We start from the raw sequence: 142594 nt of genomic DNA on the forward strand, positions 1-142594 counted from the left end.
TCAACTTCATCTCCAGCTCAGGCACAGTAGAAGACACCAGAGTACCACAGCTGGAGGAATCGCAGTAAACCTGAGGTCATTAAATCAGCTGTGGAGAGATTATTAAATAGAAACTGATGGTTTGCTGCTCGGTATCACTTACAGCCTCATGTGTTGGCTGTTATTTTTTAATAGTAAAAACATCTGGATTTTTTACTTAATGTGCACAATAACAGCAGATGCCACCAGTTTATATCAGACTTTAGGATTAAACACAAAAAAAGGAGCAGTGAAGTTTCCTTCAAAAGAAAATGTGAATTAAAACAAAACTGTACATTAAAGGAGAGAAAAGTGAAGGAAAAGACAAAGAAGAGGACAGTGGATGATAACATTTATTTGCAAACAGGAAATAGTGACATCTGATTAACTATACACAAGAACTGAGCTGCGCACAGCTGTGTGTTCCCTCATGGTGACTGATCAGCTTTGCCCGTGTGGCAGGAAGGTGGCGTGTAGGTTCCCTCCTTCACCATCTTCTCACGCTGCTGACGGATCATGTGCAGCCGCGCGCGCTGTGGGGAAGAAGAGGAGAGGTCAGGCCTGAGACACAGACTTTAAACAAACATTTCAACATTAATATCTCCTAAATGAATTTAATGTCAGATGCTCATGTTGTAACTGACGTTCATCTCAAATCAGCACTTCATGGTTCAACTCCATCATGTCTGGAATAATGAGATGTGGCTAACGAGAAACTCATGTCGCCTGGATCCAGATTCCTGCTGCTGCAGCACATTCACCGTCAGCATCTGTCAGTTTATTCTCCGCTGACACCCACTCTGGTATCGAGGCTGGAGGCTGACCTCAGTTCACCTCTGACGTTAGTGAAAGAATTTATTTATCTGATTTCATTTGAAGCTGCCTCACAGATGTTCCTTTTTTTTCTTTTGATCCATCCCAAAAGAGCTCCAAGCAACAGATATGTGTTATTAATCCAGAGTATATGAGAGATTCTCTTTCTGAATTAAATTATAAAAGGAAATTGATATTATAATTTTTCTGAGCTGCAGAAGTAAATTAGTCCAAGCCAGAAACTGCAACCTATACAGAAACAGGTTTGAAGTGCTCACAGAACAAAAGCAACTCATATTAGCTCTTGGATCTATAGATAAAACAGTGTGGAGCACCCGTTGGCCGAATGGTTACAGCACAAACCACCAAACCGTAGCTGGGCACCTTTGCTGCACGTCTTACCCCCTCTTTTATCCCATGTTTCCTTCCTTTCTAGCAGTGCAGTAATTTTATCAGCTACTGTGAGCTATTTGCAGATAAATTGTCATATTAATTAAAAGTCACAGCTTGGTGCTTTGGTGTTACTTTGTCACTACTGCAAACCTTTTCTACCAGATAGCACTACCACTCAACTACAGGCATCAGCCCATATCAGAACAGAGTCTGGAGCCATGTAGTTGATTAGTGCCAAACTATAGTCTGTAAATAAACTATGGTCCTGTCATTGCCACAAAGTCAGACAAGGCTCACTTTGTCAGTGGGAGACATAAATGTACAATGTTGTTCTCATTCTGCCTAAATGAAGTAGCAGGTAATGGTAAACACAGTAAATCCAGACATTATACATGTCGTTTGTAAGTTAAAGATGAGTAACAAATAAGCAAAAGAATGACATGGAGATCAGATTCAAACACACCACGTACCCCCATCAATAACTAAATGTCCTTTATCAAATGACATGAAACATCATTATCATACTTTTAAACCATTTTATATCAAAATCAGCATTGGTGTTAGGAATCGTGTATCTTCACAACACTCACCGTCTTCTGCCGGTGCATGCACTCGTAGAAGTCCTCAAACTCCAACTTGCACTCCTTTCTGGCACGAGTCTGCCCGATGCCGTGGGCACATTCTATATACTCCTTCTCAAAGGCGTGGCAGCGTGAGGCATGTTTGTTGGGCTGATCTCCGCTCTGCAGCAGGATCCAGCGATCTAGGTTGATACCAAAGCGAGACTGCAAATCCACAAGCGGCATGATGCTGCTGAAAGGAAAGAGGAGAGGGACGAAACAAGAGAGAGATGAACAAAATAAATGTATAAATACATAATATTATATATTTTTATTTATGTTTTATAATAAATACATTTATTATAAAACAGGTCGTACAGGAGCAATGTGAAAGGAAGTGATGGAAAGAAAGTCAGGTTAGGTCAGGTTACTCTCAGGTTTGTTCCAGAAACATTTTAATGCCTTTTTTTGGTATTACATCAGCACACATTTCAGACACGGAGGTCCCACCATTATAATTACAGCCATTGTTTTATTTTTATGCCTTATTGAATCTGTAGTGCTCCTTTATTTATTTTAAAAATTGTTATAATGTTTGTAGTTCGTTTGTAGTAATTGTTGTAGTTCAGAATTTGTTATTTGCTGTTGTTTCATAGCGCAGCTTCTCTGGATACTCGTTCTTTGATTGACTTCAAGTTGACACAGTCCGCCATGTTATTCTCAGTAACATGGGTCTTCTGTGTCTCTGATGTTGCTGGTGTGTGCTGGCTGATGTACAGCGCATCTATTCCCCCTATTCAATGATAAAATACACCGGAGACCAAACTACTGTGCACCAACTCCTCCTCCTTTGTCTTCCCAAATCTCAAGGGGTTTGACTCCAGTTTCCAAATGAGAGACTGTAACAGCGAACACCAAGATAATCCACAGAAACACAACAGGCAAGGTGTGTGACAGGGAGCAAGATGGCAACCTTTAATATACATTCCTCTGCCTTCTATCATCTTAATGTGTCCATTTTATCTGTGTTGGGAATTTATGTCCAACCTAAGGCAAATGTGAACCCTGCCTCCCAGCTAATCATACAAATGGTTGAGAAGCTCAGGTCACTGTGTCCCCGAGGCCCCGTATTTTATCATATTTTTGTTAAAGTTTTTCAGCCACTGCTTTTTAGACAATATCCTCACAAACTATCTGTGTGTCCTGCACCACTAGAAAGACAAAGATGGTTGGCTGCTGCTATGGCTCAATAAATGATACACACTCACTGGTAACTCCATTAGTTACACTAGTACAATCTAATGCAAGCCAATACAGTGAAGTTCTAATTTCTTTATGTTGACTAAAATTTCAGTAATTCTGCTGAATGGTTATTATTGAGGTAGTACTGTGTGGTGGACTGGTGCATTAAGTTAAGAGGGGCCAAACCATTAGAAACACAGCCTAATACCTCTTAACTTAATGCACTCGGTACCAGTCCATTACACACTACTACCTCAATAATAAGGATTTCATAGAATTAATAAGTAATATATAAATAGTGCGCATACTTACAAATACACAATTATACAGAATACAAACTAAACAGATCACTTACATTGTTACAAGCTGTGAAAAATCTTGGCCACACACACTACAATATATTAGAGATTAAAAATAGATTTATACAAAATATTTCAAAGTAACCACAATAAATTAATTCCTATTAATCCTTTTTATTATTCTATTAGTTTACTAGCTTGTCGCAGACAGCTAGCTACACATCACCATTAGCCAGCTACGAGAGCTACCGTTAGCTAGCCAACTAGCGTTTACTGCACAGATGCTCATAAAATAAGTTTCTATCTCTCAGCTGGACATGTACATTTGCTCACATGGTCCATTAAATGTCTCTGTTTCATATCCGTATGATATTTTGTGAGTTAGCTTCAGTTCTGTTTCCGATCGTGTGATTCTCCTTCATGCTAACGACGGGCCGATCGCATTCTACACTATTTAGGCAATGATGCTGTTTCCAAACAACTAATTATTTCTAAGTAATAAAATCCATAACGTGCTGCTGAAATACAAACAATAAGCTATAAATATCCGCATTTACCGTGTTTTGAAGGATTCACTTTAACCTTCCTTCGACTCCAGGCGTCTCACTTTACGGCAGATCAAAACACGGCCGTAAAGCGATGACTTGTGCTGAAAACACAGGAGGCCGTAGATTCCCTTCTTCTTCGTGTTGTTTCTGTTGGTCTAACTGTGCTGTACTGCCGCCTGCTGGTCTGGACTGGGAGGACGTTAGTGCAGGCACAGACCACTATTTAACAGGTTTTTAAGGTTCACAAAAAACGATCTGATCTGATTAGCTCTGAGTATTTGCATAATTTCTTATGTATTTGTATATATGGATTTGCTTTATCATACATTTTATAATCCTCACCAGACATGTGTCAATGGGAAGATGTTGCTGAAAACAACCTTAAACAACTGCATAGGTCGTCTGGAATCTCGACAACACCGGTTCACAAACATTATCTGTCATTTTCACTTCGGCATCTGGACATGGACCCTGTGATTGGTGGACAACCACTCTACCACAGTCGCCACATACATCATTTTTTATTACTTGATTATATTTGTATTGATAATCTGCACCTGGGAAACGTACTAGTTTACCAAAGCTGTCAAATAAAAGTAGTGAACTGTGCAACTGTCGGCAACTACAGGTGTTTTGACAAGTTAAATGTCCATTTATTCTCCAGTGCTCTGGAATATTTTGTATATTTTTATATTGTTTTGACAATGCAATGACTCAGTGACTCGCTGCTTTGGTGCAACATCGGATTGTTTATTTAATTTTCCCCAATAGTCCACACATTGTCGTTCACAGTCCTGCATGTTCAACCCCGCACAGGGCAGAGCTTTAGCAGTGTCAGGAAATACACAAACAGTATAATAACACTTAAATATTGCTATCTATATACTCTAAAACCTTTTCAAATAAAGACAGGAACACCTGTGTTCTCAATAAAACATTTCCCATTAACACTCAGACTCTTTCAGGAAGTTTGTTTTTTTCCACCCGTGGTACATTCGTGTGTTTTCTCACAGGCAGACAGGCAGAAACAAGTGATAAGTGCAGAACAAACAAAGCACTGCCAAGTTATATATGCAGCTAAATCCATAAAGCTACTCTGAGATGAGAAAGGCTCTCGAGTCGAATCCTTAGACCGAGAGAAAACCTGGTAGAAAACCATTTTAAACAGAAGCACAGAGGTGATACAAAGCTAAAAAACACATCAAGCTTGTGAGTATGATTAAAGAAGAGCTTATTGGCATCGACAAACTAAAGTGTTTGGCTCCAAAAAATGAGATGTCCAAAAGTGACACAGTATTGTAAAAAGAAAATATGAATACAGCATAAATTATGAAAAGAAATAAAAAAAATAAGACTTTTACAGTCCCTGCATCACAAAACTGATTAAAAAAAAACTTGAATGCCCTTTCAGTTAAAAATACTGGTTGATAAACTTGACAAAGCATTTATATTTAGAAATGGTTATATAATGTTTTGGAGCCAAACTCCTCTTTTGTTACATCCAACAGAAAAGGCCATCTGGTAGGTGATGTCTTTTGGTTGTACCACAGACGAAAACGTACTTAAAGCAACAGATGAGGGAAAGCAAGAAAAAAAAAAAACAAGACATGAAGATAAATAAGAACACGTTTAGATAAAGTGCACAAGTGCTCATTCAAAAAAACAAAGTGGGACAAACAAATACATTCATCAGGAGTCTATACACACACACACACGCACACACACACACACACACACACACACACACACACACACACACACACACACACACACACACACACACACACACACGCACACACACACAACGTTCAAGTGGGTCAGACAGCCAGTTAACACGTCCTAAAGCAGAACCAGTCAGGTGTGCTGTTGGTCAGTGGGAGTCCAAAAGGCAGACAGGCAGCCGGCTGTCAAACGCCGGTCCAGTTACACGACACACACCTGGACTGACCAGCGAGCGAGGTCTGACAAGGACGGCACGTCAGCAACACGTGTGCAGAGCTTCACGTTTGGTGGATGAAATATTCACCCAGAGCTTCAGAGACCAGCTGATCAGCACCAATCGATTCAACGTTATCTAGTGTGAGGAGTCGCTTTTTTTTTTTTTTTTTAAACTGATGATCTTTGGAATTGAAACTGTTGATAAAGAAATAAAACGATATAAATGAGTTGTGCACACTTCTAGAAAGCTATAGTGAGCATTTCACTAAGTTTCACTATTACTGTTAATCAAATCAGAATACGATTTAGTTGTAGCACTGATCCATACAAGGATTTTTATACTGAACACTGTATAACACTGAATTACAACTAATAAGCTGCAAAACTCGCTACAAAAACAAAGGCAGTGGAAGAAGGGTACCACATGCATTTGAATTTAAAAACAGAAGCAGAGAGAGAAGTTTGTTTTTCTATTTACAGTTAAGACGAGATACTAAAACCAGGAGCCTTTACACAGAATATTTCAGGTTTGTTAGAGTAATGTTGCATTTTATAAAGTGCCACTGTCGTGTGAATACTGTTGTTTTTACTCTGCATGTTCATAAATCTGAACATGAACATGTGACGTTGTGCATTGTTGTATTTTCTGTAGTTTCAAGTAAGTGTTTTACTTCAACATACAGACGATTAGAGAAAGTCCAAACCAAGCAAACACCAGCAGGACTAAATCTTATATAATATATTTACGTATATGTGTTTATACTTAAATAAGCTTCTCAGTGAAATGTTAATTGAGGACAAAGCTGCTCTCAGTCCCAGGCTGTTCTAATCCGTCAGCACTGAATGAAATCTTAGTGCACTTCACTGCAGTGTCGTCTGGCGTCGCCACATCATTGTCAGACCTCAGCCACTTGTTTCTGTATTTCACTAAACCTAAACTGTTTTTGTTTTTGTCCCCGTTTCCGCCCTGCTCCTCGTCTGTGCAGGGAAGGCGAGATCGAAGTGCAGCTTCGTCCTGGACGTGAAGTTTCAGCAGTGTGACAGCAACTCGCTGCCTCTTTTAAACCTTCCACACACAGTATGGCTCATGCAGAACACATGCACGCTGCAAATAATACAGTTTCAAAGTCATCTGAATATAAATAGAGGAAAAGAGAAAAATAAAGCCACAACAGTAGAGTACAAAGTCCACATTCATTCAAACATAGCTATGCACATCCTGTTGCTCTCAGCAAACATCGATCTTTCTCCCTCTGCTGTGCTTGGTGACATTTCACCTTGTTTCATGATTTGGGTTTTGCAATATTTCTTACGGAAATTTTTTTACCTCTTTTTAAAATTTTTTTAACCTTTTCTTTTTTTTTGCTTAAGTAGCCAAGGCATTTTGCACCAAGGAGTAAACATAAATCATCATCTTATAAATCTCAGAGGTAGAACCCTGACAATTTACTCAGTGAGGAGATTGACAGGTAGATAGATAAGACAGAAATAAGTGAACAAACGCTGTCTGTGTTCGAGACGGTGTCTGTAAGTCGCAGAAGCAGCAAATGAGAAATGGCGACAGACGAAAAGCTATGAAATGAGGGAGAGTTTAAATGCAACTGTTGGGGGTTAGGTTCTTTTTTGTGCAATCCTGAGAGCTCTTCTCTCAGACGTAGAGGATGACGTTGGTGTCAGCGGGACAGTGAAGGCCTTCAGTGGAGGGGTTCAGCGCTCGGCAGGAGGGAGGCTGCGGCTGCTGGCCGGCCGCCGCGTGACAGCTTTTCGGGTGAGGCGAGTCACAGTCGTCCGACGTCAGCTCGGCGATGTCGTCCGATTGAGTGTCTGACATCTCCAGGTCACTGCGGATGCTCTCCGGCTGAGCCAGGGTGACGTCTCGGAGGCCCTCCCTGATTGACACGCCCGGGGACAGTCCAAGAGCTGAGCCGGACAGACCCCCGCCACGTCTGGAGCTGCAGTCCTGAGGCTCCTCGCCTCCCGAGGCGGTCGCCATGGCAGCAGAGCCCGGCGGCGGGGTCAGGTCCTCTTCGCTAGTCAGGCAGAGATGGCTGGGTTTGGTCTCGATGTCCACCTGGATCTCCAGGTTGGTGCACTCCCTGCAGAAACAGGTACAAAGCCAATGACGAGGCGTTAGCGTCTGAGTAGACGTGAGAAGAGAGTTTATTCCCAGAGAGGACTCAAGCCTCACCTGTCAGGTAGTGTGTAGGAGGAGATGATGGATCCGGCCATTCCTCGGGTGCTGGCACAGTCACTTCCTGCTCCCAGGCTGCCGGTCTCCCTCTGGGCAGATTCTTTGGCCAACTCCCCAGCTTGAACCTCCAGCCTGGAGCAACACAAACACTCATAATAGTCAACTACACTGTTCGATCAACAAAGACGCTGCACACAGATCACACTATATTCATCATTACCATTTATAACATTAATAAAGATTTTTATTCAGCTACTCTTCAGCCTCGCTAATCCTCACCTGCTGTATTTGCCAGTCCGGGTCCCGAGGGCCCCTCCTGCCAAAGTGTTGAAGTGCGGTGTGTCACCCAGAGCCCCGGGGGCCACAGAGAGCCCCTCACTGGGGGAGGTGGTGCTCAAACCGCTGACTGCCCCGTCCAGGCTGCTCTCACCGAGGCTTGGAGACTTGAGGGCTCTCCACGCATCAGCCACTGCAGCATTAGAGAGGATTTCTTTTTAGTGAACGTGAAAAGCAAATAACATTAAAGACTATAATATAATAATATAATTAATAAAGAATTGAAAGCTGTAATGGAAAATTACTAATGGTGAAAATGATTACGCTTACAGACAGGAAGTACGGTCTTATAACTGTCATCACCTGTGATTGGTCCGTCGTCCTCATCAAAGTCAATTCGTACGCCGCGCCCCTTCCCTCTGCTGACGCCACAGCCTCCTCCTCGACACAGAGATATGGGCACCACCCCGTACACGTAGGCCAACATGATGGGAACACCAATACCTGAAATCAAAATAACTGGTCGTAAATACCTCAGAAATAAAAAAAAGTCTTCAAGAGCATTTAGTTATTTCGTTCTGACTCTAACGAGCTTCCTGATGATTTAAGATCAATTTACACAGACTAGTGGAGTAGATGCTGATTCATTTTGTGGTTTCATAAATTCATGGCATTTGTTCTAATAGCACATGGTCTAAAACTGAGAGTGATACTGTTGACACAGTATGTTTGCAATAATATTAATACATTGAGACTGAAGGGTATAATAAGTTGAGCATGAGACATTTTAAAGCAAGAGATAAATTCTGCTTCACTAATATTTATCATATTTTCATGCTGGATCGAAGCTCTTCCGCTGCTCTAGGTGCCGTACAGCACCTTGTCTAGACACTGACAAACAAACTGTCCCTGGTTTGTTTTGGCCGTCAGCCTCGGGGATGCATGGTGCATAATAGACGGCGGTCTTGTCTGGTTTCTTACCCACGCTGACAGTTGCGATGACAGGAGCGGTGATGACTGACAGGGCCACGCCTCCTGTGATGGCCAGGTTCCTTCTGTGACGAGACGTCTTCTTCAGCTCGTAGTGGGCATGAATCTGCAGCAGAGGAGAGGGAAGGACACGGTTTAACTTGCAGCACAAACACTTCACAAATCGACGAAACTGACAACGTACAGGCAGAGGTGAAGGTCAAAGGTTAGCAATGTTTTGGGGACATCAGAGTTTTGATGAATTTAAAATGACAACGCACATACACAAAAAAATTCTCCATGTGTCACTGACAGAGGATTCAGATACACTACCAGAGAAAGGTTTTCATAATAAATCATCTCTCTATATATATATATTTACACACACACGGATGTATTGTGTGTAGACAGATTTTACTGTTTAAGTGTTTCACAATTCGTCAGAGGAAGAATGCGGCTTCAGTGGGTAATTCTTTGACTGGGACAACCAAAGCTCCTAAACACTTGCAGAGATTTGAACATGCAGAAAACAAACTGTGGGCGACCGAGCTGCTGTATCTAAGGCTCCAGTTAATCTAGATAGTCAACCACTTCCAGCACTTCTTATTGTGCCAGAATCTTCAAATGGCTTAAATCTAAATCTGCAAGTTTATTAGTGTCCACAAGAGAAAAAGTTAAAGTGTGTTAAGGTCCTACTAAACATCTGCCATTTCAAATGACAGTACATTATAGTTATAGTAATTATTCTCTATGAAGACAAATAACATGGAACCCAAAATAATGAACACTTGAACATCTTCATAACATGTAATGATGTTTTAACCCCATTAAGGTCTCACATGTGTTAGGACCCTAACTTTAACAAATGTGCTCTGTGTTGCCTATAGGTTCTACGTCTGCAGTGGTAACGTCTGTAGGTCACTGTGACTGTCAATGTGAATGGAAATGGTTTTGTGGTTTCCAAAGGAACTGAACCAACTTTCAGTCACTTCTAGAAAACTTTTATCATTGTGTTAAGCGTGATGGCAAAACATCAAAATGAAACTTTGACAGAAAAAGTTTTACTTCTGCTTTGGTTTAAATTCCTGATAATCATACGTGGAGGATTGTGAAAGAATTACAGGCAGTGTTGTAAACTTTCTGCAGCCTTTCCACAACTTTGTGGTTTCCACTTCTGGTCTCTCTTGCACACAAAGAACGTCAAGTGAACTGACCGTAAATAATCAAAAAGTCAGTAACACGCAGAGGAAAAGATAAAGGGAAAGGCCGGTATCAGCATGTACTAAATGTTTAGACATACCGGTATATAAAGATAACAATGCCAGATTAAAATTATGAACACGTAAGAAAGTTTTATAATGCACCTAATCTCTTTCTCTCAAAAAGTCCCCTCCACGTGTCTATCTAGATCGCAAATTCAATTTCCTTCTCTCAAGTTTTGTACTTTTTTTCGTTTTTATCCAACAATTTAAAAAAATGTATCTGAATATCACACATTTAAAATGCAAGTCACCAAAATGTGCACCTTATATTGGTGCAGACAGAAATACTACTTATTTTCTTAATCAAAGTTGTGTTTTTACTTCAAGTGACTATGTGCTTTAAAGACCATAAGTTTGCACTTTACAGGAGATCTATTATTGTGTTAATGTGTCTGAAGCTTCTTCCTCTGTTGTTGTATCACCAGCAGATTTCTCACCTTGCGGCCAACGTAAACAGGGATGCCGATGACCATGGCGGGAATTGCTATGCCTGCAATGAGGGTGATGCCAACTGGAGCTCCAATCAATGTGCCCAGCTGCCACAAAATCTTCTTCTTCCTGCTCCAAGGCTTCTTCCCCCAGAACGTACAGCCGGATGGACTACAGAATGGAAACACAGAGGGAGGAAAAAACAAAAAGAAAGATACAAGACAGAGAAAGTGGGAGGAAAGAGTGGGAAAATGTTTAGCTGTAAGACACATTTCATACGAAGGAGTAATCCAAAGTGCTTCACAGAATTCTTGAAAGAAACATAAAATAAAGCATAAAATATGAGACCATTACAGCAATTTTTCTGATAGATAGATTCAGATTAATGCTTTTAAGATGGCAGAGTTTGTAATTAATGTGATGTGGTTGTTTAAATTTTGCTCTGTAATCTCTCTGTAATCTTTGAGTCCAAGGTTACACTGACACGTCACTTGATTTTTGGTTTTCAAGATGAGAGCAAACCCACAACCTTCTCATTTCAGTGAAAGGGTTGCTTTGCAGAGACTGTAGTAACTTAATGACGAAGCAAGGTGAATGTGGGTTTCATCTGCATAATTATGACAGCTGAACTGAATAATGTGGCCAAACAGAAGCCTGAAAATGTTAAACAGAAGAGGTCCCATGATTAAGCCTTGGTGAACCCCACACACTGCGCTGATCTGCTTAGATGCATAATTTCAAATTGACACAAAGCACATTCTCTCTTCTTGGTCAGCTGTTGTTAAAGCCGGCATTTAGATTTACTAGAACTAGAACAGGACACAAACAGTAGACAGAGATGTTTTCCTACCTGAGGTAGTGCAGGTCAGAGATCTCCTTCATGCAGAGCCAGCAGAACTCACAGCCACAGACGGCGCAGGTCATGTGATTGCAGCTTCCATCATTCATCTTAATGATGTAGGCACCGCAGCGAGGGCATGGCTTGATGTCATCAGCTGCAAATTTAAGAAGACAGAATATGTGCTCAATGACACGAGGACATGTTTTAACAGTTTCTTCTTAATGTGTGCATTTGGTCAACAAGTTGATTTGTGAAAAAAATATTATGGCATATAAAAATGGAAATGCACTTATATAAATATATTATAAATATAAAGGTGGAATCAGCAGCCAACTAGCTTAGTATTAAGAAGAATAAGAATACTCCACAAAGTTACTGTGTCCAAATAGAACCACACACAACCCCTGAAAAAAAAAACACAAATGGTCTTTACTCTTGATTAAGAACAGGCCCTTAGCAAACACCCCCCTCCACTCACTGTTTAGTAACTCAATGGTGCACTATTGTACTTTCAAAACGTCAGCACTGACCCCAAAAGAAATGTGGGTTATAGCTCCTAAAACTAAAAAGGATTACACCATTTAAAGTAAACCTGAATGTTTATGCAATCATATCACACCATTGGTTCAAACTAGGACAAATAAAAAAAAAATAAAGTGTATGATTAGTTTAAATGTTAGAAAAACAAAACTCTACAACTGTGCCTGTTGTTTTTTTCCAAACTAAATAAGAGTAATAGATTGAACAATTGCAGCAGTTTGTCCTATTTAAAGGAAGGAAAGGTAACAAGCCAAAACTCAATTCACCGTGTGTTTGAATTGTGGATGCAGAGAATGATCTCTGCTCTTGAAAAAGCATTTTGACATTTTAAGTTGAAGAGAACCTGAAGTGGGAGATGTGTGTGTGTAGGAGGAGTTACTGTTAGGGAACTCTTGTTTCTCTTTCTATGTCTCCTTTTCTTTTTCCATTTCTTCTTTCTTTCTTGTTATTGTCTCTCCCTGTCTTTCCCTCTCTATGTCCATCGACATATTTCTGTCTCTATATGCTCTTTCTGTCTGTATCCAGTTGACTGGGAATCATTTAGACGTGTCCACATCGAGGGAGGGGCTGGAAATTTTTATGAGTCAGTTTTGGCCTTCAAATCGTCTCAATACTTGGCAGAGACAGGAAGTTTGGACTGACCGAGGACAGCTGGACGAATTTACTTATTAGATTTGTAATCAAAATGAGATTAAAACCACACAAGCATATGGGGATGTTTTTATGTAGAAGCCTGGATGTTTGCAGTGTTACGTTTTTATCCATCATCACAAAACTAGAAAGAAATAAACCATTACAGCTGAAAACAATTAAAGCATCATAATGCAGTATTATAAATAGGAAATAATGAAGTAAAGAGCAAATGTACTTATGCACCACTGTGTATCTAATATTTTCCTGCAGTATTGTTTGTAATGAATCATATGTTCCTGTGACTCTTCTGTCTGTTGCATTAATTTCTATATTTTAAATGGATAATGAAGATGTTTTTAACAATCTATTGACAGCCTCTTAATTTCGCTAGGGACACGATATTCTTCTCTTCTTTAATATTATAAATCTATTTCTAAACTAAAAGCACAATCAAGTTCGGAGAAGGAGCTGGGAGAGAAGAAGCAAATCTTAAAGTCATTATTTGCACTCATACAGATGAAAAACCAATTTGTACTGACATTTATGCTGTATCTTTTCGTGTAGTTGAGCTGCTGAAGTAGAAGATTTTTAATGACAAAGACGACTAAAATAACACTGTACAGCATTATACTTAGCAAATGTATTCAATATGTCTTTTTGAAAATCTAAATTAAGTTGAGACTGAGAAAAGTTATGGTGACATTTCGATGTGTGATAAGATGCAGGGTGCTGCAGATATGAAACTATCGAGAGGAGAAACTGTGATATAAATAGTGTCTCATGCTTGACAGAACATTGAATACTTTCCCCAGCGGTGGGAACGCCAAGGAGCCAGCGCAACAGACGTGAGACAAGTTTGAGTCAGCGCCCTGACAGACTGCAGAGACAGAAACATGTGAAAGACTGACAGTCAGAGAGTCAGAGACTTCTCAGAGGTGTGAAAAATATTTTGAGGTCGGAAATGCTGGGGGAGAAGATTATATTTGCCTGTTTATGTCTGCACACACGTCTGCACCATAGTGTGTGCATGAATCTGTGGTGTCTGTGCCTGATGTTTGATTCAATGGCTCTCCAGAGGAGGTGCACGGTGTCCAGGTACTCACCAGGCCCCTGCTCCTGTGTGTAACTGGGTGAGTGGTTGCTGTGGGTGTGCAGGGATTGCGCCCTCTGTTGGCGAGCCGAATCGCAAGTCTGGTTGGGATGCCAGGCCTGTTTGCAGTGGTAGCAGAACTCGGCACCGCAGCCTTCTCTGCGACAAACCAGCCTGGGACAGCTGGCACAGCCCGAGGCGATGACGGCAAAGCTGAGAGAAAGAGACAGACAGGGACAGGAGTGATCAATCAAGTGGCAACTGAAGAAGTCAAATGTTGAAGGGAGAGAAGACAAGATTGGACCGATTCACAATTGTACAGTACGCTGATGACTCAAAGTGGCATTTTATGACATTAACATTGTCGAAATGTAAAAAGGTTCTTACTGCTGATCCCACTGAGTGATGTCACGTTAAGTTACTGAAAGTTATAAAAGCAAGAATTAAAAGAAAATGTGAAAGGTCAAGATCTAATCTGTAATTCTGAACTTCTGCACACACACCTGGTAGATTAAAAAAAAAAAATCTGTAGAACTTCAACACACAGAACTGTGCCCCCAAAACCATGATGACAACGCAGAACATAGAGGGAACGGACAAATGTAACACAAAAGAGCTGCACAATCTAAATTTAAATAGCTCTTCTCTGTTTGAAAGCAAACTTCAGCACAACAGAGGTGTGATATGGTCTGTGGTCAACCCCTGGTAGGCACTTTGCACACAGCTGCACACATACTGTACACTATGTATTCTGTATCTGCTTCTTGCGCCACGTCTTTGCACCCACATGATGCTGACACAAGTGAAGTACTGATACCAGGCCACCGTGTTTGGCAACACATTACATAACAGAGAAGCAACGTTGGAAATGCTACAAACTGTTAACTCAAGCAGAGTTTTCAAAAGAATAAAATCTCCAATATGGTCTCTGATGGGTACATTACACGGCCTGACAGATCTCTGTAGACTGAGGGGAGAGATGAGAATTGATCAGTGGGGTAATCACTTTGTAACAACATAAAGAGAAAAGAGGAAAGGGATGGGATGAGGCCAACCAATATAAACAGAAAGGAAAGTGTTCACTGTGGAAAGGTGTGTGAATCTACAGTAAAGGAGTTAATTTCAAGCTGCAACATTAAGGTTGTGACATTAACACAAGTAAATTAGCAGGTAATTAGCGTTAATTACTCAAATTAGTCTGTTATTGATTAATTTCTGTTCAAGAACTGAAGTTAATTATTAGAAAACAGCAACAATGTATGTGTAAAATATATTACGGTTCCATAGCTCATGACCTAACATGACACCAAAGTCCATTGAAATTTGTTTCGTTTTTCAGACCCTGCTAACACACAAACCCAAACACTCTATGACACACTTCAGTTCAGCCTGCACACCTTTTAACAACTAATGGTAAATACAGCCGAAATGGTGGCTTTTGGTAACAACGAGGACAAAGAAGGGAATTAAAGAGAGGGAGAAACACTAAGATTTAGGCGGTTGTCAATCACTAGGAGGAAATCACAAAGGAGGCCTGTCATGAAATAATGTCACCAAGCTAAGTGGGAGAAAACATGTCGGAGGAGTGATAACAAAAGCAGGGATTTCAAATATTTCTTGCCTTCTTTTCTACCCCGACAGAACAAAGATGCTGCCAGTTGTCAGCATGTTCGGCGTCGTGTTTTTAAGTTATACTATAAAAAGAAAGAAGAGCACGGAAGAAGTGATAACATGACAAATGTAATTGTTTTGGCACGCCTCCAACGTGGCGGCCCCAACATGTCCCTCATTACCGCTTCTTCAAACACGGTGACAGGCCTGTTCTCAGACAAGGAAAAAGAATTAATGGATATGAGAGCAGACAAGTGCTTGCTTTCACCAGGACAAGATGAGACATGAAGTTTAATTCCTGCAGAGACACCACACCCCCGCATTTCTGAGGAATAGGATGACTTTCATAAGACGCATAAGCAAAATGTAAATCAAAGATTCTTCAGTAACGATGACTGTCACTAAACTGACTGAATGCAAAAACATTTTCAGTTCAACTTAGGTTCTCTAGTTTAAGTTCTGCTAAACAGAAACAGAGCAGCAGGAAGACAAATGAGTGACGAACAAGCTCCTCACGAGAAAACTGTTTGTTAACGTTTCCCTGTTTCAAAACTCACTAACATCACATGAAAAACTCCAGTTTCACTCTCTTGTTTTTTTTGTAAGTGAAGTAACTGGACACACAACATATAAGGAAGAGAATCTGTATAGAACGGATAAAAGATGAAGTCTGTGCAATGATAATATGCTGATGTTTAGGTATAAAATTTACCATGTTAGCTAAATGCCAGTAAAATCGAACTATAAGATGAATCTACAGCACATTACTACCAAGTTACCAAACCTTTTAATAGTTTTAAAGACTGTTTTCTTTGCACTTTATCTGTACCAAATGCTGTGGCACAAGCATGGCTAAAAAAGAAAAACTGAGGCATATGTGTGACTGTGCTCTTCTGGCCCGACTCAGTGTCATGATTGGAGGATTGTGATGCGATCTGAACTGACGTTTCCAGAAAAACACACAGCGACAGACAGAGAAGGATAAAACAAAAGAAGAGACAAAGGTGGTCAGAAGGGTGTGAGAGATCATAATCTAACATGTAAATGCAACAAGACAGAGGCAGGCAGGGATTGGGAGGAGACAGATGAGAGGCGGAGGAGTTTTATGAGCGCCGACAAGCTGCGTGTTGAGAGGAAACGTGCACAGAGCGTCCTGTCACTCCTCAGCTCCACAGAGAGCCACCTGGGAATCCTGCTGACAACATTACAACACATGCACACAGATGCACACTAATCACAGGCTGTGTTTAACACCAGCGTGAACTGAACACGCGTCCGTCTGCCTCCGAGAGAAAGATGAAAAACACCAGCGCTGCATGTTGGTCGACCACAAAACACACAATTCAGCTCAGTTACACATACATTCATGCACTCCAGGTCCAGTAAGTACATATTGATATGTTTAATTAAGTCTCAACGCCCGTTACCCCTGACGACGCTTCCTCTATGCAGCACTGATAGTCAGCACTGATAGTCGCCATAGCAACTGACAACCATAGGAGACGGCAGAGGGCCACTCTTTGTTCTCACAGCATCCTCGACATACAGACATAATGGCTGAATAAGGAGAAGTCAGAGAAGTCTAGACTTTTATGAGCCAAAGTTTTTCTTAACGCAGTAAAAAATAAAATGAAACTGTTCTTCTGCCGTGTATCATTGTTTAGGTTGTGACCGTTGGTGATATGAAAAGCTGATGCGACAGCCTGATTGTGATCGGGGTGTGTGTGTTATCATATATTTAAAGGGTAGTGTTGGGGAAGGATTACAACATGTTTGGTGCTATGGTAAAAGTAATTTGCAGTATCACGGCTGAAGTATTTTTCAGTAAAACAGTGGTTTTATTATGAAAACTTAGCTGAAAACAAACTTTAAAGCTGCAGTAACTCAACAACAACTCTGACACATTATGACATTACATGAGTAATTGTGTAAATCTCATTCATTTGCAGCCACGTCTGCGGCCGGTTGATGTATCTAAGTACAGCATTCACTGTCCTTTAGCTCAGTTTTGGTCTCCAACAACTTGTTCCATGCAATTTAGTGGCTAAAGAGCTGTAAGACAGAATAAAATCAATAAAGCTGTGGGCCATAAAACCAAAACAAAGAGCTTGCTACAAGGTTCTGTAGAGCTGGAGGACACGTCAGGGTCGGGTGATAACTCTGTCAAAAGAGTTTAAAGAGGCATGTTTTTCCCTTTAATGGTCTTGAAACCACACCAGGTTGAGGTATTACGTTCACCTGCAGACGAGTTGCACCAAGTGAAACTATTTCTAGTTCACAGTGGGCAATCATCCATCTTAACCTGTCCAGTAAAATATTACTGAGGTGTAAATGGGCAACTATTACAATTTAAAATTGGATTTCTATGTTTGGATATCACACTTATCCTGTTTCTGTGAAAGGATCCTCTCCAGTGACCAGCAGTGTATAAGCTGTCAGCAAATTCCAGGTGTGTGTGTGTGTGTGTGTGTATGTGTGTGTGTTTGTGTGTGTCCTTACAGAGCTGTTATCCTGTCTCCAGCCTCGGCTGTTTCTGATGAATACTAATTTGGACTTAGTCAACTTATCTGATTTAAACAGGGGTGAGTCACTACTGGCGTCAGACAGAGGATCGTCCTGGAAATATGTAGGTCACCACTCGACCTCTCCTCGTATGATACTGCTGATGCAAACACACACACTCCTCTGGGCCATTTATAATCGGGAATATGTACTGAGCTACATTTATCCCTCGTGTGTTTATCTTAGATGACAGATATAGTGTTCGATCAAAACCTCATCCTTACTTTTTCCTATGAGATGTGGCCAGTATGCAGTGAACCGTCTTTACATACTCTGGTCCACCTTTGAATTAAGACCTGTAGTAATCCCTGTGCATCCTGGTGACAGTCATACTTCTGTCTTCTGTGTGTGAATCGTCTTAAAGTTTGCCTTGAGAGGGTGCATGTTCTTGCACGAGTGTAAATCATACCAAAGATAAAACATATGTTCTACCCTATAGTTGTTTTTGGACACAAATACATAAAGACGCAGTGACACACTGTCAAAGAGAAACAGGAACAAACCAAAAAGTACACCCATACAGACACAGAAAGACAGATTCATGCAAAGATAACACACAAACACCTTGGCCTTCCCCTGCGACGATGCCGGTATTACTGTACAAAACCACACCAGAGGTATATTGCTAAATATCTGCATCCCGGCGTCCCACACACGCGCACAATGAAACACAAACAGAATGATTCACTCCTGCTTTCTATGATGAAACAAACGCCTCTCATTTGTTCCAGAAACCGAACGAGAGCTGCTCTACCTCCAAACCCAGGGCGAGCTCACAGCCCTCTAACCCAGTTACAGTTTTTCTCCTCCACTTACAAATTCAACTTCCTCCTCAGCATGTCTTTCTGTAACAGCTCTGTTTTCTTTAATGCAGATGGGGAAATACAGTCATGATTTGTCAGAGACACAGATGGAAAATAAAACGATGGGGAAAAGACACTGTGTTATGGTTAATGGTCTAACAATGACGACAAACATGAGAAACGATAAGTGAGTGCTGAAATAAAAGTCACGGAGGTCAATCTGCGAAATATCCTCGTTTTTTTTGTGTTAACCTTTGTTGTGCAACCAAGCAGACACACGAATGAAAGAGTTCACTGGTGAGTTTGTTGTGTTTTATGAGCTAATAGCCAATGACTCGTTCAGTCGAAACCAGATGTTGAAGCTTTTCAAACAGAGGCGAAATCACTTGTGGCAACATCATCTGCATTTGCTCAAAGATCTGTCATAGATATCCAAATCCCCCTGGGCTTGTTCCAGTTTAGTGTCACTCAAAGACTCTTAGTTTCTTTTTCTCAAAAGAAATTGTGAATTTTTTTTTTTTATTATTATTGCACAAGGTGACTTTACTCAAAAGCACCAGAATCCATTTTAGTTCCTTGACAAACAAGAGAACAAACACCAGATAAGTGCTGTAAATCTATTCTGCATTTGTCAGCTTAATCTCAGATCAGATATCTTAACAACAGCAGGAGGATGGAAACAAACAAAGCTGAGACTGGCACAGATGAGGCCAGACCAGTAATTTAACTGCTTACTATAATGTGTTTGACATTTATATTGTAGATGACACAGGTTATTCTAACCCCAATGTGAATATAAAAGTCTCCTTTTTTCCTATGAAGGCTGGTGTGAATGTCTATAAGTAAAAATCAAATATTCACTGGTTCAAGCTTAAAGATCTGTCACCTTTCTGTATTTTTGTTGAGTACTGGACAATCAGATAAATGTCAAATTCAGAGAAACACATCACAATCTGATGCCACACCTGATCAGATAAATACACCTGATAAATTCAAAAACACACAAACAAAACTTCTTACCCGCAGTCGGGCGCTGGGCACCATCGGCAGTCTGGATCAGAGGCGAGGCACCTTCTCAGCAGGAACTCCTCATACTTTTCCAGCAAGGCTGCGTCATCCAAGATGTCCGCCACCTGCCGTGGGGCCAGTCTCTCGGCACACTCGGGGCAGCTGAGCTGGACTCGGCTCTCTGTGATTTCGATGCGAAGGTACTGGCGCAGGCAGCAGAGGCAGGAGCGGTGGCTGCAGCCCAGCAGCTCAGGAAGCTGGTCGGCAGGCTGGCGCACCAGGCACAGGGGGCACTCCAGGAGGTTGGAGTCTCCGGATGAAGGGGCTCCACCCAGGGACGGCTGGCTGGAGGAGAGTGGCTTTGATGGAGTGGAGGAGGCAGCATCCTGCGGGGTCGTAGCAGCTGTGGTCGTCGTTGTTGTGGGTGTGGCGGAGGCTGCAGCGGGAGCCGAGGTCAAGGCAGACGGGAGAAGCTGCTGTGTGTGGTGATGTTGGTGATGATGAGATAAAGGGGTGGCGGCTCCACCTTTGGGGCCCCTGCTGCCCCGAGAGCCACGTTTGCTGTGGAAAAGGCTGTGGAAGGAGATGCGACCCTGGCGTTTGCCTGCGCGGCACTTAGGGTTGGGGACGCCGCTCACCGAGGAATGAGGCGACTCTGAGTCCTTTTCTGATCCCATCTTCCCAGAAAAGATACACAAGGCCGGTTACTGCCCCCCCGATACACAAAATATCACAGGGGCACAGTGAGCTACACAAACACACAGTCTGTCACACACACAAGGAAGGATTTGTCCCCTTGTGAAAGCCAAACTGGAATGCAAATGCTGTTCAGGCTCCTGGCAAATAAATTTGAGTTAGTCAGTGTTTTTTTTCCATTTAAGAAACAAAACGTTATCAGGAAAAGCCAAAGTGAGATAACGGAGAGAAAACGAAAGAGACGCAAGTGCAAGAGACAAAAAAATTCCCCTTCACCTAGAGTTCCTTTCAAACTTGGCAGTTAAAAGTCTTTCTTCTTCCAGCCAGATATCGAGGTCAAACATCACTTTAAGGTCTGTTTCAGTAAGTGAAGGTAAAAAAAAAAAAGAGCCGAGTTCAGTCTGAATGTTCCTCAATGTGGATTTAATTCTCTTCAGCTGTATTCAGAGCCTCTCCTCTGCTCGGCTTCCTCTCGTTCTTGATGAACGCCGGCCTCTCTGAACGGTCTTTTCTGTCAGGAAGAAGAGAGCAGGAAGTTAGCACAAAGAGCATGCTCAGTATGACACACACCTCTCTTCCTCCCCTCGCCTCTGTCTGCCTCTGCTTCTTGCTCCATAGGTTTCAGTTTGATCATTAACTCTTGTGACCCTGCACTCGTTAATCTGACTGTTAATTACATTTTAATAGATAAATACACGCAACAGTGCAGGACATGTTACACTACACGTGTCTGTGTTAAATAACCTTAATTAAAGGGCGTCAGGAGACACATTAAATGACCAATTAAATACGCGGCATCACGAACCAGTCCGACCAATCACGTATTCATGTGAAACCAGTTTATCTCTCTGCATCACACTGAGCACCGAAAGCTCTTCCTGCACTTCACACTGCGCTGCTAGTGCCGTTGCCATGGTGACGCTCACTATGAGCGAGGCAAACAGCGACCCACTCTGTGACTCTGCCACTTATGTACACACACACACACACACACACAGATGAGCATAAACTGGTAAATGGATTCGCACTAATGTTTAGTATGCATTAACTAAATGCACAAGCACACACGATGAAACGATATTTTTTAAATGTTCTGTTGTGTTCACACACATTCGAACACACACGGTCTGCAAATCATAACACACACACACACACACACACACACACACACACACACTGAATTGTGAATGAACAGACACAATGAAAAGTGATAATTATTAATTATGTTCACACATGCACAAACACACCTTTAAATATGTAAACACACACACACACACACACACATGAATGCACGTAAAAGTGATAATTATGTTCACACAAACACACATGTACGCATGATAATTACATCCAGTGTCGTCGCTACGATTACAAGCTGCAGAAGCAACGTTAAATAATGTGTGTGAGGGATATTTAAAACCTCGTGTTATTAGTGTAAGTTACATATTTCTGTCTCTTTGTCTGTGTCTGTATGAGCTGATACCATCAAAGATGTTTCTAAGTTCCTGAAAAGGCAGCGCTTACTGAGAGGGGAACCTTAACACTGGTGGAAATGTCCTGTGATGCTGCATCCATTATAATCGATACTAATATGAATTAAAAGACTCACAGAAGCACAAACACACCCACAGCACTGCAGATGTTTTCTGGTTTTTCTCATTCTGACCAAGAAGTGACTGACCGGTCTCTCTGACTGACTTAGTGTTTGTAAATCTGATTATAGCGACTAATCTAAAGGCCAGGAACACACACACACACTCACACACACACACTCACACACACAAGTTAATGCTGACTGTTCCTTGTGTCTGTGTGCAAAGAGTGAGGAGGGATTTAAGTGATTGACAGATTCGCTGACCAGTCACTGAGCAGCAGGCAGATGGAGCGTCTTGGTCTGCCAAGAGTTTCCTCTTAGCTCAGCTGAAAAGTGTGAATCAGGTCAAAAACTAACCAGACTTCAGGCACCACAAACCTAAATCCAGCCTTTATTTACTTGCATATTATAAGGACGACTGACCTTTAATCTATTAAGACTAGTTGTCCGACTGGTCTACAGCTAAACCAGCAACGAACATGGTGACAGGCTGATGCTAAGCAGGTGTAATGTTTATCATCTTTGTTTAGTGTTACTGTACTAACATTTGCTAATTAGCAGCGGAGTACATCTGATGCTAACGTATTTCATTGGAAACCATCTGACAGTTGATATATTTTCATTTGCACCGCCGAAGCAAACCAACCAAGCAGCATAACAAACAGCTGATTGTGAGCCAAACCGAAAGCTTCACACCAACTTTAACCTCAGCAGCCAACTTCACCCTGAGAAATATTCAAGACACTCGTGACCTCTTATCAACTTGCTGTCATGTTTGATATCAATATTTGATGTCAAGTGACAGATGTCAAGTATTAATAACCTACAATATTGTGCCAACCACCTGCAGGCTGGACAGGAAGGTAAAAAACACGTCAATCGATACGTGAATGAGTCATGAATCAATAAAAGAGGAGGATTACAGTAAACAGTGGCACCTTTATGTACATTCTTGCACATCCTGTCCTAAAACATCCATTAACAGTTGCCATGGAAGCACATGTTCATTGAATTGTCGGGGTTAAAACAGATGATCACTTAAATGTGAGAGAGTTTAAAAAGCTCACAGTTACTAAATATAACTGTGCCCACCAGTCGAGTTTCTAATAGCCCTCTCCACACACACACCAAGGCTGCCATCTGTGTGTGACAGACACAAATAATGTAAATGCATTCGTTCCTAAATTGGATGAGTATGTATAAGAATGGCTGTAACACACCTTCTATTAAAGCTGACAGTCCACACTTCAAACACATCTTAACAAAATGTCACTCTCCAAACATTTTGAGACGTGACTGCAGCTGCTTTTGCGTGTGCATGTGATAGAGTGCAGAGAGCTTCTAAAGTCACATAATACTTTTAATTATAATAAAAACTTGGAACAGTATCTGTGTGTGTACGAACACTTTCATCCTCCTCCAACACAACTTTCATTTGGCTCAGCGAGCTGCACTCCTGGTGCCGATATCAAACAGCTCTTTCATTGTTTGTCAAGTCTGTAATGCTGTTTCGTGTGAACACGTCACCTCCACACACCGATGGAGAAATACCTCTTTCTCTAAAGCAGATGTTTCCAGTGAAACCACGCGCACACAGGAAGACTCCCTCTGAACTTTCTTTTGTTTGTTTTTAGGAAAAACGGAGACGAGATCATCGAGCGCTGATAAAGATTTCCTTCGTCTCCGAGGAGGCAACATCAAACAACAGAGATGAAAAGAGGACTCTCTTCATCTCGTGTCAGATCTCTTCATCACTTGTTCGCTGCCATCACACGTTTCTAACTGAAGACCCACTTGTGCTCTACTGTTCCTGTTTCATTCATGTTACCCAGCGGTACACAAATATAACACGCTGATGTATGAGCGCTAAATATAGTTTGTACAAGCAACGCTTCTTTGTGTGATGTTTAGTGGCTTTTCTCAGAAAACAGTTTGAGAAGTCATATCATGAACAGCACGGAGAGATGTGTAGCACAACACCTGGTGTTGCGTGTTTTGGCATGAATGGAGTACAAAAAGGGCTTATCAGGGGGAGGCCCGGGGCCAGAGGCGCTGTAAGAAGGTCTTGTTTCAACATTTTCAAGCTCAGTTGCAAAATTGATCATAAAGAGCTGCAAAATAATCCCAAACAGAAGCAAATGGACTAAAGTGAGACAGGATAGGACAGAAAGTCACTCAAAAAGACAGAAATAAGTCACAAGAAGACCAGAAAAAAACAAAAGAGAGACCCAAAAGACAAGTAAAGACATATAAAGAGATATAAATGACAAAAAACTGACACAAAATCACCATAAAGACACACAGTATGACCAAAAATAGACACAAAAAAACCTAAATGAGACTCAGAATGAACAATATGGGACACATAAGGACCATAAATAACAAAAAAGGACACACTAATAAAAAAGAGAAGCAAAATTACCATTAAAAACTTTTAAAGATCTTCAAAATGACCAAAAACAGACATATAAAGTTATAACAGAAACTCAAAATGAACAAAGATAGATAGAAAGACTCCTAACCTTCACCAAGAGACTTACAACTAAGCTTTCCATGCCACGATGAGCCAAAAATAACATAAGGTTTACAGGAAAACCTAATTGACATTACTCGGAAAATGGGAAATTGCAAGTTAATAAGTAACAGGAGTTATCACTGCTGAAATTTAAAAATAGTGTTTTGAGAACTTGTTATTGAGAAAACTTCAAAAGTGTTACTGCAGCTGTACCAAACTTGTCAACGTAAGACGAGTAAAACAGGAAATAAAACAGCAGCCTGCGTGGCAAGCTTCAGAGCATTTAATTTCTAATTTATTACCTATATCCTATTAATAATTAACATATGTCTTTGCAAAAAAGTGTTAAAAATGTTAAATAAATGACCTAAAGTCCAGTTTACGTAATGTGTCGTTAGATTTCTAGGGATAATGAGTCTAGAGGGTTTTTTCCCTGAAGGTTTTGTTTCTCTAAAGACGTTCACACGGTGCAAACATGCACTGATGATTAAATAACAACGCTAATGCTCTGAGTATTAAGACAGACCAATAAATCTTACAAGAGCAGACAAAACCGAGTGTGTGTATGTGTGTGTGTGTGTGCACTGGGGCCGTGTCGTTGTTTGGCAGATGGGACCGAACAGCCTGAGAACTTCACAATCTGGACTTGATTTGTTACCAACACGCTCACACGCACTTTGTTCCACACTTGTCCTCCTACTCCACTGCTGCTCGACTCAGCACACACACACACACACACACACACACACACACACTCTTCTCACACTCAGCACTGTGTGCATTAAAGAGAGCAGAAACAGAAATGCTTTTTCACTCTTTCATGCACACAGACACACAGCAGGCTGCTTTTCTGCACTTCCATGCAGATTCTCAGTGCTACGTTTCTCTTTTAATCTTTTACTTTCACTGTCTTTTTTTACAACATCAGCTTTAAACCTTTACAACTTAACAACTTGATAAAAACAAACCAGCTTTATAGTAATTTTCTATCCACAGGCAAGTTTCACATGTCTAATCTAATCTAAGTAGTTTCTCAATGTAAATAAACCAGTCCGACATGACTCTGTGGTTATTCCTTCAGGACAGATTTCTTACATCTTGTAAGGCATTAGGAAAACCAAAGCATGCTTTTATGTTACTTTAATCCAACATGTTTCTAACGCATGTAGAAGGAGACTGTCAGTCTGTAAAATAGGCCGTGTGCATGCCAGGTGGAAGGCAAAGGTTTTTACTAGCCATGTTTGTTAAGCGCTTATCCCTTACCCAACTAATCCCAATCAAATCGCTTTGTTTGCACAGATGATGTCCAGTGTTTTAAAGGTAAGTTACGCTATTTTGGTGGCACTGTACGACATCTCTGTACCTGGTGCACCCTACAAAACACAGTTACATGGTTTTGTGAACGATTAGGGACAAATGACCTACAGTAGATGGGCTGGTGGGGTTTAAATACAAGTCTATTTTGGTGAGCGAGACCGCTCTGATTGGTTGGACCTCTGTTTATTTTATTTTGGTGCTTTGTGTTCGTTGTGTCTTTCTGTAGTTCTAAGTCTTCTTCTGCTTCTTCTTCTTTTTAAATAACAAATACTGACTACCACCACCTGCTGGTATAGAGAGCTATTTCCTAGTTCCTAGCATGGTGTGTCACAGCTTTTCCAGTCCAATTTCAACCTTACGTAGTTTTCCCTGAATCAGCCATGATGGCAGACAGACACAGAGGGAGGGGTATTCTCCTTGTACTGTGCAGGAATCTATGTGTCAGCACTTCGGGATCCTTGCGTGTCTCCCAGCAGGACACGTCCAACACACATGCTGCAACTGGCCCAGGCCTACATACAGACAGCTAAAATAAGTCAGTGCTGTAATAACTATTAATTAATTTAGTTTTGTTCCAGCTTCTCAGGTGTAAAGACATGCTGTTTCATATCATTATGGTTGAAATTAATTTTTTGGCTGTTAGAGACGACAACCGATCCAAAGACATCAAGTACGGCTCCGGGACAATTTGCACTCATCTTTTAGATGAAACAATCAATTTACCTGGAAAAATAATAATTAGTAACTCTGGTACCGACATGCAGGCGTCAGAAAACAGCAAATAAATGATCAAATGAAACAACTCAGCATGAAAAAAAATACCTTAAGAATCACAGAAGTACGCGGGCGGATTAAAGATAAATAAATATTTCAAAAGAGTTTATAAGACTGAACTGATTCAGCAAGCGTGGGCGCCACTGGCAGGTTATTCCACATTAGAGAGGCCGTAATGAAGAGTGACTGGCAAAACACACACACACACACACACACACACACATACACACACACTTCTTGGTAATCAGCTGCATGCTACAGGTGAACTGCTGAGAGAGCTGATTGTTGTTGTGTAACAAGATGATTCACTGCCAGCTTCAACACGTCTGCACAGAACTCACACTACAACACACACACACACACACACACACACACACACACGTGCACACACACGTGCACACACACACACACACATCCAATAAACTGAGCTAAAACTCATGCAGACCAGAGTTTTATGTGACGACATTACACATAATTTCCACTTGTTTTTTCTCCAGTAATAATTAAACCGCTATTTAAAAGCTTAAAGGGTTAAAAGAAGCACTTTTACATTTACTTAAAAAAACACAATGTAAAATTACTCAGTTACATAAAATCACATAATTATATTACTCCAAAATCTACTGACGTCATGAAATAGGCCTCTAATTGGGCCTTATGGTGAGTTTGTTTACTAATAATTCAATTTGAATGGCTTTGGCTTCTTCTAACTACTCTGTCTGTTGTTGATTTGTTTAATGTATAACTAATATAAAAGTAAATACGTTGCATAAGTGTGTTCGGTGGAGTAATAATAAATAAATATTTTTCTAAGTGAAAAGTTTCCAAAGTTGCAATAACCTCAAAGTGCACTTGAGTAAATAAACTTTATTAGTTTCCACCACATTCTGTGACACACTGCAGCGCTTGTTGACATGTGCTGAATGATGTTTCTCTTCGTTTGGTTTTTCTGCCAAACACATTAGGTCTGAACTCATGTTCCTAAGAACTGTTTATTCTCTTTCTGCAGATTCCCATGAAGTCTGAAGCGTTCTCTTCTTCCTGCTGCACACTTCAGAAACAGCAGTTCAAAAGGTGCATGATGCGAAAACCTAAAATGCAGCGTGTGCACGTTGATGAACAAGCGTGCAGCTTCACCCAAAGACAAACATACATCAGGTCCTAATGTATGGATGTAACGTGCCTCCATTAAAACTACAACAATAGAAAAGAAACAAACCAGTTATCAGCCTGCTGCTTGTTTTATTTTATGTTGCTCAACCTGACAAACTGATAATGATTAGTTTTACCTTTTAAACAAGTCGCTCTCATCAGTTGCTTTTCTCTTTTGGATGTTTCACTGAACAAACCAGGATGAAGTGATTATCCTGTTGTTGCCCTCAGTGATCAAGGGCATCTTACCACTTTGGATAAGAGCATCAGCTAAAAGCCTGCAATCTAAATTGACCGATGACATTGTTTTAACATGAGCAGATCCACAAAGGGCCGAGGTCCAGCAGACGGCTTGCCTCTGACTATTAGCCTGTTTGTTGTGATACTGACTAAAACCCTGCTAATCTGAGAGCCACGGACCGTCCGCACAGCAGCTGATGGTCTCTAGACAGAACAGGTGGTCTCCTGACTCAACCAGGAGCTAACAGTACATTATGTGCATGTGTGTGTGTGTGGTGGGGGGGGGTCTTTGGGGAGGAGAACTAATTAGAGTCAAGCTGCTAATAGACACTGGGGTAATAAAGTAAAACCCTCGCTAGCTGACCCTGCTGTAAAGATGCTTTTCTCCCTTTCTGAATCTTTTACAGAGCAACTGTAAGAAAACAAAGAACATGTGCAGACCGAGATGCAAAATAAATAACTTAACTAGGGCTAAAAAACACATCTGTTACTATGGTTACTGAAGTATCAGTACTATGGTGTGTAGTGTAAGTGTACGAATTAACTAAATTACTTGCTAATGTACAAGCTGGACTGGGTTCAGGTGGAGTTAATCCTGTACAAATAGGTAGAAATACTTATTAAACTACTTGATAACGATTATATCTTTTACAGCATGGCGGTATTTTAGCCACAAAGACGATAAACTTACAATAAAATTGCTTTATACTAACATAAACTATAATAAAGAATTACATCTCATACCAGCATATGGGCATGTTCCTTCACAAAGAACAGCAGCTTTAGCTCACTTCATCTACAAACATAAGATTTCTATCTGGATGAAAGTCTGTAGAAACTTGTAAAATTTCCCCTGCAGCATAATCCAATTCTTCACTGTCAGCTGTATGATTATAGTATGTTGCAAACGCTTTTCCAAAAACTGTGTCTGAACCTGCTCTTAGAGGAAAAACATAATGAGCCTTTATTACCCATTATTATTACTGTAGAGATTTTAAGATGGCACTAAATTAGCTGCTTTATGCTTAATGCACTGTCCAGCCTCGAGTATTTCTTTTAAATAGGACAACAGATCATCAGCACGTCCACATTATTAGCGGCTTAATGCTCCTTTAAAAGATGAGATTGAGTGAAATGTCCTCCCTTTGGAGGATCTTCATAAGAACTTCCAGTAAACAGAAGGAGCGGCTGAATCATGCCCATTATGTTTCATGACTGATTAACTGGGTCTTAATGAGACATTAGAGCAGAAACAACCAAGTGCCAACCTCATGTTTCAGTGTTGATTCACAGTCGCCTCCCACACAACTGCTTCAATCACACCACCACAAAAATGAAGGATCATTTTTCAAATTGATAACTCAGACAGACCTCGTCCTGTTGGAGTGTTGGAGGCCGGGAGATGCAGTTAAAAGCTGCACAAGAAAAACAACAACTTGTAGTTCATCTTCAGCCACAATGGTTCTATTATGTACCTCTCTTACTTGCTTGTTTGTCGAGTATAATCATTAATTTCAACTGCACTTTCAAGACGTCCAAGTCTTTTTTGTTGATTTTAATCACTAATCGTAGTTTTATCTTGCAACAGGCAGAAAAGTCCCATCATCCAAACGTGTTGGAACAGATAAATCTGCCAATAGAAAAGACTGATGATGGTGCTGTGAAGTCTTTAGCACACAGCTGGTTTGCATTGGCTGTTATGAGCACACAGAGTAAAAAATACAGCAAAGCAGATTCACTTTCATTTTGATGTTTGTTCATCAGACAAATCGACATTTCCAGTAAACTGGTTGATCTGTTTCAGCTAATGACAAAGAGAACCTGAAGAGAGAAGACGTCAATGCCATAAAACATAATGTATTAGCTATTGACACATCTACAGTGGAAGAAACACTTCCTGACCAGCAGATAATGCTGTAAATACAATTTTGGCATGTGCCTGTGGGGGAGAGTTGATACTGGAAAGTGATATTACTGATAATGGAAGCATTATTCTGTGGAAAAGCCACCCTGACGACTACACAAGATGGCCAGCTCTTCCCAGGAATCCAGCTCTGCACTCTGTGTGTGTGTTTACATAAGCCTCTACCCCCGAAAAAATATCCTAACATCTGGTCAAATGCAGCTCACTCAGACTTTCTTGAACACACTTTAGATCACTTCTAAAGAATTTGAATATAATATTAAATATATCGAGGTTCATTTGAATGCGTGTGTTTGGGTATGAAAATGTGTTATCCCCTGATGACTACACACCCATGTTCACTGGAACTTGATTACATAGTTGGCCCGTTTCCACATAACCACTTTTATGATGCGGCGTCCATTGTTGCAGAACTTTGAATGACTCTAATCTTCCTTTTCAGACTGATACTGATTTAAAATAATCAGTCAACTTGCTAAAGGCAAAAGCATCTGTGCATATTACTATATATAATAAAACACCTGCAGTATGGCTCGGTATCAACAGAAATAGTTCGATACAACTGTCAACTGTCTTTATTTTAGCAGTTACTATTGAAAAGACAGAAACGGGAACGTAATTTCAACTGAATTAACGCAACGATCAATTTACATAAATGAGAAGTTGCACATTGGTTGATAACAAACGAAATCGTTCCCATCTAAACATCCAATCCTGCATTAAAACGTCCAGTTTGACTCCAGTTTCTCATGGTGGACACAGCACTTGGTTAAGGTTAGGGAAAGATTGTGTTCCAGCTAATAGAGAAGAATGTAACATTAACTTCAATCACAGTGTGTTTACTTATTTGTAGTGTGACAGACGTGCTCTCTAAACACCTGTGTGTCAATCTCTGATGATAAATATCTGTCTTTAAAGATTCTCAGTCGTCCAGGTGACGTTATCTGGAAACTGTAATGAGTCACGGCTGCTGGACTTGTGTTTCACCACTCATCCAAATAGCTTCTTCAGTCTGGGGAAAGACCTCAAATGTATCCTCTGGTGTGGTTTCACTTCTCATTTGACCCGAACTGTCATTAGGAGGAACCACACTGTTGCGATGACTCAACTTCCAGATAATAAATGCAGCCGTACGTTCATTCAAAAAATTTGTTGTACGTAAGCAGTGTAGTTTAGGATGGAGGTGAATGTATCTGCACTGTTGAGGCCGTTTTCAGTTGACACAGACGCTCGGAGCTGTTACTTTCAGCTGATGGCGATGCTTGTCATCACTCATCTTTCAGCTCAACATTACTGTTTTGGCTTTGCTTCACAAGTCTCAACATATTTTTCAACAGCAGGCAACTTTTTCAGTTTCCTGCTGTGGCACCAAATGAAGGTTTGGCAACGATTCAACGAGGAAGATCGAATTCACGAGATCCCTCTCGTGAATTCCAGTTAAATCTACCCCATTATTTCCTCTTTCCCGTGCTATGAAGTCTTCTTTATTTTACTCCTGTCGTCAACGCTTTTGCCAATAACAGTTTTTTTAGCTGAGGCTGTTTAAGTATCATTCTGCTTCTGTTATTCAGCCTTTCAGATCTACTATTGTGCAACACACTTCCTCCCTGTCACCAGCTAATCTTCAATCTCACTCCACCACAATCAGCAGCTAGACTCCGGCAGCTTCCTCCTATCTGTGTGTTCTGAAGAACTTTTCTAAAATAAACGTAATAAGTGCAAAACTGTCAAAATTCAACCAACCAATCCAACTTCCATTAGGACAATATCCAACTGGAGAACATATACACAAGATCAGAACTGGTTTGATTTAGTCTTTCTCCTCAATCAGTTGATGGTTTGTTCTATGTAATGTTAGATAATGACAATTTACCCAAATCTACAGTTGCTTTGTCCCTTTATCACATTCGTAAACTTAAAAAACATCCAATATTTTTATGTGCAGAGTTGGAGGGGAGTGAATTTCATCAGCCACAAGGTGGTTTTAATGTTGTGGCCGATTGGTGAATTCTACAGAGATACAAGCAGTGGGAGGCAGATGGGTACACAAATGGAGAGTGTGAACATTTTCTCTCTCTCCCACTGACGGTTATCAACACCTCTCTCTCTCCCACACACACACACACACACACACACACGAAGTGCATCCAGTGATGCAGAGCGATGCACTGGAAGGTGGAGGTAGAGAGATTCAGGCTGGGAGCTTCTATAATTAGAGGAGCATTCAGGGGGCCGCACTGCTGAGTTGTTGAATGTTTAATGTCAGGCCTGCAGACGCAAAGAGCAAAGAGCAAACCTCGGAGTCTCTTTACACCACCTCTTAACCAAACACACACTTATACACACACAAACTGAGGAATGTACAGAGACAGATGAGGCGAGCAGCAGTGACAGTAGCACGCTGGATGAGTGGATTCAGGTTGCACAGGAGGAAACAGCAGCACAATGCACGGACACAGAAACAGTACATCTGACAGCTGAACTTGTAATTCCCGGCTATTGTCTGTAACCTGAGCCTCGTAATAACACGGGAACCCAAAGCGCCTCGGGATGAGGTCATGGTCAAACACAAGTAATTTAGTGAAACTGCTCCACACATGGAGACTGAGGGAACTAAATCAGACACCTCACATTCTTGGCTAAATTCGCTGTTTTTTAAATGTGATCTGGTTAGAGTCAGTCAGAAAGACTTGGATTTTATTATCTGACAGCGTTTGTAGATTAGTCAACAGATTATAATTGATATTTTGTGTTTTCTAACCTAAAACAAACTTTATTGAAATGCATCCGGTGAGCTCGAGGTGCATTTAACACAAATTTATAAACATAACAAGTCGCAGACCAAGATATAGAGCACAGGTTCAGTGTTGATGTACTGTTCACTGACCAGATAGACCCACTGTAGTGTTTCACAAGCAGCTCTGTACGTTTAGTGCAGCAGCTGGAGGTGATTCTGACCTTGTTCAACACTTTGGTTCCATTTCAAAACATCCACGGCTCAATTTCATAAACGTACAGGAACGTTTTTTAGAGAATATCAGTGATGTGGATGATGCTGCCTTCTTATGTGGAACACGGGTGTATGTCACAGATGAGAAGTTCGAGAACCTGGGTGGAGCTTACTGCATCCATACACTCAGGTACGACGTTCGTCACAGAATTCATGTTCAGACAACTGTGTTAACACACATGTTGATACGAATATTTAGTCATCTGCCTTGGAATTAAAGGGAAAAACCTTCCTGTGTCATTTACTGAACCCACATAGTAATCAAAGAGTTTTCTGTGATACTTTAAACATTATTTAGAAGAACACATGGATGGAAATCATCACACTTGAGCCCTTTAATGACTTTACAGCTCCTTATCAAGTGCTTATCTATACAAACATACTGATTTTCTAGACTAATGCAGGCTGATGCTTATATATTTAGACTGTTTTTATTCATTTGAGAGTTATAATTGTAATAACGATGATAAATATCAAGTGTTTTCACAGCCCCAGTCTGTATAAAAGCTATATTAGGTGAGTTTCCTTTAATCCAAGGCTGCCAACACATTAAGGTGGTGGAAAAGTTCACCACACCTTTTCCATCCTGAGCAATATAATCATAAAATCTGACCTTAAATAGAAACAAACGTCCAAAATATTCATATGATATTCCTCCTATGCTGTTTAGTGACTGGGGCTCATCAACTTTATATCAATCATCTTCTTATGGAACATGTTATAATAATATATCTAGAGCTCGGCTGTCGGCTTCTTTTCTAAATTCACATATCAAATAATGTGAGGTTTTCTTTCTTTACATGGAAACACACGGTGTCCTCCAACCACACAGTGACCGGGGAGTGGCAGAGCACACAGGACTGGGTTTTAAAGGGAATCCAGAGGCAGGATTTGAACTCTCTGGACAATAAAGCTGCTTCATAGTTCCTCATCGCATTCAGACTGACACTGGACCTTTCTCTGGACACCTCCCTGTGCGCAGCAGCCTCCTGCCCTGCATGTTGGACATGTTCCCCACACTCATGATGGTCTGGGGGGTTCTGGTCTGAGCTGACCCAGACTGTTTACCTGTCATGCTTGTGAATGATTATACAAAGGGGGGTCTCTGTCTTTTTTATGGAGGTAACGATAGATGGAGCCTATTCAATCCACGACATCTCTGACAAACACTTCCAGCACCGGGCACTTACCCCGTTGGAGGCTGGAGAGCGATGCGGCGGACGCTGCGGTTTCCTGCCCGCGTCGCGTCTCTCGTGCGGCGGCTGCGGGTCTGACCGGTCCTGTCCTCACCTCGTCCGCGTCTCTTCCCTCGGGCTGCGGAGCTCCTGGCAGCTGACGGCGGCCTCTGGTCCTGAGACTCGGAATAATCTCCGCAGCTCGCTCCGCTTCGCCTCGCTCGCTCCCCGGCTGCCGCCCCCTGACGTCACGCAGGAAAGCCCCGCCGGTGACGTCAAGCCGTCGACCCTCCGGAAACCCCGCCCCCGTGAGGTCACCTCCCCCTGAAGTAGTAAAAAAAACCCCAACAGGTTTACAGTAAACAAGAAGAAACACTCAGTGCATCTGTTCTGTTTCATCCTCACACCTCACCAGTGTACTGTTTATTCTTAGATACTGCTCCACAGCAGTACAAGTACACAAAGTCAAAGTTTATTGCCATTCTTAAGTGTTTAGCATGTAATAATAACACATGAAGTTCAAGTATCACACAGTAGAAATACTCCAGTTAATCAGGTTTCTACCTGTACTCTAATTAAAGCTGACACTAGTTTCTATTCTTTTCTTTATTGTGAATTAAAGGAGTCGAACCACCGAGGATGAAGAAAACCAAAGTGCATCTGTCCAAATATGATCTGGACTAATTCCTTGTGTTGGTGTTTGTGAGTGATTCAATACTTTGACTTTCTCCCTCTCACTGATTTCAGGCCAAAGCAGCAGCAGGACGGTTTTTCCACAGACACCAGCCAAGGCTGCAGACCCGGGTCAGACCACGGAGAGCAGAACAGTCTGATCTGATTTCCATTACTACCGTTTGGAAACATGATCTGTTCGCCTCAAAAAGGCCTGAGCTCATTTAGATCAGAAACATTTCTGACTAACTCTGTTTAAACACCCTGTTCTACAGTGAAGTCACAGTTCAAACTCCCCATTAGCACTAATCAGACTCCCCCCGACCTCCTCCACCACCAACTCCTGTCCACAGCCTCTGTTCAGCTGATGTCACCTCTTCTCTTAGGACAGGACCTGGGCTGACGGGGCTTTTTCCACTGCTGCTCCCAAAATCCCAAATCACATCTGTGACAGTTCAGTGACTGACCTGAAGTTCCCTACGACTATAAACATAAAACATTTTAGTTAACATCACGGCCCCAGCGTTACAGGACTGACTCCACCACTAACTCACCAATTGACAGATGTATACTTAGCTCAGCATTGCGGTGAATGCCGTAATGGCTCAAACAGTAGTAATTGAGGTCGTCTGTCAGTTTATGACGCTGTGTTCCTTTTTAAATCACGTGAAACGGTTTCATTTGGGATTAGGAGAAATAAAACTGTTGCATCCTCAAAAACAGAAATCACCTAAATTCCTGGTGAGGTCTGGGTTTTGAGGTTTAACTCATACATATATATATACACACACATTTAAAGTACACATTTATACAGATCATTGTATTAATTCATTTATTGTGAGGAGAACTATTAAGCAGCACAGATAGTGAATAAAATAAATCAAATGGAGTTCATGTAGTCTGATATTTGTGTTAGAGGGGAAATAAACCAAAACTTTACCCAAATTTTACAACCACAGTTCCTGTAAAGACACAAACATCAGACGAGGATCTCTTCTCTTTTACATTCACAACTCTTTAATCAAAAGGAGGAAGTTCGTCCATCTTCAAGAGAATTTCCCCTTTTCTTCAGGTTTCATTACAAAGTTGGGATTTTATGAAGGGACTTTATGGCTCAGACTGGGGAACTGAAATTCCTATTTAAATTTCACAAAAACTTCAACTTAAACTGTCTTACACATTAAATGACACCATTTTGGTATTTCAGCCAACTTTTTCTCTCGTACTCTTCTTAAATCGAAGGTCTACACGGTTCATATGTGGTCACATTAACATAAATTGCTGTTGTTGTCTCAAAGTTCCCTTTACTACCTACAGAAACACACACACACTTTTAAATTGTAGGTTTATTATATTTGCACACACTCAGAAAGGGAGTAGCAAAGACATGAATCCTGTTCATGTCTTTGCCAGGAATTTAATATTAGATAGTTAAAGGTAATTTGATGAACTATTTAAGGAGACTTCAGCTAGTGACACTGAACCAAGGGGTTTCGACTCATCTTCCATGTTGGTAACGCCGCCTTCCTTACGTACAGTTGTGCTCATGTTTTCAGATTAAATAGGGTTCAAATAAACTATGAGGCATCTTGAAGTAGCACCATCGTTAAACAAAACATAACATTAAAGAAAATACTGAGATTGTCCCCGTTTAAAAGTTTGCACGCCTTTAGGTTTTAATACTGTGTGTTTAGCATCGATGACAGCTCATAGTCTCTTCTGATAGTTGTGGATGAAGCACTTCTTTTTCTCCGATGTATCAACAGGACCTCTCATTTATCACTTTGTTATCAGAGTTTGAATCCTACTGTCGGTCATTCTCAAATCTCTAGATATCATTTTTCATCCTTTTCCTGTTTTCTAAAGCTCAGCCACCGTCTTTCGCACGTCCTTTGACAGTTCTGTTGCTTTTCCCATGGACTGGATGAAACGTTCAGGGGTCTGTCAAGAGCTGAGAGACTCGCTGACCTTTTATACACAGAGCATAATTACTGTACAAGCAAACAGGTCGCAGGTTATTAGCGATTTAAATCTGCATGTGTGTACATGTACTCAGTATTATCACACCCAAACTTCAAGTACGTCTAACTGATCACAACATTTGAACAGTTCCACTTGTCATTATGGCTTAAAAAGAGCAAACACAATTGTGCAATAATAAATAGTGTGACCTGCCCAGCCTAAATTATGTAATGAGGTGACATTTCTAAAAGGTAGAGCTGCTAACATTTGTCTATAACCCAAGTAGAAAGAGAGAAAAAACCCAAAATGCACAAATTGTGATGATTGTAGAAAAGCAAAAGATTTATTAGAAGGGAAACACGAGGCATTAGGATGGCTTTGTTCATTTCCTGTCAGGAGTCCAACAACACTGCAATGTTAACCTTAGCTTATGAAGTTTACACGGTCTCCCTATTGTCTGATTCCCCTCCCTCCACCTGTCCACCCACCCGAGTTCTTTTTCCAGCTCCAATCCTTTGCCTGGGTGGAAGTGGAGCAGCTCAGGATTCAACCAGCTGGAAGACAAAGGGAGAGAGAAAGAGGGAGGAGAAAGGTTTTGAGTGAATTACAGAGAATACACAACAAACATGTTGACTTCTAATATGTTTTGGTTATTTAAGTGCTAGGACTGTCAAGAGTGAAGGGAAGAGGACAGTCCAGTCCATCACATGGTGCCATTAGGTGGCCAGCTTTCCCTTTAAGACGCAGAGGAGAAACAGCAGAGGGTCACTGACAAATAAAAAGGCATCACTGAGCTCAGTACAGACTGCTGAGAAAGATTTAGCATGAACATGTCTCATTGTGACTAAAAGACTGAAACGAGCCTTCTGGGAGTGCTGAACATCTGCTTTTGTTTTTCCATTACAACAGCCCCAAGAGTACAGAGACACATCAGTATTCAAGGGAAAATGCAGGTAACACAGTCTTCATGCAAGATGCTTCCAGTGAACACAAACACCAGGTGACTGCAGACCAGGGGGGAAACGCAGGAGGAGACACATTTCCAAAACCACTTTCACAGGGAGAGCCACAGAAATCACTACATCAAGTGTTTTAGTTTTTCCCACAATACTCAAAAATCTGTGTTCGGAAGAAATGAAGTACTGTAAGTGGGAGTCAAATCAAAACAAGAAAAAAAACCCAACAAGAAAGTAAAACTGACATCTGTTAGCAGCGGAAACAAAGATGTGAACTTAACACGTTTCTGAGAAACATTTTCTCTGAAGGTTTACGTGACCAGCATCTGTCAGCTTCTCCCTTTAATCTATTTGACGTCACAAAAAGCTGTGAAGTCCGTGTCAAAACCGAGAGTCCTAACAGAGCAGCACACAAACACCAGCTTCAGATCTACCCACAAAAAACACACAACTGGAAACACATCATTCCTGTAATGACTTGATTTTAATACACAGAGTCAAATGATGAGCCTGGAATCTCCCTTTCGTATAAATAAATGGCATTTTAGCGCTAAATTATTATGAGGCCAGTTTTTAGATGTTACTGCTTCTACACCTACAGTATCAAAGTTTGTTCACTGAAGGGAATTAGAAACATGTAAAGACATCATGTTTGAAGTCGATTTGTTAAACCTGTTAGCAAACTGATGCTGATTTAATAAAGCAGAGAGAAGCTGCAGATTCTGTTCATCACTCTCTGTAGGTTCATCACTACAAGCATGGTTTTACAGGGCCACACCCAGAGTTTCTCTTTTACAGTTATCTGTCTTACAATCTCGGTCACATTAACCGACGAGGGGGCCCCAGAGGAAATCGGGCAACTGTGGTCTCGAACCTGAAAGTAAGTTGTACGCACAGAACTGTAGGCAGGAGATACACATCTATCTATCTACGTAGACAGACAACTTATATAATCTGCACATTGATTCAGAACCAACAGCGGCTCTAAGACAGGAACAGTGCCTCCTTCCAGGAACTGTATGTCAGATAGTTTGAGGTAATTTAATCACACTATTAAAGGAAAATTAAATTACCAATAATTAACGGACACAAACTGAACCTGAGGTTTTTGTAGCTGGCCGATTTTCCTGGTTGGTAATCCATCTTATCTAGATATGACTGAACAGCCTTGTCCCTGAAAGGTGACACATACCTGGTCCTTTCATGTGATCATTTATGTTATAAAGCATTAATTATGGCTGATTTAAAGTCAAGTCTTCCTCTTTTCCCATTACTCTGGTGGTTTGTTATATTCAACAAACAAAAACAGCCTCATCCTACAGTCATGTCTGTGCTTCTTTCTTACACATACATTACCACCAACATTAAAAATAAAAGACAGATCCTGACATGTAAACTGATCATCTGAGGAATCCAGTTTGGTCTAATTAAATTCTTGATGAGCCTGACGAGAAATCACAAGCACTGCCTGGAGGAAAATTACAGCAGCCTGTTGCAACTGAACGTTTATAAACTGAGCTGACGTCACATCATTTAGTTCGAGAGCAAAGTTTCAGCTTCAGTGAAAATATTGAAGTGAATACTGATTCAGCATCAGTCAAATACGATGCTGAATCAACAAGTAGAGCTGCTATAATGTCCAGAAGGCCATTTATGGAGCCCAAAATCTGTAATGGGAGCACTTGAGGAGGAGACAAGATAATAATAATAAAAGAAAGGAAGGGAAGTGGAGGAAACATCTGCACCTGTACAGTGTCTGACAACACCTGAACCTTCTGTGATAAACCTGATAATGAAGCATCAGCTGCAATGAAACCTGCTTGTGATGGGAAAGACATTTTCAGTGCAACACAAAAGCTAATTACTTTACAGGCTACTTAATAAAGGAGTCAACTAATGTTTGAAATGTACGTGTCTAGTTCAAGTCACACAGAATCTACCTCGTCTTTTCTAGTCTTTAAAACCTGCTGCAGCTTGTTTCAGTGGCTCAGACTATTAAAAAAAATCCAAATTGTTCAGTAATTAAATAATTGCAACTTTTCAGCAATGAAATTATGTGTTTTTTTTTGTTTCTTCTCTCTCATAACTCTCGTTGCAGTACGACACGACGAAAACCAACAGCTTTGCTTTCAGGATGCAGCTGAAAACAACCAGCAGGTTGGACAATGCATGTCTGATGCTTCTAATGCGTTTCCCACGAGGGAATTAGAGGAAGAAAAACAAGAGACCTAACAGAGGTGCAAGACAATCAGAGACCGAGGAGGTGAAAAGGGTAAAGCTATCGATTAAACAAGAGCAAACCTGTTCAGCAAAGTCCCACAATAGACAACCAACGTCAATATTTTCACCTGCCGGTAAAAAGCATGTGTTGAAACGTGCGCAGCATCCTGCTCCTCTAAATGTCAAAACCTAAAATTTAATTTGGTTACAGTGAAAAGCAGAGGAAGCAGCAGCATGGTGCCAGTTTGTTTTGGAGTTATCGATCAGTTCTCTGCTGGCTTGTTCTCGTTTAGACTTGAGTTTTTCATGAAGAATGAGAAACATACACTTTTCGATGCCTCCTGTTTCTACAACAGGGATCACACTGATGGAACATGAGGTTTTTTTCTTCAATTGCTGAGTCTCCATATTCCATGTTTACACCTCACCAAGTTACATTTTGTTGCCACTGAGAGGAAAAAGAATGCGATGAACAGGGATACGGAGAGGAAGGAAAACTTTAAATGAAGAACACTTGGTCTTTACAGGCGGTTGCACGAGCTGGGATTTCCGTGGCAGCAGTGAAGGCGGCGACGATGGAGGCGAAGACCACGTTTGGGTTCTGAGAGGCATCGATGGCCGTGTGCAAGCCCCTCGCACTGTAGTACTGCACCAGAGGGGCCGTCTGCCGATGGTAGGCGTCTAGACGGGAGTGCAGCGTCTTCTCGTTGTCGTCGCTGCGGCGGATGAGTGGCTCACCTGTCACCTGAGAGGAGCAGGAAGAAAACACATATGAGGAAAGTGATAAAAGTAAAAGACGGCAACAGACAATTCGTGTAAAGAATAAGGCCAGTGCTCTTTAGTTCCTGGACATTCAGTTCATGTTGAACAATGCAACCTAATTAAAAGTCACTGTACCCCTCTTGATCTCCTTCCCTCACACACTTTACTGAAATCTTCCTTTCTTAGTCTGAGCATGGTGAATGGCTGTTTATGAATAAGGCAACTAGTTTCATGTTATATGTATAAAAAAAACAAAGTCAGACACCTTCACCAAAACTGACCTTATAAATCTGACTGTTTCAGCCAGACATGACTAACTGCCAATTAATATAATTTCCTGATTCGTATTAGTATAAATGTTGTGTTTCTTGTATTATTTTCTCGTATCCAGTCAGTGGTGCCACAGCAGCTCCTGGTCTAATGTTAACTTACATGAAAATAAACCAAAACAAGTTCCACAGAGTTTTACATTTTAGGAAAAACTAGGGCACCAGTATCAGATACAGAGTTTAAGTTTCTGACTATAACTAGAAAGGTCTAACCTTAACTAACTCAGACATACGTAATTATGGTCACACCTTTCTATTCACTTGGCTGGAAACAGTTGTGGTTGTGGTGATTAATTGACTGTCTGGCTTCAAACTAATTTCACCCACGGCTACAGGTAGTTTTCAGCAGGTCTATTGAATTTTTCCCTTCACATCACATGCCTGCCGAGATTTGATATGATTGATCCATCTGACTTGTCTCAACCCAGACACCGTTGCCCCTTTTCACCCCAAGACAGTAACAGGTTTGGTTCAGTGCCAGTGCTTCATTTAAAACCAGTTCTTCACATTTTGGCAGCCAAAGAACCGTCTCTCAGCCAGGAAAACTTCCAGAGTGGAACCAACTGTTTGCTGGTCTAGAACCAAGAACCGCTTGCAGACTGGGCTCAATTATCGTTACCAACAAGAACAACTACACTGTTGTTGTAAGGAAAAAATAGCAAATAGCAACATAACACAGAGTTAGCATCAAGTTTGTGTTGGTTAAAACGGTTGAAAACGAGTGTGTGACATGCACACCTCATGTGATCTACCGATCCCCATTGTCTGCTGGGTTAAAGTCAACTGTGCTGGATGAATCTCGAATTCATTTGGCAGATGAGTCACTGAATACATGACCATTGCTCTGTTTTATTTAACAAGCTCATAATAATTTACAAGGGTGTTATTTTAAACACCCATCTGTCGCCATCCTATAAAAACTCTTATTGCTTACAATAAAACAATCACCTTCGCACCTAAGGGTCATATTTCTCTTCTCTTAAATTCTATAATCTATACTGAATGTTTTAAAAAATTGTCCCGCAACTCATGAACATCTACTCTTTTATGACGCATCTATATTTAATCAGATACATGAAAGGGTGATGGCTTTACACCTGAAACGAGTGTAATAAATAACATCTACAGTAACATTTCACATATCAAAAATACGTCAAAGCTTTTAGTCTAAAACTGGCGGCTGGTCACCTATTTCCTGGCAATCACTCGATGTAGGTGGCAGTTAAGCCACAAGTGGTTTGTAAGTGGGTTGATAGCAAAACTACTTACGTCATCCTTCATGGGCTCTTTAGGAGGGTTAAACTCCTCGTGGTAGGAGCGGCCGCTTGGCTGATGAATTAGTCTGGGGAAATAGAGGGAAGACAGTAAAAGGAGGTGGAGGACAGGACAAAGACGAAAAAGAAATTAGAGTCATAGGAGGAGAAGACAGATGAGAGTTAGACGGCCGCAGTGACTCACTAACTACTTAGCTGTCCTTTTCACATCCCACACTATACCCTTGTCCTACTTGGGCTTGGAAAAGGCAGCAGCTGGCCTCCTCTTCCCACCACAAAGGACCCCCGTGGACAGAAAGACAGCTCTCAGTAAACTCTGTTTTCTATTCAGTATAGTGTGCAGATAATGTGGAGTTATTGTGAAGACAGAGGACAAACACCATGCTGCAGCTGGAAACGTCAATAAAAAGATATCTCACGCACTTTCTGAAGCAATAACACACATTCAGAAGGAGGCTTTTGAAAATATGGCTGTTCAATGTGTGGGGAGGCTTCAAATTAGGGCACAGCCTGTTGTATTAAATGGTTATGTAAATCATTACTTGTTGCTTAGTAGAGGCAGAAGGGCTAGAGGATGGAAAAGCACCAAGAAAAAAAAGAAAATGCTTCCAATTAACTTCTAATAATAATCACTTTCTGTTCAGTTATTATGCCAGGTCAAACCAGAAGGTGGAAGAGAAATTTACTGAAGCACTTTCCTAAACATGCTACACAGAAAACTTAATGTGGTAACAGAGGTAGATGATGAAAGACATTTCAAAACGGTGTCAACTTGTCAGTGGAACAAATTTTAGTCTTAAAGTTCACCAATGACAAACACTGTACAATGATAGAGGACAATCTAAGAATAAGAATAACTTTACTGTCATTGTACGACATTAGAGTGCAATCATTCGTTAGAATAAAATTGTCAAATAAATAAAAACTGCTAAATAAGAAAAATATAAAACACCAGTAGGTTACACATACATACAGCTATTGTACGGTTCCCTTAATAAATTAACCTTTTGGCAGCGTTTAAGGCAACGATGGCTCTAGGATAAATACTGTTTTTTAATCTGTTTGTCCTTGTTTTAATTGTCCTGTATCTTCTGCCTGAAGGCAGCAGTTCAAACCAAAATTCAAGTTCAAATCTACAAGAGTTATATGATTTTTGACTATTATGAATTAACGGGATGACGGTCAAAAATGAGCAACACAGATCCCAGTCACTTATAAACACAATGGTGAAAATAATTTACTCTCTATAATTTCTAAGCAACATAAATAAGTTTTGGCCACTGGGTGGCGGCAGAAACTAGACCAGAACATTCACATGACAGCTGAAGTCAAACCCAAACCAAATCAAACTATTTTTATTGCCCACAAAAGGCTCCAATCTATTTTTTTATTTTTTCAGATGAGTATCAGCAAAGCAAAACTGATCCACTTTAATACGTGGTTATGTCACTTCTCTGTAAACACGGTCTTAAATAAACATGAAGGAAAACAACTACAGAGACAGGACTGAATGATAAAGATACAGTAATTCAGAAGCTTTTGAAGAAAACGCATGATTTGACCGTCACAAAAGGCTTATTTAAAGATCATTAAAGCAGCAAAACCCCAGTGGAGGATGTTTTACCCTTCCTGCTGGTACTTGGGCACCAGCATTAGTGCGACAGGTAGAAATAGCTTGCAGGTCTGAGCATCAACCAGTACGGTATTTCTGCCTCTTGTGCATCTTCCAGTGACTGTGTACGAACTGTTTATGTGCGGCAACTGAGGATCTCAACATTCACTTAAAACTATGTGAACCATCAACACATCCTTATATTATCACCCTTTCTGTTTGAAAGTGAGATCACCGAGCATCGAGATTCGGCACATTTCACCAGGGACCAACACATCCACTTTCCGAAGGATTTGACCCATGACCTTCCCACTGTCGGCTGCTCTCAAACCCTTCAGGCTACCTTCTGTTAATTACATGCTTTCACGCTCCACTTCTCTCCAACAATATCTCTCTGCCCCAGACTCGTCTGTTCACATAAATCAATCAACCTGCTTGGGCGGATTTAACACAGACAGAATGAGGAGCTTCTGTCAGAGGAAAAACACCAATCTGGGAATTTGTAAACGTGTCTGGGAATAAAACAGACCGTCTGGTCTTGAATAATTAATTCTCTGCCATACCAGCTCTTACCTGCCACAGATCCTGCGAACCAACAGAGAGTCCTCAATAGAAAACTCGATTACAGAGTCAAGTTTCTCGTGTCTCTTGTCCAATAAGTTGTCCAGCTGGAAGAGAAACACAGAGGGAGTCAAACACACAACATGACCGACATCTACTGACCAGCACTTTTACCAGCCATTAGATACAGACATCAGCTTGTTTACAGAGAGCTGAAGTCATGACATCATGCTGCACTGGCTTCGTTACCTTAATGTAATGTCTCAAACAATTGTCTCGCCATCAGTCTTTATGGAAAGAACTGAAAGAACTCAGCTTTTCTTCAAATATTGTACAAAAGCTGAACCCTTTTTAAGTTTAAAAAGTTAATTGTTTTATTTTTATATCTGAAAAACTCATGTTCCTTTGAAGTAAAACTGTGCGTCACAGCAGGTACTTGCATCAGCATACCAAGGTTTTGTCCATATCCATTAAACTCCCCAACGCTCTCTCCTAAGGTCACTTATTTAACGTCATGGCTCTAATGTCTTCTGTGAGAAACTGTCCTCTCTGTCTTGCTGCTCTTACACAAATGGTGTAACTCTGTTACCCCTCAACTTGCTCATGAACTCGCTCTGTGGTGTTTGTTAAAGGCTGCTGAGGACCAACAATAGCAAATAATTGCCTATTTAAACACATCGACCAAGACACATGACATACAGAAATGTGTTTAGGTATTATCACTTAGAACTTGTCTTGTCTTGTACAAAATAAAATGTAGATACAAGTCATGATGTAGTGATTTCCTGAGGTCACTGAGTTTCTCTACCAAGAAAGACAAATGTGAACTCCTCATTTACAAGATATAATTGGACCAGCTCTCAACTAAAATATTCCACTCTGTATGATTTTGCATTACATGACAGCTCCAGACAGCAGTAATACGCCTATACACAAACACTAACCATCTCTGCTTGTTTGACTGTCCGGGGGAATCCGTCCAGGAGGAATCCATTCTTGCAAACAGGTGTGTCCAAGTTCTTCTCTATGAGCTCCACGACCATCTCGTCACTGACCTGCAGCAGAACAAACAAACTCTTAACCATGAAATCACTCTGTTCTAGACCCACATAATGACTGTCAACAACATTATAACCTTTACTTTACTACTACCTGAGATGTTCTGTTCAGTGGCTTTTAGTACATTTTCAGTGGAAACACGTATAAAATGTTATTGTCCCAAATGGTTTTATTGATTTTATTTTTTGCTGTAGTATTTTTTAATATGTGTTTTAACATTGCTCTGCACACGGTTTTTCAACAGGGGTATAAAGTCATCTTAGCAGATGTTAACATCACTGAAAACAAATAAAACATTAAATGTCCAGTCATGTGGGACTGAACATGAAGGGCTGTAAAGTCAACAGAGTCCTGGAGAGAGCAAAGGGGCAGAGAAAGAAAAACACACAAAGATCATGAGAAGCAGATGAGCGGAAATGTTACCAATTTGCCTGCATCCATGGTCTCCTTAAGCCTCTTGCCGAGCTCGGAGCCTGAAGCCACCATGGCCCTCAGCATGTCTCCTGTGGCCAGGTGGCACACACAGTACTGCTGCGCTAGCCGAGGGGCCTGCAGGACAAAGAAACCACCGGTCTTTATTAAACATTAAAGCCAGGAATGATCACCAATTCAAGCTCTAAATACAACAATTCACCTCTCCAGACTGAGCAGTCGTTAACTGGGTTGGCACAGAATGGTTTAGTAACATCAGGCACCCAGATTACAACATAGGTTACAGAAACAACAGACTGGACACACGGCAATATACAAGAATATGACTGACCTCAGTGTATTACTCCATTCAGGGATGTGGGAAGTCATTTTGACATATTGTAGTGACATAATTTCACTAATATCTGTGTTTCTGTCTCTTACAAGGTTGCAACACAAATCGATTCGATATGTGTCACAGTGCATTCTTGCATTTAATAACTGTTAACTCAGTGTCTTCTACAGCACTTACACATACTGTTACTTACACTTTTTAATTTATAACAGAGAAAAACAAGAAGACCTCCCACCTGCCTGCAGACATGTTCATCAATATTACATTATCATTATCCATGAAGTCTAGACACTATAGATGCACTGCAGACTACCCATCTAAAGTTTAGTTACACTCTCCCTCTTAATCTAGTCTGCATTTAACAAGTCTAAGAGAACATATTTAAGAGGGAAACTTAATAATTGCAGGGAAATCACACAACTCTTGCTATGAAATGTAGTGAGCTGATACACCTATATATAAACAGAACAGCTGACACAAGCTAAGAGGATTTTAGTTAGTAACATACTTCTATATATTTTAACGAACTTGAAACGCGCACACACACACACACACACACACACACACACACACACACACACACACACACACACACACACACACACACTCTAAATGGAACCAGCAGGTAAAGACAGGTAGCTTAACGCTAATATTAGCATTAGCTTATGCTAACGCCGACCATGCGCTTCAACCTAATGTCTTTCCAAGCTAACGGCTAACAGCTAGCTACGCTACCTGAGTCCCCTTCCCAGCTCCGGGTGGCCCGAGCAGGACGGCACGAATCCCCTCCTGTACATCGGCTATTGCCTCCTTCAGCTGCGTGCTGGGAGCCATGTCTGGACCTGGAGACCAGGAGGGTAGAAACTTTAGCAAACTGTCGGTGTCCTCCTGCTGACACTTCAGCCAAGTTGGCCGGAAAGGAAGCGCCACCGCCTCCCTTTCGCTACAACGACTAAACCCCACCCACTGGTGGCACATGCGGGATTTGATTGGCTATGAGATATTTCTGTCAAGGATTGCGAGCGTTGATTGGATGAGATTCGTGCCAGCGTCATTCCGTAACATCCGCACAAGAGTTCAATGACAAATGTAAAGAAATGTAAATTATTATTTCTGGTTTTAGAGCTTTAGCCTAAATAAAATGGATAAACACTGTTAGAAGAAGTACCCCAAAGTCAAACTAAACTAGTAAACGTGAAAAAGTATAAACATCATTGTATGATGGGCTGTTTTCTGTGGATTTACTATAACAAATATTTGCTGACAACTATAATGTTTCTGTTTTTATATTTTTATATTTATGCAACTGAGACTGACCACCTCCTGTGGGGCAGTGTCCAAAATATGATTTGCAAGAAAAATGTATTAAAGTTCAGCATACCTATTTTATTAGATAACCAAACATGACGTTGTTAAAACGCAATGTTTGTTATACTATATTATTACTATAATAAAAATGCTTACTGTATGTTTTTCTCTGTTATTTTTACCACAAGCCAACTAGCTGCAGACATGTAAAATCCCCACACACACACACATACACAGTTCACGTAATGTTGCGAAAAGATGTTAGTATTAGGAAATTGATTAGTTCCAGTAAAATTATCCCATCATTTACCATAAAACAAGCCTCCATGTTTTTTAATAAATAAATATACAAACAAACAATTATTTTATCATCACAAATACAATCTTTTATCTTAACAAAAAGGAAGTGTTAGAAACAAAAGTAGAAGTTTGACAAGTAGTAGAAGTAAGAAAATATATTTAGAGGAACAAGATGTTTTTTAACTCTTCCTCATCTTTGCATCTTACAGGAAACACTTTCTTCAGTCTCTAAGAAACTTTAGATTTAGTTCAGCTTCAAACCCACTGATGGTCACACAGCAGGAAAATGCCTGAAGCCGATGTTTTATATGCTGATGTTACATTCACAAGAACTTGTGGAAACACTAAAGGTAAGTTTTACAAAAATAAAAAGGAACGCAAGGAACAAAGGTACGTAGGAGTTGATGTTAAAACAATAAACAGTCATCAACATCTCTTTATTATCTTGTGCATTTGTCAAAATGCCAGCAGAGCCTCCTGATAAAAAATCTCCAGATGTGTTTAATTTGTTAGAGTTTGATGTAAATATAAATGTTTAAGCCTGATGAACAGTCAGTAGATAACTGCAGGACATTAAACAGCAGATTGGTTTTCTTCTGTTGCAGAAACTGTTTTGTCATCGGATGAAACCACTTACTCTGAAGTCAAGATCCTTAAAACTCAGCCACCTGTGGAGCAGCAAGGTGAGTAGTAAACAGAAATAATACAACAGTCAGTGGTTTAAGTTGATTTCCACATATCAAGTGCATTTTTTAATCGAGAGCTTTGATCATCAGACTGCTGAAGGATTATGTTCAGTTTTGTAACAAACTGTAAAAATACAACTTTTGATTTGTTGAGAAATTATTTTTCTGTCATCACAAAATTAACTCGTCATTTAGCAAATGACAGATGTGAGAAATTGCTGCTCACTATGAGAGTAAGTTAAATTTATTTGACATTTAAAGATGTCAGTTTACACATTTTGTACTGTTTTCTCGCATTTTTTACATTAAATGGTTAATTTAGATAATTGTAAGTGATATAATAATATATTTTATCTCTATCACTGTGTAAACATACATCAGATGTCAGATTTCAAGGTGAGAAATTAGGAAACATGAGGAACTAACTATGAGCACAGGTCATCTACATATGTACATTCAAGCTGTTACAAAAGGCTTCAAATGTCTTGTTTCCTGTTTTTAATGCCCCACCTGGTTTCACATTCATGGTAAAAAAATCAACTTATTTCACCTTAAATCAGAAATGTATTCTTCAGGAAACAGGTGGTAGGACGTCTGAGAGGAGAATGAAGAGAGTGATGAACAAATTGAAGAAGATGGCATCTATCTGGTGGAGACACAGGAAGTGGACACATTAACGTAACACCAATAATAATGCAGCTTTGTTGATGACACTTTCAACAGGTTCCCAACAAGAGGAGCTAATCACAAGGTCAAAGGTCACAGAGAGAGTGACCCTGCTGATTCTCTGTGTTCTGCTGGCTGCTGCTGTCATTGGTCTTGGTGTTGTCTGTGAGTTTCTAAGGTTAAATCCACATAGACTGACTTCAAAACTGTTAATATAATCATCATGAACATCTGATAGTCGCCGAACGATAACTGGAGGATTAACTTTCACTGAGTTCTTTCTGTTTTCAGCTTTTGATAATTCACAAAAAAAGAAACACATCGAAAAACTGGAAGTTGAGTTTGAAGCACTGAAGAAAAATCACACAGGTAAGAGTCAGAGTTAGAAACTGTCCAAACTTCTCACAACAACTTTATCAGCTCACTTCAACATCATTAATCTGATTTAATGTACTTTAAATTTAATTTACTGTTCAGAGGATAAAATCAGACAAACTTAATGAATCCTCTTTTATTAACAGAGAAACACTGTGAAACTAAACCAGTAACCACGGCGCAGCCTGTATGTCCGAAACCCACTGAAGTAAAAATGAGTAAGTTATAGATTTTTAACTGAGAGCTGTGAGACTAGAGGTTTTATTTTAATTAGTGAAAGAGAAACTTAATTTTCTCTGTATCAACTGCTCAGTTAAAACTAATAAACTTTAACTTTTTAACTGTAAATTTTCTGCTAAATAATCTTTTAGATAACTGTAATCTTTACTCTAATCTTCTTAAAGATGACACATGTCCAAAGTGTGAAGAAGGCTGGGAGCTACATGGAGGAAAGTGTTATTATTTCTCCACCAATAAATCAACCTGGGACCAGAGCAGAGATGATTGTAGACATGGAGGAGGAGATCTGGTGAAGATAGACAGCAGAGAGGAGCAGGTAGAAAACACTGCAGCAGCTTCATGTTCTCACATCTGAACATTTTATCATCTCAGCACAGAAAAGTCTCACACAGTCAATTTCATCAACTCTTCCTGTTCAGTCGTTCCTGGAGCGCAGACTGAAACAAAAGATGAACGATGACGAGGACAAGTTCTGGATCGGACTCACAGACTCGAAGGAAGAAGACAAATGGTTGTGGGTGGACGACTCACCACTGAACACAAGGTTTGATTGTTGTGGAAAAATGTTTTTTGTTAATGTCCAACATGAAGTCATGAATTTTACTGATGAAGTCTTTTCTGTTCAACATTTCTCAGTTTGACTTTTTGGATCAGCAGAGAGCCGGACAACTGGCCAGGAAATAATAATAAGGTCCCTGAAGGAGAGGATTGTGCAAGGATGGGGGAGAGAGGAGGAGCTGATGACCTGAAGTGTTGGTTTGATAGATCCTGTAAAGATCCTCACAAAAGTATTTGTGAGAAATCAGACTGAAACTGGACGAGTCACATGTGTCTGAAATCCAGTTCAACTTGAGTCAGAATGTGGAGCAAAGATACTGTTGGTAAAACTGATGGAAAATAAAATAAGACCTTGTGAAAAGTTCTCCATGTTTTCAAACTAATAATCTGCTCTGAAATAAAATCTTTGTGTCTGTTTTGTTACTCTGCTAATATTTTAAAATGTATAAATAATGTATGAATGTGTGAATATTTTTCATTTTCAGGTTTAACTACGAGACACAAGACGTTTCTCACCAATTTCCACATCAAATTTGTGTTTTTCTTTTTGACTACAATCAGCTCAAAACAGAAAAAAAGTGATGTACGTTGATCAGCATCGCTGTAAATGTGTTGGCCAAACGGCAGATTTGTTTACAGCAGCAAATTGTCCATTAAAACGATAAAACACAAAACACATCACAGTTGTGACATGTTTTCTTTTATGTTACATCAACTTGTTGAAGTTGTACAGTTTCTTACTGGAATCTCACTGGATTCAAGACCGTCACACTGATGCACCCTCACACCACCACAGATGCTGAGGTTTGCACCTTTCCTTATTAACAGAGAACCAGGTGATTTTTCTAATTATCCGTCCTTGAAAAAGATGTCACCTGAAACTATGTCTATTATATTGTTGTATTATAATGTACTATGACAATACTGCAGTACTTTTTAATGTGTTAAACAGTATTTTAAAAGTGCTGATACATTCAGCAAATGTGGTGAAATGTCTAGAATGTGACTTTCGTCAAACACAACATGATTTTATTAAAACACGTTTCATACACTATAATAATAACATAATAAAATGTTTTTAGGGTCTACTTCACTTGCTTGTTTGCATTTTTTGGGTTATTAGCCAACCAGTCTCTCTCTGAGCTATGCTCACAGTGATGACAACACACAGATAGAAAAACGTGACTGATGATGTAATGTGATTGTGACATTACTTACGTAAATAGTGACATCCAAGATATTAGGATAAAAACATTTATCAATTCTAACAAAATGAAAAAACAAGACAAGGGTTAAATGTCTTTCTTTTTGTGAACTCAACACAGAGTCTTCAATATATCTTCAAATGATTCATTACATCAACTTTACTGTGAAACGACTCTCATTGTCTTAGTAAAACCTCCTCTGTGAAACCTTCACACTAAAATATACCAACTAACAATTTGTCATCGTAAATAATCTCCTTATCTCAACAGAAATAAAGTGAGAGAAGCAGAAGTTAAAAAGCATTACACATAAAAACACACTTTGGGGAAGAAGACATTTTTTTAACTCTTCCTTATCTTTGTGTCTTACAGGAAACACTTTCTTCAGTCTCTGAGAAACTTTAGATTTAGTTCAGCTTCAAACCCACTGATGGTCACACAGCAGGAAAATGCCTGAAGGCGATGTTTTATACTCTGATGTCGCATTTACAAGAACTAGTGGAAACACTAAAGGTGAGTCTGACAAAAATAAAAAGGAACGTATGGAGCAAAGGTACGTAGGAGTTGATGTTAAAACAATAAACAGTCATCAACATCTCTTTATTATCTTGTGCATTTGTCAAAATGCCAGCAGAGCCTCCTAATAAAAAATCTCCAGATGTGTTTAATTTGTTAGAGTTTGATGTAAATATAAATGTTTAAGCCTGATGAACAGTCAGTAGATAACTGCAGGACATTAAACAGCAGATTGGTTTTCTTCTGTTGCAGAAACTGTTTTGTCATCGGATGAAACCACTTACTCTGAAGTCAAGATCCTTAAAACTCAGCCACCTGTGGAGCAGCAAGGTGAGTAGTAAACAGAAATAATACAACAGTCAGTGGTTTAAGTTGATTTCCACATAACAAGTGCATTTTTTAATCGAGAGCTTTGATCATCAGACTGCTGAAGGATCATGTTCAGTTTTCTAACAATAAAAATCTGTAAAAATACAGCAACTTTTGATTTGTAGAGAAATTATTCCTCTGTCATCACGAATCTAACTAGTAACCATTAAATTAACTATGTAGTTGAATAATCTTCTAGACATTAAGCTAAATTACACAAATTTAACATTTTCAGCTTCTCAAATGTGAATAATGAGAGTGAGTTGAATTTATTTGGGTTTGGGACGCTTAGTTGAACAATACATAAGCGTACGGGTTTTTGACACCTTAAGTCAGGGCGTCTCATCTCCTCAGAGTTGTTGTAATAGCTTCCGCTTTTTGTAAAGTTCAAAGGAAAAATGAGGAACTGACTGTGAGCTCAGGTCGTCTACGTAAACCTTTATACAGCTGTTACTTAATAAACTAATAAGGGGTGGTAAAGCAAGATGTATGAGAGGAGAATGACGAGTGACAGAAGATGTTAGTGTCTCCATCTGGTGGAGAGAACAAAGAGCTGATGGTGGTTTTCTTGTTAGTGACAGAGGTGGATGGAGGCAGAGGAGTGACTAGTTGTGCTGTAAATTGTAAAGTTTGAAAGGTATAAAATGTGGAAAAGACTAATTTGTTGTATTTAATAAGAAAGTGAGTGTTTGAATGAGAGTTTTATTTTACCTAAAGATGTGCAGAAACACTGGCTGGTGAGTGAGATGTAGAAACATTTTCACTGTGGAGTAGTGGTAGAAGAAGGAGTCACTGTGTAGTATAAGTGTTGTTAGAGCAGTGTAGAAATACTCCAAGTAAAAGTCTAAATAAGAGAAGTGTAGAAATCACTTTAAAAAAATTAACATAACATGCAATAACAGTGTTATCAGGACAGTAGAATCAGAGTTTGTTGTTTTTTTTGTGTAAAAGTTAATAATAATTATTATTAATAAATACACTCACCTATAATAATGCAGTTTTTTTAATGACACTTTTAACAGGTTTACAACAAGAGGAGCCAATCACAAGGTCAAAGGTCACAGAGAGAGCGACCCTGCTGGTACTCTGTGTTCTGCTGGCTGCTGCTGTCGTTGGTCTTGGTGTTGTCTGTGAGTTTCTACGATTAAATCTACATAGATTGACTTCAGAACTGTTAATAACGACAACTGGAGGATTAACTTTCACTGAGTTCTTTCTGTTTTCAGCTTTTGATAATTCACAAAAAAAGAAACACATCCAAAAATTGGAAGTTGAGTTTGAAGCACTGAAGAAAAATCACACACGTAAGAGTCAGAGTTAGAAACTGTCCAAACTTCTCACAACAACTTTATCAGCTCACTTCAACATCTGACATTAATCTGTTTTACTGTACTTTAAGTTTAGTTACTGTTCAGAAAATAAAATCAGACAAACGTAATGAATCCTCTTTTATTAACAGAGAAACTCTGTGAAACTAAACCAGTAACCACAGCGCAGCCTGTATGTCCGAAACCCACTGAAGTAAAAATAGGTAAGTTATGGATTTGATGATGAAACATGTGATGTGCCATTGGGTTTGAATTGGTTCACTGTCTGTAGTGTAGCTTCTGGGGGAATAAAAAACTTATTGATTCTTAAATAAATACAGGGATCCACTTGTGTCTGCCTCAAACTTTTTAACTCTAAATGTTCTGGTGCTTCCATATTAAATGTACTGCAAACAATGACTGAAGTCTTTATCGTCTTCATAGATGACACATGTCCAAAGTGTGAAGAAGGCTGGGAGCTACATGGAGGAAAGTGTTATTATTTCTCCACCAGGGAATCAACCTGGAACCAGAGCAGAGATTATTGTAGATGTCGCGGAGGAGATCTGGTGAAGATAGACAGCAGAGAGGAGCAGGTAGAAAACACTGCAGCAGCTTCATGTTCTCACATCTGAACATTTTATCATCTCAGCACAGAAAAGTCTCACACAGTCAATTTCATCAACTCTTCCTGTTCAGTCGTTCCTGGAGCTCAGACTTAGAACAAAGATGGAGGATGGCGATGACAAGTTCTGGATCGGACTCACAGACTCAAAGGAAGAAGGCAAATGGTTGTGGGTGGATGACTCACCACTGAACACAAGGTTTGATTGTTGTGGAAAAATGATTTGTCCAACACGAAGTCATCAATTTTACTGATGAAGTCTTTTCTGTTCAACATTTCTCAGTTTGGCTTTTTGGGGCAACACCCAGCCGGACAACTGGACAGGAAATAATGGAGAAAACCTCCCTGAAGGAGAGGACTGTGTGCTGATGGGAAAGAAATCAGGAGCTGATGACCTGAAGTGTTGGGCTGATGTATTCTGCAAAAGCAATTACAAAAGTATTTGTGAGAAATCAGCTGAAACTGGACGAGTCTAAAATCCAGTTCAACTTGAGTCAGAATGTGGAGCAAAGATACTGTTGGTAAAACTGATGGAAAATAGAATAAGACCTTGTGAAAAGTTCTCCATGTTTTCAAACTAATAATCTGCTCTGAAATAAAATCGTTGTGAGCTCACAATCAATAAAGATACCAACCAGATATGTTTTAAGTTTAAATAAAACTTTGAATTCAATGTTTTGTAGTAGTGTCACATTTACTTCTTTATTCACACTCACACAACTGTAGTTCAAGTTCCCATCAAGAACATCTGATCCTAAATAAGCAGCTGGTCCAGAGAAGGTAGGAGGAGAAATGAACATCCACTCAATGTTGATTTGACAGATTTTAAGGCGTCTGCTGGTCTTAATGTTTCCATAAATACAATAAAGATTTACTAAAGACTGTCACAAACCTAGGACCTGACTACACTGTCAGAGATCAAATGACAAACAAAAATAGGTTAAATAAAGTTATATATAATGTATTGGTGTAATGGATGAGTCAGAATTCAGCTGCCAGACAGAGGTGACGCCAGATGAGTTTGGTCGAGTCCCCAAGATGGCAGATACCTAGAGGAAGCACTGGAGACTGGGAGAAATGGAGGAAAAGGATTTCCAGAATGTTGCACAACCACACTGAGTAATTAAACACAATGTCAGTAATCAGTTAACCAGTCATCCAGAAAACAGATTGAGGGTCAGGTCCTAGGTCATACACATAAAGACAGTCCGTAAGACTATAACAGAGGTCCAACAACAATCCTGGTCCAACACAGAAAGGCGGTTCTGACAGGTGAATCTGACAAGGCTAGTAGTCATAGGTCAATCCAGGTCATACACATATAGAGATATCCAACAAGTGAGCATAGCATAGATGTACCAAATGTCCAAAGTGTGAAGAAGGCTGGGAGCTACATGGAGGAAAGTGTTATTATTTCTCCACCAGTAAATCAACCTGGGACCAGAGTAGAGATGATTGTAGACGTTAGAGAACTTGATGGTGTCTCTGCACAGAGCTGATGTACAGTTAGGCTTCATCCTGAGAGGGTCTCAGGTTGGATTCCTGGATGCTACAGCCCATGTGGCCACATTCATCACAGAATATTAAACAGATGATGTGGAGGTATTCATCTTTACTGGTGATATACCTACTATGCTATTTATAGCTACTATGAAGTCGGTCTTGTTCTCGGCGGACGTCGGAAGCTGTTTCTCGGAGGTCTCGACTCAACGATCGATAGTCCAGGAATGGAACAAGTCTGCCTGCAATTAACTAACTGAACTCCACATTAACTTAAAGACATTAACTGTTATGCTGGACTGCTGCCTACACAGCATGTAATCACCCATATGAGGATGGGTTCCCTGTTGAGTCTGGTTCCTCTCAAGGTTTCTTCCTGTTGCCTTCTCAGGGAGTTTTTTCTTGCCACCATCACCCTCGGCTTGCTCATCAGGGACAATCTAATTATTACGATTCTTACACATTCACTGTTCATGTACTGTTCTTTGGTTGTGTAAAGCTGCTTTGTGACAATATCAATTGTAAAAAGAACTTTACAAATAAAATTGAATCGAATTGAATTGAATTGAATATACCTCAGGATGATGTCGGGGTGTGCAGAACATTTTGTGCCAACTTACAGAGAACTGCATCAGAACTGGACAACGAATCAACATCACACTGACAACTCGACACAGGACGTCAAACATTCCTGCTTTACCAACTCAGTTCACTTCCTCTATGAAAACCTGAACATGTAAAGTTCTGTTTCAAACCCAGCGACGGTCACACAGCGGAAAAATGTCTGAGGAGGAGGTTCAGTACAGTAATGTGAAGTTCACAAACGCCAAAGGTAAGTCGGAAATTCTTAAACACCCTGAAGTTAAAAACAAAAACTAAAAGTTCTCTGATATAAAACGTGAACGCTTCCAAGAAGTAATTTTGTTCTAATTTAAATATAAATGTTTAAACTTTGCCATCAGTCGATCAGTAGTTGGAACATATTGAACAGTAGTTTCTTACGTTGCAGAGACTGTTCCCATTTTGGCTGAAGATACTTGTCCTGAAGACAAGAACCCGACACCTGAGACACCTACAGAGCAGCACGGTGGGTCATAAACACAAATAAATGAACATTAAATGAGTGGAAACGTCAAGAATAACCTGCAGTCAGTGATCACTTTAACACAAAACAACACCACAATAACCTATGTTTACTTTCTCTGAAGTATTTTTTAATAATAATATAATAAATATTCATAATAATTTAATACAGAACTTTTTCATCAGACGACTGAAGGAGTTCCTCTTTCTTTAAAACATGATATTACATTAGAAATACAGCAATTTGATTCATTTTAGAATCATTGTGTAGCTGCAACAATCAAGCAACTAGTTTACTAAACAAATGAACTTTTTTTAATTAGTTTTCAAGTGAATTAAAGAGCTCGAGACCAAAGTTAGCAGAGACCACTTCCTCATCGGCTGAAACCACTTACTCTGAAGTCAAGATCCTGAAAACTCAGACGCCTGCAGAGCAACATCACACCGCAACTTGATTCTGTTAATAAACGTTTGTGCTTTGCTGCAACAAACGACTGATTGCAATTTTGATGTTTAAATTTAATAATTTTTCAATTTTGTTAAAATGAAAAAGTTTCAATGTGTGAATATTTTACTATTTTTATTGACATTTAGATTGTAAGTATTATCTGACAGAAACCAAGTGTGTTGTTAGTTCTACTGTTATTGACAAAAATAATGAAAGAAATAAAGTGAGTCACTGTTTAATTTACTGTAATATGAGGAAAACAGTGGATTGTTAAACACAGAATCAAGTCTCGAGTTTCCTGTTTCCTGTGTCCATTCTTCCTCCTGGATTTATATTCTAGACAACAAAAAAGAACAGATTTAAATTCGGGTCTGTTGGTTTGATGGGTGATCGGTGCGTTTACGTTTTAATTATAAAAAGTTTGATGTTTGCTGTTAATGAGTAACTGTAACACTCTGTATCATTCAGGCTGTGTTCTCATTTCTGTCTCTTCGGCCTCTTCAACAGGTTCCCAACAAGAGGGGTCAATCAGAAGGTCAAAGGTCACAGAGAGAGCGTTACTGCTGGTTCTCTGTGTTCTGCTGGCTGCTGCTCTTATTGCTCTTGGTGTTCTCAGTGAATTTGTAACATTCACATAGACAAACCTTCAATGTTGGGACAAATGTGTTTCGTTCATGCTGTTTAGTTTCTGTTTTGTGCATGAACAGATTTAATTGGTTGGATGTGTTTTAGTGTTGATGGTTCAAAACATTTTAGCATCAAATCAACAAAAGTCAGATGTAACAAATTATTTTTAAATTAATTTCTGGTGAAGTTCATATATATGAAATAATGTCAGATATTTATCTATTGTTTATTATTAAATACTAACCTGTACTAACTACTCTCTTTTGATCAGCTGCTGATTACTTAAAAACTAAGAAACATCTCCAAACACAGAAGAACAGCAAAAATCTCTCAAGTAAGTTGTCACGGTTAGGAACTGTCATCAACAGGTCACTTTAATATGTGACACTAAATCTCAATTACATATAGTTTAATTACAACATGATAAATATTACTGAGAAACTTGGGTTTAATGGTTGTGCCCAAAACTCACAGGCCTTCAATCTTTTAATGTTTGTGATGTGGTTAGATCAGATTTCTGCCACTTATCTGTGATCTTTACTTCAACTTTTTCATAGATGGTACATGTCCAAAGTGTGAAGAAGGCTGGGAGCTACATAGAGGAAATTGTTATTATTTCTCCACCAATAAATCAACCTGGAACCAGAGCAGAGATGATTGTAGAAGTAAAGGAGGAGATCTGGTGAAGATAGACAGCAGAGAGGAGCAGGTAGAAAACACTGCAGCAGCTTCATGTTCTCACATCTGAACATTTTATCATCTCAGCACAGAAAAGTCTCACACAGTCAATTTCATCAACTCTTCCTGTTCAGTCGTTCCTGGAGCTCAGACTGAGACAAAATATGAACGAGGACGATGACAAGTTCTGGATCGGACTCACAGACTCAAAGGAAGAAGACAAATGGTTGTGGGCCTGAACAAGGTTGTGTGTGGTGACGATTCTGTTCAACATTTCTCAGTTTTTTGTTTTGGAACGACACCCAGCCGGACAACTATTCAGAGCAAAATAAAGAATTCCCTGAAGGAGAGGACTGTGTGGTGATGGGAAAGAAAAGAGAAGCTGATGACCTGAAGTGTTGGTTTGATGTATTCTGCACAAAATCGAACAAACAAAGTATTTGTGAGAAATCAGTTTAAACTGGACGAGTCACATGTGTCTGAAATCCAGTTCAACTTGAGTCAGAATGTGGAGCAAAGATACTGTTGGTAAAACTGATGGAAAATAGAATAAGAGCTCACAATCAATAAAGATACCAACCAGATATGTTTTAAGTTTAAATAAAACTTTGAATTCAACGTTTTGTATTAATATCACGTTTACTTCTTTATTCACACTCACACAACTGTAGAGTCTGTTCTTACAGCCTAAGTTACCTTTATGATGTTTAATAAACCACGTTCAACCTTAAACTGTCTCATTTGTTCTGTTGTTGTAAATTTCTAACTTCAAGTTAAATAAATATATAAATAAAAACAGTCTGTGTGATTTGTTAGATATTGTGACAATTAAAATAAGTTTGGACCCAAAGATTTAAAAAATATAAGTAAACTTTAAAATAAGAGACAAACATGAGAAAGGAGGTGGCAGCACGTCCACGTCTGCTCTGTATTGAAATTTTATTGTTAAAAATAAAACATTTGTGTTTCAAACTAAATGAAAAACATCAGCATCTGGTTTGTGACCGTATTATCTAAATTAAAGTTGCAGTTAAAGAAGAATTCAAATATCTGATTTTGGGGATATAGAGTCTCCTTATCTTTCTACAGTATCGCTGAGTCTGAGTTTTTTTGTTAAACCACTAAACTGTGAATGTTGAAGTGTCTGAAACTGTCGTCACTCAGAGTTAGAGTGACAGACGTTGAAGCTGCACATCGAAAACAACAGTGGAGGAAAGTTAAAGGTGAGTTTTAAATAGGATTTGATGTTTCTCCATTTTCATCTGTACAAATAGTTTTGATTTTATTAGAATCTGTGAAATGTGTGAGAATAAATAAATGTTTTTGTTTCCTCATCGACTGACATCACTGAGCACGATGAGCCGCTCACAGAGCTACAGAGAAGGTAGGAGGAGAAATGAACATCCACTCAATGTGGATTTGACAAATGTGATGGTTTGAAGGCGTCTGCTGGTCTAAATGTTTCCATAAATACAATAAAGGTTTGATAAACACTTTAATTAGACTGTCTAACCCCCAGATACAGTACTGTGTGTTTTAAATCAGACTTCTCCATCTGACGTACAGAACCAGCATCATGTCGTTCAAAGTGATAAATAATTTATAGAAAAGAGTGGGAGCTCAGTTTATTCAGAGTTAAACATGAAGTATCTGAAATATTTCTGGGCTGGTTATAATTCAGATCGACCTGTTTTACCACCGATAACACGAAAAGTTTTAACTGCAGGAGATTAATCACAGGAAGGAAAGAAAGATGATAAACAACTGAGTGAAGTGGTTTAAAGGAGGAAATGAACACGATGAAAATGTGACAAATCTGCAAAAAGACTTTCTGTGTCTGAACATCTTAAAAACTAAAAGAAAATAACTCATTACTGTCTAGTAAAAAACATGCACAATGTGTTATTTTAATTCATGGTTGTGTTAATAACTATTTTTAAATCCAGTTTAATTCAGTTATCTTTTATTTGTATGTTGACAAAATACAACAGACGTCATCTCAAGACTCTTTACAGTGTTTAAGGTTTAAGACCTTACTAAATAGAACTGTACACAGAATTATATAGAAAACACAACAACCTCTCCGTCTCCTCTAAATGTTCAACAGGGAAGCTCCTGACAGAAGGTCCAAAGGTCACAGCAGAGAGAGTGGCCCTGCTGGTTCTCAGTTGCTCTGCTGGCAGCTGCTCTTATTGTTATTTACCGTCTCTGTGAGTTTCTACACTTTTATTCATGTTTTATTATCAAAACCTTCATCTAGTGGAGTTTATATTAAAGTATCATCACTATGATTCATCTTTAACACAGACGTTTATCAGTGTTTATTATTAATAACTTTAATGACGTCTTTCTTTTTTAATCAGCTTTTGAAAATTTCAACACCAAGAAAACTCTGAAGGATGAAAATGAAGCTCTGAAGAAAAATCTCCAAACTCTGAAGGATGAAAATGAAGCTCTGAAGAAAAATCTCACAGGTTAAAAGTTTGAAACTGTCACAATAAAATCACAATAAAAGAAAAAGTTCAAGATAGTTTTGTTTTGGGATTTTATTGCTAGATTTAAGTGCAGAGAAGGTTGTGGAAGAGTTTTCAGCAAGTTTTTGAAAGTTGAGAGTGATGCAGCTCAGTGTGCAGAGGTGAGGAGGTCGTTTCACCATCGAGGAACCAAAGATATGAAGAGTTTAAACTGGGATCATTTGAGATAATGGGACCACAAGACGTTGTTCACTTGCAGAGCACAGTGAGGGTTGTAGACCAGGATGAGGGAGTTCAGGTAGGACGGTGCTGTTGAGTTGACTTTGAACACGATGCAGCAGCTACAGGAAGTCAGAGATCTGAAGACTTTAGTTACTGTTCAGAAAATAAAATCAGATAAACTTAATGAATCCTCTTTTATTAACAGAGAAACTCTGTGAAACTAAACCAGTAACCACGGTTAGTAGTTATGGATTTTTGTTTTCACTTCTGTGTCCTCTGATGCTAAAAAGACAGAGATAGATGACAGATACAGTCAGTGATTTATTTATTTTGTACAAGCTGATTTACTACAGAGTGATAACTGAGAGCTGTGAGACTGGAGGTTTTATCTTGAATCAATAAAAGAGAAACTTCATTTTCTCTGTATCAACTGCTCAGTTAAAACTAATAAAATTTAACTTCTTAACTGTAAATTTTCTGCTAAATAATCTTTTAGATAACTGTAATCTTTACTCTAATCTTCTTAAAGGTGACACATGTCCAAAGTGTGAAGAAGACTGGGAGCTACATGGAGGAAAGTGTTATTATTTCTCCACCAGGGATTCATCCTGGAACCAGAGCAGAGATGATTGTAGACGTGGAGGAGGAGATCTGGTGAAGATAGACAGCAGAGAGGAGCAGGTAGAAAACACTGCAGCAGCTTCATGTTCTCACATCTGAACATTTTATCATCTCAGCACAGAAAAGTCTCACACAGTCAATTTCATCAACTCTTCCTGTTCAGTCGTTCCTGGTGCGCAGACTGAGAAAAAAGATGAACGATGATTATGACGTATTCTGGATCGGACTCACAGACTCACAGGAAGAAGACAAATGGTTGTGGGTGGACGACTCACCACTGAACACAAGGTTTGATTGTTGTGGAAAAATGTTTTGTTAATGTCCAACATGAAGTCATGAATTTTACTGATGAAGTCTTTTCTGTTCAACATTTCTTAGTTTTTTGTTTTGGAAGGACAGTGAGCCGGACAACTGGGCAGGAATTAATGGAGAAAACCTCCCTGAAGGAGAGGACTGTGTGCTGATGGAAAAGAAATCAGGAGCTGATGACCTGAAGTGTTGGACTGATGTAGCCTGCATAATACTTTTTTCAAAAAGTATTTGTGAGAAACCAGCTGAAACTGGACGAGTCACATGTGTCTGAAATCCAGTTCAACTTGAGTCAGAATGTGGAGCAAAGATACTGTTGGTAAAACTAAAAATATTAAAGGGCAAAAACTCCACAGACATGTTTTAATTCTTAGTTTTAAGTATGGCATGTTGTCAAAATTTAGGCTACTTCTTATTCTTTATTTTAAAATTACAAATAACATGGACACGATGAAGAGTCTGTTCTTAGTGTTTGTTACCTGGATGCTTCAAGTTTCCACAACATATTTCTGTTTTTCTTAATGAACCATATTTTTTTTTAACTAGTGTCAAATATTTTACTTACGTCATTCTTCACATTAAAATTATTAAATAACAATAAAAAACGAATTTAACTTTAAAATGTAATTTATTAATTGAGGAATTTTTGTCATGTAACAAATGACTGATGTTGAGAACAAACACTGAATTAACTCATTTGTTATTGATTAATAAATGTGAGCTATAACAGCCTGGGTTATCTTCATATTGGTTAATAAACTCTGTTTAAACTGTCTCATTTGTTGTTTTGTCAATTTACAACTTCAAGACGTTAAAAACTGAGTTTCTGAAAAATGTTTGGATACCAATGATCCTTAATAAACACAACTGGTGTAGTTTATTAGATCTAAATTAACTACTTTAATTATCATGTTGTTAAAATAAATTTTCTATAAAACAACACTTAAATACTGTGAATAAATAGACTGTGATGCAGGATGTGAAAAGTTTCCATGGATTTTTTTCCTGCTGTAGAAACAAACTACAAATAGATATTTAAAATACAAACATCTAATAGATTAAAAAAAAAAAACAAGAAAACTAAATTCTACAAGGACACTTAGGAACTTAATATAATTCAAACATTTATCCAAAGTGTATAAAATTCATAACTGAAAGAGTCAAAACAATCATTAATGACCAGAAGGTGGCGTTTTTTATACTTAAAATCTGATTTTAACAACTAGAGTCTTCTCTAAATCTTGATTCTGACAGAAGTCTCTTTTTCCACTGAAAACTATAAAGTCTAAGAGACTGATGGTCACTTGGTAAAATGACAGATGACTCTACAATGTTGTTAATTTAAAAGTCCTGAAAACAGGAAAGAAACATTAAATATGAGTTCCAAATATCACACATAAGTAGAAAAGGCGCCGTCTGGTGGACACAGTTCATTATTTAATTTGTTAGCTGTAGTCATTTGGTGATTGGCCTTCCTCATTCATTTGTCCTTCGCCTATGCAGCAGTCTAGATGCCAAGGCCACAAAAAACTGTTTTTTAGTGAGGCTATTTAGAAAGAAAGTCTTCAATTTGCTAAGTATTGGACTCTGGAGCAATGGATGGAGATCATGTGGTCTGAAGAGTCCAGATTTACCTTGTTACAGAATGATGGGAGTATCAGGGTAAGAAGAGAGCCAGGGGAAGTGATGCACCCATCATGACCAGTGTGTACAGTACAAGCCTGTGGGGGCAGTGCTATGATCTGGGGCTGCTGCAGTTGATCAGGTCTAGGTTCACCAACGTTATGTGTCCAAAGAATGAGGTCAGCTGACGACCTGAATATACTGAATGACCAGATTATTACATCAGTGGATTTCTTCTTCTCTGATGACACAAGCATATTATAAGATGACAATACCAGGAATCATCGGGCTCAAATTATAAAAGACTGGTTTCAGGAAGCAGGACACAGTTTTTTCACACATGGATAGACCACAATAGAGTCCAGACCTTAATCCTATTGAGAATCATTAGGATGTTCTGGCGAAGACAGTGGTCTGACTCTCCCATCATCAAAACAAGATATTGGCGAAAATTGAATGCAGCTCTGGACGAAAATAAATGTTGTGACATTTCAGAATCTTATTGAAACGATGCCACGATGACTGAATGATGTAATCAAAACTAAAGATTATGCAATGAAATACTAGAGTGTGTGGCTCTATTTTTGAATAGCCAGTGTAATAAAATTCCTGTTGTTGATCCAACACCTGAACTAATCAGATCTTAGATAAGATGAGAACCAGACATTTCCCATGATGCCCTGAGGTCTTACAGTCAACTGCAGCACGTGGCTCCATAATCTGCAGCCACCTCGGTCTCGGATTGTTTGAAGTTAGTTTATATTTCATTTTAGTTTATATAAGAAAAAGTGAACCCAGTTTGTTCTGTAAAAACGACACTTCAGGAAAGAAGTTAAAGAACCACCACTTTTAGTAAATTACTTCCAGTTTTCCCACAATCAAAGCAAACAAGACACAAAACTACAAATAAAGAAAGAAATAAACACCTAACAGAACAAGAAAACAGAAGTTTGGAGGAAACTTGGGAACTTCTCAAATGTAGTTTAACATAATTCAAACATTTATCCAAAGGGAATAAACTTCATTGCTGTAAGAGTCAAAACTATCATTAAAGGAAACTAAGGGGGCATTTTCTAAACTTAAAATCTGAATTTAAATAAAACTTTGAATTTAATGTTTTTTATTAATATCACGTTTACTTCTTTATTCAAACTCACACAACTGTAGAGTCTGTTCTTACAGCCTAAGTTACCTTTATGATGTTTAATAAACCACGTTCAACCTTAAACTGTCTCATTTGTTTTGTTGTAAATTTCTAATTTCAAGTTAAATAAATAAATAAAAACAGTCTGTGTGATTTGTTAGATGTTTTGACAGTTAAAATAAGTTTGGAACCAAAGATTTAAAAAATAAAACTAAACTTTGGAAAAAGAGACAAACATGAGAAAGGAGGTGGCAGCACGTCCACATCTGATTTGTATTTAAATTTCATTGTTAAATATAAAACATTTGTGTTTAAAGCTAAATAAAAAACATCAGCATCTGGTTTGTGACTGTTTTATATAAATTAAAGTTGCAGTTAAAGAAGAATTCAAATATCTGATTTTGGGGATATAGAGTCTCCTTATCTTTCTACAGTATCGCTGAGTCTGAGTTTTTTTGTTAAACCACTAAACTGTGAATGTTGAAGTGTCTGAAACTGTCGTTCACTCAGAGTTAGAGTGACAGACGTTGAAGCTGCACATCGAAAACAACAGTGGAGGAAAGTTAAAGGTGAGTTTTAAATAGGATTTGATGTTTCTCCATTTTCATCTGTACAAATTGTTTTGATTTAATTAGAATCTGTGAAATGTGTGAGAATAAATAAGTGTTTTTGTTTCCTCATCGACTGACATCACTGAGCACGATGAGCCGCTCACAGAGCTACAGAGAAGGTAGGAGGAGAAATGAACATCCACTCAATGTGGATTTGACAAATGTGATGGTTTGAAGGCGTCTGCTGGTCTAAATGTTTCCATAAATACAATAAAGGTTTGATAAACACTTTAATTAGACTGTCTAACCCCCAGATACAGTACTGTGTGTTTTAAATCAGACTTCTCCATCTGACGTACAGAACCAGCATCATGTCGTTCAAAGTGATAAATAATTTATAGAAAAGAGTGGGAGCTCAGTTTATTCAGAGTTAAACATGAAGTATTTCTGGTCTGGTTATAATTCAGATCGACCAGTTTTACCATCGATAACACGAAAAGTTTTAACTGCGTGAGATTAATCACAGGAAGGAAAGAAAGATGATAAACAACTGAATGAAGTGGTTTAAAGGAGGAAATGAACAAGATGAAAATGTGTTTGTTGAGTTTATGAAACAACATTACAACATTACTGTCTAGTAAAAAACATGTGCAGTGTGTTTTTTTAATTCATGGTTTGTGTTAATAACTATTTTTAAATCCAGTTTAATTCAGTTATCTTTTATTTGTATAGTGACAAAATATAACAGACGTCATCGCAAGACTCTTTACAGTGTTTAAGGTTTAAGACCTTACTAAATAGAACTGTACACAGAATTATATAGAAACACAACAACCTCTCCGTCTCCTCTAAATGTTCAACAGGTGAAGCTCCTGACAGAAGGTCAAAGGTCACAGCAGAGAGGGTGGCCCTGCTGGTTCTCAGTGCTCTGCTGGCAGCTGCTCTTATTGTTATTTACCATCTCTGTGAGTTTCTACACTTTTATTCATGTTTTATCATCAAAACCTTCATCTAGTGGAGTTTATATTAAAAGTATCATCACTATGATTCATCTTTAACACAGACGTTTATCAGTGTTTATTATCAATAACTTTAATGACGTCTTTCTTGTTAATCAGCTTTTGAAAATTTCAACACCAAGAAAACTCTGAAGGATGAAAATGAAGCTCTGAGGAAAAATCTCACAGGTTAAAAGTTTTAAACTGTCCAGAGGTTCAGTTTTTAAGTCTCACAGTCACCAGGTCACTTTAACATGAGACACATTTTTTATTGTAACCCTCTACAGTCATTTATTTTCCAACAATCTCTCTTTATTTTTTCTGATCAGCTCATTTGATTGAAGTGTTAAAGATTATTGTCACATTTGTGTTTTTTTCAGTATCAATAACTTTAATGTCGTTTCAGACAATCTCCAAACTCTGAAGGATGAAAATGAAGCTCTGAGGAAAAATCTCACAGGTTAAAAGTTTTAAACTGTCCAGAGGTTCAGTTTTTAAGTCTCACAGTCACCAGGTCACTTTAACATGAGACACATTTTTTATTGTAACCCTCTACAGTCATTTATTTTCCAACAATCTCTCTTTATTTTTTCTGATCAGCTCATTTGATTGAAGTGTTAAAGATTATTGTCACATTTGTGTTTTTTTCAGTATCAATAACTTTAATGTCGTTTCAGACAATCTCCAAACTCTGAAGGATGAAAATGAAGCTCTGAAGAAAAATCTCTCAGGTTTGAAACTGTCACAATAAAATCTTCTTTATTCTTTTTCTCTTTCATAAAAGACAAAGTGTAAGATTTTTTTGTTTTGGCATTTTATTGCTAGATTTAAGTGCAGAGAAGGTTGTGGAAGAGTTTTCAGCAAGTTTATGAAAGTTGAGAGTGATGCAGCTCAGTGTGCAGAGGTGAGGAGGTTGTTTCACCATCGAGGAACCACAGAAATGAAGAGTTTAAACTGGGATCATTTGAGATAATGGGACCACAAGACGTTGTTCACTTGCAGAGCACAGTGAGGGTTGTAGACCAGGATGAGGGAGTTCAGGTAGGACGGTGCTGTTGAGTTGACTTTGAACACGATGCAGCAGCTACAGGAAGTCAGAGATCTGAAGATTTTAGTTACTGTTCAGAAAATAAAATCAGTCAAACTTAATGAATCCTCTTTTATTAATAGAGAAACTCTGTCAAACTAAACCAGTAACCATGGTTAGTAGTTATGGATTTTTGTTTTCACTTCTGTGTCCTCTGATGCTAAAAAGACAGTGATAGATGACAGATACAGTCAGTGATTTATTTATTTTGTACAGGCTGATTTACTACAGAGTGATAACTGAGAGCTGTGAGACTGGAGGTTTTATCTTGAATCAATAAAAGAGAAACTTCATTTTCTCTGTATCAACTGCTCAGTTAAAAATAATAAACTTTAACTTCTTAAGTGTAAATTTTCTGCTAAAAAATCTTTTAGATAACTGTAATATTTACTCTAATCTTCTTAAAGTTCACACATGTCCAAAGTGTGAAGAAGGCTGGGAGCTACATGGAGGAAAGTGTTATTATTTCTCCACCAATAAATCATCCTGGTACCAGAGCAGAGATGATTGTAGACGTGGAGGAGGAGATCTGGTGAAGATAGACAGCAGAGAGGAGCAGGTAGAAAACACTGCAGCAGCTTCATGTACTTACATCTGAACATTTTATCATCTCAGCACAGAAAAGTCTCACACAGTCAATTTCATCAACTCTTCCTGTTCAGTCGTTCCTGGTGCGCAGACTGAGAGAAAAGTTGAACGATGATCATGACAGGTTCTGGATCGGACTCACAGACTCAAAGGAAGAAGGCAAATGGTTGTGGGTGGACGACTCACCACTGAACACAAGGTTTGATTGTTGTGGAAAAATGTTTTGTTAATGTCCAACAAGAAGTCATGAATTTTACTGATGAAGTCTTCTGTTCAACATTTCTTAGTTTTTTGTTTTGGAAAGACAACCCAAAACAGCCGAACAACTGGCCAGGAATTAATGGAGAATTCCTCCCTGAAGGAGAGGACTGTGTGCTGATGGAAAAGAAAAAAGGAGCTGCTGAACTGAAGAGTTGGTTTGATAGATCCTGCAAAATGTCTTACAAAAGTATTTGTGAGAAATCAGCTGAAACTGGACGAGTCACATGTGTCTGAAATCCAGTTCAACTTGAGTCAGAATGTGGAGCAAAGATACTGTTGGTAAAACTGAAAATATAAAAGAGAAAAAACTCCACAGACATGTTTTAATTCTCAGTTTTAAATAAATCATGTTAGCATAATTTAGGCTACTTCTTATTCTTTATTTTAAAATTACAAATAACATGGACACGATGAAGAGTCTGTTCTTAGTGTTTGTTACCTGGATGCTTCAAGTTTCCACAACACATTTGTATTTTTCTTAATAAACCATAATTTGTTCTAAACTAGTGTCAAATATTTTACTTACGTCATTTTTCACATTCAAATTATTAAATAACAATAAAAAACGAATTTAACTTTAAAATAATAATAAATTAATAAATCAATGTGAGCTACAACAGCCTGGGTTATCTTTATATAAGTGATGCACCCATCATGACCAGTGTGTACAGTACAAGCCTGTGGGGGTAGTGCTATGATCTGGGGCTGCTGCAGTTGGTCAGGTTTAGGTTCAGCAACGTTATGTGTCCAAAGAATGAGGTCAGCTTATTACATCAGTGGATTTTTTGCTCTCTTATGACCCAAGCATATTCTAAGATGACAATACCAGGAATCATCGGGCACAAATTATAAAAGAATGGTTTCAGGAAGCAGGACACTGTTTTTTCACACATGGATAGACCACAGTAGAGTCCAGAACTTAATCCTATTGAGAATCATTAAGATTGTGCTGGAGAAGACTTTGTGCAGTGGTCCGACTCCCCAATTATCAAAATGATGTAATCAATACTAAAGATTATCCAATGAAATACTAGAGTGTGTGGCTCTATTTTTGAACAGGCAGTGTATTAAACTTCCTGTTGTTGAGCCAACACCTGAACTAATCAGATCTTACATAAGATGAGAACCAGACATTTCCCATGATGCCCTGAGGTCTTACAGTCAACTGCAGCACGTGGCTCCATAATCTGCAGCCACCTCGGTCTCGGATTGTTTGAAGTTAGTTTATATTTCATTTTAGTTTATATAAGAAAAAGTGAACCCAGTTTGTTCTGTAAGAACGACACTTCAGGAAAGAAGTTAAAGAACCACCACTTTTAGTAAATTACTTCCAGTTTTCCTGTAAGCAAAGCAAACAAGACACAAAACTACAAATAAATAAGGAAATAATCACCTAACAGAACAAGAAAACAGAATTTTGGAGGAAACTTGGGAACTTCTCAAATGTAGTTTAACATAATTCAAACATTTATCCAAAGGGAATAAACTCCATTGCTGTAAGAGTCAAAACTATCTTTAAACACCCTAAGGTGACATTTTCTAAACTTGAAATCTGAATTTAAATAAAACTTATAAGTTAGTGTTTTGTATTAATATCACGTTTACTTCTTTATTCACACTCACACAACTGTAGAGTCTGTTCTTACAGCCTAAGTTACCTTTATGATGTTTAATAAACCACGTTCAACCTTAAACTGTCTCATTTGTTCTGTTTCTGTAAATTTCTAACTTCAAGTTCCCTGAAAAACATCTGGATACATCTGATCCTAAATAAAAACAGTCTGTGTGATTTGTTCGATATTGTGACAGTTAAAATAAGTTTGGACCCAAAGATTTAGAAAACAAAACTAAACTTTAGAAAAAGAGACAAACATGAGAGAGGAGGTGGCAGCACGTCCACATCTGCTCTGTATTTAAATTTCATTGTTAAATATAAAACATTTGTGTTTCAAACTAAATAAAAAACATCAGCATCTGGTTTGTGACTGTTTTAAATAAATTAAAGTTGCAGTTAAAGAAGAATTCAAATATCTGATTTTGGGGAAGTAGAGTCTCCTTATCTTTCTACAGTATCGCTGAGTCTGAGTGTTTTTGTTAAACCACTAAACTGTGAATGTTGAAGTGTCTAAAACTGTCGTCACTCAGAGTTAGAGTGACAGACGTTGAAGCTGCACATCGAAAACAACAGTGGAGGAAAGTTAAAGGTGAGTTTTAAATAGGATTTGATGTTTCTCCATTTTCTTCTGTACAAATAGTTTTTATTTTATTAGAATCTGTGAAATGTGTGAGAATAAATAAATGTTTTTGTTTCCTCATCGACTGACATCACTGAGCACGATGAGCCGCTCACAGAGCTACAGAGAAGGTAGGAGGAGAAATGAACATCCACTCAATGTGGATTTGACAAATGTGATGGTTTGAAGACTTCTGCTGGTCTAAATGTTTCCATAAATACAATAAAGGTTTGATAAAGACTTTAATTAGACTGTCTAACCCCCAGATACAGTACTGTGTGTTTTAAATCAGACTTCTCCATCTGACGTACAGAACCAGCATCATGTTGTTCAAAGTGATAAATAATTTATAGAAAAGAGTGGGAGCTCAGTTTATTCAGAGTTAAACATGAAGTATCTGAAGTATTTCTGGGCTGGTTATAATTCAGATCGACCAGTTTTACCATCGATAACACAAAAAGTTTTAACTGCAGGAGATTAATCACAGGAAGGAAAGAAAGATGATAAACAACTGAATGAAGTGGTTTAAAGAAGGAAATGAACACGATGAAAATGTGTTTGTTGAGTTATTGAAACAACATTACAACATTACTGTCTAGTAAAAACATGCGCAGTGTCTTGTTTTAATTCATGGTTTGTGTTAATAACTATTTTTAAATCCAGTTTAATTCAATTATATTTTATTTGTATGGTGACAAAATACAACAGACGTCATCTCAAGACTCTTTACAGTGTTTAAGGTTTAAGACCTTACTAAATAGAACTGTACACAGAATTATATAGAAAACACAACAACCTCTCCGTCTCCTCTAAATGTTCAACAGGTGAAGCTCCTGACAGAAGGTCAAAGGTTACAGCAGAGAGCGTGGCCCTGCTGGTTCTCAGTGCTCTGCTGGCAGCTGCTCTTATTGTTATTTACCGTCTCTGTGAGTTTCTACACTTTTATTCATGTTTTATCATCAAAACCTTCATCTAGTGGAGTTTATATTAAAAGTATCATCACTATGATTCATCTTTAACACAGACGTTTATCAGTGTTTATTATAAATAACTTTAATGACGTCTTTCTTGTTAATCAGCTTTTGAAAATTTCAACACCAAGAAAACTCTGAAGGATGAAAATGAAGCTCTGAGGAAAAATCTCACAGGTTAAAAGTTTGAAACTGTCCAGAGGTTTAGTTTTTAAGTCTCACAGTCACCAGGTCACTTTAACATGAGACACATTTTTTATTGTAACCCTCTACAACAATCTCTCCTTATTTTCTCTGATCAGCTGATTTGATTGAAGTGTTAAAGATTATTGTCACATTTGTGTTTTTTTCAGTATCAATAACTTTAATGTCGTTTCAGACAATCTCCAAACTCTGAAGGATGAAAATGAAGCTCTGAAGAAAAATCTCTCAGGTTTGAAACTGTCACAATAAAATCTTCTTTATTCTTTTACTCTTTCATAAAAGAGAAAGTGCAAGATAGTTTTGTTTAGATAGAGAATTTTGTGGAAGCGTTTTCAGCAAGTTTTTGAAAGTTGAGAGTGATGCAGCTCAGTGTGCAGAGGTGAGGAGGTCGTTTCACCATCGAGGAACCAAAGATATGAAGAGTTTAATTTGAGATAATGGGACCACATGACGTTGTTCACTTGCAGAGCGCAGTCAGGGTTGTAGTCCAGGATGAAGGAGTTCAGGTAGGTTCAATTCAGTTTTATTTGCATAGCGCCAATTTACAACAGAAGTTATCTCAAGGCACTTTACAGTGTAAGGTTTAAGACCTTACAGAAAATATTTATACAATAAAATTATAGAGAAAACCCAACAATCCCATTAGAGCAAGCTTTGGGCAACAGTGGAGAAGAAAAAACTCCCTTTAGAGGAAGAAACCTCCAGCAGAGCCAGGCCCATAGTGAGCGGCCATCTGCCTCGACCGGTTGGGGTGAGTGGAAAGAGAAGAGAGAAAAGAACAGAGGGCAATAAGACAACAACAAGCAGCAAGAACATTGGACAGGTGAACTGGATTCTGGAGATGTATAGCTCCAGGCCGAGGACACCTGCAGAAAAGTACAGAGTTGACTTTGAACCTGATGCAGCAGCTACAGGAAGTCAGAAATCTAAAGTGGTGTAACGTGTCTTTTTTGACTCATCAAAAATGAGACGTGCTGCTGCATTTTGGATCATCTGGAGGGTTTGATGGTTCAGCTGGTGACCCCGTCAGTGAGACACTGCAGTAGTTAATCTGAGATATGACCAGAGCCTGAACAATGAGTTGTGTTGTTTTTCTGACTGTACTTTAAGTTTCCAATCAGTTTATTTGACTGACGTGAAAGATTTTAGTTACTGTTCAGAAAACAAAATCAGACAAACTTAATGAATCCTCTTTTATTAACAGAAAAACATTGTGACACTAAACCCGTAACCACTGTTCAGTCTGCATGTCAGAAACCGACTGAAGTAAAAATAAGTTAGTTATAGATTTTTAACTTGACTATCTTGTTAATAGTACTGGTGCTTCACTTGGAACAATACTTGATACTGTTGCTCCTCTGAAAAAGAAACTAGTGAGTCAGAGGAAGTTAGCTCCATGGTACAATTCACAAATCCGTAGCTTAAAGCAGAAATCACGTAAGCTGGAAAGGAGGTGGCGTTCCACCAATTTAGGTTAATCTTGCCTAGCCTGGAAAGATAGTTTAATAATATATAAAAAAGCCCTGCGTAAAGCTAGAACTTCATACTACTCCTCATTAATAGAGGCAAATAAGAACAACCCCATATTTGTTTTCAGCACTGTAGCCAGGCTGACAAAGAGTCATAGCTCTGTTGAGCCTAGTATTCCCTCAACTCTCAGCAGCAATGACTTCATGAATTTCTTTACAAATAAAATCATAACTATTAGAGAAAAAATTGATCAGATCCTCCCTGCATACAGCATGGACTGTACAACAACTCTAGATCCCCGCTCGTACTTAGACTGCTTCCTCCCTGTAGATCATTCTGAATTAATTTCAGTAATTAATTCCTCTAAACCATCAACATGTCTCTTAGACCCCATCCCGACCAGTCCTCAAGGATGTCTTACCTTTGATCAGCACGTCCATATTAGATCAGATCAATCTGTCTTTACAAATAGGCTACGTACCACAGGCTTTTAAGGTTGCTGTAGTCCAGCCCCTACTCAAAAAGCCTACTCTGGACTGAAGGATTTTAGTAAATTATAGACCCATTTCCAATCTGCCCTTTATCTCTAAAATCCTTGAAAAGATAGTTTCTAAGCAATTGTACGACCACCTGCGTAGCAATAACTTGTATGAAGATTTCCAGTCAGGATTTAGAGTACATGATAGTACAGAAACAGCACTGGTAAAGGTGACTAATGATCTTCTACTAGCATCAGACAATGGACTACTCTCTATACTCGTCATGTTAGATCTTAGTGCTGCATTCGACACTATAGATCACAACATTTTATTACACAGACTGGAACATGTCATTGGAATCAAAGGAACAGCACTAGAGTGGATTTATCAGATAGATTTCAGTTTGTACATGTTAATGATGAGTCTTCCATGCACAGCAAAGTCAGCTATGGAGTTCCACAGGGACCTGTGCTTGGACAGATTCTTTTCACTTTATATATGTCCCCTTTAGGCAATATTATTAGGAAACACTCTATAAATTCCCATTGTTATGCAGATGATACCCAGCTATACTTATCTATCAAACCAGGAGAAACTAATCAATTAGTCAAACTTCAGGAATGCTTAAAAGACATAAAGGCCTGGATGACCTCCAATTTCCTTCTACTAAATCCGGACAAGACAGAGGTTATACTGTTTGTGCCTAAAAATCTCAGAGACACTATGTCTAATCACATTCTCACCATTGATGATTTAGTTCTGGCCTCAAGTAATACTGTAAGAAATCTCGGAGTTATCTTTGATCAGGATATCTCCTTCACTTCATACATCAAAGAAATCTCTAGAACTGCCTTTTTTCACCTGAGAAACATTGTTAAAATTAGGAGCATCCTGTCCCAAAGTGATGCTGAAAAACTAGTCCATGCATTTGTTACTTCCAGACTGGACTATTGTAATTCCTTATTAATGGGATGTCCCAATAACTCATTAAAGAGCCTCCAGTTAATCCAAAATGCTGCAGCCAGAGTTCTGACTGGAATTAATAAGAGAGATCATATTTCTCCAACGTTAGCTTCTCTCCATTGGCTCCCTGTTAAATCCAGAATTGAATTTAAAATTCTTCTCCTCACTTATAAATCCCTTAATAATCAGGCTCCGTCTTATCTTAAAGACCTCATGGTTCCATATCTTCCAAGCAGAACTCTCCGTTCTCAGACTGCAGGTTTACTTGTGGTTCCTAGAGTTTCCAAATGTAGAATGGGAGGCAGAGCTTTTAGCTACCAAGCCCCTCTCCTGTGGAACCAGCTCCCAATTCAGGTTCAGGAGGCAGACACCCTCTCTACAATTAAGACTAGACTTAAAACTTTCCTTTTTTATAAAGCTTATAGTTAGAGATGGATCAGGTGACTCTGAACCATCTCTTAGTTATGCTGCTATAGGTTAGTCTGCTGGGGGAACTCCAGTACTGATACACTGAACTCCTCTCCTCTCTCCTTTCTCCTGTATCAATGCAAATGCCACCATTTCAGGTCATTAACTTTGTGTCTTCTCTCTCCTGTAGTTGTGTTTCCCCCTCTCTGTCTCCCTCTCTCTGTACTTTTCTGCAGGTATCCTCGGCCTGGAGCTGTACATCTCCAGAATCCAGTTCATCTGCCCAATATTCTTGCTGCTTGTTGTTGTCTTTATTGCCCTCTGTTCTTTTCTCTCTTCTCTTTCCACTCAGCCCAACCGGTCGAGGCAGATTGCCGCCCACTATGAGCCTGGTTCTGCTGGAGGTTTCTTCCTCTAAAGGGAGTTTTTCCTCTCCACTGTTGCCCAAAGCTTGCTCAAATGGGATTGTTGGGTTTTCTCTATAATTTTTAGTATAAATATTTTCTGTAAGGTGGTAAATCTTACACTGTAAAGTGCCTTGAGATAACTTCTGTTGTAAATTGGCGCTATACAAATAAAACTGAATTGAATTGAATTGAATTGAATTGAATTGAATTGAATTGAATTGAATTGAATTGAATTAACTGAGAGCTGTGAGACTGGAGGTTTTATCTTGAATCAGTGAAGGAGAAAACTTCATTTTCTCTGTATCAACTGCTCAGTTAAAACTAATAAAACTTAACCTTTTAACTGTGAATTTTTGCAGTTTCCAAATGAAAAAGTCACTATGATAACTGTAATCTTTACTCTAATCTCCTTAAAGTTGATACATGTCCAAAGTGTGAAGAAGGCTGGGAGCTACATGGAGGAAAGTGTTATTATTTCTCCACCACTAATCAACCTGGAACCAGAGCAGAGATGATTGTAGACGTGGAGGAGGAGATCTGGTGAAGATAGACAGCAGAGAGGAGCAGGTAGAAAACACTGCAGCAGCTTCATGTTCTCACATCTGAACATTTTATCATCTCAGCACAGAAAAGTCTCACACAGTCAATTTCATCAACTCTTCCTGTTCAGTCGTTCCTGGAGCTCACACTGAGACAAAAGATGGACAGTGATTATGACAAGTTCTGGATCGGACTCACAGACTCAAAGGAAGAAGGCAAATGGTTGTGGGTGGACGACTCACCACTGAACACAAGGTTTGATTGTTGTGGAAAAATGTTTTGTCCAACATGAAGTCATCAATTTTGCTGATGAAGTCTTCTGTTCAACATTTCTCAGTTTGACTTTTTGGATCAGAGGAGAGCCGGACAACTGGAACGGAAGGAATGGAGAAGTCCCTGAAGGAGAGGACTGTGCAGCGATGGGAAAGAAATCAGGAGCTGCTGACCTCAAGTGTTGGTTTGATATATTCTGCAAAAAAAATTACAAAAGTATTTGTGAGAAATCAGCTGAAACTGGACGAGTCACATGTGTCTAAAATCCAGTTCAACTTGAGTCAGAATGTGGAGCAAAGATACTGTTGGTAAAACTGAAAATATTAAAGGGCAAAAACTCCACAGACATGTTTTAATTCTCAGTTTTAAGTATGGCATGTTAGCATAGTTTAGGCTACTTCTTATTATTTATTTTAAAATTACAAATAACATGGACATGATGAAGAGTCTGTTCTTAGTGTTTGTTACCTGGATGCTTCAAGTTTCCACAACATATTTCTGTTTTTCTTAATGAACCATAATTTGTTCTAAAGTAGTGTCAAATATTTTACTTTCATCATTCTGCACATTCAAATTATTAAACAGCAATAAAAAACAGATTTAACTTTAAAATGTAATTTATAAATTGAGGAATTGTTGTTATGTAGCAAATGAATGATGCTGGGAACAAACACTGAATTAACCAGTTTGTTATTGATTAATAAATGTGAGATACAACAGTCTGGGTTATCTTTAGATTGTTAAATAAACTATATTTAAACTGTCTCATTTAGGATGTTAAAAACTGAGTTTCTGAACAATGTTTGGATACAAATGATCCTACATAAACACAATCTGTGTGGTTTATTAGATCTAATTTAACCACTTTAATTATCATGTTGTTAAAATAAAGTTTCTATATGACAACACATAAATACAGTAAATAAATGGACTGTGATGCAGGATTTGAAAAGTTTCCATGGATTCTTTGTGTCAGATGACTCTACACACTGTTGTTAATTTAATTAAGTCCTGAAAACACAAGAGAAACATTAAATATGATTTCAGAATATGGCACATATATATAGAAAAGGCGCCGTCTGGTGGACACAGTTCATCATTTAATTTATTAGTCTGTAGCAAATAGCTGATCCTAGCTGCAGAGGAAAGTTGTGGAAGATACAGTTTTGTGTGATGTGAGTGAATCTACCATTGAGTATAACACTGATCATTGTTATTGTGTATGACTGAGAAATTAAAGGAAACATTGACCATGATCATAGAAACATAGAGTTTACTCTGTCAAATCTGGAAGTGCTGTTTCTTTTATCATATTTACATTTGTTTTCTCAAGCTGTACATGTGATTGGTGTAAATTCACTCCTGTATAGATATGGCCAGAGCTCGTAGCTGTAATAATTCGATGATTGGCCGTCCTCATTCAGTTGTCCCTCACCTATGAAGAAGTTTAGATGCCAAGACCACAAAAAATACTTACTCATAAAAGAAAAGGCTTCAATTTGCCAGAGAGCATGAAGATTGGACTCTGGAGCAATGGATGGAGGTCATGTGGTCTGATATTCCAAGACGATAATACCAGGATTCATTTGGCTCAAATTATAAAAGAGTGGTTCAGGGAGCAGGACACATCATTTTCACACATGGATTGGCCACCACAGACAATTTTAACAAATGTACAGTATTTCTTCAGATTTTTAATACAGTGTGTTTATTTCTTATAAAATTTTTACTACTAAAATTTAGGTTTACAAATTTTGGTCATAAGGTGGCAGTGTAGAGTAAAACATTGTTATTCCACAGACTGATCTGAATAATAACCAGCCCAGATTAACTTCAGATACTTCATGTATAACTCTGAATAAACTTTTCAACTAATCATTTTCCAGAAGACTTTGAACGACATAATGCTGGTACTGTACGTCAGATGGAGAGTCTCATTTAAAACACACAGTACCGTTGTGCAAAATCTATTCGTGACACATTTGAAAACCTCAATAAACTGTTGCATAAAACTGTGAATGTTGAAGTGTCTGAAACTGTCATCACTCAGAGTTAGAGTGACAGACATTGAAGCTGCACATCAAAAACAACAGTGGAGGAAAGTTAAAGGTGAGTTTTAAATAGGATTTGATGTTTCTCCATTTTCATCTGTACAAATAGTTTTGATTTAATTAGAATCTGTGAAATGTGTGAGAATAAATAAATGTTTTTGTTTCCTCATCGACTGACATCACTGAGCACGATGAGCCGCTCACAGAGCTACAGAGAAGGTAGGAGGAGAAATGAACATCTACTCAATGTGGATTTGACAAATGTGATGGTTTGAAGTCGTCTGCTGGTCTAAATGTTTCCATAAATACAATAAAGGTTTGATAAACACTTTAATTAGACTGTCTAACCCCCAGATACAGTGCTGTGTGTTTTAAATGAGACTTCTCCATCTGACGTACAGTACCAGCATCATGACGTTCAAAGTGATAAATAATTTATAGAAAAGAGTGGGAGCTCAGTTTATTCAGAGTTAAACATGAAGTATCTGAAGTATTTCTGGTCTGGTTATAATTCAGATCGACCTGTTTTACCATCGGTAACACGAAAAGTTTTAACTGCAGGAGAATAAACACAGAATAGAACTGTACACAGAATTATATAGAAAACACAACAACCTCTCCATGGATTCTTTGTGTCAGATAACTCTACACACTGTTGTTAATTTAAAAGTCCTGAAAACACAAGAGAAACATTAAATATGATTTCAGAATATGGCACATATATGTAGAAAAGGCGCCGTCTGGTGGACACAGTTCATCATTTAATTTATTAGTCTGAAGCACAGTCCAGTCCAGAGCTCGAGAGGAAAGTTGTAGAAGATGCAGTTTTGTGTGATGTGAGTGAATCTACCATTGAGTATAACACTGATCATTGATATTGTGTATGACTGAAGAATTAAAGTAAACATTGACAATGATAATAGAAACATAGAGTTTACTCTGTCAAATCTGGAAGTGCTGTTTCTTTTATCATATTTAAATTTTTTTTCTCAAGCTGTACATGTGATTGGTGTAAATTCATCCCTGTATAGACGTGGCCAGAGCTCGTAGCTGTAGTAATTCGGTGATTGGCCGTCCTTATTCAGTTGTCCCTCGCCTATGAAGAAGTTTAGATGCCAAGACCAAGAAAACTACTTTAATCATAAAAGAAGAGGGTTCAATTTGCCAGAGATCATAAAGATTGGACTCTGGAGCAATGGATGGAGGTCATGTGGTCTGAAGAGTCCAGATTTACCCTGTTACAGAATGATGGGAGTATCAGGGTAAGAAGAGAGGCAGGTAAAGTGCTGCACCCATCATGTCTCGTGTCTACTGTACAAGCCTGTGGGGGCAGTGCTATGATCTGGGGCTGCTGCAGTTGATCAGGTCGAGGTTCAGCAACGTTATGTGTCCAAAGAATCAGCTGACGACCTGAATAAACTGAATGACCAGGTTATTTTATCAGTTAATTTTTTTCTTGTCTGATGTCACAGGTATGTTTCAAGATGATAATGTCAGGATTCATCTGGATCAATTTATAAAAGAGTGGTTCAGGAAACAGGACACATCATTATCACACATGGATTGGCCACCACAAAAAAATTTACAATAAATGAATGTACAGTATATTTTCTATGTTTTTCTATACAGTGTGTTTATTCCCTATGTTTTCTAGACTTTTACACAGAACTCTATGTTAGCACTTAACTCAAATGACACTATGACTTATTCCTTACATCTCTAATGTTTTCTCCAGAAATGTCTGACATGTTACTCTTGAAATTTAGGTTTACAAATTTTGGTCATGAGGTGGCAGTGTAGAGTAAGACATTGTTATTCCAAAGATTAATATGAATTATAACCAGGCCAGAAATACTTCAGATACTTCATGTATAAGTCTGAATAAACTTTTCAACTAATTATTTTCCAGAATACTTTAAATAGCAGCTGGTTAGTGTAGTAGTAACATCACCACCTCCCATGTGTGAGACTGGGGTTAAAATCCCAGCTGTGTCCTACCTCCAGTAGGGTCCTTAAGCAAGAACCCCTCATGCTCACCCTGCCTACCCTTGTACCCTACTTGTAAGTGGCTTTGGATAAAAGTGTCTGCTAAATGACTAAAAAAAAGGTAAAAAAATGAATGACATAATGCTGGTACTGTACGTCAGATGGAGATCATGGCCTAAACTGAGAATTTCCTCAAGTCTCATTTAAAACACACAGTACTGTTGTAGAAAAACTATTCATGACACATTTCAAAACCTTCTAAAAAACTGTTGCACAGAATAAGACCTCACAATCAATAAAGATACCAACCAGATATGTTTTAAGTTTAAATAAAACTTTGAATTCAGTATTTTGTATTAATATCACATTTACTTCTTTATTCACACTCAGACAACTGTAGAGTCTGTTCTTACAGCCTAAGTTACCTTTATGATGTTTAATAAACCACGTTCAACCTTAAACTGTCTCATTTTTTCTGTTTTTGTAAATTTCTAACTTCAAGTTCACTGAAAAACATCTGGATACATCTGATCCTAAATAAAAACAGTCTGTGTGATTTGTTCGATATTGTGACAGTTAAAATAAGTTTGGACACAAAGATTTAAAAAATAAAACTAAACTTTAGAAAAAGAGACAAACATGAGAGAGGAGGTGGCAGCACGTCCACATCTGCTCTGTATTTAAATTTTATTGTTAAATATAAAACATTTGTGTTTCAAACTAAATAAAAAACATCAGCATCTGGTTTGTGACTGTTTTATCTAAATTAAAGTTGCAGTTAAAGAAGAATTCAAAGATCTGATCTCGGGGAAGTAGAGTCTCCTTATCTTTCTACAGTATCGCTGAGTCTGAGTTTTTTTGTGAAACCACTAAACTGTGAATGTTGAAGTGTCTGAAACTGTCGTTCACTCAGAGTTAGAGTGACAGACGTTGAAGCTGCACATCGAAAACAACAGTGGAGGAAAGTTAAAGGTGAGTTTTAAATAAGATTTGATGTTTCTCCATTTTCATCAGTACAAATAGTTTTGATTTTATTAGAATCTGTGAAATGTGTGAGAATAAATAAATGTTTTTGTTTCCTCATCGACTGACATCACTGAGCACGATGAGCCGCTCACAGAGCTACAGAGAAGGTAGGAGGAGAAATGAACATCCACTCAATGTGGATTTGACAAATGTGATGGTTTGAAGGCGTCTGCTGGTTTAAATGTTTCCATAAATACAATAAAGGTTTGATAAACACTTTAATTAGACTGTCTAACCCCCAGATACAGTACTGTGTGTTTTAAATCAGACTTTTCCATCTGACGTACAGAATCAGCATCATGTCGTTCAAAGTGATAAATAATTTATAGAAAAGAGTGGGAGCTCAGTTTATTCAGAGTTAAACATGAAGTATCTGTAGTATTTCTGGTCTGGTTATAATTCAGATCGACATGTTTTACCATCGATAACACGAAAAGTTTTAACTGCAGGAGATTAAACACAGGAAGGAGAGAAAGATGATAAACAACTGAATGAAGTGGTTTAAAGAAGGAAATGAACACGATGAAAATGTGTTTGTTGAGTTAATTAAATGAGATGAATCTGCGAAAAAACTGTCTGTGTTTAAAACATCTTAAAAACAAAAAGAAAAATAACTCATTACTGTCTAGTAAAAACATGTGCAGTGTGTTGTTTTAATTCATGGTTTGTGTTAATAACTATTTTTAAATCCAGTTTAATTCATTTATATTTTATTTGTATAGTTCCAAATCACAACAGACGTCATCTGAAGACTCTTTACAGTGTTTAAGGTTTAAGACCTTACTAAATAGAACTGTACACAGAATTATATAGAAAACACAACAACCTCTCCGTCTCCTCTAAATGTTCAACAGGTGAAGCTCCTGACAGAAGGTCAAAGGTCACAGCAGAGAGAGTGGCCCTGCTGGTTCTCAGTTCTCTGCTGGCAGCTGCTCTTATTGTTATTTACCGTCTCTGTGAGTTTCTACACTTTTATTCATGTTTTATCATCAAAACCTTCATCTAGTGGAGTTTATATTAAAAGTATCATCACTATGATTCATCTTTAACACAGACGTTTATCAGTGTTTATTATCAATAACTTTAATGACGTCTTTCTTTTTTAATCAGCTTTTGAATATTTCAACACCAAGAAAACTCTGAAGGATGAAAATGAAGCTCTGAGGAAAAATCTCTCAGGTTAAAAGTTTGAAACTGTCCAGAGGTTCAGTTTTTAAGTCTCACAGTCACCAGGTCACTTTAACATGAGACACATTTTTTATTGTAACCCTCTACAGTCATTTATTTTCCAACAATCTCTCTTTATTTTTTCTGATCAGCTCATTTGATTGAAGTGTTAAAGATTTTTGTCACATTTGTGTTTTTTTCAGTATCAATAACTTTAATGTCATTTCAGACAATCTCCAAACTCTGAAGGATGAAAATGAAGCTCTGAAGAAAAATCTCTCAGGTTTGAAACTGTCACAATAAAATCTTCTTTATTCTTTTTCTCTTTCATAAAAGACAAAGTGCAAGATAGTTTTGTTTTGGGATTTTATTGCTAGATTTAAGTGCAGAGAAGGTTGTGGAAGAGTTTTCAGCAAGTTTTTGAAAGTTGAGAGTCATGCAGCTCAGTGTGCAGAGGTGAGGAGGTCGTTTCACCATCGAGGAACCACAGAAATGAAGAGTTTAAACTGGGATCATTTGAGATAATGGGACCACAAGACTTTGTTCACTTGCAGAGCACAGTGAGGGTTGTAGACCAGGATGAGGGAGTTCAGGTAGGTCGGTGCTGTTGAGTTGACTTTGAACACGATGCAGCAGCTACAGGAAGTCAGAGATCTGAAGATTTTAGTTACTGTTCAGAAAATAAAATCAGACAAACTTAATGAATCCTCTTTTATTAACAGAGAAACTCTGTGAAACTAAACCAGTAACCACGGTTAGTAGTTATGGATTTTTGTTTTCACTTCTGTGTCCTCTGATGCTAAAAAGACAGTGATAGATGACAGATACAGTCAGTGATTTATTTATTTTGTACAAGCTGATTTACTACAGAGTGATAACTGAGAGCTGGGAGACTGGAGGTTTTATCTTGAACCAATAAAAGAGAAACTTCATTTTCTCTGTCTCAACTGCTCAGTTAAAACTAATAAAATTTAACTTCTTAACTGGAAATTTTCTGCTGTTTCCAAATTAAATAATCTTTTAGATAACTGTAATCTTTACTCTAATCTTCTTAAAGTTCACACATGTCCAAAGTGTGAAGAAGACTGGGAGCTACATGGAGAAAAGTGTTATTATTTCTCCACCAGGGATTCAACCTGGAACCAAAGCAGAGATGATTGTAGACATGGAGGAGGAGATCTGGTGAAGATAGACAGCAGAGAGGAGCAGGTAGAAAACACTGCAGCAGCTTCATGTTCTCACATCTGAACATTTTATCATCTCAGCACAGAAAAGTCTCACACAGTCAGTTTCATCAACTCTTCCTGTTCAGTCGTTCCTGGTGCGCAGACTGAGAGAAAAGATGAACGATGATTATGACAAGTTCTGGATCGGACTCACAGACTCACAGGAAGAAGACAAATGGTTGTGGGTGGACGACTCACCACTGAACACAAGGTTTGATTCTTGTGGAAAAATGTTTTGTCCAACATGAAGTCATCAATTTTACTGATGAAGTCTTTTCTGTTCAACATTTCTTAGTTTTTTGTTTTGGAACGACACCCAGCCGGACAACTGGCCAGGAATTAATGGAGAAAACCTCCCTGAAGGAGAGGACTGTGTGGTGATGGGAAAGAAATCAGGAGTTGATGACCTGAAGTGTTGGTTTGATATATCCTGCCAATGGTCGTATAAAAGTATTTGTGAGAAATCAGCTGAAACTGGACGAGTCACACGAGTCTGAAATCCAGTTCAACTTGAGTCAGAATGTGGAGCAAAGATACTGTTGGTAAAACTAAAAATATTAAAGGGCAAAAACTCCACAGACATGTTTTAATTCTCAGTTTTAAGTATGGCATGTTGGGAAAATTTAGGCTACTTCTTATTCTTTATTTTAAAATTACAAATAACATGGACACGATGAAGAGTCTGTTCTCAGTGTTTGTTACCTGGATGCTTCAAGTTTCCACAACACATTTCTGTTTTTTTTCATGAACCATAATTTGTTCTGAACAAGTGTCAAATATTTTACTTACGTCATTCTTCACATTAAAATAGGCGTCTCAAACTCAATTTCTCTGGGGGCCGCGGGAAGCAGAGTCGGGTTGAGGCTGGGCCGCGTCAGGTTTTCCACAAGAAAAGCTTTTTAAAAAAAATTATTATCTTCTCAAATCTATTTATTTTTATTTTTTAATATAAAATAACATGAAAAATAAATAAACACATTAAAAAGTAATAAGAAAATAAATCAGTAATAAATACACAAAATAATAATAATAATAATTAGATTTCTCTAGTCGGTGATTATATGTGGTTTCTTCAGTCTTCTATATCTGCTGTATACAGATTCAAATGTCTGTATTAACAGTTCTTTAACCTTTAACCTTCTTCTGAACATGAATTGAACATTGAAGAACATCAGCTCTTCTTCTCCCATAACTGAGCCACATTTGTCTTGAGGGAGGAAGCAGCTGAGACCCTCAGTGTGGTTTGAAGATGATCATCAGTAAGTCTTGACCTGTACTTGGACTTGTTGAAGTTCAGCTCAGGGAAGCTGGAGGTCAATTCTTTTAAAAACTGCAAATAGTGCGATGCAAATAAAAACAATGAGCCACAAATAGTGGTGCGACCCTAATTGGTCCGGGTTACCGGGGATTGTTATTGCCGATGGAAAGGGTGTCTCTATTAAAATAATTAAATAACAATAAAAACCTAATTTAACTTTAATATGTAATTTATTAATTGGGGGATTTTTGTCATTCAATAAATGACTGATGCTGAGAACAAACACTGAATTAACCCGTTTGTTATTGATTAATAAATGTGAGCCACAACAGCCTGGGTTTTCTTTATACTGGGTAATAAACTCTGTTTAAACTGTCTCATTTGTTGTTTTTATTATCAATTTACAACTTCAAGACGTTAAAAACTGAGTTTCTGATAAATGTTTGGATACCAATGATCCTTTATAAACACAATTGGTGTAGTTTATTAGATCTAACTTAACAACAAACAACACACAAAACTACAAACGGATATTTAAAAAAACAAACATCTAATAGATTTTACAAAAACAAGAAAACTAAATTCTACAAGGACACTTAGGAGCTTAATATAAATCAAACATTTCTCCAAAGTGGATAAAGTTCATTACTGAAAACGAAAATAATCATAAATGACCAGAAGGTGGCGTTTTTTAAATTTAAAATCAGATTTTGATAAGTAAAGTATTCTCTCCATCTTGATTCTGACAGAAGTTTCTTTTTCCACTGAAAACTATAAAGTCTAATAGACGGATGGTCACTTGGTGGTAAAATGACAGATGACTCTACACTGTTGTTAATTTAAAAATCCTGAAAACAGGAAAGAAACATTAAATATGAGTTCCAAGTATCACATATATGTAGAAAAAACAGGCGTCGTCTGGTGGACACAGTCCATCATTTAATTTGTTAGCTGTAGTCATTTGGTGATTCTGGTGCAATCTGATTTCATGATTCATACACATTCACTGTTCATGTACTGTTCTTTGGTTGTGTAAAGCTGCTTTGTGACAATGTCAATTGTAAAAAGCGCTCTACAAATAAAATTGAATTGAATTGATTGGCCATACTCATTCATTTGTCCCTCGCCTATGCAGCAGTCTAGATGCCAAGGCCACAGAAAACAGTTTTTCAGTGAGGCTATTCAGAAAAAAAGTCTTCAATTTGCTAAGTATTGGACTTTGGAGCAATGGATCGAGGTCATGTGGTCTGAAGCATCCAGATTTCCCCTGTTACAGAATGATGGGAGCATCAGGGTAAGATAAGAGGCAGGGGAAGTGATGCACCCATCATGACCAGTGTGTACAGTACAAGCCTGTGGGGGCAGTGCTATGATCTGGGGCTGCTGCAGTTGGTCAGGTCTAGGTTCAGCAACGTTATGTGTCCAAAGAATGAGGTCAGCTGACGACCTGAATATACTGAAGGACCAGATTATTACATCAGTGGATTTCTTCTTCTCTGATGACACAAGCATATTATAAGATGACAATACCAGGAATCATCGGGCTCAAATTGTAAAAGACTGGTTTCAGGAAGCAGGACACAGTTATTTCACACATGGATAGACCACAATAGAGTCCAGACCTTAATCCTATTGAGAATCATTAGGATGTGCTGGCGAAGACAGTGGTCCGACTCTCCCATCATCAAAACAAGATATTGGCAAAAAATGAATGCAGCTCTGGACGAAAATAAATGTTGTGACATTTCAGAATCTTATTGAAACGATGTCACGATGACTGTGTGTCTATTTTTGAATGCGCAGCATATAAAATTTCCTGTTGTTGATCCAAGACCTGAACTAATCAGATCTTAGATAAGATGAGAACCAGACATTTCCCATGATGTCCTGAGGTCTTACAGTCAACTGCAGCACGTGGCTCAATAATCTGAAGCCACATCGGTCTCGGATTGTTTGAAGTTAGTTTATATTTCATTTTAGTTAGTTTTGTATTAATATCACGTTTACTTCTTTATTCACACTCACACAACTGTAGAGTCTGTTCTTACAGCCTAAGTTACCTTTATGATGTTTAATAAACCACGTTCAACCTTAAACTGTTTCATTTGTTTTGTTGTAAATTTCTAACTTCAAGTTAAATAAATAAATAAAAACAGTCTGTGTGATTTGTTAGATGTTTTGACAGTTAAAATAAGTTTAAAAAATACAACTAAACTTGAGAAAAAGAGACAAACATGAGAGAGGAGGTGGCAGCACGTCCACGTCTGCTCTGTAATTAAATTTTATTGTTAAACATAAAACATTTGTGTTTTAAACTAAATACAAAACATCAGCATCTGGTGTGTGACCGTTTTATCTAAATTAAAGTTGCAGTTAAAGAAGAATTCAAATATAAAAAGTCTTATTTTGGGGAAGTAGAGTCTCCTTATCTTTCTACAGTATCGCTGAGTCTGAGTTTTTTTGTTAAACCACTAAACTGTGAATGTTGAAGTGTCTGAAACTGTCGTTCACTCAGAGTTAGAGTGACAGACGTTGAAGCTGCACATCGAAAACAACAGTGGAGGAAAGTTAAAGGTGAGTTTTAAATAGGATTTGATGTTTCTCCATTTTCATCAGTACAAATAGTTTTGATTTTATTAGAATCTGTGAAATGTGTGAGAATAAATAAATGTTTTTGTTTCCTCATCGACTGACATCACTGAGCACGATGAGCCGCTCACAGAGCTACAGAGAAGGTAGGAGGAGAAATGAACATCCACTCAATGTGGATTTGACAAATGTGATGGTTTGAAGACGTCTGCTGGACTAAATGTTTCAATAAATACAATAAAGGTTTGATAAACACTTTAATTAGACTGTCTAACCCCCAGATACAGTACTGTGTGTTTTAAATCAGATTTCTCCATCTGACGTACAGAACCAGCATCATGTCGTTCAAAGTGATAAATAATTTATAGAAAAGAGTGGGAGCTCAGTTTATTCAGAGTTAAACATGAAGTATCTGAAGTATTTCTGGTCTGGTTATAATTCAGATCGACCTGTTTTACCATCGATAACACGAAAAGTTTTAACTGCAGGAGATTAAACACAGGAAGGAGAGAAAGATGATAAACAACTGAATGAAGTGGTTTAAAGAAGGAAATGAACAAGATGAAAATGTGACAAATCTGCAAAAAGACTTTCTGTGTTTGAAACATATTAAAGACAATAAGTAAACTATCTCATTACTGTCTAGTAAAAACATGCACAGTGTCTTGTTTTAATTCATGGTTTGAGGTAATAACTATTTTTAAATCCAGTTTAATTCAATTATATTTTATTTATATAGTGACAAAATACAACAGACGTCATCTCAAGAATCTTTACAGTGTTCAAGGTTTAAGACCTTACTAAATAGAACTGTACACAGAATTATATAGAAAACTCAACAACCTCTCCGTCTCCTCTAAATGTTCAACAGGTGAAGCTCCTGACAGAAGGTCAAAGGTCACAGCAGAGAGAGTGGCCCTGCTGGTTCTCAGTGCTCTGCTGGCAGCTGCTCTTATTGTTATTTACCATCTCTGTGAGTTTCTACACTTTTATTCATGTTTTATCATCAAAACCTTCATCTAGTGGAGTTTATATTAAAAGTATCATCACTATGATTCATCTTTAACACAGAGGTTTATCAGTGTTTATTATAAATAACTTTAATGACGTCTTTCTTTTTTAATCAGCTTTTGAATATTTCAACACCAAGAAAACTCTGAAGGATGAAAATGAAGCTCTGAGGAAAAATCTCACAGGTTAAAAGTTTGAAACTGTCCAGAGGTTCAGTTTTTAAGTCTCACAGTCACCAGGTCACTTTAACATGAGACACATTTTTTATTGTAACCCTCTACAGTCATTTATTTTCCAACAATCTCTCTTTATTTTTTCTGATCAGCTCATTTGATTGAAGTGTTAAAGATTATTGTCACATTTGTGTTTTTTTCAGTATCAATAACTTTAATGTCGTTTCAGACAATCTCCAAATTCTGAAGGATGAAAATGAAGCTCTGAAGAAAAATCTCTCAGGTTTGAAACTGTCACAATAAAATCTTCTTTATTCTTTTTCTCTTTCATAAAAGACAAAGTGTAAGATTTTTTTGTTTTGGCATTTTATTGCTAGATTTAAGTGCAGAGAAGGTTGTGGAAGAGTTTTCATCAAGTATTTGAAAGTTGAGAGTCATGCAGCTCAGTGTGCATAGGTGAGGAGGTCGTTTCACCATCGAGGAACCACAGAAATGAAGAGTTGAAACTGGGATCATTTGAGATAATGGGACCACAAGACTTTGTTCACTTGCAGAGCACAGTGAGGGTTCTAGACCAGGATGAGGGAGTTCAGGTAGGACGGTGCTGTTGAGTTGACTTTGAACACGATGCAGCAGCTACAGGAAGTCAGAGATCTGAAGATTTTAGTTACTGTTCAGAAAATAAAATCAGATAAACTTAATGAATCCTCTTTTATTAACAGAGAAACTCTGTGAAACTAAACCAGTAACCACGGTTAGTAGTTATGGATTTTTGTTTTCACTTCTGTGTCCTCTGATGCTAAAAAGACAGTGATAGATGACAGATACAGTCAGTGATTTATTTATTTTGTACAAGCTGATTTACTACAGAGTGATAACTGAGAGCTGGGAGACTGGAGGTTTTATCTTGAATCAATAAAAGAGAAACTTCATTTTCTCTGTATCAACTGCTCAGTTAAAACTAATAAACTTTAACTTCTTAACTGGAAATTTTCTGCTGTTTCCAAATTAAATATTCTTTTGGATAACTGTAATCTTTACTCTAATCTTCTTAAAGGTGACACATGTCCAAAGTGTGAAGAAGGCTGGGAGCTACATGGAGGAAAGTGTTATTATTTCTCCACCAGGGATTCATCCTGGTACCAGAGCAGAGATGATTGTAGACGTGGAGGAGGAGATCTGGTGAAGATAGACAGCAGAGAGGAGCAGGTAGAAAACACTGCAGCAGCTTCATGTTCTCACATCTGAACATTTTATCATCTCAGCACAGAAAAGTCTCACACAGTCAATTTCATCAACTCTTCATCAAGTCATCAATTTTACTGATGAAGTCTTTTCTGTTCAACATTTCTTAGTTTTTTGTTTTGGAACGACACCGAGCCGAGCAACGGGCAAGGAAGTAATGTTGAAGTCCGTGAAGGAGAGGACTGTGTGGTTATGGGAAGGAAATCAGGAGCTGATGACCTGAAGTGTTGGTTTGATGTATCCTGCAAAATACCTTACAAAAGTATTTGTGAGAAATCAGCTGAAACTAGACGAGTCTGAAATCCAGTTCAACTTGAGTCAGAATGTGAAGCAAAGATACTGTTGGTAAAACTGATGGAAAATAGAATAAGAGCTCAGAATCAATAAAGATACCAACCAGATATGTTTTAAGTTTAAATAAAACTTTGAATTCAATGTTTTGTATTAATATCACGTTTACTTCTTTATTCACACTCACACAACTGTAGAGTCTGTTCTTACAGCCTAAGTTACCTTTATGATGTTTAATAAACCACGTTCAACCTTAAACTGTCTCATTTGTTCTGTTGTTGTAAATTTCTAACTTCAAGTTAAATAAATAAATAAAAACAGTCTGTGTAATTTGTTCAATATTGTGACAGTTAAAATAAGTTTCGACCAAAAGATTTAAAAAATAAAACTAAACTTTAGAAAAAAGACAAACATGAGAAAGGAGGTGGCAGCACGTCCACATCTGCCCTGTATTGAAATTTCATTGGTAAATATAAAACATTTGTGTTTCAAACTAAATAAAAAGCATCAGCATCTGGTTTGTGACTGTTTTATCTAAATTAAAGTTGCAGTTAAAGAAGAATTCAAATATAAAAAGTCTTATTTTGGGGAAGTAGAGTCTCCTTATCTTTCTACAGTATCGCTGAGTCTGAGTTTTTTTGTGAAACCACTAAACTGTGAATGTTGAAGAGATGGGGAAGAAAGGAGGAGCTGTTGACCTCAAGTGTTGGTTTGATAGATCCTGTAAAGATCCTCAGAAATGTATTTGTGAGAAATCAGCTGAAACTGGACGAGTCACACGAGTCTGAAATCCAGTTCAACTTGAGTCAGAATGTGGAGCAAAGATACTGTTGGTAAAACTGAAAATATTAAAGGGCAAAAACTCCACAGACATGTTTTAATTCTCAGTTTTAAGTATGGCATGTTGGGAAAATTTAGGCTACTTCTTATTCTTTATTTTAAAATTACAAATAACATGGACACGATGAAGAGTCTGTTCTCAGTGTTTGTTACCTGGATGCTTCAAGTTTCCACAACACATTTCTGTTTTTTTTAATGAACCATAATTTGTTCTAAACTAGTGTCAAATATTTTACTTACGTCATTTTTCACATTAAAATTATTAAATAACAATAAAAAACGAATTTAACTTTAAAATGTAATTTATTAATTGAGGAATTTTTGTCATGTAACAAATGACTGATGCTGAGAACAAACACTGAATTAACCAGTTTGTAATTGATTAATAAATGTGAGCTACAACAGCCTGGTTTTTCTTTATATTGGGTAATAAATTCTGTTTAAACTGTCTCATTTGTTGTTTTCTCAATTTACAACTTCAAGACATTAAAAACTGAGTTTCTGAAACATGTTTGGATACCAATGATCCTTAATAAACACAACTGGTGTAGTTTATTAGATCTAACTTAACTACTTCAATTATCATGTTGTTAAAATAAATGTTCTATATAACAACACTTAAATACAGTAAATGAATAGACTGTGATGCAGGATGTGAAAAGTTTCCATGGATTTTTTTCCTGCTGTAGAAACAAACAACACACAAAACTACAAATAGATATTAAAAAAAACAAGAAAACTAAATTCTACAAGGACACTTAGGAACTTAATATATTTCAAACATTTATCCAAAGTGTATAAAATTCATAACTGAAAGAGTCAAAACAATTATAAATGACCAGAAGGTGACGTTTTTTATACTTAAAATCTGATTTTAACAACTAGAGTCTTCTCTAAATCTTGATTCTGACAGAAGTTTCTTTTTCCACTGAAAACTATAAAGTCTAAGAGACTGATGGTCACTTGGTGGTAAAATGACAGATGACTCTACAATGTTGTTATTTTAAAAGTCCTGAAAACAGGAAAGAAACATTAAATATGAGTTCCAAATATCACACATATGTCATGATTTCGGCCTGGCATCAGGCCAAGCTGAGGATTTCCCTCACTGCTCCACTTCACTCTCCCTCTGGACTCCGCCCACCAGCCAGTTCTCTCCCTCTGCTCTTGCCAATCAGCGGCATATTGGACTCACCTGTGTTCCCCTCACTCTACATAAGCTCTCCTCAGACTTTCCTCCCCTGTCAGATCGTCGTCATTCCCCCCTCTTGGTTCCAGCGTCGTTTTCCCCAACCTGTCTCCAGCCTGTGTTCCTGCCTGTTGCTTTCCCTGACTGTTGCCCAACCTTGCTCCTGCTCACTCCTCCTCAGCCCTGTCTTGCTTCCCCCCCCCTGGACTCTGGATTTTGTGCTTTCCCCCCTGGATTCCCTGGACTTTGTTCCCCCTCTGAACTCTGGACTGTGTTACCTGTTTTTTCCCCGTGAGTGTTTTCCTGCCCTTGTGCAGTGGTTTTTGTTTCATCCTTTGCTCCCTAAGTTGTTACTTTGTTCTCGTGTTTCTGCATGTTTTTGTAGTGTCGGTGACACCCGCCTTAGTTTCCCTGGTTTTTGTAGTGTTGTTTAATAAATCCTGTTTAAGTTCATTCCTGCCTCGTCCCAGCCCTTTATAACCGTGACAGAACGATCTGACCAGACTGCGGCCATGGATCCTTATGATCCTTTTTACGGCCACTCAAACCTCCCTCCCCGTCTTGATCATTACGGGCTTTTCCCTGAAGCACTGCAGGAGAACTATGCACACCCAGAGGATTATCGGGACTCACCTTTCTGGGGTACACGTCTGGTTATGGCCCCCAAACCAATCAGTTACCTGCAATCCAGATACCTGCGGCGGTTCCGCCAGAGGCGTCGGAATGCCACGGCCGCTCCAGTCAGCACGGCCTCAGTTCCTGCTCCAGTCTCAGTCACGGCCCCAGTTCCTGCTCCAGTCTCAGTCACGGCCCCAGTTCCTGCTCCAGTCTCAGTCACGGCCCCAGTTCCTGCTCCAGTCTCAGTCACGGCCCCAGTTCCTGCTCCAGTCTCAGTCACGGCCCCAGTTCCTGCTCCAGTCTCAGTCACGGCCCCAGTTCCTGCTCCAGTCTCAGTCACGGCCCCAGTTCCTGCTCCAGTCTCAGTCACGGCCCCAGTTCCTGCTCCAGTCTCAGTCACGGCCCCAGTTCCTGCTCCAGTCTCAGTCACGGCCCCAGTTCCTGCTCCAGTCTCAGTCACGGCCCCAGTTCCTGCTCCAGCTTCAGTTCCAGCCGCCGCAGCTGCTCCAGCTTCAGTTCCAGCCGCCGCAGCTGCTCCAGCTTCAGTTCCAGCCGCCGCAGCTGCTCCAGCTTCAGTTCCAGCCGCCGCAGCTGCTCCAGCTTCAGTTCCAGCCGCCGCAGCTGCTCCAGCTTCAGTTCCAGCCGCCGCAGCTGCTCCAGCTTCAGTTCCAGCCGCCGCAGCTGCTCCAGCTTCAGTTCCAGTCGTCACAGCTGCTCCAGTCACAGTTCCAGTCGTCACAGTTCCTGCCATCGCAACTGCCTCAGCTTCGGCTCCTGCTACAGCCCCTGTCCTCGCTCCTGTCCTCGCTCCTGTCCTCGCTCCTGTCCTCGCTCCTGTCCTCGCTCCTGTCCTCGCTCCTGTCCTCGCTCCTGTCCTCGCTCCTGTTCTTGATCCTGTTGCTGTCACCGCGGTCGCCGCTACCCTGGTTGCTGCAATCACCGCTGCTCTGGTCACCACAACAACTCCTGCCCTGTCTCCAGGCGGGTCGACGCAGAGGTCGTCGTCGCCGTCTCTCCTGTCTCCAGGCGGGTCGACGCGGAGGTCGTCGTCGCCGTCTCTCCTGTCTGTTTTGTCTCCCCAGCCTCTCCTGTCTCCAGGCGGGTCGACCCAGAAGCCGTTGTCGCCGTCTCTCCTGTCTCTGAGCGGGTCGACGCTGAGGTCGCTGTCATCGCCGCCTCTCCAGCCTGTCCCGTTCCTGCCGCCGGAGCATCCGCCCGGCGCTCCACAGCCGGCACTCCAGACGCCGGAGCATCCGCCCGGCGCTCCACAGCCGGCACTCCAGACGCCGGAGCATCCGCCCGGCGCTCCACAGCCGGCACTCCAGACGCCGGAGCATCCGCCCGGCGCTCCTCAGCCGGCACTCCAGACGCCGCCACCGGAGCATCAGCCCGGCGCTCCTCAGCCGGCACTCCGGGTCTCAGCTCCGCAGCCGGCCCTCCGGGTCTCAGCTCCGCAGCCGGCCCTCCGGGTCTCAGCTCCGCAGCCGGCCCTCCGGGTCTCAGCTCCGCAGCCGGCCCTCCGGGTCTCAGCTCCGCAGCCGGCCCTCCGGGTCTCAGCTCCGCAGCCGGCCCTCCGGGTCTCAGCTCCGCAGCCGGCACTCCGGGTCTCAGCTCCGCAGCCGGCACTCCGGGTCTCAGCTCCGCAGCCGGCACTCCGGGTCTCAGCTCCAGGCAGCCGGCTTCCGCTTCGCAGTCCGGAGGCACTCCTGGTCTGCTGGCCGCCTCCGGCACTCCGGGTCTCAGCTCCAGGCAGCCGGCTTCCGCTTCGCAGTCCGGAGGCACTCCTGGTCTGCTGGCCGGCTCTCCTGCCGCCTCCCGGCCGTCCGCCCGAGGCGCTCCGGGTCTGTTCGCCGGCTCTCCTGCCGCCTCCCGGCCGCCCGCCCGAGGCGCTCCGGGTCTGATGGCCGGCTCTCCTGCCGCCTCCCGGTCGTCCGCCCGAGGCGCTCTGGTCCTGTTCGCCGCCTTTCCTGCCGCCTCCCGGCCGTCCGCCCGAGGCTGTGCCTTCTGGTTCGTCATCTCTCTGGTCTTGGTTGCCGTTTCCTGGGCGTCCGCCTGAGTCTCTCCTGGTCTGCTGCGCCCGGTCCCTCCTCCTGGCCTCCCTCCGCCCGCCCGGTCTGGTGTTTGCGGGCCCTCCTCCTGGCCTCCCTCCGCCCGCCCGGTCTGGTGTTTGCGGGCCCTCCTCCGGGCCCCCTCCTCCCGCCCGTCTTGGTCTGCTCGTCCTTCCTGGTTTCTCGTTGGGCCGTCTGGGATCCGGCCCTTGCCGGGGGGGTTCTGTCATGATTTCGGCCTGGCATCAGGCCAAGCTGAGGATTTCCCTCACTGCTCCACTTCACTCTCCCTCTGGACTCCGCCCACCAGCCAGTTCTCTCCCTCTGCTCTTGCCAATCAGCGGCATATTGGACTCACCTGTGTTCCCCTCACTCTACATAAGCTCTCCTCAGACTTTCCTCCCCTGTCAGATCGTCGTCATTCCCCCCTCTTGGTTCCAGCGTCGTTTTCCCCAACCTGTCTCCAGCCTGTGTTCCTGCCTGTTGCTTTCCCTGACTGTTGCCCAACCTTGCTCCTGCTCACTCCTCCTCAGCCCTGTCTTGCTTCCCCCCCCCTGGACTCTGGATTTTGTGCTTTCCCCCCTGGATTCCCTGGACTTTGTTCCCCCTCTGAACTCTGGACTGTGTTACCTGTTTTTTCCCCGTGAGTGTTTTCCTGCCCTTGTGCAGTGGTTTTTGTTTCATCCTTTGCTCCCTAAGTTGTTACTTTGTTCTCGTGTTTCTGCATGTTTTTGTAGTGTCGGTGACACCCGCCTTAGTTTCCCTGGTTTTTGTAGTGTTGTTTAATAAATCCTGTTTAAGTTCATTCCTGCCTCGTCCCAGCCCTTTAAGACTGTGACAACATAAGTAGAAAAGGCGCCGTCTGGTGAACACAGTTCATCATTTAATTTGTTAGCCGTAGTCATTTGGTGATTGGCCTTCCTCATTCATTTGTCCCTCGACTATGCAGCAGTTTAGATGCCAAGGCCACAAAAAACAGTTTTTCAGTGAGGCTATTTAGAAAAAAAAGTCTTCAATTTGCTAAGTATTGGACTCTGGATTAATGGATGGAGGTCATGTGGTCTGACGCATCCAGATTTACCCTGTTACAGAATGATGGGAGCATCAGGGTAAGATAAGAGGCAGGGGAAGTGATGCACCCATCATGACCAGTGTGTACAGTACAAGCCTGTGGCGGCAGTGCTATGATCTGGGGCTGCTGCAGTTGATCAGGTCTAGGTTCACCAACGTTATGTGTCCAAAGAATGAGGTCAGCTGACGACCTGAATATACTGAAGGACCAGATTATTACATCAGTGGATTTCTTCTTCTCTGATGACACAAGCATATTCTAAGATGACAATACCAGGAATCATCGGGCTCAAATTATAAAAGACTGGTTTCAGGAAGCAGGACACAGTTTTTTCACACATGGATACACCACAATAGAGTCCAGACCTTAATCCTATTGAGAATCATTAGGATGTGCTGGCGAAGACAGTGGTCTGACTCTCCCATCATCAAAACAAGATATTGGCGAAAAATGAATGCATCTCTGGACGAAAATAAATGTTGTGACATTTCAGAATCTTATTGAAACGATGCCACGATGACTGAATGATGTAATCAAAACGAAAGATTATGCAATGAAATACTAGAGTGTGTGGCTCTATTTTTGAACAGGCAGTGTATTAAACTTCCTGTTGTTGATCCAACACCTGAACTAATCAGATCTTAGATAAGATGAGAACCAGACATTTCCCATGATGCCCTGAGGTCTTACAGTCAACTGCAGCACGTGGCTCCATAATCTGAAGCCACATCGGTCTCGGATTGTTTGAAGTTAGCTTATATTTCATTTTAGTTTATATAAGAAAAAGTGAACCCAGTTTGTTCTGTAAAAACGACACTTCAGTAAAGAAGTTAAAGAACCACCACTTTTAGTAAATGACTTCCAGTTTTTCTGCAAGCAAAGCAAACAACACACAGAACTGCAAATAAAGAAAGAAATAAACACCTAACAGAACAAGAAAACAGAATTTTGGAGGAAACTTGGGAACTACTCAAATATAGTTTAATATAATTCAAACCTTTATCCAAAGGGAATAAACTCCATTGCTGTAAGAGTCAAAACTATCATTAAAGGAAACTAAGGGGGCATTTTCTAAACTTAAAATCTGAATTTAAATAAAACTTTGAATTTAATGTTTTTTATTAATATCACGTTTACTTCTTTATTCACACTCACACAACTGTAGAGTCTGTTCTTACAGCCTAAGTTACCTTTATGATGTTTAATAAACCACGTTCAACCTTAAACTGTCTCATTTGTTCTGTTTCTGTAAATTTCTAACTTCAAGTTAAATAAATAAATAAAAACTGTCTGTGTGATTTGTTCGATATTGTGACAGTTAAAATAAGTTTGGACCCAAAGATTTAAAAAATAAAAGTAAACTTTAAAATAAGAGACAAACATGAGAAAGGAGGTGGCAGCACGTCCACATCTGCTCTGTATTTGAATTTTATTGTTAAATATGAAACATTTGTGTTTCAAACTAAATAAAAAACATCAGCATCTGGTTTGTGACCGTATAATCTAAATTAAAGTTGCAGTTAAAGAAGAATTCAAATATCTGATCTCGGGGAAGTAGAGTCTCCTTATCTTTCTACAGTATCGCTGAGTCTGAGTTTTTTTGTTAAACCACTAAACTGTGAATGTTGAAGTGTCTGAAACTGTCGTTCACTCAGAGTTAGAGTGACAGACGTTGAAGCTGCACATCGAAAACAACAGTGGAGGAAAGTTAAAGGTGAGTTTTAAATAGGATTTGATGTTTCTCCATTTTCATCTGTACAAATAGTTTTGATTTTATTAGAATCTGTGAAATGTGTGAGAATAAATAAATGTTTTTGTTTCCTCATCGACTGACATCACTGAGCACGATGAGCCGCTCACAGAGCTACAGAGAAGGTAGGAGGAGGAGTGAACATCCACTCAATGTGGATTTGACAAATGTGATGGTTTGAAGTCGTCTGCTGGTCTAAATGTTTCCATAAATACAATAAAGGTTTGATAAACACTTTAATTAGACTGTCTAACCCCCAGATACAGTACTGTGTGTTTTAAATCAGACTTCTCCATCTGACGTACAGAACCAGCATCATGTCGTTCAAAGTGATAAATAATTTATAGAAAAGAGTGGGAGCTCAGTTTATTAAGAGATAAACATGAAGTATCTGAAGTATTTCTGGTCTGGTTATAATTCAGATCGACCTGTTTTAACATCGATAACACGAAAGATTTTAACTGTGTGAGATTAATCACAGGAAGGAAAGAAAGATGATAAACAACTGAATGAAGTGGTTTAAAGGAGGAAATGAACACGATGAAAACATGTTTGTTGAGTTAATGAAATGAGATGAATTTTTAAATCCAGTTTAATTCAATTATCTTTTATTTGTATTGTTGACAAATCACAACAGACGTCATCTCAAGACTCTTTACAGTGTTTAAGGTTTAAGACCTTACTAAATAGAACTGTACACAGAATTATATAGAAAACTCAACAACCTCTCCGTCTCCTCTAAATGTTCAACAGGTGAAGCTCCTGACAGAAGGTCAAAGGTCACAGCAGAGAGCGTGGCCCTGCTGGTTCTCAGTGCTCTGCTGGCAGCTGCTCTTATTGTTATTTACCGTCTCTGTGAGTTTCTACACTTTTATTCATGTTTTATCATCAAAACCTTCATCTAGTGGAGTTTATATTAAAAGTATCATCACTATGATTCATCCTTAACACAGACGTTTATCAGTGTTTATTATAAATAACTTTAATGCCGTCTTTCTTTTTTAATCAGCTTTTGAAAATTTCAACACCAAGATAACTCTGAAGGATGAAAATGAAGCTCTGAAGAAAAATCTCCAAACTCTGAAGGATGAAAATGAAGCTCTGAAGAAAAATCTCACAGGTTAAAAGTTTGAAACTGTCACAACAAAATCACAATAAAAGAGAAAGTTAAAGATAGTTTTGTTTGTTATTTTATTGCTAGATTTAAGTGCAGAGAAGGTTGTGGAAGAGTTTTCAGCAAGTTTTTGAAAGTTGAGAGTGATGAAGCTCAGTGTGCAGAGGTGAGGAGGTCGTTTCACCATCGAGGAACCACAGAAATGAAGAGTTTAAACTGGGATCATTTGAGACAATGGGACCACAAGACTTTGTTCACTTGCAGAGCACAGTGAGGGTTCTAGACCAGGATGAGGGAGTTCAGGTAGGTCGGTGCTGTTGAGTTGACTTTGAACACGATGCAGCAGCTACAGGAAGTCAGAGATCTGAAGATTTTAGTTACTGTTCAGAAAATAAAATCAGACAAACTTAATGAATCCTCTTTTATTAATAGAGAAACTCTGTGAAACTAAACCAGTAACCACGGTTAGTAGTTATGGATTTTTGTTTTCACTTCTGTGTCCTCTGATGCTAAAAAGACAGTGATAGATGACAGATACAGTCAGTGATTTATTTATTTTGTACAAGCTGATTTACTACAAAGTGATAACTGAGAGCTGTGAGACTGGAGGTTTTATCTTGAATCAATAAAAGAGAAACTTCATTTTCTCTGTATCAACTGCTCAGTTAAAACTAATAAACTTTAACTTCTTAACTGTAAATTTTCTGCTGTTTCCAAATTAAATAATCTTTTAAATAACTGTAATCTTTACTCTAATCTTCTTAAAGGTGACACATGTCCAAAGTGTGAAGAAGGCTGGGAGCTACATGGAGGAAAGTGTTATTATTTCTCCACCAGGGATTCATCCTGGTACCAGAGCAGAGATGATTGTAGACGTGGAGGAGGAGATCTGGTGAAGATAGACAGCAGAGAGGAGCAGGTAGAAAACACTGCAGCAGCTTCATGTTCTCACATCTGAACATTTTATCATCTCAGCACAGAAAAGTCTCACACAGTCAGTTTCATCAACTCTTCCTGTTCAGTCGTTCCTGGAGCTCAGACTGAGACAAAAGATGAATTTTGTTGACGACCATTTCTGGATCGGACTCACAGACTCAAAGGAAGAAGGCAAATGGTTGTGGGTGGACGACTCACCACTGAACACAAGGTTTGATTGTTGTGGAAAAATGTTTTGTCCAACATGAAGTCATGAATTTTACTGATGAAGTTTTTTCTGTTCAACATTTCTCAGTTTGGCTTTTTGGAGCGGCACCCAGCCGGATAACCATCCATATGTCCCTGAAGGAGAGGACTGTGTGATGATGGGAATGAAAAGAGGAGCTGATGACCTGAAGTGTTGGGTTGATGTATTCTGCAAAATATCTTTAAAAAGTATTTGTGAGAAATCAGCTGAAACTGGACGAGTCTGAAATCCAGTTCAACTTGAGTCAGAATGTGGAGCAAAGATACTGTTGGTAAAACTGATGGAAAATAGAATAAGAGCTCACAATCGATAAAGATACCAACCAGATATGTTTTAAGTTTAAAATAAACTTTGAATTCAATGTTTTGTATTAATATCACGTTTACTTCTTTATTCACACTCACACAACTGTAGAGTCTGTTCTTACAGCCTAAGTTACCTTTATGATGTTTAATACACCACGTTCAACCTTAAACTGTCTCATTTGTTCTGTTGTTGTAAATTTCTAACTTCAAGTTAAATAAATAAATAAAAACAGTCTGTGTGATTTGTTCGATATTGTGAAAGTTAAAATAAGTTTGGAACCAAAGATTTAAAAAATAAAACTAAACTTTAGAAAAAGAGACAAACATGAGAGAGGAGGTGGCAGCACGTCCACATCTGCTCTGTATTTAAATTTTATTGTCAAATATGAAACATTTGTGTTTTAAACTAAATGAAAAGCATCAGCATCTGGTTTGTGACTGTTTTATCTAAATTAAAGTTACAGTTAAAGAAGAATTCAAATATAAAAAGTCTTATTTTGGGAAAGTCGAGTCTCCTTATCTTTCTACAGTATCGCTGAGTCTGAGTTTTTTTGTTAAACCACTAAACTGTGAATGTTGAAGAGATGGGGAAGAAAGGAGGAGCTGTTGACCTCAAGTGTTGGTTTGATAGATTCTGTAAAGATCCTCAGAAAAGTATTTGTGAGAAATCAGCTGAAACTGGACGAGTCACACGAGTCTGAAATCCAGTTCAACTTGAGTCAGAATGTGGAGCAAAGATACTGTTGGTAAAACTGAAAATATTAAAGGGCAAAAACTCCACAGACATGTTTTAATTCTCAGTTTTAAGTATGGCATGTTGGCAAAATTTAGGCTACTTCTTATTCTTTATTTTAAAATTACAAATAACATGGACACGATGAAGAGTCTGTTCTCAGTGTTTGTTACCTGGATGCTTTAAGTTTCCACAACACATTTCTGTTTTTCTTAATGAACCATAATTTGTTCTAAACTAGTGTCAAATATTTTACTTACGTCATTTTTCACATTAAAATTATTAAATAACAATAAAAAACGAATTTAACTTTAAAATGTAATTTATTCATTGAGGAATTTTTGTCATGTAACAAATGACTGATGCTGAGAACAAACACTGAATTAACCAGTTTGTAATTGATTAATAAATGTGAGCTATTACAGCCTGGGTTTTCTTTATATTGGGTAATAAACTCTGTTTAAACTGTCTCATTTGTTGTTTTCTCAATTTACAACTTCAAGACATTAAAAACTGAGTTTCTGAAACATGTTGGATACCAATGATCCTTTATAAACACAACTGGTGTAGTTTATTAGATCTAACTTAACTACTTCAATTATCATGTTGTTAAAATAAATTTTCTATATAACAACACTTAAATACAGTAAATGAATAGACTGTGATGCAGGATGTGAAAAGTTTCCATGGATTTTTTCCTGCTGTAGAAACAAACAACACACAAAACTACAAATAGATATTTTAAAAAAACAAGAAAACTAAATTCTACAAGGACACTTAGGAACTTAATATATTTCAAACATTTATCCAAAGTGTATAAAATTCATAACTGAAAGAGTCAAAACAATTATAAATGACCAGAAGGTGACGTTTTTTATACTTAAAATCTGATTTTAACAACTAGAGTCTTCTCTAAATCTTGATTCTGACAGAAGTTTCTTTTTCCACTGAAAACTATAAAGTCTAAGAGACTGATGGTCACTTGGTGGTAAAATGACAGATGACTCTACAATGTTGTTATTTTAAAAGTCCTGAAAACAGGAAAGAAACATTAAATATGAGTTCCAAATATCACACATAAGTAGAAAAGGCGCCGTCTGGTGAACACAGTTCATCATTTAATTTGTTAGCCGTAGTCATTTGGTGATTGGCCTTCCTCATTCATTTGTCCCTCGACTATGCAGCAGTTTAGATGCCAAGGCCACAAAAAACAGTTTTTCAGTGAGGCTATTTAGAAAAAAAAGTCTTCAATTTGCTAAGTATTGGACTCTGGAGCAATGGATGGAGGTCATGTGGTCTGACGCATCCAGATTTACCCTGTTACAGAATGATGGGAGTATCAGGGTAAGAAGAGAGCCAGAGGAAGTGATGCACCATCATGACCAGTGTGTACAGTACAAGCCTGTGGGGGCAGTGCTATGATCTGGGGCTGCTGCAGTTGATCAGGTCTAGGTTCACCAACGTTATGTGTCCAAAGAATGAGGTCAGCTGACGACCTGAATATACTGAATGACCAGGTTATTACATCAGTGGATTTCTTCTTCTCTGATGACACAAGCATATTCTAAGATGACAATACCAGGAATCATCGGGCTCAAATTATAAAAGAATGGTTTCAGGAAGCAGGACACAGTTTTTTCACACATGGATAGACCACAATAGAGTCCAGACCTTAATCCTATTGAGAATCATTAGGATGTGCTGGCGAAGACAGTGGTCCGACTCTCCCATCATCAAAACAAGATATTGGCGAAAAATGAATGCATCTCTGGACGAAAATAAATGTTGTGACATTTCAGAATCTTATTGAAACGATGCCACGATGACTGTGTGCTGTAATCAAAACTAAAGATTATGCAATGAAATACTAGAGTGTGTGGCTCTATTTTTGAACAGGCAGTGTATTAAACTTCCTGTTGTTGATCCAACACCTGAACTAATCAGATCTTAGATAAGATGAGAACCAGACATTTCCCATGATGCCCTGAGGTCTTACAGTCAACTGCAGCACGTGGCTCCATAATCTGCAGCCACATCGGTCTCGGATTGTTTGAAGTTAGTTTATATTTCATTTTAGTTTATATAAGAAAAAGTGAACCCAGTTTGTTCTGTAAAAACGACACTTCAGGAAAGAAGTTAAAGAACCACCACTTTTAGTAAATTACTTCCAGTTTTCCCACAAGCAAAGCAAACAAGACACAGAACTGCAAATAAATAAAGAAATAAACACCTAACAGAACAAGAAAACTGAATTTTGGAGGAAACTTGGGAACTTCTCAAATATAGTTTAATATAATTCAAACCTTTATCCAAAGGGAATAAACTCCATTGCTGTAAGAGTCAAAACTATCATTAAAGGAAACTAAGAGGGCATTTTCTAAACTTAAAATCTGAATTTAAATAAAACTTTGAATTCAATGTTTTGTATTAATATCACGTTTACTTCTTTATTCACACTCACACAACTGTAGAGTCTGTTCTTACAGCCTAAGTTACCTTTATGATGTTTAATAAATCACGTTCAACCTTAAACTGTCTCATTTGTTCTGTTTTTGTAAATTTCTAACTTCAAGTTCCCTAAAAAACCTCTGGATACATCTGATTCTAAATAAAAACAGTCTCTGTGATTTGTTCAATATTGTGACAGTTAAAATAAGTTTGGACCCAAAGATTTAAAAAATAAAATTAATTTTTAGAAAAACATGAGAAAGGAGGTGGCAGCACGTCCACATCTGCTCTGTATTGAAATTTCATTGTTAAATATGAAACATTTGTGTTTAAAGCTAAATAAAAAACATCAGCATCTGGTTTGTGACCGTTTTATCTAAATTAAAGTTGCAGTTAAAGAAGAATTCAAATATCTGATCTCGGGGATATAGAGTCTCCTTATCTTTCTACAGTATCGCTGAGTCTGAGTTTTTTCGTTAAACCACTAAACTGTGAATGTTGAAGTGTCTGAAACTGTCGTTCACTCAGAGTTAGAGTGACAGACGTTGAAGCTGCACATCGAAAACAACAGTGGAGGAAAGTTAAAGGTGAGTTTTAAATAGGATTTGATGTTTCTCCATTTTCATCTGTACAAATTGTTTTTATTTTATTTGAATCTGTGAAATGTGTGAGAATAAATAAATGTTTTTGTTTCCTCATCGACTGACATCACTGAGCACGATGAGCCGCTCACAGAGCTACAGAGAAGGTAGGAGGAGAAATGAACATCCACTCAATGTGGATTTGACAAATGTGATGGTTTGAAGTCGTCTGCTGGTTTAAATGTTTCCATAAATACAATAAAGGTTTGATAAACACTTTAATTAGACTGTCTAACCCCCAGATACAGTACTGTGTGTTTTAAATCAGACTTCTCCATCTGACGTACAGAACCAGCATCATGTCGTTCAAAGTGATAAATAATTTATAGAAAAGAGTGGGAGCTCAGTTTATTCAGAGATAAACACGAAGTATCTGAAGTATTTCTGGTCTGGTTATAATTCAGATCGACCTGTTTTACCATCGATAACACAAAAAGTTTTAACTGCAGGAGATTAATTACAGGAAGGAAAGAAAGATGATAAACAACTGAGTGAAGTGGAAGGAAATGAACACGATGAAAATGTGACAAATCTGCAAAAAGACTTTCTGTGTTTGAAACATATTAAAGACAATAAGTAAACTATCTCATTACTGTCTAGTAAAAACATGCACAGTGTGTTGTTTTAATTCATGGTTTGTGTTAATAACTATTTTTAAATCCAGTTTAATTCAATTATATTTTATTTATATAGTGACAAAATAAGACAGACGTCATCTCAAGACTCTTTACAGTGTTCAAGGTTTAAGACCTTACTAAATAGAACTGTACACAGAATTATATAGAAAACACAACAACCTCTCCGTCTCCTCTAAATGTTCAACAGGTGAAGCTCCTGACAGAAGGTCAAAGGTCACAGCAGAGAGAGTGGCCCTGCTGGTTCTCAGTTCTCTGCTGGCAGCTGCTCTTATTGTTATTTACCGTCTCTGTGAGTTTCTACACTTTTATTCATGTTTTATCATCAAAACCTTCATCTAGTGGAGTTTATATTAAAAGTATCATCACTATGATTCATCCTTAACACAGACGTTTATCAGTGTTTATTATAAATAACTTTAATGCCGTCTTTCTTTTTTAATCAGCTTTTGAAAATTTCAACACCAAGATAACTCTGAAGGATGAAAATGAAGCTCTGAAGAAAAATCTCCAAACTCTGAAGGATGAAAATGAAGCTCTGAAGAAAAATCTCACAGGTTAAAAGTTTGAAACTGTCACAACAAAATCACAATAAAAGAGAAAGTTAAAGATAGTTTTGTTTGTTATTTTATTGCTAGATTTAAGTGCAGAGAAGGTTGTGGAAGAGTTTTCAGCAAGTTTTTGAAAGTTGAGAGTGATGAAGCTCAGTGTGCAGAGGTGAGGAGGTCGTTTCACCATCGAGGAACCACAGAAATGAAGAGTTTAAACTGGGATCATTTGAGACAATGGGACCACAAGACTTTGTTCACTTGCAGAGCACAGTGAGGGTTCTAGACCAGGATGAGGGAGTTCAGGTAGGTCGGTGCTGTTGAGTTGACTTTGAACACGATGCAGCAGCTACAGGAAGTCAGAGATCTGAAGATTTTAGTTACTGTTCAGAAAATAAAATCAGACAAACTTAATGAATCCTCTTTTATTAATAGAGAAACTCTGTGAAACTAAACCAGTAACCACGGTTAGTAGTTATGGATTTTTGTTTTCACTTCTGTGTCCTCTGATGCTAAAAAGACAGTGATAGATGACAGATACAGTCAGTGATTTATTTATTTTGTACAAGCTGATTTACTACAAAGTGATAACTGAGAGCTGTGAGACTGGAGGTTTTATCTTGAATCAATAAAAGAGAAACTTCATTTTCTCTGTATCAACTGCTCAGTTAAAACTAATAAACTTTAACTTCTTAACTGTAAATTTTCTGCTGTTTCCAAATTAAATAATCTTTTAAATAACTGTAATCTTTACTCTAATCTTCTTAAAGGTGACACATGTCCAAAGTGTGAAGAAGGCTGGGAGCTACATGGAGGAAAGTGTTATTATTTCTCCACCAGGGATTCATCCTGGTACCAGAGCAGAGATGATTGTAGACGTGGAGGAGGAGATCTGGTGAAGATAGACAGCAGAGAGGAGCAGGTAGAAAACACTGCAGCAGCTTCATGTTCTCACATCTGAACATTTTATCATCTCAGCACAGAAAAGTCTCACACAGTCAGTTTCATCAACTCTTCCTGTTCAGTCGTTCCTGGAGCTCAGACTGAGACAAAAGATGAATTTTGTTGACGACCATTTCTGGATCGGACTCACAGACTCAAAGGAAGAAGGCAAATGGTTGTGGGTGGACGACTCACCACTGAACACAAGGTTTGATTGTTGTGGAAAAATGTTTTGTCCAACATGAAGTCATGAATTTTACTGATGAAGTTTTTTCTGTTCAACATTTCTCAGTTTGGCTTTTTGGAGCGGCACCCAGCCGGATAACCATCCATATGTCCCTGAAGGAGAGGACTGTGTGATGATGGGAATGAAAAGAGGAGCTGATGACCTGAAGTGTTGGGTTGATGTATTCTGCAAAATATCTTTAAAAAGTATTTGTGAGAAATCAGCTGAAACTGGACGAGTCTGAAATCCAGTTCAACTTGAGTCAGAATGTGGAGCAAAGATACTGTTGGTAAAACTGATGGAAAATAGAATAAGAGCTCACAATCGATAAAGATACCAACCAGATATGTTTTAAGTTTAAAATAAACTTTGAATTCAATGTTTTGTATTAATATCACGTTTACTTCTTTATTCACACTCACACAACTGTAGAGTCTGTTCTTACAGCCTAAGTTACCTTTATGATGTTTAATACACCACGTTCAACCTTAAACTGTCTCATTTGTTCTGTTGTTGTAAATTTCTAACTTCAAGTTAAATAAATAAATAAAAACAGTCTGTGTGATTTGTTCGATATTGTGAAAGTTAAAATAAGTTTGGAACCAAAGATTTAAAAAATAAAACTAAACTTTAGAAAAAGAGACAAACATGAGAGAGGAGGTGGCAGCACGTCCACATCTGCTCTGTATTTAAATTTTATTGTCAAATATGAAACATTTGTGTTTTAAACTAAATGAAAAGCATCAGCATCTGGTTTGTGACTGTTTTATCTAAATTAAAGTTACAGTTAAAGAAGAATTCAAATATAAAAAGTCTTATTTTGGGAAAGTCGAGTCTCCTTATCTTTCTACAGTATCGCTGAGTCTGAGTTTTTTTGTTAAACCACTAAACTGTGAATGTTGAAGAGATGGGGAAGAAAGGAGGAGCTGTTGACCTCAAGTGTTGGTTTGATAGATTCTGTAAAGATCCTCAGAAAAGTATTTGTGAGAAATCAGCTGAAACTGGACGAGTCACACGAGTCTGAAATCCAGTTCAACTTGAGTCAGAATGTGGAGCAAAGATACTGTGGTAAAACTGAAAATATTAAAGGGCAAAAACTCCACAGACATGTTTTAATTCTCAGTTTTAAGTATGGCATGTTGGCAAAATTTAGGCTACTTCTTATTCTTTATTTTAAAATTACAAATAACATGGACACGATGAAGAGTCTGTTCTCAGTGTTTGTTACCTGGATGCTTTAAGTTTCCACAACACATTTCTGTTTTTCTTAATGAACCATAATTTGTTCTAAACTAGTGTCAAATATTTTACTTACGTCATTTTTCACATTAAAATTATTAAATAACAATAAAAAACGAATTTAACTTTAAAATGTAATTTATTCATTGAGGAATTTTTGTCATGTAACAAATGACTGATGCTGAGAACAAACACTGAATTAACCAGTTTGTAATTGATTAATAAATGTGAGCTATTACAGCCTGGGTTTTCTTTATATTGGGTAATAAACTCTGTTTAAACTGTCTCATTTGTTGTTTTCTCAATTTACAACTTCAAGACATTAAAAACTGAGTTTCTGAAACATGTTTGGATACCAATGATCCTTTATAAACACAACTGGTGTAGTTTATTAGATCTAACTTAACTACTTCAATTATCATGTTGTTAAAATAAATTTTCTATATAACAACACTTAAATACAGTAAATGAATAGACTGTGATGCAGGATGTGAAAAGTTTCCATGGATTTTTTCCTGCTGTAGAAACAAACAACACACAAAACTACAAATAGATATTTTAAAAAACAAGAAAACTAAATTCTACAAGGACACTTAGGAACTTAATATATTTCAAACATTTATCCAAAGTGTATAAAATTCATAACTGAAAGAGTCAAAACAATTATAAATGACCAGAAGGTGACGTTTTTTATACTTAAAATCTGATTTTAACAACTAGAGTCTTCTCTAAATCTTGATTCTGACAGAAGTTTCTTTTTCCACTGAAAACTATAAAGTCTAAGAGACTGATGGTCACTTGGTGGTAAAATGACAGATGACTCTACAATGTTGTTATTTTAAAAGTCCTGAAAACAGGAAAGAAACATTAAATATGAGTTCCAAATATCACACATAAGTAGAAAAGGCGCCGTCTGGTGAACACAGTTCATCATTTAATTTGTTAGCCGTAGTCATTTGGTGATTGGCCTTCCTCATTCATTTGTCCCTCGACTATGCAGCAGTTTAGATGCCAAGGCCACAAAAAACAGTTTTTCAGTGAGGCTATTTAGAAAAAAAAGTCTTCAATTTGCTAAGTATTGGACTCTGGAGCAATGGATGGAGATCATGTGGTCTGAAGAGTCCAGATTTACCTTGTTCCAGAATGATGGGAGTATCAGGGTAAGAAGAGAGCCAGGGGAAGTGATGCACCCATCATGACCAGTGTGTACAGTACAAGCCTGTGGGGGCAGTGCTATGATCTGGGGCTGCTGCAGTTGATCAGGTCTAGGTTCACCAACGTTATGTGTCCAAAGAATGAGGTCAGCTGACGACCTGAATATACTGAATGACCAGGTTATTACATCAGTGGATTTCTTCTTCTCTGATGACACAAGCATATTCTAAGATGACAATACCAGGAATCATCGGGCTCAAATTATAAAAGAATGGTTTCAGGAAGCAGGACACAGTTTTTTCACACATGGATAGACCACAATAGAGTCCAGACCTTAATCCTATTGAGAATCATTAGGATGTGCTGGCGAAGACAGTGGTCCGACTCTCCCATCATCAAAACAAGATATTGGCGAAAAATGAATGCAGCTCTGGACGAAAATAAATGTTGTGACATTTCAGAATCTTATTGAAACGATGCCACGATGACTGTGTGCTGTAATCAAAACTAAAGATTATGCAATGAAATACTAGAGTGTGTGGCTCTATTTTTGAACAGGCAGTGTATTAAACTTCCTGTTGTTGATCCAACACCTGAACTAATCAGATCTTAGATAAGATGAGAACCAGACATTTCCCATGATGCCCTGAGGTCTTACAGTCAACTGCAGCACGTGGCTCCATAATCTGCAGCCACATCGGTCTCGGATTGTTTGAAGTTAGTTTATATTTCATTTTAGTTTATATAAGAAAAAGTGAACCCAGTTTGTTCTGTAAAAACGACACTTCAGTAAAGAAGTTAAAGAACCACCACTTTTAGTAAATGACTTCCAGTTTTTCTGCAAGCAAAGCAAACAACACACAGAACTGCAAATAAAGAAAGAAATAAACACCTAACAGAACAAGAAAACAGAATTTTGGAGGAAACTTGGGAACTACTCAAATATAGTTTAATATAATTCAAACCCTTATCCAAAGGAAATAAACTTCATTGCTGTAAGAGTCAAAACTATCATTAAAGGAAACTAAGGGGGCATTTTCTAAACTTAAAATCTGAATTTAAATAAAACTTTGAATTTAATGTTTTTTATTAATATCATGTTTACTTCTTTATTCACACTCACACAACTGTAGAGTCTGTTCTTACAGCCTAAGTTACCTTTATGATGTTTAATAAACCACGTTCAACCTTAAACTGTCTCATTTGTTCTGTTTCTGTAAATTTCTAACTTCAAGTTAAATAAATAAATAAAAACAGTCTGTGTGATTTGTTCGATATTGTGACAGTTAAAATAAGTTTGGACCCAAAGATTTAAAAAATAAAAGTAAACTTTAAAATAAGAGACAAACATGAGAAAGGAGGTGGCAGCACGTCCACATCTGCTCTGTATTTAAATTTTATTGTTAAATATGAAACATTTGTGTTTCAAACTAAATAAAAAACATCAGCATCTGGTTTGTGACCGTATAATCTAAATTAAAGTTGCAGTTAAAGAAGAATTCAAATATCTGATCTCGGGGATATAGAGTCTCCTTATCTTTCTACAGTATCGCTGAGTCTGAGTTTTTTTGTTAAACCACTAAACTGTGAATGTTGAAGTGTCTGAAACTGTCGTTCACTCAGAGTTAGAGTGACAGACGTTGAAGCTGCACATCGAAAACAACAGTGGAGGAAAGTTAAAGGTGAGTTTTAAATAGGATTTGATGTTTCTCCATTTTCATCTGTACAAATAGTTTTTATTTTATTAGAATCTGTGAAATGTGTGAGAATAAATAAATGTTTTTGTTTCCTCATCGACTGACATCACTGAGCACGATGAGCCGCTCACAGAGCTACAGAGAAGGTAGGAGGAGAAATGAACATCCACTCAATGTGGATTTGACAAATGTGATGGTTTGAAGTCGTCTGCTGGACTAAATGTTTCCATAAATACAATAAAGGTTTGATAAACACTTTAATTAGACTGTCTAACCCCCAGATACAGTACTGTGTGTTTTAAATCAGACTTCTCCATCTGACGTACAGAACCAGCATCATGTCGTTCAAAGTGATAAATAATTTATAGAAAAGAGTGGGAGCTCAGTTTATTAAGAGATAAACATGAAGTATCTGAAGTATTTCTGGTCTGGTTATAATTCAGATCGACCAGTTTTACCATCGATAACACGAAATGTTTTAACTGTGTGAGATTAATCACAGGAAGGAAAGAAAGATGATAAACAACTGAATGAAGTGGTTTAAAGGAGGAAATGAACACGATGAAAACGTGTTTGTTGAGTTAATGAAATGAGATGAATTTTTAAATCCAGTTTAATTCAATTATATTTTATTTGTATTGTTGACAAATCACAACAGACGTCATCTCAAGACTCTTCACAGAGTTCAAGGTTTAAGACCTTACTAAATAGAACTGTACACAGAATTATATAGAAAACTCAACAACCTCTCCGTCTCCTCTAAATGTTCAACAGGTGAAGCTCCTGACAGAAGGTCAAAGGTCACAGCAGAGAGAGTGGCCCTGCTGGTTCTCAGTGCTCTGCTGGCAGCTGCTCTTATTGTTATTTACCGTCTCTGTGAGTTTCTACACTTTTATTCATGTTTTATCATCAAAACCTTCATCTAGTGGAGTTTATATTAAAAGTATCATCACTATGATTCATCTTTAACACAGACGTTTATCAGTGTTTATTATCAATAACTTTAATGACGTCTTTCTTTTTTAATCAGCTTTTGAATATTTCAACACCAAGAAAACTCTGAAGGATGAAAATGAAGCTCTGAGGAAAAATCTCACAGGTTAAAAGTTTGAAACTGTCCAGAGGTTCAGTTTTTAAGTCTCACAGTCACCAGGTCACTTTAACATGAGACACATTTTTTATTGTAACCCTCTACAGTCATTTATTTTCCAACAATCTCTCTTTATTTTTTCTGATCAGCTCATTTGATTGAAGTGTTAAAGATTTTTGTCACATTTGTGTATTTTTCAGTATCAATAACTTTAATGTCATTTCAGACGATCTCCAAACTCTGAAGGATGAAAATGAAGCTCTGAAGAAAAATCTCTCAGGTTTGAAACTGTCACAATAAAATCTTCTTTATTCTTTTTCTCTTTCATAAAAGACAAAGTGCAAGATAGTTTTGTTTTGGGATTTTATTGCTAGATTTAAGTGCAGAGAAGGTTGTGGAAGAGTTTTCAGCAAGTATTTGAAAGTTGAGAGTGATGCAGCTCAGTGTGCAGAGGTGAGGAGGTCGTTTCACCATCGAGGAACCACAGAAATGAAGAGTTTAAACTGGGATCATTTGAGATAATGGGACCACAAGACGTTGTTGAGGGTTGTAGACCAGGATGAGGGAGTTCAGGTAGGTCGGTGCTGTTGAGTTGACTTTGAACAAGATGCAGCAGCTACAGGAAGTTGGAGATCTGAAGATTTTAGTTACTGTTCAGAAAATAAAATCAGACAAACTTAATGAATCCTCTTTTATTAACAGAGAAACTCTGTGAAACTAAACCAGTAACCACGGTTAGTAGTTATGGATTTTTGTTTTCACTTCTGTGTCCTCTGATGCTAAAAAGACAGTGATAGATGACAGATACAGTCAGTGATTTATTTATTTTGTACAAGCTGATTTACTACAGAGTGATAACTGAGAGCTGTGAGACTGGAGGTTTTATCTTGAATCAATAAAAGAGAAACTTCATTTTCTCTGTATCAACTGCTCAGTTAAAACTAATAAACTTTAACTTCTTAAGTGTAAATTTTCTGCTAAAAAATCTTTTAGATAACTGTAATCTTTACTCTAATCTTCTTAAAGTTCACACATGTCCAAAGTGTGAAGAAGGCTGCGAGCTACATGGAGGAAAGTGTTATTATTTCTCCACCAGGGAATCAACCTGGAACCAGAGCAGAGATTATTGTAGAAGTAAAGGAGGAGATCTGGTGAAGATAGACAGCAGAGAGGAGCAGGTAGAAAACACTGCAGCAGCTTCATGTTCTCACATCTGAACATTTTATCATCTCAGCACAGAAAAGTCTCACACAGTCAATTTCATCAACTCTTCCTGTTCAGTCGTTCCTGGTGCGCAGACTGAGAGAAAAGATGAACGATGATTATGACACGTTCTGGATCGGACTCACAGACTCACAGGAAGAAGACAAATGGTTGTGGGTGGACGACTCACCACTGAACACAAGGTTTGATTCTTATGGAAAAATGTTTTGTCCAACATGAAGTCATCAATTTTACTGATGAAGTTTTTTCTGTTCAACATTTCTTAGTTTTTTGTTTTGGAACGACACCGAGCCGAGCAACGGGCAAGGAAGGAATGGTGAAGTCCGTGAAGGAGACGACTGTGTGGTGATGGGAAAGAAATCAGGAGTTGATGACCTGAAGTGTTGGTTTGATGTATCCTGCAAAATAGTTTTTTCAAAAAGTATTTGTGAGAAATCAGCTGAAACTGGACGAGTCACACGAGTCTGAAATCCAGTTCAACTTGAGTCAGAATGTGGAGCAAAGATACTGTTGGTAAAACTGATGGAAAATAGAATAAGAGCTCACAATCAATATGTTTTAAATTTAAATAAAACTTTGAATTCAATGTTTTGTATTAATATCACGTTTACTTCTTTATTCACACTCACACAACTGTAGAGTCTGTTCTTACAGCCTAAGTTACCTTTATGATGTTTAATAAACCACGTTCAACTGTAAACTGTCTCATTTGTTCTGTTTTTGTAAATTTCTAACTTCAAGTTCCCTGAAAAACCTCTGGATACATCTGTTCCTGAATAAAAACTGTCTGTGTGATTTTTTCGATATTGTGAAAGTTAAAATAAGTTTGGACCCAAAGATTTAAAAAATAAAACTAAACTTTAGAAAAAGAGACAAACATGAGAGAGGAGGTGGCAGCACGTCCACATCTGCTCTGTATTGAAATTTTATTGTCAAATATGAAACATTTGTGTTTTAAACTAAATGAAAAGCATCAGCACGACTGTTTTATCTAAATTAAAGTTGCAGTTAAAGAAGATTTTAAATATAAAAAGTCTGATCTTGGGGAAGTCGAGTCTCCTTATCTTTCTACAGTATCGCTGAGTCTGAGTTTTTTTGTGAAACCACTAAACTGTGAATGTTGAAGAGATGGGGAAGAAAGGAGGAGCTGTTGACCTCAAGTGTTGGTTTGATAGATCCTGTAAAGATCCTCAGAAAAGTATTTGTGAGAAATCAGCTGAAACTGGACGAGTCACACGAGTCTGAAATCCAGTTCAACTTGAGTCAGAATGTGGAGCAAAGATACTGTTGGTAAAACTGAAAATATTAAAGGGCAAAAACTCCACAGACATGTTTTAATTCTCAGTTTTAAGTATGGCATGTTAGCAAAATTTAGGCTACTTCTTATTCTTTATTTTAAAATTACAAATAACATGGACACGATGAAGAGTCTGTTCTCAGTGTTTGTTACCTGGATGCTTCAAGTTTCCACAACACATTTCTGTTTTTCTTAATGAACCATAATTTGTTCTGAACAAGTGTCAAATATTTTACTTACTTCATTCTTCACATTAAAATTATTAAATAACAATAAAAAACGAATTTAACTTTAAAATGTAATTTATTAATTGAGGAATTTTTGTCATGTAACAAATGACTGATGCTGAGAACAAACACTGAATTAACTCATTTGTTATTGATTAATAAATGTGTGCTATAACAGCCTGGGTTATCTTCATATTGGTTAATAAACTCGGTTTAAACTGTCTCATTTGTTGTTTTGTCAATTTACAACTTCAAGACGTTAAAAACGGAGTTTCTGAAAAATGTTTGGATACCAATGATCCTTAATAAACACAACTGGTGTAGTTTATTAGATCTAACTTAACTACTTTAATTATCATGTTGTTAAAATAAATTTTCTATAAAACAACACTTAAATACTGTGAATAAATAGACTGTGATGCAGGATGTGAAAAGTTTCCATGGATTTTTTCCTGCTGTAGAAACAAACTACAAATAGATATTTAAAAAACAAACATCTAATAGATTTAAAAAAAAAAAAAAAAGAAAACTAAATTCTACAAGGACACTTAGGAACTTAATATAATTCAAACATTTATCCAAAGTGGATAAAATTCATAACTGAAAGAGTCAAAACAATTATAAATGACCAGAAGGTGACGTTTTTTATACTTAAAATCTGATTTTAACAACTAGAGTCTTCTCTAAATCTTGATTCTGACAGAAGTTTCTTTTTCCACTGAAAACTATAAAGTCTAAGAGACTGATGGTCACTTGGTAAAATGACAGATGACTCTACAATGTTGTTAATTTAAAAGTCCTGAAAACAGGAAAGAAACATTAAATATGAGTTCCAAATATCACACATAAGTAGAAAAGGCGCCGTCTGGTGAACACAGTTCATCATTTAATTTGTTAGCTGTAGTCATTTGGTGATTGGCCTTCCTCATTCATTTGTCCTTCGCCTATGCAGCAGTTTACATGCCAAGGCCACAAAAAACTGTTTTTCAGTGAGGCTATTTAGAAAAAAAGTCTTCAATTTGCTAAGTATTGGACTCTGGAGCAATGGATGGAGATCATGTGGTCTGAAGAGTCCAGATTTACCTTGTTCCAGAATGATGGGAGTATCAGGGTAAGAAGAGAGCCAGGGGAAGTGATGCACCCATCATGACCAGTGTGTACAGTACAAGCCTGTGGGGGCAGTGCTATGATCTGGGGCTGCTGCAGTTGATCAGGTCTAGGTTCACCAACGTTATGTGTCCAAAGAATGAGGTCAGCTGACGACCTGAATATACTGAATGACCAGGTTATTACATCAGTGGATTTCTTCTTCTCTGATGACACAAGCATATTCTAAGATGACAATACCAGGAATCATCGGGCTCAAATTATAAAAGAATGGTTTCAGGAAGCAGGACACAGTTTTTTCACACATGGATAGACCACAATAGAGTCCAGACCTTAATCCTATTGAGAATCATTAGGATGTGCTGGCGAAGACAGTGGTCCGACTCTCCCATCATCAAAACAAGATATTGGCGAAAAATGAATGCATCTCTGGACGAAAATAAATGTTGTGACATTTCAGAATCTTATTGAAACGATGCCACGATGACTGTGTGCTGTAATCAAAACTAAAGATTATGCAATGAAATACTAGAGTGTGTGGCTCTATTTTTGAACAGGCAGTGTATTAAACTTCCTGTTGTTGATCCAACACCTGAACTAATCAGATCTTAGATAAGATGAGAACCAGACATTTCCCATGATGCCCTGAGGTCTTACAGTCAACTGCAGCACGTGGCTCCATAATCTGCAGCCACATCGGTCTCGGATTGTTTGAAGTTAGTTTATATTTCATTTTAGTTTATATAAGAAAAAGTGAACCCAGTTTGTTCTGTAAAAACGACACTTCAGTAAAGAAGTTAAAGAACCACCACTTTTAGTAAATGACTTCCAGTTTTTCTGCAAGCAAAGCAAACAACACACAGAACTGCAAATAAAGAAAGAAATAAACACCTAACAGAACAAGAAAACAGAATTTTGGAGGAAACTTGGGAACTACTCAAATATAGTTTAATATAATTCAAACCCTTATCCAAAGGAAATAAACTTCATTGCTGTAAGAGTCAAAACTATCATTAAAGGAAACTAAGGGGGCATTTTCTAAACTTAAAATCTGAATTTAAATAAAACTTTGAATTTAATGTTTTTTATTAATATCATGTTTACTTCTTTATTCACACTCACACAACTGTAGAGTCTGTTCTTACAGCCTAAGTTACCTTTATGATGTTTAATAAACCACGTTCAACCTTAAACTGTCTCATTTGTTCTGTTTCTGTAAATTTCTAACTTCAAGTTAAATAAATAAATAAAAACAGTCTGTGTGATTTGTTCGATATTGTGACAGTTAAAATAAGTTTGGACCCAAAGATTTAAAAAATAAAAGTAAACTTTAAAATAAGAGACAAACATGAGAAAGGAGGTGGCAGCACGTCCACATCTGCTCTGTATTTAAATTTTATTGTTAAATATGAAACATTTGTGTTTCAAACTAAATAAAAAACATCAGCATCTGGTTTGTGACCGTATAATCTAAATTAAAGTTGCAGTTAAAGAAGAATTCAAATATCTGATCTCGGGGATATAGAGTCTCCTTATCTTTCTACAGTATCGCTGAGTCTGAGTTTTTTTGTTAAACCACTAAACTGTGAATGTTGAAGTGTCTGAAACTGTCGTTCACTCAGAGTTAGAGTGACAGACGTTGAAGCTGCACATCGAAAACAACAGTGGAGGAAAGTTAAAGGTGAGTTTTACATAGGATTTGATGTTTCTCCATTTTCATCTGTACAAATAGTTTTTATTTTATTAGAATCTGTGAAATGTGTGAGAATAAATAAATGTTTTTGTTTCCTCATCGACTGACATCACTGAGCACGATGAGCCGCTCACAGAGCTACAGAGAAGGTAGGAGGAGAAATGAACATCCACTCAATGTGGATTTGACAAATGTGATGGTTTGAAGACGTCTGCTGGACTAAATGTTTCTATAAATACAATAAAGGTTTGATAAACACTTTAATTAGACTGTCTAACCCCCAGATACAGTACTGTGTGGTTTAAATCAGACTTCTCCATCTGACGTACAGAACCAGCATCATGTTGTTCAAAGTGATAAATAATTTATAGAAAAGAGTGGGAGCTCAGTTTATTCAGAGTTAAACATGAAGTATCTGAAGTATTTCTGGTCTGGTTATAATTTAGATCGACCTGTTTTACCATCGATAACACAAAAAGTTTTAACTGCAGGAGATTAATCACAGGAAGGAAAGAAAGATGATAAACAACTGAATGAAGTGGTTTAAAGAAGGAAATGAACACAATGAAAATGTGATAAATCTGCAAAAAGACTTTCTGTGTTTGAAACATATTAAAGACAATAAGTAAACTATCTCATTACTGTCTGGTAAAAACATGCACAGTGTGTTGTTTTAATTCATGGTTTGAGGTAATAACTATTTTTAAATCCAGTTTAATTCAATTATATTTTATTTATATAGTGACAAAATACAACAGACGTCATCTCAAGACTCTTCACAGTGTTCAAGGTTTAAGACCTTACTAAATAGAACTGTACACAGAATTATATAGAAATTACAACAACCTCTCCGTCTCCTCTAAATGTTCAACAGGTGAAGCTCCTGACAGAAGGTCAAAGGTCACAGAAGAGAGAGTGGCCCTGCTGGTTCTCAGTGCTCTGCTGGCAGCTGCTCTTATTGTTATTTACCGTCTCTGTGAGTTTCTACACTTTTATTCATGTTTTATCATCAAAACCTTCATCTAGTGGAGTTTATATTAAAAGTATCATCACTATGATTCATCTTTAACAAAGACGTTTATCAGTGTTTATTATCAATAACTTTAATGACGTCTTTCTTTTTTAATCAGCTTTTGAATATTTCAACACCAAGAAAACTCTGAAGGATGAAAATGAAGCTCTGAGGAAAAATCTCACAGGTTAAAAGTTTGAAACTGTCCAGAGGTTCAGTTTTTAAGTCTCACAGTCACCAGGTCACTTTAACATGAGACACATTTTTTATTGTAACCCTCTACAGTCAATTATTTTCCAACAATCTCTCTTTATTTTTTCTGATCAGCTCATTTGATTGAAGTGTTAAAGATTATTGTCACATTTGTGTTTTTTTCAGTATCAATAACTTTAATGTTGTTTCAGACAATCTCCAAACTCTGAAGGATGAAAATGAAGCTCTGAAGAAAAATCTCTCAGGTTTGAAACTGTCACAATAAAATCTTCTTTATTCTTTTTCTCTTTCATAAAAGACAAAGTGTAAGATAGTTTTGTTTTGGGATTTTATTGCTAGATTTAAGTGCAGAGAAGATTGTGGAAGAGTTTTCATCAAGTATTTGAAAGTTGAGAGTGATGCAGCTCATTGTGCAGAGGTGAGGAGGTCGTTTCACCATCGAGGAACCACAGAAATGAAGAGTTTAAACTGGGATCATTTGAGATAATGGGACCACAAGACGTTGTTCACTTGCAGAGCACAGTGAGGGTTCTAGACCAGGATGAGGGAGTTCAGGTAGGACGGTGCTGTTGAGTTGACTTTGAACACGATGCAGCAGCTACAGGAAGTCAGAGATCTGAAGATTTTAGTTACTGTTCAGAAAATAAAATCAGACAAACTTAATGAATCCTCTTTTATTAACAGAGAAACTCTGTGAAACTAAACCAGTAACCACGGTTAGTAGTTATGGATTTTTGTTTTCACTTCTGTGTCCTCTGATGCTAAAAAGACAGTGATAGATGACAGATACAGTCAGTGATTTATTTATTTTGTACAAGCTGATTTACTACAGAGTGATAACTGAGAGCTGGGAGACTGGAGGTTTTATCTTGACTCAATGAAAGAGAAACTTCATTTTCTCTGTATCAACTGCTCAGTTAAAACTAATAAACTTTAACTTCTTAAGTGTAAATTTTCTGCTGTTTCCAAATTAAATATTCTTTTAGATAACTGTAATCTTTACTCTAATCTTCTTAAAGTTCACACATGTCCAAAGTGTGAAGAAGGCTGGGAGCTACATGGAGGAAAGTGTTATTATTTCTCCACCAGGGAATCAACCTGGAACCAGAGCAGAGATGATTGTAGACGTGGAGGAGGAGATCTGGTGAAGATAGACAGCAGAGAGGAGCAGGTAGAAAACACTGCAGCAGCTTCATGTTCTCACATCTGAACATTTTATCATCTCAGCACAGAAAAGTCTCACACAGTCAATTTCATCAACTCTTCTTGTTCAGTCGTTCCTGGAGCTCAGACTGAGAAAGAAGATGGACTATGTTTATGACAAGTTCTGGATCGGACTCACAGACTCAAAGGAAGAAGACAAATGGTTGTGGGTGGACGACTCACCACTGAACACAAGGTTTTATTGTTGTGGAAAAATGTTTTGTCAATGTCCAACATCAAGTCATCAATTTTACTGATAAATTCTTTTCTGTTCAACATTTCTTAGTTTTTTGTTTTGGAACGAAACCGAGCCGAGCAACGGGCAAGGAAGTAATGTTGAAGTCCGTGAAGGAGAGGACTTTGTGGTTATGGGATAGAAATCAGGAGCTGATGACCTGAAGTGTTGGTTTGATGTATCCTGCAAAATACCTTACAAAAGTATTTGTGAGAAACCAGCTGAAACTGGACGAGTCTGAAATCCAGTTCAACTTGAGTCAGAATGTGGAGCAAAGATACTGTTGGTAAAACTGATGGAAAATAGAATAAGAGCTCACAATCAATATGTTTTAAGTTTAAATAAAACTTTGAATTCAATGTTTTGTATTAATATCACGTTTACTTCTTCATTCACACTCACACAACTGTAGAGTCTGTTCTTACAGCCTAAGTTACCTTTATGATGTTTAATAAACCACGTTCAACCTTAAACTGTCTCATTTGTTCTGTTTTTGTAAATTTCTAACTTCAAGTTCCCTGAAAAACATCTGGATATATCTGATCCTGAATAAAAACCGTCTGTGTGATTTGTTCGAAATTGTGAAAGTTAAAATAAGTTTGGAACCAAAGATTTAAAAAATAAAACTAAACTTTAGAAAAAGAGACAAACATGAGAGAGGAGGTGGCAGCACGTCCACATCTGCTCTGTATTGAAATTTTATTGTCAAATATGAAACATTTGTGTTTTAAACTTAATGAAAAACATCAGCATCTGGTTTGTGACTGTTTTATCTAAATTAAAGTTACAGTTAAAGAAGATTTTAAATATAAAAAGTCTTATTTTGGGGAAGTAGAGTCTCCTTATCTTTCTACAGTATCGCTGAGTCTGAGTTTTTTTGTGAAACCACTAAACTGTGAATGTTGAAGAGATGGGGAAGAAAGGAGGAGCTGTTGACCTCAAGTGTTGGTTTGATAGATCCTGTAAAGATCCTCAGAAAAGTATTTGTGAGAAATCAGCTGAAACTGAACGAGTCACACGAGTCTGAAATCCAGTTCAACTTGAGTCAGAATGTGGAGCAAAGATACTGTTGGTAAAACTGAAAATATTAAAGGGCAAAAACTCCACAGACATGTTATAATTCTCGGTTTTAAGTATGGTATGTTTTCAAAATTTAGGCTACTTCTTATTCTTTATTTTAAAATTACAAATAACATGGACATGATGTCCATGATGTCTTTTCTCAGTGTTTGTTGCCTGGATGCTTCAAGTTTCCACAACACATTTCTGTTTTTCTTAATGAACCATAATTTGTTCTAAACTAGTGTCAAATATTTTACTTACGTCATTCTTCACATTAAAATTATTAAATAACAATAAAAAACGAATTTAACTTTAAAATGTAATTTATTAATTGAGGAATTTTTGTCATGTAACAAATGACTGATGCTGAGAACAAACACTGAATTAACTCATTTGTTATTGATTAATAAATGTGAGCTATAACAGCCTGGGTTTTCTTCATATTGGTTAATAAACTCGGTTTAAACTGTCTCATTTGTTGTTTTGTCAATTTACAACTTCAAGACGTTAAAAACTGAGTTTCTGAAAAATGTTTGGATACCAATGATCCTTAATAAACACAACTGGTGTAGTTTATTAGATCTAACTTAACTACTTCAATTATCATGTTGTTAAAATAAATTTTCTATAAAACAACACTTAAATACGGTGAATAAATAGACTGTGATGCAGGATGTGAAAAGTTTCCATGGATTTTTTCCTGCTGTAGAAACAAACTACAAATAGATATTTAAAAAACAAACATCTAATAGATTTAAAAAAAAACAAGAAAACTAAATTCTACAAGGACACTTAGGAACTTAATATAATTCAAACATTTATCCAAAGTGTATAAAATTCATAACTGAAAGAGTCAAAATAATCATAAATGACCAGAAGGTGGCGTTTTTTATACTTAAAATCTGATTTTAACAACTAGTGTCTTCTCTAAATCTTGATTCTGACAGAAGTCTCTTTTTCCACTGAAAACTATAAAGTCTAAGAGACTGATGGTCACTTGGTGGTAAAATGACAGATGACTCTACAATGTTGTTAATTTAAAAGTCCTGAAAACAGGAAAGAAACATTAAATATGAGTTCCAAATATCACACATAAGTAGAAAAGGCGCCGTCTGGTGGACACAGTTCATCATTTAATTTGTTAGCTGTAGTCATTTGGTGATTGGCCTTCCTCATTCATTTGTCCTTCGCCTATGCAGCAGTTTAGATGCCAAGGCCTCAAAAAACTGTTTTTAGTGAGGCTATTTAGAAAAAAAGTCTTCAATTTGCTAAGTATTGGACTCTGGAACAATGGATGGAGATCATGTGGTCTGAAGAGTCCAGATTTACCTTGTTCCAGAATGATGGGAGTATCAGGGTAAGAAGAGAGCCAGGGGAAGTGATGCACCCATTATGACCAGTGTGTACTGTACAAGCCTGTGGGGGCAGTGCTATGATCTGGGGCTGCTGGAGTTGGTCAGGTCTAGGTTCACCAACGTTATGTGTCCAAAGAATGAGGTCAGCTGACGACCTGAATATACTGAAGGACCAGATTATTACATCAGTGGATTTCTTCTTCTCTGATGACACAAGCATATTATAAGATGACAATACCAGGAATCATCGGGCTCAAATTATAAAAGACTGGTTTCAGGAAGCAGGACACAGTTTTTTCACACATGGATAGACCACAATAGAGTCCAGACCTTAATCCTATTGAGAATCATTAGGATGTGCTGGCGAAGACAGTGGTCCGACTCTCCCATCATCAAAACAAGATATTGGCGAAAAATGAATGCAGCTCTGGACGAAAATAAATGTTGTGACATTTCAGAATCTTATTGAAACGATGCCACGATGACTGTGTGCTGTAATCAAAACTAAAGATTATGCAATGAAATACTAGAGTGTGTGGCTCTATTTTTGAACAGCCAGTGTATTAAACTTCCTGTTGTTGATCCAACACCTGAACTAATCAGATCTTAGATAAGATGAGAACCAGACATTTCCCATGATGCCCTGAGGTCTTACAGTCAACTGCAGCACGTGGCTCCATAATCTGCAGCCACCTCGGTCTCGGATTGTTTGAAGTTAGTTTATATTTCATTTTAGTTTATATAAGAAAAAGTGAACCCAGTTTGTTCTGTAAAAACGACACTTCAGGAAAGAAGTTAAAGAACCACCACTTTTAGTAAATTACTTCCAGTTTTCCCACAAGCAAAGCAAACAAGACACAGAACTGCAAATAAAGAAAGAAATAAACACCTAACAGAACAAGAAAACAGAATTTTGGAGGAAACTTGGGAACTTCTCAAATATAGTTTAATATAATTCAAACGTTTATCCAAAGGCAATAAACTTCATTGCTGTAAGACTCAAAACTATCATTAAAGGAAACTAAGGGGGCATTTTCTAAACTTAAAATCTGAATTTAAATAAAACTTTGAATTCAATGTTTTGTATTAATATCACGTTTACTTCTTTATTCACACTCACACAACTGTAGAGTCTGTTCTTACAGCCTAAGTTACCTTTATGATGTTTAATAAAACACGTTCAACCTTAAACTGTCTCATTTGTTCTGTTTTTGTAAATTTCTAACTTCAAGTTCCCTAAAAAACCTCTGGATACATCTGATCCTAAATAAAAACTGTCTCTGTGATTTGTTCAATATTGTGACAGTTAAAATAAGTTTGGACCCAAAGATTTAAAAAATAAAATTAATTTTTAGAAAAACATGAGAAAGGAGGTGGCAGCACGTCCACATCTGCTCTGTATTGAAATTTCATTGTTAAATATGAAACATTTGTGTTTAAAGCTAAATGAAAAGCATCAGCATCTGGTTTGTGACCGTTTTATCTAAATTAAAGTTGCAGTTAAAGAAGAATTCAAATATCTGATCTCGGGGAAGAAGAGTCTCCTTATCTTTCTACAGTATCGCTGAGTCTGAGTTTTTTCGTTAAACCACTAAACTGTGAATGTTGAAGTGTCTGAAACTGTCGTTCACTCAGAGTTAGAGTGACAGACGTTGAAGCTGCACATCAAAAACAACAGTGGAGGAAAGTTAAAGGTGAGTTTTAAATAGGATTTGATGTTTCTCCATTTTCATCTGTACAAATAGTTTTGATTTTATTAGAATCTGTGAAATGTGTGAGAATAAATAAATGTTTTTGTTTCCTCATCGACTGACATCACTGAGCACGATGAGCCGCTCACAGAGCTACAGAGAAGGTAGGAGGAGAAATGAACATCCACTCAATGTGGATTTGACAAATGTGATGGTTTGAAGTCGTCTGCTGGTCTAAATGTTTCCATAAATACAATAAAGGTTTGATAAACACTTTAATTAGACTGTCTAACCCCCAGATACAGTACTGTGTGTTTTAAATCAGACTTCTCCATCTGACGTACAGAACCAGCATCATGTTGTTCAAAGTGATAAATAATTTATAGAAAAGAGTGGGAGCTCAGTTTATTCAGAGATAAACATGAAGTATCTGAAGTATTTCTGGGCTGGTTATAATTCAGATCGACCTGTTTTAACATCGATAACACGAAAAGTTTTAACTGCAGGAGATTAATCACAGGAAGGAGAGAAAGATGATAAACAACTGAATGAAGAGGTTTAAAGAAGGAAATGAACACAATGAAAATGTGTTTGTTGAGTTAATTAAATGAGATGAATCTGCGAAAAAACTGTCTGTGTTTAAAACATCTTAAAAACAAAAAGAAAAATAACTCATTACTGTCTAGTAAAAACATGCACAGTGTGTTGTTTTAATTCATGGTTTGTATTAATAACTATTTTTAAATCCAGTTTAATTCATTTATATTTTATTTGTATGTTGACAAAATACAACAGACGTCATCTCAAGACTCTTTACAGTGTTTAAGGTTTAAGACCTTACTAAATAGAACTGTACACAGAATTATATAGAAAACACAACAACCTCTCCGTCTCCTCTAAATGTTCAACAGGTGAAGCTCCTGACAGAAGGTCAAAGGTCACAGAAGAGAGAGTGGCCCTGCTGGTTCTCAGTGCTCTGCTGGCAGCTGCTCTTATTGTTATTTACCGTCTCTGTGAGTTTCTACACTTTTATTCATGTTTTATCATCAAAACCTTCATCTAGTGGAGTTTATATTAAAAGTATCATCACTATGATTCATCTTTAACACAGACGTTTATCAGTGTTTATTATTAATAACTTTAATGACGTCTTTCTTTTTTAATCAGCTTTTGAATATTTCAACACCAAGAAAACTCTGAAGGATGAAAATGAAGCTCTGAGGAAAAATCTCACAGGTTAAAAGTTTGAAAGTGTCACAAGGTTCAGTTTTTAAGTCTCACAGTCACCAGGTCACTTTAACATGAGACACATTTTTTATTGTAACCCTCTACAGTCATTTATTTTCCAACAATCTCTCTTTATTTTTTCTGATCAACTCATTTGATTGAAGTGTTAAAGATTATTGTCACATTTGTGTTTTTTTTTCAGTATCAATAACTTTAATGTCGTTTCAGACAATCTCCAAACTCTGAAGGATGAAAATGAAGCTCTGAAGAAAAATCTCTCAGGTTTGAAACTGTCACAATAAAATCTTCTTTATTCTTTTTCTCTTTCATAAAAGACAAAGTGTAAGATAGTTTTGTTTTGGCATTTTATTGCTAGATTTAAGTGCAGAGAAGGTTGTGGAAGAGTTTTCAGCAAGTTTTTGAAAGTTGAGAGTGATGCAGCTCAGTGTGCAGAGGTGAGGAGGTCGTTTCATCATCGAGGAACCAAAGATATGAAGAGTTTAAACTGGGATCTTTTGAGATAATGGGACCACAAGACGTTGTTCACTTGCAGAGCACAGTGAGGGTTGTAGACCAGGATGAGGGAGTTCAGGTAGGACGGTGCTGTTGAGTTGACTTTGAACACGATGCAGCAGCTACAGGAAGTCAGAGATCTGAAGATTTTAGTTACTGTTCAGAAAATAAAATCAGATAAACTTAATGAATCCTCTTTTATTAACAGAGAAACTCTGTGAAACTAAACCAGTAACCACGGTTAGTAGTTATGGATTTTTGTTTTCACTTCTGTGTCCTCTGATGCTAAAAAGACAGTGATAGATGACAGATACAGTCAGTGATTTATTTATTTTGTACAAGCTGATTTACTACAGAGTGATAACTGAGAGCTGTGAGACTGGAGGTTTTATCTTGAATCAATAAAAGAGAAACTTCATTTTCTCTGTATCAACTGCTCAGTTAAAACTAATAAACTTTAACTTCTTAACTGTAAAATTTTCTGCTAAAAAATCTTTTGGATAACTGTAATCTTTACTCTAATCTTCTTAAAGGTGACACATGTCCAAAGTGTGAAGAAGACTGGGAGCTACATGGAGGAAAGTGTTATTATTTCTCCACCAGGTATTCATCCTGGAACCAGAGCAGAGATGATTGTAGACGTGGAGGAGGAGATCTGGTGAAGATAGACAGCAGAGAGGAGCAGGTAGAAAACACTGCAGCAGCTTCATGTTCTCACATCTGAACATTTTATCATCTCAGCACAGAAAAGTCTCACACAGTCAGTTTCATCAACTCTTCCTGTTCAGTCGTTCCTGGTGCGCAGACTGAGAGAAAAGATGAACGATGATTATGACGTATTCTGGATCGGACTCACAGACTCACAGGAAGAAGACAAATGGTTGTGGGTGGACGACTCACCACTGAACACAAGGTTTGATTCTTGTGGAAAAATGTTTTGTCAATGTCCAACATCAAGTCATCAATTTTACTGATGAAGTTTTTTCTGTTCAACATTTCTTAGTTTTTTGTTTTGGAACGACACCCAGCCGGACAACTGGACACTTCTCCCTGAAGGAGAGGACTGTGTGGTGATGGGAAAGAAATCAGGAGTTGATGACCTGAAGTGTTGGTTTGATGTATTCTGTAAAGATCCATACAAAAGTATTTGTGAGAAATCAGCTGAAACTGAACGAGTCACACGAGTCTGAAATCCAGTTCAACTTGAGTCAGAATGTGGAGCAAAGATACTGTTGGTAAAACTAAAAATATTAAAGGGCAAAAACTCCACAGACATGTTTTAATTCTCAGTTTTAAGTATGGCATGTTGTCAAAATTTAGGCTACTTCTTATTCTTTATTTTAAAATTACAAATAACATGGACACGATGAAGAGTCTGTTCTTAGTGTTTGTTACCTGGATGCTTCAAGTTTCCACAACACATTTCTGTTTTTTTTAATGAACCATAATTTGTTCTGAACAAGTGTCAAATATTTTACTTATGTCATTCTTCAAATTAAAACAGGGGTCTCAAACTCAATTTCTCTGGGGGCCGCGGGAAGCAGAGTCGGGTTGAGGCTGGGCCGCGTCAGGTTTTCCACAAGAAAAGCTTTTTAAAAAAAATTCTTATCTTCTCAAATCTATTTATTTTTATTTTTTAATATAAAATAACATGAAAAATAAATAAACACATTAAAAAGTAATAAGAAAATAAATCAGTAATAAATACACAAAATAATAATAATAATAATTAGATTTCTCTAGTCGGTGATTATATGTGGTTTCTTCAGTCTTCTATATCTGCCTTATACAGATTCAAATGTCTGTATTAACAGTTCTTTAACCTTTAACCTTCTTCTGAACATGAATTGAACATTGAAGAACATCAGCTGTTCTTCTCTTGTCTACTCTTTGCTGCTACAGACCTGGCAGCGCTTCCTCTCCCATAATTGAGCCACATTTGTCTTGAGGGAGGAAGCAGCTGAGACCCTCAGTGTGGTTTGAAGATGATCATCAGTAAGTCTGGACCTGTACTTGGACTTGTTGAAGTTCAGCTCAGGGAAGCTGGAGGTCAATTCTTTTAAAAACTGCAAATAGTGCGATGCAAATAAAAACAATGAGCCACAAATAGTGGTGCGACCCTAATTGGTCCGGGTTACCGGGGATTGTTATTGCCGATGGACAGGTGTCTCTATTAAAATAATTAAATAACAATAAAAACCTAATTTAACTTTGATATGTAATTTATTAATTGGGGGATTTTTGTCATGTAATAAATGACTGATGCTGAGAACAAACACTGAATTAACCCGTTTGTTATTGATTAATAAATGTGAGCCACAACAGCCTGGGTTTTCTTTATATTGGGTAATAAACTCGGTTTAAACTGTCTCATTTGTTGTTTTTATTATCAATTTACAACTTCAAGACGTTAAAAACTGAGTTTCTGATAAATGTTTGGATACCAATGATCCTTTATAAACACAATTGGTGTAGTTTATTAGATCTAACTTAACAACAAACAAAACACAAAACTACAAACGGATATTTAAAAAAACAAACATCTAATAGATTTTACAAAAACAAGAAAACTAAATTCTACAAGGACACTTAGGAGCTTAATATAATTCAAACATTTCTCCAAAGTGGATAAAGTTCATTACTGAAAACGAAAATAATCATAAATGACCAGAAGGTGGCGTTTTTTAAATTTAAAATCAGATTTTGATAAGTAAAGTATTCTCTCCATCTTGATTCTGACAGAAGTTTCTTTTTCCACTGAACACTATCAAGTCTAAGAGACTGATGGTCACTTGGTGGTAAAATGACAGATGACTCTACACTGTTGTTAATTTAAAAGTCCTGAAAACAGGAAAGAAACATTAAATATGAGTTCCAAGTATCACATATATGTAGAAAAAACAGGCGTCGTCTGGTGGACACAGTCCATCATTTAATTTGTTAGCTGTAGTCATTTGGTGATTCTGGTGCAATCTGATTTCATGATTCATACACATTCACTGTTCATGTACTGTTGTTTGGTTGTGTAAAGCTGCTTTGTGACAATGTCAATTGTAAAAAGCGCTCTACAAATAAAATTGAATTGAATTGATTGGCCATACTCATTCATTTGTCCTTCGCCTATGCAGCAGTCTAGATGCCAAGGCCACAGAAAACAGTTTTTCAGTGAGGCTATTCAGAAAAAAAGTCTTCAATTTGCTAAGTATTGGACTTTGGAGCAATGGATGGAGGTCATGTGGTCTGAAGCATCCAGATTTCCCCTGTTACAGAATGATGGGAGCATCAGGGTAAGATAAGAGGCAGGGGAAGTGATGCACCCATCATGACCAGTGTGTACAGTACAAGCCTGTGGGGGCAGTGCTATGATCTGGGGCTGCTGCAGTTGATCAGGTCTAGGTTCACCAACGTTATGTGTCCAAAGAATGAGGTCAGCTGACGACCTGAATATACTGAAGGACCAGGTTATTACATCAGTGGATTTCTTCTTCTCTGATGACACAAGCATATTCTAAGATGACAATACCAGGAATCATCGGGCTCAAATTATAAAAGACTGGTTTCAGGAAGCAGGACACAGTTATTTCACACATGGATAGACCACAATAGAGTCCAGACCTTAATCCTATTGAGAATCATTAGGATGTTCTGGCGAAGACAGTGGTCCGACTCTCCCATCATCAAAATAAGATATTGGCGAAAAATGAATGCAGCTCTGGACGAGAATAAATGTTGTGACATTTCAGAATCTTATTGAAACGATGCCACGATGACTGTGTGCTGTAATCAAAACTAAAGATTATGCAATGAAATACTAGAGTGTGTGGCTCTATTTTTGAACAGGCAGTGTATTAAACTTCCTGTTGTTGATCCAACACCTGAACTAATCAGATCTTAGATAAGATGAGAACCAGACATTTCCCATGATGCCCTGAGGTCTTACAGTCAACTGCAGCACGTGGCTCCATAATCTGCAGCCACATCGGTCTCGGATTGTTTGAAGTTAGTTTATATTTCATTTTAGTTAGTTTTGTATTAATATCACGTTTACTTCTTTTTTCACACTCACACAACTGTAGAGTCTGTTCTTACAGCCTAAGTTACCTTTATGATGTTTAATAAACCACGTTCAACCTTAAACTGTCTCATTTGTTTTGTTGTAAATTTCTAACTTCAAGTTAAATAAATAAATAAAAACAGTCTGTGTGATTTGTTAGATGTTTTGACAGTTAAAATAAGTTTAAAAAATACAACTAAACTTGAGAAAAAGAGACAAACATGAGAGAGGAGGTGGCAGCACGTCCACATCTGCTCTGTATTTAAATTTTATTGTTAAACATAAAACATTTGTGTTTTAAACTAAATACAAAACATCAGCATCTGGTGTGTGACTGTTTTATCTAAATTAAAGTTGCAGTTAAAGAAGAATTCAAATATAAAAAGTCTTATTTTGGGGAAGTAGAGTCTCCTTATCTTTCTACAGTATCGCTGAGTCTGAGTTTTTTCGTTAAACCACTAAACTGTGAATGTTGAAGTGTCTGAAACTGTCGTTCACTCAGAGTTAGAGTGACAGACGTTGAAGCTGCACATCGAAAACAACAGTGGAGGAAAGTTAAAGGTGAGTTTTAAATAGGATTTGATGTTTCTCCATTTTCATCTGTACAAATAGTTTTGATTTTATTAGAATCTGTGAAATGTGTGAGAATAAATAAATGTTTTTGTTTCCTCATCGACTGACATCACTGAGCACGATGAGCCGCTCACAGAGCTACAGAGAAGGTAGGAGGAGAAATGAACATCCACTCAATGTGGATTTGACAAATGTGATGGTTTGAAGTCGTCTGCTGGACTAAATGTTTCTATAAATACAATAAAGGTTTGATAAACACTTTAATTAGACTGTCTAACCCCCAGATACAGTACTGTGTGTTTTAAATCAGATTTCTCCATCTGACGTACAGAATCAGCATCATGTCGTTCAAAGTGATAAATAATTTATAGAAAAGAGTGGGAGCTCAGTTTATTCAGAGTTAAACATGAAGTATCTGAAGTATTTCTGGGCTGGTTATAATTCAGATCGACCTGTTTTACCATCAATAACACGAAAAGTTTTAACTGCAGGAGATTAATCACAGGAAGGAAAGAAAGATGATAAACAACTGAATGAAGTGGTTAAAAGAAGGAAATGAACAAGATGAAAATGTGACAAATCTGCAAAAAGACTTTCTGTGTTTGAAACATATTAAAGACAATAAGTAAACTATCTCATTACTGTCTAGTAAAAACATGCACAGTGTGTTGTTTTAATTCATGGTTTGTGTTAATAACTATTTTTAAATCCAGTTTAATTCAATTATATTTTATTTATATAGTGACAAAATACAACAGACGTCATCTCAAGACTCTTTACAGTGTTTAAGGTTTAAGACCTTACTAAATAGAACTGTACACAGAATTATATAGAAAACACAACAACCTCTCTGTCTCCTCTAAATGTTCAACAGGTGAAGCTCCTGACAGAAGGTCAAAGGTCACAGCAGAGAGAGTGGCCCTGCTGGTTCTCAGTGCTCTGCTGGCAGCTGCTCTTATTGTTATTTACCGTCTCTGTGAGTTTCTACACTTTTATTCATGTTTTATCATCAAAACCTTCATCTAGTGGAGTTTATATTAAAGTATCATCACTATGATTCATATTTAACACAGACGTTTATCAGTGTTTATTATTAATAACTTTAATGACGTCTTTCTTTTTTAATCAGCTTTTGAATATTTCAACACCAAGAAAACTCTGAAGGATGAAAATGAAGCTCTGAGGAAAAATCTCACAGGTTAAAAGTTTGAAACTGTCCAGAGGTTCAGTTTTTAAGTCTCACAGTCACCAGGTCACTTTAACATGAGACACATTTTTTATTGTAACCCTCTACAGTCATTTATTTTCCAACAATCTCTCTTTATTTTCTCTGATCAGCTCATTTGATTGAAGTGTTAAAGATTTTTGTCACATTTGTGTTTTTTTCAGTATCAATAACTTTAATGTCGTTTCAGACAATCTCCAAACTCTGAAGGATGAAAATGAAGCTCTGAAGAAAAATCTCTCAGGTTTGAAACTGTCACAATAAAATCTTCTTTATTCTTTTTCTCTTTTATAAAAGACAAAGTGTAAGATTTTTTTGTTTTGGCATTTTATTGCTAGATTTAAGTGCAGAGAAGGTTGTGGAAGAGTTTTCAGCAAGTTTATGAAAGTTGAGAGTGATGCAGCTCAGTGTGCAGAGGTGAGGAGGTCGTTTCACCATCGAGGAACCACAGAAATGAAGAGTTTAAACTGGGATCATTTGAGATAATGGGACCACAAGACTTTGTTCACTTGCAGAGCACAGTGAGGGTTGTAGACCAGGATGAGGGAGTTCAGGTAGGACGGTGCTGTTGAGTTGACTTTGAACACGATGCAGCAGCTACAGGAAGTTGGAGATCTGAAGATTTTAGTTACTGTTCAGAAAATAAAATCAGATAAACTTAATGAATCCTCTTTTATTAACAGAGAAACTCTGTGAAACTAAACCAGTAACCACGGTTAGTAGTTATGGATTTTTGTTTTCACTTCTGTGTCCTCTGATGCTAAAAAGACAGTGATAGATGACAGATACAGTCAGTGATTTATTTATTTTGTACAAGCTGATTTACTACAGAGTGATCACTGAGAGCTGTGAGACTGGAGGTTTTATCTTGAATCAATGAAAGAGAAACTTCATTTTCTCTGTATCAACTGCTCAGTTAAAACTAATAAACTTTAACTTCTTAACTGGAAATTTTCTGCTGTTTCCAAATTAAATATTCTTTTGGATAACTGTAATCTTTACTCTAATCTTCTTAAAGTTCACACATGTCCAAAGTGTGAAGAAGGCTGGGAGCTACATGGAGGAAAGTGTTATTATTTCTCCACCAGGGATTCATCCTGGTACCAGAGCAGAGATGATTGTAGACGTGGAGGAGGAGATCTGGTGAAGATAGACAGCAGAGAGGAGCAGGTAGAAAACACTGCAGCAGCTTCATGTTCTCACATCTGAACATTTTATCATCTCAGCACAGAAAAGTCTCACACAGTCAGTTTCATCAACTCTTCCTGTTCAGTCGTTCCTGGAGCTCAGACTGAGAAAGAAGATGGACTATGTTTATGACAAGTTCTGGATCGGACTCACAGACTCAAAGGAAGAAGACAAATGGTTGTGGGTGGACGACTCACCACTGAACACAAGGTTTGATTGTTGTGGAAAAATGTTTTGTCAATGTCCAACATCAAGTCATCAATTTTACTGATGAAGTCTTTTCTGGTCAACATTTCTTAGTTTTTTGTTTTGGAACGACACCGAGCCGAGCAACGGGCAAGGAAGGAATGGTGAAGTCCGTGAAGGAGAGGACTGTGTGGTTATGGGAAGGAAATCAGGAGCTGATGACCTGAAGTGTTGGTTTGATGTATCCTGCAAAATACCTTACAAAAGTATTTGTGAGAAATCAGCTGAAACTGGACGAGTCTGAAATCCAGTTCAACTTGAGTCAGAATGTGAAGCAAAGATACTGTTGGTAAAACTGATGGAAAATAGAATAAGAGCTCACAATCAATAAAGATACCAACCAGATATGTTTTTGTTTAAATAAAACTTTGAATTCAATGTTTTGTATTAATATCACGTTTACTTCTTTATTCACACTCACACAACTGTAGAGTCTGTTCTTACAGCCTAAGTTACCTTTATGATGTTTAATAAACCACGTTCAACCGTAAACTGTCTCATTTGTTCTGTTTTTGTAAATTTCTAACTTCAAGTTCCCTGAAAAACATCTGGATACATCTGATCCTGAATAAAAACCGTCTGTGTGATTTGTTCGAAATTGTGAAAGTTAAAATAAGTTTGGACCCAAAGATTTAAAAAATAAAACAAATTTTTAGAAAAACATGAGAAAGGAGGTGGCAGCACGTCCACATCTGCTCTGTATTTAAATTTTATTGTTAAACATAAAACATTTGTGTTTCAAACTAAATAAAAAGCATCAGCATCTGGTTTGTGAGTGTTTTATCTAAATTAAAGTTGCAGTTAAAGAAGAATTCAAATATAAAAAGTCTTATTTTGGGGAAGTAGAGTCTCCTTATCTTTCTACAGTATCGCTGAGTCTGAGTTTTTTTGTGAAACCACTAAACTGTGAATGTTGAAGAGATGGGGAAGAAAGGAGGAGCTGTTGACCTCAAGTGTTGGTTTGATAGATCCTGTAAAGATCCTCAGAAATGTATTTGTGAGAAATCAGCTGAAACTGGACGAGTCACACGAGTCTGAAATCCAGTTCAACTTGAGTCAGAATGTGGAGCAAAGATACTGTTGGTAAAACTGAAAATATTAAAGGGCAAAAACTCCACAGACATGTTTTAATTCTCGGTTTTAAGTATGGTATGTTTTCAAAATTTAGGCTACTTCTTATTCTTTATTTTAAAATTACAAATAACATGGACACGATGAAGAGTCTGTTCTTAGTGTTTGTTACCTGGATGCTTCAAGTTTCCACAACACATTTCTGTTTTTCTTAATGAACCATAATTTGTTCTAAACTAGTGTCAAATATTTTACTTACATCATTTTTCACATTAAAATTATTAAATAACAATAAAAAACGAATTTAACTTTAAAATGTAATTTATTAATTGAGGAATTTTTGTCATGTAACAAATGACTGATGCTGAGAACAAACACTGAATTAACTCATTTGTTATTGATTAATAAATATGAGCTACAACAGCCTGGTTTTTCTTTATATTGGTTAATAAACTATGTTTAAACTGTCTCATTTGTTGTTTTCTCAATTTACAACTTCAAGACATTAAAAACTGAGTTTCTGAAACATGTTTGGATACCAATGATCCTTAATAAACACAACTGGTGTAGTTTATTAGATCTAACTTAACTACTTTAATTATCATGTTGTTAAAATAAATTTTCTATATAACAACACTTAAATACAGTAAATGAATAGACTGTGATGCAGGATGTGAAAAGTTTCCATGGATTTTTTCCTGCTGTAGAAACAAACAACACACAAAACTACAAATAGATATTAAAAAAAACAAGGAAACTAAATTCTACAAGGACACTTAGGAACTTAATATATTTCAAACATTTATCCAAAGTAGATTAACTCCAGTACTGAAAACGAAAATAATCATAAATGACCAGAAGGTGGCGTTTTTTATACTTAAAATCTGATTTTAACAACTAGAGTCTTCTCTAAATCTTGATTCTGACAGAAGTTTCTTTTTCCACTGAAAACTATAAAGTCAAAGAGACTGATGGTCACTTGGTGGTAAAATGACAGATGACTCTACACTGTTGTTAATTTAAAAGTCCTGAAAACAGGAAAGAAATATTAAATATGAGTTCCAAAGATCTTCCTGTAGGCCCACCACCCGCAGGAAGGAGCATAAGGGGTCAGTGCAGTGTGGATTGGGTGGCAGCCATGGGGAGGTGCCTCGACGACCCAATCCCTGGACAAGGAACCTGACGACTGGGACATGGAATGTCACCTCACTGGGTGGAAAGGAGCCTGAACTTGTGTTGGAGGTTGAGCGGTACCGCCTAGAGATAGTCGGGCTCACTTCCGCACACAGTCTGGGCCCTGGAACACAACTCCTCGAGAGAGGTTGGACTCTCTTCTACTCTGGAGTTGCCCATGGTGAGAGGCGGCGGGCAGGTGTGGGCTTGCTTATAGCCCCCCAGCTCAGCTGCCATGTGTTGGAGTTTTCCCCGGTGGACGAGAAAGTTGTTTCCCTGCGCCTTCGGGTAGGGGATAGGTCTCTCACCGTTGTTTGTGCCTATGGGCCAAATAGCAGTGTTGAGTACCCAGCTTTCATAGGGTCTCTGGAAGGGGTACTGGAAGGGGCTCCGACTAGGGACTCTGTCGTCCTACTGGGGGATTTCAACGCCCACGTGGGCAATGACAGTGATACCTGGAGGGGCGTGATTGGGAGGAACGGCCTCCCTGATCTGAACCCGAGTGGTGTTTTGTTATTGGACTTCTGTGCTAGTCACAGTTTGTCCATAACAAACCCCATGTTCAAGCATAAGGGTGTCCATAAGTGCACGTGGCACCAGGACACCTTAGGTCGGAGGTCTATGATCGACTTTGTGGTTGTGTCATCTGACCTCCGACCATATGTCTTGGACACTCGGGTGAAGAGAGGGGCTGAGCTGTCAACTGATCACCACCTGGTGGTGAGTTGGATCCGATGGCGGAGGAGGGAGCTGGATAGACCTGGCAGACCCAAACGTATTGTGAGGGTCTGTTGGGAACGTCTGGTGGAACCCTCTGTCAGAGAGGTCTTCAACTCCCACCTCCGGGAGAGCTACAATCAGGTCCCGAGGGAGCCTGGAGACATTGAGTCAGAGTGGACCATGTTTTCCACCTCCATTGTCAATGCGGCTGTTCGGAGCTGTGGCCGTAGGATCTCTGGTGCCTGTCGCGGCGGCAACCCCCGGACCCGGGGGTGGACACCGGAAGTAAGGGAAGCCGTCAAGCTGAAGAAGGACTCTTATCAGGCCTGGTTGGCCTGTGGGACTCCTGATGCAGCTGATGGGTATCGGCAGGCCAAACGTGCCGCAGCCCGCGAGGTCGCAGAGGCAAAAACTCGCACCTGGGAAAAGTTCGGCGAGGCCATGGAGGAGGACTATCGGTCTGCCTCAAGGAAATTCTGGCAAACCTCGGTGGCAAGGCACCAGGGGTGGATGAAATTCGCCCTGAATACCTTAAGTCTCTGGATGTTGTAGGGCTGTCTTGGTTGACACGCCTTTGCAGCATCGCGTGGAGATCGGGGACAGTACCTCTGGACTGGCAGACCGGGGTGGTGGTTCCTCTTTTTAAAAAGGGGGACCGGAGGGTGTGTTCCAACTATAGGGGGATCACACTCCTCAGCCTCTCTGGGAAAGTCTATTCCAGAGTGCTGGAGAGGAGAGTTAGGCCGCTAGTCGAACCTCGGATCCAGGAGGAACAATGCGGTTTTCGTCCTGGCCGTGGAACACTGGACCAGCTCCATACTCTTGCTAGGGTGCTCGAGGGTTCATGGGAGTTCGCCCATCCAGTCTACATGTGTTTTGTGGACTTTTGTGGAGAAGGCGTTTGACCGTGTCCCTCGTGGCATCCTGTGGGGGGTACTTCGGGAATACGGGATTCGGGACCCTTTGTTAAGGGCCATTCGGTCCTTGTATGACCGGAGTAGGAGCTTGGTTCGCATTGCCGGTAGTAAGTCAGACTTGTTCCCAGTGCATGTTGGACTCCGACAGGGCTGCCCTTTGTCACCGATCCTGTTCATTACCTTTATGGACAGGATTTCTAGGCGCAGCCAGGGGTCGGAGGGAATCTGGTTTGGGGATCACAGGATTTCATCTCTGCTTTTTGCAGATGATGTTGTCCTGTTGGCCTCATCAGACCGGGACCTCCAGCATGCACTGGGGCGGTTTGCAGCCTCCAGGTTGGGGGGGGGATCCTCCCTCAAGTGGAGGAGTTTAAGTATCTTGGGGTCTTGTTCACGAGTGAGGGAAAAAGGGAGCGTGAGATGACAGACGGATTGGTGCATCGGCAGCAGTAATGCGGTCAGTGTACCGGTCCGTCGTGGTGAAAAAGGAGCTGAGACGAAAGGCAAAGCTCTCGATTTACCGGTCAGTCTTCGTTCCTACCCTCACCTATGGTCATGAGCTTTGGGTCATGACCGAAAGGACAAGGTCGCGGATACAAGTGGCCGAAATGAGTTTCCTCCGTAGGGTGGCTGGGCGCACCCTTAGAGATAGGGTGAGGAGCTCAGTCACCCGGGAGGAGCTCGGAGTAGAGCCGCTGCTCCTCTGCATCGAGAGGGGCCAGTTGAGGTGGCTTGGGCATCTGTTTCGGATGCCCCCGGGACTCCTCGTAGGGGAGGTTTTCCGGTCCTGTCCCACCGGGCGGAGGCCCCGGGGAAGACCCAGGACACGTTGGAGGGACTATGTCTCTCGGCTGGCCTGGGAACGCCTCGGTGTCTCCCCGGAAGAGCTGGAGGAGGTGTCTAGGGAGAGGGAAGTCTGGGCATCTCTGCTTAAGCTGCTCCCCCCGCAACCCGGCCCCGGATAAGCGGATGAGAATGAGATGAGATGAGATGAGTTCCAAAGATGGCACACATAAGTAGAAAAGGCGCCGTCTGGTGGACACAGTTCATCATTTAATTTGTTAGCTGTAGTCATTTGGTGATTGGCCTTCCTCATTCATTTGTCCTTCGCCTATGCAGCAGTTTAGATGCCAAGGCCACAAAAAACTGTTTTCAGTGAGGCTATTTAGAAAAAAAGTCTTCAATTTGCTAAGTATTGGACTCTGGAACAATGGATGGAGATCATGTGGTCTGATGAGTCCAGATTTACCCTGTTACAGAATGATGGGAGTATCAGGGTAAGAAGAGAGGCAGAGGAAGTCCGACTCTCCCGTCATCAAAACAAGATATTGGCGAAAAATGAATGCAGCACTGGACGAGAATAAATGTTGTGACAGTGCAGAATCTTATTGAAACGATGCCACGATGACTGTGTGTCTATTTTTGAATGCGCAGCATATAAAACTTCCTGTTGTTGATCCAACACCTGAACTAATCAGATCTTAGATAAGATGAGAACCAGACATTTCCCATGATGCCCTGAGGTCTTACAGTCAACTGCAGCACGTGGCTCCAAAATCTGCAGCCACCTCGGTCTCGGATTGTTTGAAGTTAGTTTATATTTAATTTTAGTTAGTTTTGTATTAATATCACGTTTACTTCTTTATTCACACTCACACAACTGTAGAGTCTGTTCTTACAGCCTAAGTTACCTTTATGATGTTTGTTTTTATGAGTTAGAGTGGCAGACGTTGAAGCTGCACATCGAAACCAACAGTGGAGGAAAGTTAAGGTGAGTTTTAAATAGGATTTGATGTTTCTCCATTTTCATCTGTACAAATAGTTTTGATTTAATTAAAATCTGTGAAATGTGTGAGAATAAATAAATGTTTTTGTTTCCTCATCGACTGACATCACTGAGCACGATGAGCCGCTCACAGAGCTACAGAGAAGGTAGGAGGAGAAATGAACATCCACTCAATGTGGATTTGACAAATGTGATGGTTTGAAGACGTCTGCTGGTCTAAATGTTTCCATAAATACAATAAAGGTTTGATAAACACTTTAATTAGACTGTCTAACCCCCAGATACAGTACTGTGTGTTTTAAATCAGACTTCTCCATCTGACGTACAGAACCAGCATCATGTCGTTCAAAGTGATAAATAATTTATAGAAAAGAGTGGGAGCTCAGTTTATTCAGAGTTAAACATGAAGTATCTGAAGTATTTCTGGGCTGGTTATAATTCAGATCGACCTGTTTTACCATCGATAACACGAAAGATTTTAACTGCAGGAGATTAATCACAGGAAGGAGAGAAAGATGATGAACAACTGAATGAAGAGGTTTAAAGGAGGAAATGAACACAATGAAAATGTGTTTGTTGAGTTTATGAAACAACATTACAACATTACTGTCTAGTAAAAAACATGTGCAGTGTGTTTTTTTAATTTATGGTTTGTGTTAATAACTATTTTTAAATTCAGTTTAATTCAAATATCTTTTATTTGTATGTTGACAAATCACAACAGACGTCATCTCAAGACTCTTTACAGTGTTTAAGGTTTAAGACCTTACTAAATAGAACTGTACACAGAATTATATAGAAAACACAACAACATCTCCGTCTCCTCTAAATGTTCAACAGGTGAAGCTCCTGACAGAAGGTCAAAGGTCACAGCAGAGAGAGTGGCCCTGCTGGTTCTCAGTGCTCTGCTGGCAGCTGCTCTTATTGTTATTTACCGTCTCTGTGAGTTTCTACACTTTTATTCATGTTTTATCATCAAAACCTTCATCTAGTGGAGTTTATATTAAAAGTATCATCACTATGATTCATCTTTAACACAGACGTTTATCAGTGTTTATTATCAATAACTTTAATGACGTCTTTCTTTTTTAATCAGCTTTTGAAAATTTCAACACCAAGAAAACTCTGAAGGATGAAAATGAAGCTCTGAGGAAAAATCTCTCAGGTTAAAAGTTTGAAACTTTCCAGAGGTTCAGTTTTTAAGTCTCACAGTCACCAGGTCACTTTAACATGAGACACATTTTTTATTGTAACCCTCTACAGTCATTTATTTTCCAACAATCTCTCTTTATTTTTTCTGATCAGCTCATTTTATTAAAGTGTTAAAGATTATTGTCACATTTGTGTTTTTTTCAGTATCAATAACTTTAATGTCGTTTCAGACGATCTCCAAACTCTGAAGGATGAAAATGAAGCTCTGAAGAAAAATCTCTCAGGTTTGAAACTGTCACAATAAAATCTTCTTTATTCTTTTTCTCTTTCATAAAAGACAAAGTGCAAGATAGTTTTGTTTTGTTATTTTATTGCTAGATTTAAGTGCAGAGAAGGTTGTGGAAGAGTTTTCAGCAAGTTTTTGAAAGTTGAGAGTGATGAAGCTCAGTGTGCAGAGGTGAGGAGGTCGTTTCACCATCGAGGAACCACAGAAATGAAGAGTTTAAACTGGGATCATTTGAGATAATGGGACCACAAGACGTTGTTGAGGGTTGTAGACCAGGATGAGGGAGTTCAGGTAGGTCGGTGCTGTTGAGTTGACTTTGAACACGATGCAGCAGCTACAGGAAGTTGGAGATCTGAAGATTTTAGTTACTGTTCAGAAAATAAAATCAGACAAACTTAATGAATCCTCTTTTATTAACAGAGAAACTCTGTGAAACTAAACCAGTAACCACGGTTAGTAGTTATGGATTTTTGTTTTCACTTCTGTGTCCTCTGATGCTAAAAAGACAGTGATAGATGACAGATACAGTCAGTGATTTATTTATTTTGTACAAGCTGATTTACTACAGAGTGATAACTGAGAGCTGTGAGACTGGAGGTTTTATCTTGAATCAATAAAAGAGAAACTTCATTTTCTCTGTATCAACTGCTCAGTTAAAAATAATAAACTTTAACTTCTTAACTGGAAATTTTCTGCTAAATAATCTTTTAGATAACTGTAATCTTTACTCTAATCTTCTTAAAGTTCACACATGTCCAAAGTGTGAAGAAGACTGGGAGCTACATGGAGACAAGTGTTATTATTTCTCCACCAATAAATCAACCTGGAACCAGAGCAGAGATGATTGTAGACGTGGAGGAGGAGATCTGGTGAAGATAGACAGCAGAGAGGAGCAGGTAGAAAACACTGCAGCAGCTTCATGTTCTCACATCTGAACATTTTATCATCTCAGCACAGAAAAGTCTCACACAGTCAATTTCATCAACTCTTCCTGTTCAGTCGTTCCTGGAGGTCAGAGTGAGACAAAAGATGAACAAGGACGATGACACGTTCTGGATCGGACTCACAGACTCAAAGGAAGAAGACAAATGGTTGTGGGTGGACGACTCACCACTGAACACAAGGTTTGATTGTTGTGGAAAAATGTTTTGTTAATGTCCAACATGAAGTCATGAATTTTACTGATGAAGTCTTTTCTGTTCAACATTTCTTAGTTTTTTGTTTTGGAACGACAGCGAGCCGGACAACTGGGCAGGAATTAATGGAGAAAACCTCCCTGAAGGAGAGGACTGTGTGGTGATGGAAAAGAAATCAGGAGCTGATGACCTGAAGTGTTGGACTGATGTAGCCTGCATAATACTTTTTTCAAAAAGTATTTGTGAGAAATCAGCTGAAACTGAACGAGTCACACGAGTCTGAAATCCAGTTCAACTTGAGTCAGAATGTGGAGCAAAGATACTGTTGGTAAAACTGATGGAAAATAGAATAAGAGCTCACAATCAATAAAGATACCAACCAGATATGTTTTAAGTTTAAAATAATTTTGAATTCAATGTTTTGTATTAATATCACGTTTACTTCTTTATTCACACTCACACAACTGTAGAGTCTGTTCTTACAGCCTAAGTTACCTTTATGATGTTTAATAAACCACGTTCAACCTTAAACTGTCTCATTTGTTCTGTTGTTGTAAATTTCTAACTTCAAGTTCCCTGAAAAACATCTGGATACATCTGA

General features: G+C 38.3%; 12 protein-coding genes and 1 pseudogene across 16 annotated transcripts in view; 10 read left to right on the top strand and 3 right to left on the bottom strand.

The window, feature by feature from the left end:
• Positions 1–353: 353 nt before the first annotated feature.
• Positions 354–4006, bottom strand: ndufs5 (NADH:ubiquinone oxidoreductase subunit S5). Of its 2 annotated transcripts, none has more exons than XM_026346936.1 (3): positions 3883–4006; positions 1815–2034; positions 354–551 (listed from the first exon to the last, which is right to left on the bottom strand). In XM_026346936.1, exons 2-3 carry the CDS (start codon positions 2028–2030, stop codon positions 447–449), a joined length of 321 nt encoding a protein of 106 aa, XP_026202721.1. In that variant the 5' UTR covers positions 2031–2034; positions 3883–4006; the 3' UTR covers positions 354–446. The 2 variants fall into 2 exon arrangements, with proteins under 2 accessions (XP_026202721.1, XP_026202720.1); XM_026346935.1 differs by having other exon boundaries at positions 1815–2037.
• A 1958-nt stretch (positions 4007–5964) lies between these two features.
• On the bottom strand, positions 5965–34652 carry rnf19b (ring finger protein 19B). 2 transcript variants are annotated; one of them, XM_026347834.1, is made up of 10 exons: positions 34436–34652; positions 20039–21233; positions 14056–14255; positions 11789–11933; positions 10947–11109; positions 9260–9374; positions 8642–8782; positions 8282–8471; positions 8000–8134; positions 7460–7907 (listed from the first exon to the last, which is right to left on the bottom strand). In XM_026347834.1, exons 2-10 carry the CDS (start codon positions 20701–20703, stop codon positions 7460–7462), a joined length of 2202 nt encoding a protein of 733 aa, XP_026203619.1. In that variant the 5' UTR covers positions 20704–21233; positions 34436–34652. The 2 variants fall into 2 exon arrangements, with proteins under 2 accessions (XP_026203620.1, XP_026203619.1); XM_026347835.1 differs by lacking the exon at positions 34436–34652 and having other exon boundaries at positions 5965–7907; positions 20039–20703.
• A 2717-nt stretch (positions 34653–37369) lies between these two features.
• Positions 37370–47519, bottom strand: ak2 (adenylate kinase 2). Of its 2 annotated transcripts, XM_026347840.1 has the most exons (7): positions 47329–47519; positions 46251–46376; positions 45713–45823; positions 44781–44875; positions 42591–42663; positions 40756–40975; positions 37370–37608 (listed from the first exon to the last, which is right to left on the bottom strand). In XM_026347840.1, exons 1-7 carry the CDS (start codon positions 47425–47427, stop codon positions 37601–37603), a joined length of 732 nt encoding a protein of 243 aa, XP_026203625.1. In that variant the 5' UTR covers positions 47428–47519; the 3' UTR covers positions 37370–37600. The 2 variants fall into 2 exon arrangements, with proteins under 2 accessions (XP_026203625.1, XP_026203623.1); XM_026347838.1 differs by lacking the exon at positions 37370–37608 and having other exon boundaries at positions 40265–40975.
• An 896-nt stretch (positions 47520–48415) lies between these two features.
• LOC113153930 (CD209 antigen-like protein C) lies at positions 48416–51793 on the top strand. The gene is made up of 8 exons (XM_026347841.1): positions 48416–48551; positions 48807–48884; positions 49611–49718; positions 49845–49922; positions 50075–50146; positions 50333–50484; positions 50588–50712; positions 50805–51793. The coding sequence occupies exons 1-8, from the start codon at positions 48488–48490 to the stop codon at positions 50977–50979; spliced, it is 852 nt and encodes a 283-aa protein (XP_026203626.1). The 5' UTR covers positions 48416–48487; the 3' UTR covers positions 50980–51793.
• Positions 51794–52315: 522 nt separating this feature from the next.
• Positions 52316–55403, top strand: LOC113153927 (C-type lectin domain family 4 member A-like). Of its 2 annotated transcripts, XM_026347837.1 has the most exons (8): positions 52316–52444; positions 52700–52777; positions 53839–53946; positions 54043–54120; positions 54276–54347; positions 54568–54719; positions 54823–54947; positions 55032–55403. In XM_026347837.1, the coding sequence occupies exons 1-8, from the start codon at positions 52381–52383 to the stop codon at positions 55222–55224; spliced, it is 870 nt and encodes a 289-aa protein (XP_026203622.1). In that variant the 5' UTR covers positions 52316–52380; the 3' UTR covers positions 55225–55403. The 2 variants fall into 2 exon arrangements, with proteins under 2 accessions (XP_026203622.1, XP_026203621.1); XM_026347836.1 differs by having other exon boundaries at positions 53839–54120.
• Positions 55404–61263: 5860 nt separating this feature from the next.
• On the top strand, positions 61264–69196 carry LOC113153629 (hepatic lectin-like; the record flags this gene model as incomplete). Its single annotated transcript, XM_033326266.1, has 5 exons — positions 61264–61294; positions 67147–67215; positions 68521–68672; positions 68776–68900; positions 68989–69196. Coding segments are annotated over 5 exons (585 nt in total), but the record flags the coding sequence as incomplete, so codon positions are not given.
• Positions 69197–72808: 3612 nt separating this feature from the next.
• Positions 72809–77174, top strand: LOC117152935 (C-type lectin domain family 4 member E-like). The gene is given in 5 exon segments (XM_033326267.1): positions 72809–72881; positions 76515–76583; positions 76586–76665; positions 76769–76893; positions 76976–77174. Coding segments are annotated over 5 exon segments (546 nt in total).
• Positions 77175–78283: 1109 nt separating this feature from the next.
• LOC113153630 (C-type lectin domain family 4 member E-like) lies at positions 78284–84840 on the top strand (the record flags this gene model as incomplete). The annotated part of the gene is made up of 4 exons (XM_026347315.1): positions 78284–78302; positions 84199–84350; positions 84454–84578; positions 84663–84840. Coding segments are annotated over exons 1-4 (474 nt in total), but the record flags the coding sequence as incomplete, so codon positions are not given.
• An 8635-nt stretch (positions 84841–93475) lies between these two features.
• Positions 93476–101065, top strand: LOC113153631 (hepatic lectin-like). The gene is made up of 6 exons (XM_026347316.1): positions 93476–93703; positions 99276–99306; positions 99461–99571; positions 100333–100484; positions 100588–100712; positions 100797–101065. The coding sequence occupies exons 1-6, from the start codon at positions 93476–93478 to the stop codon at positions 100972–100974; spliced, it is 825 nt and encodes a 274-aa protein (XP_026203101.1). The 3' UTR covers positions 100975–101065.
• A 4655-nt stretch (positions 101066–105720) lies between these two features.
• Positions 105721–107561, top strand: LOC113154118 (C-type lectin domain family 4 member E-like; the record flags this gene model as incomplete). The annotated part of the gene is made up of 5 exons (XM_026348123.1): positions 105721–105802; positions 105957–106067; positions 106829–106980; positions 107084–107208; positions 107293–107561. Coding segments are annotated over 5 exons (648 nt in total), but the record flags the coding sequence as incomplete, so codon positions are not given.
• A 572-nt stretch (positions 107562–108133) lies between these two features.
• On the top strand, positions 108134–114982 carry LOC113153633 (CD209 antigen-like protein 2). Its single transcript, XM_026347317.2, has 6 exons — positions 108134–108167; positions 113434–113585; positions 113689–113813; positions 113898–113976; positions 114760–114846; positions 114977–114982. Exons 1-6 carry the CDS (start codon positions 108134–108136, stop codon positions 114980–114982), a joined length of 483 nt encoding a protein of 160 aa, XP_026203102.2.
• Positions 114983–118053: 3071 nt separating this feature from the next.
• LOC113154115 lies at positions 118054–121171 on the top strand (annotated as a pseudogene).
• A 3668-nt stretch (positions 121172–124839) lies between these two features.
• The window catches only part of LOC113153634 (hepatic lectin-like), an 83941-nt gene continuing 66186 nt past the window's right edge, over positions 124840–142594 (top strand). Inside the window, exons 1-2 of the mRNA XM_026347318.1 lie at positions 124840–124890; positions 125638–125739. Coding sequence (XP_026203103.1) covers positions 124863–124890; positions 125638–125739 — 130 coding nt within the window. The 5' untranslated portion in view covers positions 124840–124862. The remainder of the gene's footprint in view (positions 124891–125637; positions 125740–142594) is intronic.

Source organism: Anabas testudineus, chromosome 11 (assembly GCF_900324465.2).
Source record: "Anabas testudineus chromosome 11, fAnaTes1.2, whole genome shotgun sequence".
In the NCBI taxonomy this organism is placed as follows: Eukaryota; Metazoa; Chordata; class Actinopteri; order Anabantiformes; family Anabantidae; genus Anabas; species Anabas testudineus.

What these genes read in the sequence shown, in the direction of transcription:
- LOC113153631 (XM_026347316.1), top strand. Translation starts at nt 93,476, where the DNA reads ATGGATCCTTATGATCCTTTTTACGGCCACTCAAACCTCCCTCCCCGT. An exon ending in TATTGTTATTTACCGTCTCT is followed by an intron (nt 99,307 to 99,460) that starts GTGAGTTTCTAC and finishes TTTTTTAATCAG; the next exon opens with CTTTTGAAAATTTCAACACC. An exon ending in TAGACAGCAGAGAGGAGCAG is followed by an intron (nt 100,485 to 100,587) that starts GTAGAAAACACT and finishes CTTCCTGTTCAG; the next exon opens with TCGTTCCTGGAGCTCAGACT.
- LOC113153927 (XM_026347836.1), top strand. Translation starts at nt 52,381, where the DNA reads ATGCCTGAAGGCGATGTTTTATACTCTGATGTCGCATTTACAAGAACT. An exon ending in GCCACCTGTGGAGCAGCAAG is followed by an intron (nt 52,778 to 53,838) that starts GTGAGTAGTAAA and finishes CACTTTTAACAG; the next exon opens with GTTTACAACAAGAGGAGCCA. An exon ending in ACCCACTGAAGTAAAAATAG is followed by an intron (nt 54,348 to 54,567) that starts GTAAGTTATGGA and finishes TCGTCTTCATAG; the next exon opens with ATGACACATGTCCAAAGTGT.
- rnf19b (XM_026347835.1), bottom strand. Translation starts at nt 20,703, where the DNA reads ATGGGATCAGAAAAGGACTCAGAGTCGCCTCATTCCTCGGTGAGCGGC. An exon ending in TCTGACCTGCACTACCTCAG is followed by an intron (nt 11,110 to 11,788) that starts GTAGGAAAACAT and finishes TCCATTCTGTAG; the next exon opens with TCCATCCGGCTGTACGTTCT. An exon ending in CATCGCAACTGTCAGCGTGG is followed by an intron (nt 8,783 to 9,259) that starts GTAAGAAACCAG and finishes TTTTGATTTCAG; the next exon opens with GTATTGGTGTTCCCATCATG.
- ndufs5 (XM_026346936.1), bottom strand. Translation starts at nt 2,030, where the DNA reads ATGCCGCTTGTGGATTTGCAGTCTCGCTTTGGTATCAACCTAGATCGC. An exon ending in GCATGCACCGGCAGAAGACG is followed by an intron (nt 552 to 1,814) that starts GTGAGTGTTGTG and finishes TCTTCCCCACAG; the next exon opens with CGCGCGCGGCTGCACATGAT.
- ak2 (XM_026347838.1), bottom strand. Translation starts at nt 47,427, where the DNA reads ATGGCTCCCAGCACGCAGCTGAAGGAGGCAATAGCCGATGTACAGGAG. An exon ending in GTTCGCAGGATCTGTGGCAG is followed by an intron (nt 42,664 to 44,780) that starts GTAAGAGCTGGT and finishes CTATTTCCCCAG; the next exon opens with ACTAATTCATCAGCCAAGCG. An exon ending in AAGAGCCCATGAAGGATGAC is followed by an intron (nt 40,976 to 42,590) that starts GTAAGTAGTTTT and finishes TGCTCCTCTCAG; the next exon opens with GTGACAGGTGAGCCACTCAT.
- LOC113153633 (XM_026347317.2), top strand. Translation starts at nt 108,134, where the DNA reads ATGGGGAAGAAAGGAGGAGCTGTTGACCTCAAGT. An exon ending in TAGACAGCAGAGAGGAGCAG is followed by an intron (nt 113,586 to 113,688) that starts GTAGAAAACACT and finishes CTTCCTGTTCAG; the next exon opens with TCGTTCCTGGTGCGCAGACT. An exon ending in GTGAAGGAGACGACTGTGTG is followed by an intron (nt 113,977 to 114,759) that starts GTGATGGGAAAG and finishes AATGTTGAAGAG; the next exon opens with ATGGGGAAGAAAGGAGGAGC.
- LOC113153930 (XM_026347841.1), top strand. Translation starts at nt 48,488, where the DNA reads ATGCCTGAAGCCGATGTTTTATATGCTGATGTTACATTCACAAGAACT. An exon ending in GCCACCTGTGGAGCAGCAAG is followed by an intron (nt 48,885 to 49,610) that starts GTGAGTAGTAAA and finishes CACTTTCAACAG; the next exon opens with GTTCCCAACAAGAGGAGCTA. An exon ending in TAGACAGCAGAGAGGAGCAG is followed by an intron (nt 50,485 to 50,587) that starts GTAGAAAACACT and finishes CTTCCTGTTCAG; the next exon opens with TCGTTCCTGGAGCGCAGACT.